General features: G+C 38.8%; 1 protein-coding gene across 1 annotated transcript; it reads left to right on the top strand.

The window, feature by feature from the left end:
• The first annotated feature begins 552 nt into the window (after positions 1-552).
• On the top strand, positions 553-101323 carry dntt (deoxynucleotidyltransferase, terminal). Its single transcript, XM_087802308.1, has 11 exons — positions 553-740; positions 7302-7476; positions 12684-12794; positions 28588-28758; positions 30388-30459; positions 33011-33134; positions 35779-35911; positions 48409-48511; positions 64366-64614; positions 65287-65370; positions 101070-101323. Exons 1-11 carry the CDS (start codon positions 553-555, stop codon positions 101154-101156), a joined length of 1497 nt encoding a protein of 498 aa, XP_087658434.1. The 3' UTR covers positions 101157-101323.
• Positions 101324-121896: the final 20573 nt, after the last annotated feature.

Raw genomic sequence — 121896 nt, 5'->3', positions numbered from 1 at the left:
CACACTGTGCTCGTCTCTGTCAATGTTTTTCACATTTATTTAAATAGCTACTTATGTTTAATGTTCATCTCAATCTTATGGTCAAAGTTTGTTCATTATGATATTTGTATACATTTTCTTGACATCTTGTTCACGAGTGAAGGAAGAAGGTTTAAGTCTTGTCAGAACCATGTTAGTATGTGGGAGGAAATACACTAAACTGTGTTTTAATGTAGGCATTAGTGCAGCTATGATAAAAGGTCTGAAACTGGAGCTTTTTTCAACATTTAATATTGTTTAAGTCCAAGTGGGTTTTCAAGAGTGGCACAGAAAGTGCTGTTAGATCACATGACTCAAGGAAGGAGGTTGTTTTTTTTTGGTAAACACCAAATCATCAACACCTGCTGCCAGACTTTTGCCCGTCTGCCAACTCTCACCGGCTCTGGTGCAGCTGACATCCCTGGAACACAACAAGTCTCAGATAAATAACACTTTCAGGACCAAAGTGGCCCCGTTTGAGAACAGGGAGTCCAGAGCAGCAGAGAAGAATCCTCGCCGCGCTTCACCATAATGATGTTCCACGCTCCCATTGTGCCTCGCGCCAGGAGGAGGCCGAGCGACGGCGGGACGCCGAGGCGTGAGGACGCCAGGTTTAAAGATGTGAGGCTGTACCTGGTGGAGAGGAAGATGGGACTCAGCAGGAGGCGCTTTCTGACCCAGCTGGCCCGGTCCAAGGGCTTCATCGTGGACGAGCATCTCAGGTGAGAGTGTAGTATGTGTGCCAGCAACACACACATCTCCCACCGCACAAGGTCACAACTGCAATTAAAAGCCTGGTTGAGTACTTTGGCTTCGTCTTTTAGAGGAGCCATGAAAGGATCATTACATGCTCCAACAAACTCATTTAGAGGGGTTTAAAGAATCAGTCAGTGCTTAAACTTCTTGATTTTTTACACTTGTTTTTTTCACTTATTTGAGGGAAGAAATGAACAAAAAAAGCAATTTAAAATGGAAATTATCACATCTTTTTTTGCTTTTTATCCCACGATTTTTTATTAAAATAAATATACGCATATTAAAATGTTACTTATTTACGATGATTTGTTTTTAAAAATAGTTTATATATGTAAAATATAATTACCAAATTTAAATTATTGCAATGTTTAATGTCCCCTCCACCAGATTGAGGGGAAAAATAATCCTGCTTTTTAAGGAATTTCGGTTTAAAAGTTTCAATAAAAGTATTTCTCGTCATTCGAGAAATGTTTTTGTTACTCTTTGTTTCTGAATAAATGTGATTAACAAAATAAAATTAGTGATGGGCTGACGAAGCTTCATGAAGCAGTGTCATTATTTTCAGAATCCACTAGATGGCGGTCTCTGCACTATTTTACTTTGTTTTGTCCATATTTTCTTAAGGTGAATTCACACTTTTCCCACTTTATTTATATTACATACTTTAACACACAAAAGCATTCAAATATTGGATTCATATAAGAATTTGTTGAACATGAATATTATTGAGAAAAAAAAATGTTAATTAACTTTAATATATTCAAACCTAAAAAACCCAACCTAATAATAATAATAATAATAATAATAGTCATAATTAAATAAAAATAATGAATGAATTACAAGTACAATTGATTCTCAACAAATATATACTTATAAATGAATAATATGAAAGATGTACTGACCTGTTTCACACACAGAAATACATTTTTCATTCTCATTTATGTTAGAATTCAAGAAGAAAACGTCAAGAAAAAAAAAAAAATCCAACGAAATTATAAAAACGACTTGTAACTTATATATTGTTTTATTGATTGATTGAATTATGTTTAACCATTGTGTCAACTCGGGGTCAAGGTGAACCGGGGACCCAAAAACACAAGGTATACCTCAAACACATTTGTTTTGTCAATTTTAGAGATAACACAAGGCTTAAAAATGTATCATTAAAAGCTCTTTCCCCCCAAAAAAACAATGATCAGTTTTCTCATAAATAATCATAAAACACAGAATAAGAAGGGGAAGTTATTATAATAATAATGAAAAATAGAATCAAAATCAAATTTTAATCAAACATTTTTATATTGTTAGAGGACTTTACGAGCTCCTCATGCAAAAACATGCTTTTTAATAAAAGAAAACTTGAGCCTCCCTTGAGGAAAGATCTGTTTTCTCCGAGCACTTTTGTTTCTTGCGCCTCCAGAGGTTTACCCAAAGTCACTTTGAATAACCTCACAATAATTGGCAGCGCCGGTTAAGTGGCTCAATATCGACCTCTGACCCCGGCGTGTTTATTTGACGGCAGATGTTGAAGGAGGTTTTGACGGTCAACGGGCTGATTAGCGAGACGAGAGTTCGTCGGGCCCCCCGATACGTCAACGCCCGTCAACTCTGTGTTTGATTCCACGACTCGGTTTGTTGCGTCAAACTTTTTTAATTGTCAAACTTGAGGAAACGTTTTTTTTTTTTTTTTTGTTGGCGCGAGCGTCCCTCGCCGCCGTGAATCATCCATTGTGTGCTAATTATGGGAGCAGCTTCGCCTTCATGTGCTGTACTTGAAAGTATCTTTAAATCCCGGAGCTGACTCCGTGAGAGCGGTGGACGTCCTCGGCTTGACATCCACTCGCGGTCCTTTAAGGCCGATCACGTTTTGAGGCTTCCATTAAAAAACCTCAATAGAAAACAGTGTCGCCCCCCAAGGACCAGGTCCCCGTCAGTGAGGTAAACGGGTTCACCCCGGGGGAGTGTGTGTCAGTGTGGCCGGCGTGGCAACATTCCCAGAAACACAGCTTGAGCGAGACTTCGGTTACACTCGGATAGATACAATAGTTTGAGAGAGCGGCAACAACAGGAAGTGGAGCGTGGCTTCCTGGAACTGACAGCGATACTGCGACCAAACTGATATCAGCTGCACTTTGATAACAACAGCAGCGGCAGCACATGTTTGGTCCCGCACACCTGACGGGCTCACGGCGCCTCCAGCATATGGCCACATGGAACCGTGCGCATCCCAGTGTGGATAATGAATGTTACACACACACACACACACACACACACACACACACACACACACACACACACACACACACACACACACACACACACACACAGGCTCCAGGTTTGGAGTGTGAGACGCACAATTCATCCAAACAATGACAGGTTTGTTTGGGCAGATTGATGAGCCACATTAACAATGGTAGGCAGACATGTTGGTTACCGAAGAGTCCAAGTGGTTCATCCAATATTCTTGATAATAATACATTTGCAGTTTGTTACTTAAAAAAACAAAAAATGTTGGTCAAATAATAGAAGCCTCATTATACCACATGACATGAAGGATGGAGTCAGTTATGTTAACCCTTGACCCAGAGATAACACAAGGGATACCTCAAACACATTTTTTTTCGGGGTCACCTTGACCCAGAGATACACAAAAGATACCTCAAACACATTTGTTGTCGGGGATCCGGGTCACCTTGACCCAAAAATAACAAGGGATACCACAATCACATTCGTTGTCAGGGATCCAGGTCACCTTGACCCAGAGATAACACAAGGGATACCTCAAACACATTTTTTTTCAAGCCTCCGATCACCTTGACCCAGAGATAACATAAGGGATACCTCAAACATATTTGTTGTCGGGGATCCGGGTCACCTTGACCGAGAGATAGCATAAGGGATACCACAATCACATTAGTTTTCAGGGTCTGGGTCACCTTGACCCAGAGATAACACAAGGGTTAAGTGAAAGAAAAAAGTTGTAAAAAAAGGGTAAAAGTTTTGCTTGTTGTTTTCTATTTGAGTAAAACAAAAGGATATTCCCTTTTTTTTTTTTTTACATAGTTTATAGGCCACACACAGTGGCGTCTGGTCCATAGAGGGCGCTGGGGCGCTTTTTTTCTTTCTTTATCTTCACTTTATACATTCTTCATGAACATTGATGATTTCCTAGGTTTGTAGAACTCTTCACACTGATGAATCTCACTAAGTGCACTGCTTTACAGTACGCTTTAAGACAGTGCACTTAACGGAAATGACAGCACTTTTTGCCAACCGAAACACGTTATAAAATTTAGTTTTATTGTGTTATTACTGTTGTTTTTTTCGTGGTGAAATAAGTTTTTTAGAAGTGATGTCAGTGACGTTTCTTGCCATTGTGGGTGAAAAGTGTCCATCGATCTACACTCAATTTAATGGCCGTTTGAGTGCTCCAGTTAAATGCACAAAGCGCACTACATTTTCGCACATGTGAACACACTCCTTCATTGGTATATAAAGATAAATGTACTGGCACAAAGAATATTTTTTACTATAGTGAGTAAGGTGGTATTAGTAACGTGGCAGTAAAACGCCCAGATAAAAAACTAGCCAACCAGAATAAGCACCGTCCATCTGTTGTCTAATACTTTGATCAATTATGGATTTAAACAGAGCGAGTCTTCTGTAGTTTGAAGCAAACATTCTTCCCCTCTTGGCTTGAAGTACAGTTTTGATAAGAATTGTAAGCTTAGATGTTTAATCCTCTTTCACTTTGGCAGTTGCAGGAAGCAAAAGACAAAAATAAAGTGCACTCGACTTGCTCCCCCGTCTGGCGAGGCAAAGTACTGTCTTGACCCCCTTTGCCTCTTCACTGAGGATTCATGTCCCAGCAGCAACACTAAATATATCACTTAATAACATAAACTGAACTTAAATGGTTAAAGTCCCAGAAAAAGCCTGCAAAAATAAGAATGACTTAAGATGTTGGATGAGGGAGAGGAAGATCGTTCCAAAGCTTAGGAGCAACAGTCTGGAAGGATTTCTCTCCTCTGGTCCTGAACTGTGTTCAGGAACCATCAGTAGATTCTGATCCACAGACCTCAGAGCCCGAGCTGGGGTGTAAGGCTGGATCAGATAACTGATGTAAGGAGGAGTCTGACCATGAATAGATCTGAAAGTAAGAACCAGAATTTTAAAGTTGATCCTGAAAGAAACTGGAAGCCAGTTAATTGTTTTTAAGGATCAGGGAAATGTGAGTTCTTCTACTAGAGCGGCTCAGAATTCTCGCTGCAGAGTTTTGTATTAACTGCAGGCGAGACAGATCCTTCTTGTTTAGACATGAAAACAAACTGTTACAATAGTCCAATGGATTACAAGCTTCAGATCGTGTTGTGACACAATTTTCCTAAATTTAGAGATTTTATCTCAGTTGAAGGAAACAGTTTTTGGTCGTTTTTTTTGCAGTGTTCTACTAGAGACTTGTCTTTGTCCTTAAACCTCTTTTTCTCTTCGCTTTCCAACAGTTTTTCCACAATAAGTGATGAAAACAAAAGGGTTTAATCTGTGATTCTGTCAGTTTCAACACCATCTTTAGAGGCTCTAGCTTTGGTGCCATGGATCGTAGCCTTGTGTTGAAGTAAGTGTGTGATGTCACAGGTTATCACACTCACAAGAATGGCGAGTCTATGTCATTAGCAGTTGTTCAATACTTCAACACGTGTCCCGGGGGATACGTCGGTTGTCGGAAGATTCTGTTGAACAAACCTGGAGTGAAAACTTCGCCCGAGGGCTTGTGAATTTTAATGATAAAAAACATTTTGTAAGTCTCTCAGGAAACCATATTCCTGCTGGTTTGTCTCATACATTTCTTATTGCCGCGAGAGATGGAGGGACAACGTCTCCTATTCCGAGTTTTCATTCCTGAAAGAGGGACGACCGGGAAGTCCGGCTTAGTACTCAGAAGCCACGACCCTTAAAGAACGTCCGGTAGTCTCCGCCGAAACCTGCGACATGAATTTATCATTACGTCAGACAGATTTATTCCGATCCTAAAAGCCTAAAAATGCCTCCTTGTTCATCAACATTTGACAGAGATGAATATTAATGTGCTCTAAATGGAAGATACTCTGACAGCCTTCACTAATTTATTTGGCGTCACTCAGGGAACTGTCACGTGACCTACTTCAGTGTCTATCCATAATGGAATAACACGACTGTGACAGTCGTCTACTGTTGATGTGAACATGGACATGGATTCATAAATCGATACAAAGGATTGAAACATGTTTCATGCTTAGATTTAATGAAAGAAAAAACGTATAACGTCGATACAACATTGTGATGCCATATAAGTACAATGTATGTGTACATTCTATTGTTTATATTAATATTAAAATAGGAAGAAATGTATGTATAATTAGTGACTCAGTTTTCTGCTGTTTCTTTTACTATTTTATTTAATTTTGTACCAATATGACATTTTTTTAGGATGAGCTTCACGTGTGGAATTTATGTCTGTTAGGTAAAAATAAGCCTAAAGGTTATTAAGAAAATATTCTGTTTAAATCTTTTTACTCTATTTTTTGTTAAGTATCTTCTGAATTGTATTCCCAACTGATTCATTATATTTTACAGAAATTTGAACACATATTTACATTTTACTTTTCTTTTTCCTTTATTTGTATTTTAAAACAAATTATTTCACTGCTTTTTTTCTGGTCAATTTTTTTTTTACTTATCATTATTATTATCTTTATTATTGCATTTAAAAATAATAATAATAGTAGTAAATATTATTTTTTAAATTCTTCAAATGTCTTTTATGATCATAATGCTTTTATTGTGTATATGTTTTATCTCGTCTGTACAAGTGCACTGCTTTTCAGTATGCTTTAAGACAGTGCACTTAACGGAAATGACTCGACATTCTTCTTCTTCTGCTACTTTTTAACGTGGATTGCAACCGGACTTTGGAACTCTATCGCAGACACTTGACAGAACTTTTTGCCAATCAAAACACGTTATTAAATTGTGTTTTATTTTGTTATTACTGTTGTTTTTTTTACTTTATTTACTTATCATCATTATTATTAGCTTTATTATTGCATATTTAAAAAAAAATAATAGTAGTAAATATATTTTTTCAATTCTTCAAATGTCTTTTTTGATCATTATGCTTTTATTGTGTATACGTTTTATCTTGTCTGTACAAGGTTTTTTTTCTTCTTTCAAGAAGTCACATTTAATCACTTAATTCAAAGTCAACTAAAATGTTGATTTAAGTGAGTCTTAAATAGATGTTGGACTCTATTGTACTCATCATCAAGTGTCTGTTTGTACAAAACTCTCTCTTCATTGAAAAATTTACATTAGAAAATGTGCTTAAGCCCCGCCCACTGTTTTTCTGGAGATTGAATCTTGTTTACCATAACCACGCCCACTCTGCTGTGATTGGTCGCCAGTTTATAAATCTGCTTCATCCTTAAGGTGAAAGTTCGAGGAGTAAAAAAAGAAATACTTGGCTTATTTTTTCCCATCATGCCTTGCAGCGACGATGTCACCCACGTGGTGTCCGAGGAGACGGAGGCGTCGTCCCTGCGGTCCTGGCTGAAGGGTCGCGACCTCAGGAGTCCGTCCGCGGCTCAAGTGCTGCACATCACCTGGTTCACCGACAGCATGAGAGCCGGGAGTCCGGTTGCCGTGGAGACCAGACACCTCATCCAGGTTGGTGCGCATCATAAATTAGACAGAACCATCAGGCCCCGCAATAAGCTAAACGCTTGAGGACACTCGCGGGTTTTACCGCGGTATCTCACGGCGAGCGTTTATTCACGAAAAAGGAAACCCAGCGACATCCGGAGCGAGACAAATTGCGGAGATATAAAGTTAATGGAATAATTTCTCATGCATACATATTATGAAGCCATTCCTGCAGGACAACATGATTGTGCTCGTTGCAAATGTACGGCGTTAGCCCACGGAGAGCGAGACCTTGTGAAGACATTCTGCCGTTATTACAACAGCAATATTGTACGATAATCCCCGACGCTGAAGCAGGGTCACAGGAAAACACATTAGCCATCAGGCTCTTAAGAAAGAGAACACTGCTGTCGCACCACCTTCTTCCTGGTGGCTTTTGTTCTTTTGGATTTTAAGAAATATTCCTTCTATATTTTTGGTAGAAACACATTTTTGTTGGAATCTTTACGTATCGGGGCAATAGATGTGATAATTAATGTGTTCTTCTCATTTGGACTATTTCATGTCTAAACAAGAAGGAGCTTTTTACGATAACCACGCCCACTCTGCTGTGAGAATTCTGACCCGCTCTAGTAGAAGAACTCACATTTCCCCGATCCTTAAAACTCTACATTGGCTGCCAGTTTCTTTCAGGATCAATTTCGAAAATTGTGGTTCTTACTTTCAGATCTATCCATGGTCAGACCTTCCATCAGTGATCTGATCCAGACTTGCACCCCAGCATATAGTAGCCAAGTGTTCCATGGATAGGAAGCAACCAATATGACGCTCGTAGAGGAAGTAACTGCGTGTCGCCCGAACACAATGTAGTTGAATGTAAATAATAATAATAAAATTTGTCTGATCGTGAGTAATCGAGAATGATTTTTGAGAAGCGTGTATCGAAGTGTGTGTTGTTGACGTCTGTGGTGACGTTTATGGCCTCACGATTCTGACTACCACGGGACCGGTTAAGGATGTGCTCGTGGTTTCCCTCGAAATTGGAAATATTGCTTCCATCGAAACGCTATGGATCTTCCCTCACATCTTTTGGATTTAGCGTATTTTTACTTTTTTAAAGGATTTTAGGATAAAATGTTGTCCTGTGTGGAAGCATTTTGAGCTAATCTTTCTTAATAAAGTATAATAATACTGTGATATATTTTGAAAGACAGGTGAAATAATCTGAAAAAAAAACCACCTGAGGCCAAGCATTATAGAAAAGTTGATATTTTCGAATATAACTGTTTCACCCAGATACAAGTAATCCAAGAACATTTTTGTGTTGTCAGTACATGATCGGGGAAATTTGTGCGATCCAGGAATGCATGAGCAGTGACATATTTTGATTCTCCATGTTTTTACAGCAACTAGACTTGGACAAAAATATAGCGTAGAACACGATCTGGGGAATCAGCGATCCATTTGTGCATGCGCGTTGCATTCAAAATACACAACTTTATTTATTAAGTTGGTGACATAGCGTCTCTTAGAACGCAAAGCATCGATTTTATGAACGATAAGTCCTCTACTGGTTAAAATCAAGTTAACTATTAAGACGTTCCAGGGAACGTTTTTGTTGGCCAGCATTTCCATTTATCCATTTATGTTTAGAGGAAAACATGACGTGATCTTCGCAGTTGTTTATTTGTGTCGATGATTGTAGAAAAAAAAAGTTTGTCCTGCAAAACGGTGGTTCATTTTGGAAGCTCCCAGAATATCACAGACTAAATAATTGTATCGTGTTTCGACTGACACTTGTAGAAAACATCCTGATGTTTAGAGTCAATGTAAAATAACACAATTTTATTTATACAGCTCAGAATGTATTCACTCATTGAGTTTAAAAACATTGACTTTAAAGAAAGATAAATAGGAAAACAAATAATGGAGTCTGTGAACATTTTATATACTCATTATTTTTCCTCTTATCTTTTATACAATTGATGCTTTGAGACTTGAAGAGACGCTATTTCACCGACTACATAAAGTTTTGCATTTTGAATGCAACGCACATGCACGCTCTACTTTTTTTCGAAGCTAGTTGCCGTAAAAACATGGAGGATCAAAATATGTCACTGCGCATGCGTTCCCGGATCGCGTTCTGACGAGTGTCACAGTGTCACCCAAATAGGGAGTAGATGATGGATGCCTGGAAAAGAAGTAGCCAAGTGACACCAGAACAGAAATAAATGATGCAATGTCTCTGTGTTCTTCCTAGAGCTGGAGCCACATTAAAAAACAACAACAAGAGTTAAAAGTTTTATCTCTATTAATGTTCTAAAAAATGAAATCCAAGAAAAAAAAAACTTTTTACAAGCTGGACACGTCCTGTACCGACCTCTTTTCAAACCTTTCTGGGTAAACGGACGGATAATCCGAAAACATTATCGGATTACAGACTTTCTCTTGTTAAGCAAACCATGGTGGCCTCAACCGGTTTATTGTTCTTTGAGAAGAGAACCCATTTCAGAAGCTCCAACGTGGAGATAAAATAAATTCCCTGGGCACATTTGCCTGCGGCTTCTCTTGATAGTCTGGAAAGGCGACGAGTAATACAGTCATAAATATTCCAGAGAAAGTCTGGGGTGAATTTTAAACATCAAACACCTTCAAATGTTATTTTTCTTCCAGCGTTCCGCTTTTAGAAAAGTTTGTAAAAAGGGAAGGAACGCGCAAACACTGGCGTTGTTCACAGCCTGTGCCTGCGTGGAGGAAGGTGTAGGCGCCTTAAGAGTATTAGACTCATTGATAACCTTTTGCCCTGTTTACGGTCCGTACGCGATTTCATCTGCTCACCTGAGCTCAGCTCGCATTCCCTGCAAGTGACAGAGATTAACATGGAGGCAGCGGCAGACCTTGAGCAGAGGCGGGTGACGACTGCAACTCATCATCCCAGCAGATGGTTGGCGGTGAAATGAAGTGCATTACTTCGGCGACATCTAATGCTTCTCGTACGACTTTGGAGGAAGAGAAAAGTCTTTAGGCACGGAGGTTGAACTCGGTATCATAAACGTTTTTCAGACTCAAACTCAGGCACAGCCATGTACCGTGGTTCGTGACTAGAGTGTGAATATTCCGTGCTGAAAACAAGCATTTATACTTTTACACAGTTTGTCTCTCTCACTCCTCGGGTTCCACTCGTTGCTGAAGTGCATGGTTATGGTTCACTATCACATATTTTTTACTTTATTTTGGTTTGTATCGCACAAAGGGGTACAACTTTCCATCTCCCAGATAAACGTCTTCTTAGCAACGGTATAAAGCCTCTCGTAATATGTTTTTGAAGGTTTTATGCTTGTACAGGCGGTACTTTGCTTTCCACCGACTCACCTGAACGATCCGCTTTACTCTATATTGAAAGGATTTCCAAAGGCTTTTATGATGCTTCACAGACTTTGAGAACAACAGAAGGTTCATATGTAGATCCAGAAATCTGTGTTGAGGTGAGTGGTTGACTTCCTATTCATGGATATATTGCATTTCCATAATAATTAAGTGTTTGAGTTATTTCTGGGATCATTTAAGGAAAAAGACAGATAGATAGATATATGGATAGATCCTCCCAAATACACCAAAATCTATACCACTTCACCAAAAGTAACCATCACCTACCTACCTACCTACCTACCTACCTACCTACCTACACACCTACCTACACACCTACCTACACACCTACCTACACACCTACCTACCTACCTACCTACCTACCTACACACCTACCTACACACCTACCTACACACCTACCTACACCTAACTACCTACCTACCTATACACCTAACTAACTACCTACCTATACACCTAACTAACTACCTACCTACCTATACACCTAACTAACTACCTACCTACCTATACACCTAACTACCTACACACCTAACTACCTACCTACCTATACACCTAACTACCTACACACCTACCTACACACCTACCTACACCTAACTACCTACCTACCTATACACCTAACTACCTACACACCTAACTACCTACCTACCTACACACCTAACTACCTACCTACCTATACACCTAACTACCTACACACCTACCTACCTATACACCTAACTACCTACCTACCTATACACCTAACTTCCTACCTAACTACCTACCTACCTACACACCTAACTACCTACCTACCTACACACCTACCTACACACCTAACTACACACCTATACACCTAACTACCTACCTACACACCTACACACCTATACACCTACCTACACACCTAACTACCTACCTACACACCTATACACCTACCTACCTTACATACCAAGTGCTTTGATGGAGAAAGTGAACAAAATAAAATAAAATAAAACAGACCTTTAACAAGCTGCACTTCAAACACAGGTGGTTCAAATGAAAACACCACTACAGGATGCTGATCGAAGTACATTCATCTTCACTGATGCACAGTTGAATGAGGTAAATTAAAAATGCAGAGTTGGCAGAAAAAGCGACAGAAAACCTCTCTTATGTTATGTATTTAAGAGCAGTACAGTGTGGAAAAGCGGGTTTTATTCAAGGACTGAGCCAAGCAACAAAGTTTTTTACACTCCAAGAACAGGATGAGCTTCTGGTCACAGAAAAATGATGAATTTATATTTCGGAAATCTCAGCCCAGAAGCGTCGCAGCCACTCCGTCTTTTCATTACCTTTTTCATGGAAAAAAAAAAAAGAAACGTGTGCAGCATCCGTCTCCATCAGCGCGGCGCAGTTTCCATCTCCTCATCCTGCCGCTCCTGTAACACATCCAATCCACAACTAATTTTATGGACACAATGTTCCCTTTTGTGATACCTAATTGTCAGCAAGAATGTTATTATAAATCTGGTAATCCTTTTGACACGTATGTCACAAATTGGAAGCCGTTTCTTTGCCGAATGAAAAGGCAATTTAGAGGAAGCAAATTGGATGATGGCGGGCAGATTTGTGATGCCATAGGTTTCAGCGCCGTAATGGATTTCATGCGGCAGACTGTGAGACGAGTGCCATTAGCCCGTTGCTCCGCAGACTCATGGTCACTTCTCCAAGGCAAATGGCAGCATTTGGATATAATTCAATTTGAACTCTTGACAATCTGCTGTTCAGGCACACGTTTGTACGTTTCACCCCCGCTAGTCAACAAGTTGCCAGAGTTCTGCATCATACCTTACCGCACGAGTGTGTTGACGATCGCTAATGGATGTTTGTGTTTACAGGAGCCTTCGGGGACGACCATGGAGGCAACCAAGTTCACTCAGGAGGTCACTGTTTCTGAATACGCCTGTCAGAGACGGACCAGCCTGGAAAATCTCAACGAAATCTTCACGGTGAGCTGAGACCTTGTTGCATAGAAATGTAATTAAAACAGATTTAAAAAAGAGTTTTATTTACTTTGCCATCATCTTGCAGGATTATTTAGTCTGTTTACTTGATTTAAACCAAAAGGGGATAAAATGTAAAAAGTTATCTTTTTTGCTCATAAGTTATGCTGTATTTGTTACTTATTTCTCCTCACAATTTGTGTATGATTGTACAAAACTCTCTTGACATTGTAATACTTATGTCACGAAATGATCTGAAATCCCTTTTATTTTTTGCTGGAGATAAAATCATGTTTACCATAACCACACCCACTCCGGTGTGATTGGTCAATAATAGTGGTTTGTCACCACGCGTCATCAATGCTGGAAGTCTCCACCTCCAAGGGACTTGTTGTATAAACAAAGCGGGCATGATTACAGCTGGCGTGAGGAGCAATTGAAGCCATTATTACATCAAAATGGACTCTCATTTCTAACCTCTCGTTCGACCAGATTTTAGACGGGGGAGAACTTTATTGACTTTATTTAGGATGAGGGACTTACTGCATCTTGGAGAGGAAGAACATGTGTTTCAGAAGAGTTGGGTTTTCACCATAATGCCCTTTTATATTCAATACTCTGGTACAATTTATGTTTGCTTACTTGTTGCTCTGTTAATTATTGTTTGGTTGACAGTGTGTTCCTTTATTTGTTGTATTATTGTTGTTATCAGTAGGTAGATCTAAACCAAAGCTAGGTTGAATAAATTGTGATAAAAGTTTGAGGAATTTTGTGACTTGCCATCCAACAAAACGTTGATTGATATGGTAAGCCAATCACTGAAGGCCCACAGCCACAAGCCGATCAGATCTTCCTTGATGGCGATGACCACTGGGTTGTTGCACCAGCTCAAATCAGCCCCCCTGTTTGGCAGTGGATTCCGGTCAAAATGGTGGCAACTTTCAAGCTACGCTAGAAAACTATGTTTTGCAACCATAAAGAAGGATTTATTTAAACCGTAGTCAGTTTACAACAACGTCTTACATCTTAGACTCCTCTCAAAGGGAGTGTTGGAAATCCCCAAAGACACATCTGTTAATCCCAATGCCGCCATTGACACTGGCATTGACCCCTGGCAGACACATTGGCAGTGTTGTACACATTTAATGGATGGCTACCCAACAAAGCAATGTCTCTAGTCTAAGCTATGTCCAACATTATGACTGCTTTACTACTACCTGGTGAGGTACCCTGGGTAAATCCGACCGATAGGAGTTCCATTGGCAGACCCGGGACATACTGGAGAAACCATACTTCTTGGTTGGCCTCAGAATAGCCCCAGAGGAGTTGGAAGAGGCTTCTAAGTCAAGGGCCATCTGGGCTTCTTTCCTCCAGCTGATGCCCCCAAGAACCATTAACTAGGGGGAGATGGATAAATTAATAAGAAAGAGTTGTTTTGAAGTCCAGCTCTTATTTTCAACCACGTTATGTTATCAAAGCACTTTGATCCCCTTGGACGTCTTGGTCTGTGTCTAATAGAAAGTTAAAGTGGCTCTTTTTTTTTCCCCTCACATGAAAGTATCTCAAATCAACAGATTTCAGTGTCCACCACGTCTAGAAAGCCTGACTTCTCGATGGCTGCCGTCCCCGGAGGCGCTCCTGTTTGTGATGTAAAAATCTGTTCCGCTCTAATTAGACGGCTGGTCAGCCGTCCAACACCGCTCGCCACAAACTACATTAACCTGCAAACGAGCGGCATCTGCAGCTGCGTCGCGTCGCAGCCTCAACAGCTGACGTGCCCACGAACCCTGGCACGCGAGCTGGCAACGGACACGCCCCGAGGCGCCCGCTCGCCACACCAAGATGGACGACGGACAGACGTGACACTCCCCTCGAGCTGCCACAAATCTGTCCCTCCGCCATCTGTTGGGGCGTTGAGGGAGAATAATAGATTCCCTCAAGTGCTGTTGCCGCTGATTGCTTTGGATGACGGCGGCGTTCGCGAGGAAAAAGGGGGAACTTGTGTTATTAGACGAGCGAGGAAGCAGGAACAATAGATCCCCGCAGGGCGACCATGTATCAGTCAAACAAATAATGAACCTCCTCGCTAATCCTGGGAAGCAGTGATTAAATTAGGATGCAATTCCAAACACAATCCCGACGAGCGGTTTAGTCATCGATGGCTGAATTATAATAAACACGATATTCAAATTTGTCCAAACGGGGAAAGCGAGCACAATGTGAGGAATGTTTGGAGGGCAGCCAACGACAAAAACAGATCTTCAGTTGTCAGTGTTTGGAATTCTTCATTTGCCGCAACTTTTTTTTGGCAATCGAATGGGACCACGTCCACTTTTGAGTAAACTTTTTAAAGAAACTAAATTAATAACTAAATCTGCCAGTCTTTAATTAACTCGATTTTTTTAGCTTCAAATAATAGTCAAGGTGTTTGTTCATTTTTGTGTTGCAATTAAAGTTAAAGGAATAAAGAAATCCTGCAAGATCCGGGAGATTACTTAGGACGAGAGGATACATTATACTCCAGCAGTTTTTTTAGGCTGATGTTTGCACATGAATCAGTTTTAAAACAAAGCGGTGAGAACTTTGTCAAGTGTCAGTTAATGTGTTTTTAATTGGATCTTGAATATTAATCACTAACAGTGAATTTTTACAGCATCAAAAATGACTCTGAAATTGAAAAAAACAACAAAAAAATTCCAACATTCTGTTCCATTACATGAATACATAATCTACATAATCTATGTCAAAATTTTCAGTGTAAACAATTAAATACATATACATTTAATGTTAAAAAATGTAGTGTTAACATTGGGGCAACCAAGAAGAATCAACTGATACCTGACGTTACGATACGCAGTCTGGCAAAGGTCACAGGAAGTAGGTGTGAGCCATTGAAACTAAAAACAACCAAATATTTGTTTGTGTTCGTAAAATTGAATAATAGATATCACTCAAAACATTGCTCGTCAAATTTCTCACAATTATTTCTTGACCATTTAATTTTAAAAAAGATATCATTTTAGTTATTAACACTGATTATTTTTTTTTTTTTTACATTCAAATATTATGCATTAAAATAAAAATAAATAGCTTTTAATGTAAAGGTTTAATTTCAAAATCTGATTTTAGTTGAGTAAAAATACAGTGTTCATATTCAAAGTGTGATGGAATAAATTTGCTTTCATACATGTGGTCTGTAAATTACTACAAATATATTCTTGTTCCCACAGTATCACAATACATCAGATTGTTGTCTCTATATTGTATCACCAGTTTCCTGCCAATACAGTCTTATCAATATGATCTAAGAAAAGTGTTTTTATGATAACCAAAAATGATCATAAAAAAAAATAAAAATATATATTTTTAAATGAATTAATTGTGAAGGCAAAGGGATGCAAGAAACAAACATTGGCATACAATCCATAAAAAGTCAGATAAATTCTGATGAATCGATAGTTTTTTTATTGTTGAAATCAGGGGACCCCAAGCGGCCCCCGATCCTCACCGAGCAAAGAAACCCACGTATGAAATAATCATGTTTAAATTGGGCGACAGTCAAATGGGCTTTCAGGGAGTGACCTGAAGGAAAATCTCATTAAAACAGGAGAATATTAGCAAAAAAACACAATTTGCCGCGATCTTCACATCCTATTAATTTGTATCGCTCCACTTGCGATCTGCTGGGAAGCATGCTGCGAGCGCCATATTGGGGCGCACGTGACAAATGATGATGCGTTCGCGTGGCAGCGCCGAGACCCGCTGATGACTTTCCCAAAGAGTTATTAAGCCGAGCCGAGGGCCCCGCCAGGCGTCGGGGGGGCCCCCGTAACGACTTTTTCCAATCCGCGAAGAGCGACCGCCGCAATAAACAGGGCGCCGGATAAACGTATCTTCGCGTCTCACCTGGGAGGGGCTGCTGTTTCGGCGTCTCATCCGGGGCGTCTTTCCGCGGCATTAACTCCCTAATTAGCACGTAGCTTCTCCATCCCCATGATTAAGTCATTACCCTCCCGAAGAACACATCGAGCTGATCAGAAAAAAAACATTTTCACGACAGAGAACATCACCGTGACCAAACAGCCAGAGGTCAGACATCCCTCCAGACTACAGCCGTCTGCGAGAACATGATATGGAACGTCGTCCTATGATATTTTCGAGCCGCGCTAATTAGACGTCGGCTATTGATCCGCGGTCGGAAAAAAAAAACATCCCTCATCTGTTCCGCGGGCTGTTGGCTCGGCATAGTAATGATTTAGCAACACTTCTAATGAGTAAACACGCTGCCGCGCACATTGTTGGTTATCTCCGGCGTCACTTTAAGGTCTCTCACTTAACATTTCATACATGATCATTAGGGGAGGACGTCGGGAAGCGACTCCATATCTCTGACAAACCTCGGAGGAGCTGCCGAAGAAGACGAAGCTGCAGGTTTACAAGGATCCACGTCTCAATTAAACTGACAGCATCTAAGATGTATTCCTGCTGGACCTGATCCTATCCTGTCACACCTTCCTGCAAATGGAAATGTTTATTACGTACATTTGTGGTAAAAAAAAAAAAAAGAAGAGAAAAACATGTGGTTACTGTTTGACAATAAGGAGTAGAAAGTTGTTGTTCAGCTTCAAATTTGTCGAGCAATTATTTTTACCGTTGCTTGTTTGTGGAGGATTCTTGTAGGTCAGGGTTTGGAGATTGGATTTAAACTTTACATTACATTTATTTTACATCCATTTACTGTATCCTTGCATCCATTTAGTGTATCTGTACATCCATTTAGTGTATCTTTACATCCATATATTGCATATTTACATCCATTAAGTGTATCTTTACATCCATTTACTGTATCTTTAAATCCATTTACTGAATCTTTACATCCATTTACTGTATCTTTAAATCCATTGACTGCATCTTTTCATCCATTGACTGCATCTTCACATCCATTTACTGTCTTTACATCCATTTACTGTATCTTTACATCCATTTACAACATCTTCACATCCATTTACTGTCTTTGCATCCATTTAGTGTATCTTTACATCCATTTACTGTATCTGTACATCCATTTACTGAATATTTACATCCATTTGCTGCATATTTACATCCATTTACTGCATCTTTACATCCAATTCCTGCATCTTTACATCCATTTACTGCATCTTTACATCCATTTACTGAATATTTACATCCATTTACTGCATCTTTACATCCAATTCCTGCATCTTTACATCCAATTCCTGCATCTTTACATCCATTTACTGCATCTTTACATCCATTTACTGCATATTTACATCCATTTAATGCATCTTTACATCCATTTACTGCATATTTACATCGATTTACTGCATCTTTACATCCATTTACTGTATATTTACATCCATTTACTGTCTTTACATCCATTTAACTGTATCTTTACATCCATTTACTGTATCTTTACATCCATTTAATGCATCTTTACATCCATTTAATGCATCTTTACATTCATTTACGGCATCTTTACATCCATTTACGGCATCTTTACATCCATTTACGGCATCTTTACATCCATTTACGGCATCTTTACATCCATTTACTGCATCTTTACATCCATTTCCTGCATCTTTACATCCATTTACTGCATCTTTACATCCATGTACTGCATCTTTACATCCATGTACTGCATCTTTACATCCATTTACAGCATCTTTACATCCATTTACTGCATCTTTACATCCATTTGCTGCATCTTTACATCCATTTGCTGCATCTTTACATCCATTTACTGAATCTTAACATCCATTTACTGAATCTTTACATCCATTTACTGCATCTTTACATCCATTTACTGCATCTTTACATCCATTTACTGTATCTTTACATCCATTGACTGCATCTTTACATCCATTGACTGCATCTTTACATCCATTGACTGCATCTTTACATCCATTGACTGCATCTTTACATCCATTGACTGCATCTTTACATCCATTGACTGCATCTTTACATCCATTTACTGTATCTTTACATCCATTTACTGCATATTTACATCCATTTACTGCATCTTTATATCCATTTACTGCATCTTTATATCCATTTACTGCATCTTTATATCCATTTACTGTATCTTTACATCCATTTACTGTATCTTTACATCCATTTACTGCATCTTTACATCCATTTACTGCATCTTTACATCCATTTACTGCATCTTTACATCCATTTACTGCATCTTTACATCCATTTACTGCATCTTTACATCCATTGACTGCATCTTTACATCCATTGATTGCATCTTTACATCCATTGACTGCATCTTTACATCCATTGACTGCATCTTTACATCCATTGACTGCATCTTTACATCCATTGACTGCATCTTTACATCCATTGACTGCAACTTTACATCCATTTACTGTCTTTACATCCATTTACTGTCTTTACATCCATTTACTGCATCTTTACATCCATTTACTGCATCTTTACATCCATTTACTGCATCTTTACATCCATTTACTGCATCTTTACATCCATTTACTGCATATTTATATCCAAGTTGCCAAAGGCAAAATATCTCACCCAGCATGCATCAAATTTAAACTAAAATAATCCATTACATCACATGAATATGTTTTTTTTTCTACAGCAACAATATATTTTTGAATGTCAACATTCTTCCTGACACAGTGGTAAATGGCTTCAGATCTATGCGACTCTGGCTATGCGGCGTCACGTTTCCGTCGCCTAGCAACTGGAATCTAAGCGTCTCGGGCAACATCTCAGACTCACAGCTCCTGAAGATTTGATGCGGTCATGTGACAGGACAGAAGTGCGATCAGGTGGCAGCAGGAGAAGACGGAGAGTTGCTTCATGAACGAGTGCAGATACGAAGCTGCTAAATAGAAGCTCAGAAGACGCACGTTTGAAGATAAGTCGCATGGAATCAGAGGAAACTTCCTGCTGAGGGCGTCGAAGAAATCCTTGTGAACAAGTCAGCTGTCGAACAGGAGGAAGTACGAGGTGATGGAGGAAGTAGCAGAGAAGTGTCATCAGCAACAGCAGCCAGGTGTCAATCAAAAGCTGTCAACATGCTGCTCTTCTTTCCCCTGCAGCAGCACACTATTGATCCCCCTCCCTCCGATCCCCCCTTCCCCTCATCCGTGCCTCACGCCACAACTTTTCCCGGATAAACCCGGAAAAAAACGGACATTTGTGTCTTGTTTGATTGACGTTGGGCATCGAGTTTCTTGTCTCCAGCAGCACACAGACACGCACAGTGAGCCGGACTAATGAAGGAAGCGAGACTTCCACGATTCGCTTCCCTCCGAGGGTCATATTGATAGATCTCACATCACAGACAAGCCGCTCTGAAGCTTACATGTAGGACATCGATTCCTGCCGTCACCCAGAGGAGATCACATCTACAACTTAAACAAGCAACAACGGAGGGAGTCGAGCGGAACAGCAGAGGGTCACGCTGCCTCCCATAGCTTCTTCTGTTGGACCAACAGACATTTATTGCAAGCATTTTTTTATTTAAATATGTTTTTGTTTTTTTAATCTTTAAAAGTGTATTTTACTCACTGGGGTTAAAGCTTGTTTCTTTTTTAAGGCATTTTTTAGTAAGTAATTTGCATCTAAGTATATTTTTTAAATAGTTTTAAATTAAATAACAGTTATTTTCTTATAAATAACTTTAAAAATGTTGAAGTTCATTTGCCTTTTTAAATACATATGATTACTTTCTACTTCGTTTTGTTATGTAACTATTACTGCTTCTATATCCTTTTAAGATAATAATATTATAATAAATATTTATATTCATATATATCTAAAAACACCCTCCCTCCTTTTTGTTTCTATTTTTGTGATTTTTCCCACTTTTTTCACACAATATATACATTCATTATAAAAAATAATTGGGGTTTAAGAATACATTTTACTTACATTTCACAAAAGTTTTTTTTCACAATACTGTAATGTTATTCAACAGCACTTGAAAAAAAAAGTTTAAAATCATGTTTTATTTTAATTAAACCTATTGAATACTTTATATTTCAAAAGAGCATTTTTGAAATAAAATCGATTCATAATAAACATTTTAACGGCGTATTATTTGTGTTGCAATAATACTTTCGGCCGCTAGGTTGCAGCAGTCATTGCGTCCATCGCAACTTAAGAAAACAACAAAATCCCCGATCGTCTCTGAGGACGAGAGGATACCAGCAGCTTTCAAAGCGGATGTTTGGATATATTTTGGTTTTAAAACAAATTAAAGTAGTTACGACTTCTTTAAGAGTCAAGTGGTCTGTAAATACTGCAACACCAGAGTGAAGTACTCGACAATACTAGCAATATATGCTTGTTCATATAGTATCTTGATATATCATACTGTTGCCCCTGTACCAGATCCCTGCTAATAAAAACCCCAAATAATAAGGTTTTTTCCCCTGTATTTATTATTATTTCATAACTTTCTTCTAAAATTTAGTTTTAAATATAATTTTAATTAGAGTTATAAAGTTATAATTCAATAATTAAAGTCAATTTTGATTGTGAAATGTATAGAATACATTGAATTACCCTCTTGTCTGTATTTACCAGTAAAATATGAATTTTTAATTCCTTATTTCATCTTTATCTTACTCTTAATTCGAGTTTACCTCCAGGATAAACATATCTCTTCTTCGCGCCTCGCGTTAAAAAAAAAAAAAAAGCTCCAGGATGATCCGAGAACTCATCAGCTAACTCCGGGCCGCTCGCGACGAGGGCCTCCGCTGTGCGAGCGCCGACTCCCGGGCCCACCCTTGATATCCGGTGGTGGGGGGTAAATGGTGGCTCTATATCAACGTCTCCCGGCACCAGCCGCCTTAACTCCTCATTAATTAGCCCGACATGCGGCGACGCGAGCCTGCAGCGACGACTCCACGCTCGCCCCGGCAATAACATGACAGGTGACAGACCAGCCGAGTGTGTGTGTTCGAGCCAAAATTATAATTTCCTACAACTGCTGAAATAATTACCTGTCACATGTTCGCTGTGTCAAATGTTCCCAACATGGCAGGGGGGTGGTGTGGGGGGGGGGCGGCAGTCGGAGAGAACACGCTCTTGGAAATTAAACGCTCGTAAGAGTGCGGTGACCCCAAAAAAAGACTCACTCGGCTGGATTGTCTTTTTGTTCGGATCCTTGTCTAAGATCATCACAATGATGCAAGACATGGTGGACGGCTCTGGCTCTTCTGCAGGGGATCACAGATGTGTTCCGAGGCAGCGCCCCCTCACCTCTCTGTTGCGTCCCCCCATCTTTCCATCTGATGCACGCTGGGCTTCGAGCTCGGCCGCGTGTCTGGGAGGTAAAGGTCGGACTCGCTCCCCCAGCTGCAGTAGGCGGGTCGCTGCTTCTTCTCGGACCGGAATCCGGGTTGTTCCGCTGACCTGAGAGCAGCGACGCCGCACGACACCACAGAGTTTGACCTCAGTTCGCTTCCCCTCAGTCCTGCTGCTGTTTGTAGTTGTTGGCGCAGTTGGAGTCCTGGGCTGTGGCTCAAATCGCCCACTTCTGTGATTCAGTGCACAAATTTCGACATGTAGTACTGTCTTGAATCAAACAACCTACGGTAAATGACTCGACAGCTTCTTCTTCTACTACTTTTTAACGCTGATCGCAACCAGCCGGTGGAACCTTATCGCCGACACTTCGTCGTTTTTCATTGTGTTATTACTGTTGTTGTGTTGTTTTGTAGTAAAATTTGTGTTTTCTCTAGACATTTACGCCGGTATATGCTACGAAGACGCGTCATCAGTGACGTAGCTTCTGTTTAGCGTTGTAGCTCTAGACGTAAGCTGTGTCTCAATTGGAAACTTCTGTGGTTCAATGGACACATTTAAACATGTAGTACTGTCTCAAATTGTAGTAAAATTTGAGTTTTCTCAAGACATTTACGCCCGGTATCTGCTACGAAGACGCGTCGTCAGTGACGTAGCTTCTGTTTAGCGCTGTAGCTCTAGACGTAAGCTGTGTCTAAAAATCGCATACTTGCTATTTTTAGTGCATAAGTGCGTCTAAATTCTTAGTATGCGAAATGTAGTGCGCCATGGACACTAAATTGTCACTAAAACGCCCATAAAATTGAGTGTGGATCGATGGACACTTTCTACCCTAAACGTCCGCCATCTTAGTGACGTTGATGTTGTAAACAGAAGTTACGTAAGCAGTAGTACATAGTAAGTAAGCAAGTAATTTTTATTTGTATAGCGCTTTTCCAGACCAGGGTCACAAAGCGCTTAAACAATCAATACAATATTCAATTAAGTATATACTTTAGAAGAAGAAGCTGTTACGTCATTTCCGGTTAGTGCGTAGCGGCAGTGTTTGATTTGAGACATACTATCTGTGGAGAATTTGCGTACTAGTTAGTAAGTACACTATCTTGATGTATACTAACCGCCAGTGCATTAAGAGAAGTTTGCGATTTAAGACACAGCACTTGCATCATCTACGTCACTAAGATGGCGGCCGTTAAGGCTGGATAATTTAATAATACATTTAAAAAAAGTACAATTATGTGGGAACTAGTAAGAACTTTTTTTAATACTATTTTTTATATATTAAATCATTTTGTGTATCCAGGATATTTTTTTAGTGTATGCATTTATTTACTTTAAATATTTTAAATAGTTTAAATGCTTGTCATGGCTGCTGCACCTGATGACTGCAGAGCCACAACAGGTGAGCACGATAAAAACAATCCGCAACAGTCGCAGCAACAAACCATTCATGTGGCTGCAGAGCAACAGTAGCAGAAAAGAGACAAAGGAAGAAACCACTGAATAAAACACTTGGTAAACGGACTGAAACCAAAGACGCCACCGGTAGGCTTGTGTGACTCAGTGGACTGTGTTTAAGTGTGTTTTCTGGCTGTGTTGCTGAGGACGTGTTTTGGTCATTTACAGTTTATTTGGTTGCCATGATTGGATGAAAGTAGTTTATTCTTTACTTTGTTTTATTCTTTATTTGTGGTTAAAAGAAAAAAGCAAAAACACAAATATAAAGACACTTTCTTTTGGATTATTTTCTGCCTATTCAAATGATATTAAATGTAATTATCATTGTAAGTTGTTTATTATTCCATTATATTCCTCATACTTTAACTGCGCTTTTGATCATTTGAAGTTTATTTCCACAATTATTCTTAATTTTTCTAAACTTTTTGTAATGGTGACCTAATTCATCTCTTGGATTTTGTTTTTCGTTTTTTATTACCATTTTTGTATAGTAAATAGCAACACACTTTTTCTTTAAACCTGATCTTGTCCTTTTGGTTTATTTGCACTTTCAAATATGAACAATCACCAAATCTGGAATCTAGAGATTCAACATGGATATTTTTAACTTTTGTTAGTTTTTTTGTATTTACATTTATCATTTGCTTTCCAACAAGTTAGATCCGTGCCAAAAACCTGAACATTATGTTGCTCCAGAAGGATTTATTTCACGAGTCTCGACGCTGAAACTACCTAAAAGCCAGAAGCGTTTTGGCTTCTCTCCATCTCAGACTTGGCTCAGTGAAGTTCAGGTGCATCATATGCTGCTGATCAATGCTCAGGAAGGATTTCTTCACGCTTTTCGTTCTTGCTGTTGGCTCGCCACTCCTCTTCTGTAGCTCACTTCTGACATTGTGAACAACTTTACAACGTCTTTCCGGGAAATCCTTGTGCTCAAGAAGACATGTTGGGGATTTGATGAATTCCTGTCTCACATCAGGGAAGGAACTTCTTTAGGAAAGATTATGAACTTAATCCAGAGGCTCCAAATCTTAGTGTGGTGGTAAAGGAACGTGGGGCACACCGGGGGTGCAGAACTGTGCCAGAACACAGCTTGAGATTCCCATGCATGACAAATATATTTAGAAAATATTCAATGTGGACAAGTAAAATGTATGTGTATCTCAATGGTGTGCAATCCTGAACCATCATTTCAACACTTTTCTACCGACTCTCTCGACACCAACTCTCAAACCTGTGAACCAAAACCTTCCTCGGGTACTTTACTCTTGTGCTACGAGTCCACAGAAGGACCCTCCAAGCAAAAGTGCTGGGTGATGCAGCCAAAAACCTGAGCTTTAGTGTTCTTTTGACAAGTTGTTTTTTTTACCAAAAAAAAAAAGAATTGGAAAAAAAGGTAAGCTCCATAAACAATATTTTTCTGCACATTGTTACGCAATTATTGCCACGGCACTGGTTATTTCATTTCTTGTGTCTTGCACCAGGTTGCCAGAGGCAAAATATCTCAACCACATTACCTGGAGTCCTTTTAAAAACACATGGCAATCTTACACCCGTAAAGCTAATGCTATCAGAGCGCTAACTTTGACTGTTTCACTTTAGTTTTTTGGGTCAAAAAATACCCACCTGTTTTGACCCCCACCATTGTAAAATCTTTATTACTTACCATTATGGAAGTAATAAAGCTTACGGTTGGCCATTTGAAACACTATTATATAAATTAATTATGTTTTTTAAGGGGAGGGGGGCTAGCAAAGGAATTCCATTTTTTTAACAAAAAAACAAAATTGTCAGCTGGTTAAAGGACAACTTGATAACTTTATATATTACTTTATAAAGTCTTCCCGGTCTGAAATCTCAGCAAAGGAGATGTTCCAAGAGCAGAGTCCATTATGAAGTAATAGTGGCTTCACTCCTCCAGTCAGCAGTAATCACCAAAAAAGTTAACAAATGACACATTTTGATCGACAACGTACTAAAAACAACAGCTGAAAAACAATTTGAACCAAATCCTTCACAATGTGTAATATACAAGACAAGAAAGTACTCTATATTTCCCATCAACTGAATTATCATTCAAAGAAATGGGTTCAATGGAAAAGCAAGTGGCGGTACCGACTTACACAGCACTCACAGAAGGCAAAAAGTTATGCATTCTTTGGACATATTCTGAAACTCACTTTACAGAAAAAGAAAAAAGGGAAACTGTGACTTCGGTTTAGCTCGCGGGGAAACAACCTACAGTGAAGCCTTCGATGTGGGAGGCTGGAAAACAGACTGGATACTGGAGAGCGTGTCCAAAAGAACTCCCACTAAAACACATCGGCAATATCATAATAACCCACACAAGCACCTCCAGGTTTTTTTTTGGCAAGAAGGACACGCTCTACGATGAGCCTTCTATAATGAGAGGGATATTGTGTAGCTAACAACGGCTTCATTTTTTAATTGAGAACATTTTAAGGATGTGGTGGGCAAGAGTAGTTTTTGCTCTTTACAGCAGCAGCTGGGGCCAAAAACCGGAGACGCTCGCTCAGCCGTCTCCCCTGGAATGTTTTCAAAAGCCAACATAAATATTACCTGTTTCATTAGCGCTGGCGGAGCTTATCCCCCACGGTAGCTTGTTTCCCCGCGACTGGATAACGGCTTATCAGTGTTCTTGGGCCCATTTCCGCAGAGCGTTCCAGCAGAACTTGCTGCCAAATGTTCGCTTCCCTGCCAGCATTGTGTTTGCAATAAGTGTGACACTGAATTTGTTTTATGAAGTGCGCGTCCTCACTCCTGTCTGGTGAAGTGCAATCGCCGGGCCATCTCGGTGGAGAGCAATCCGAGCATCTGTCACAGTTATTTTCTCATCGCCCAGAGAACTCCAAAATCGAAAATCTCTGGGAAAAGGTCAGAGTTATAAAGCACGGCAGAGGTTTGGCCTTGGTGTGCTGTCGTTCATTTATACAATGTATTCAGTCAATTATCAGAAGATAATACTTGGTGACAAATGTGATCGTGTTGATAAAAACTGAAGCTGCCTTGCAAAAACCTTTAAAAAAAAAAAAAAAAAACACGTTTCACTCTGCATATTTCAAATGAATATCACATCAATAATAAGTAAGAGTCGAAATAAAATGAAAAATATCAACTACAGTCTGTGAACAAGATCTTCGAATTCCAATTTTCCACATAACTGATCCCAAATCTGCAAACTACTTCTAAATTTGTGCATGTTTGATAGACCAGCTGCAGAAACGAGAAGCGACTTATTACTTGTAAATAACTATGATTTATTACCTCAGCAATGGAGTGCATTTCTCAGTCTGTTAGAAAAACAACTTGTTGATAATGTGTGGCGGCTCCGGAGGGCAAATTACAATATCCAGACCAAAATATTTGGGTTGTGTTGAAGTTTTGTAATTTTGTTTGTCCATCAACAACACCCTGGAGGAGTGAAAAGGCAGGTCTGCTTGAAACAATAGTGTACATTCAGGACTATTGCCACACCTGCAAATCTCTCATCTGTTTGAGCACTGGATGGTCAGTGAATGCATCATCCCTATTAGGATGTTGATGAGGGGTCTAATTAATAAATGGCGTCAAAATGATTACTTCTATTTCTGTCTGTTAATAGTTCCTTAATCACAGTTTTCTACGGTGGCCCAGAAGTAAAAAAAAAAAAAAAAAAATTGATATACTCTGAAACAAATCTTGGAACAAATTTAAATTAAAGACGAATTAAAGAAATTGTACATTTTTCAGGTTATTGTAATTTTGTTTTGCCCTTCTGGGCCACCGTAGTTGTTTTAGGCGAATACATTTTCTTATATATACACCTGTTGCTGGCAAATATTTGATTAAAAGTTGACAAACAACTAAAAAGGGATAGTTCAATCATTTTTTTTAGTACTTCCTTTTTAGAGTTATAGACACAAATGTTTGTTCATTTTAATATAGCAACTGTCTTTGTTATTATCTTCTTCCAAAAAGACAGTTAAAAACATCCAAATACCTCATTACTGCTCGTCCGTAAGGTCCCTCTTGTATTGAAGACAAAAAAGTATATAAGTCTATATTTTAAGCTTTTTCTGTAGCAGAAGTCTAAAGAGTAACAAGCGAAACAAGTAGTAGAAGTATCCTTGCGAATATCGCAGATATTGTAGATGGCAAAAGTACGTGTTCTGGAAGCGCCCGCGAGGCGCAAACATTTGTGTCTATAACTCTAAAGAGTTAAAGATTACTCCGAAAAATAGTCATAACCCTTAGTCAACATGAGGGTGAGTAGAAAATTGGTGAATTTTGGGTAAACTAACTCTTAAAGTAAAACTACATTATTAGAATCTTGCCTGCAGTTAATACAAAACAGAGAGAATTCTGACCCGCTCTAGTAGAAGAACTCACAATTCCCGATCCTTAAAACTCTTCACAATTTTAAAATTCTGGTTCTTACTTTCAGATCTATTCATGGTCAGACCTTCCATCAGTGATCTGATCCAGACTTACACCCCAGCTCGGGCTCTGAGGTCTGTGGATCAGAATCTACTGATGGTTCCTGAACACGGTTCAGAACCAGAGGAGAGAAATCCTTAAGCTTTGGAACGATCTGCCTCTGTGTTTGATGATCTACTGACTCCTTCAAGAAACATCTTAAGACATTCTTATTTGTGCTTTTTCCTGATTTTCTGGGACTCCTGTGTTTTTCTTATGTTGTCTTGGCCTTTTATGGTATATCGTTTTAACTTTGTATAGTTCTTGATTGTTAAAGTACTTAAGAAATAACCATTTACTTACTTAGTTTCCTACATTTTTACTATCTTTCATGTGACTGCAGTTCAAAACCATGTTTGTGCCGCTCAGGGTTTTTGTGATTCGGGTAATTTCAGGCGAACTTGCAAACACTTAACAAACAAATCACTTTATTTTCTTGTCCTTGGTCTGAAAACATCCAAAAAAATGTCTGCAGAACAGCTTCTATCATGATCGACTCGGTCTCCTCTTCCACCCACTTCCCTCTCAACCTTCACCCGTCCTTGCTCCTTCATCCCTGCAGGACGCTTTTGAAGTGCTGGCTGAGAGCTACGAATTCAATGAGATGGAAGGTGCTTGTTTGGCCTTCAGGAGAGCCGCGTCCGTCTTGAAGAGTCTGCCCCAGGCGCTGAGGTGCATGGGGGCCACCGAGGGGCTGCCCTGCCTGGGGGAGCAGACCCAGGCGGTCATGCAGGTAACTAGTCCGACACATTCGCTCCACAAACGCTAGTTAAAATAATTTCCTGATTAAGTTTCTAAATCGATATTTGTTTATATTTTAGTATTAATTAAACTGCTTGAATAAAACATAAACATGTGACCTTTGATAGTCTTGTGACCTGGATGAATTACAAAAGAGCCACAGCAGAAAAAGGGTCTGTAAAAGTGTAACGGTTGCCATGAGTTACAACCTAGAAAAGTGCGTCACAACAGGAAGCGCAACAACATTATTGTCGACTTGTATACAAAAACTTTGTCTAAGTGTAGCCTGTAGTTGTGACACCTGCTGTGTCTGTGGTAAAGCCTTTAAATGCACATTAAAGGCGCGAAAAAACTAAGAATAAAACTGAGGAAAGAATCGTCTCCGACATGCCTGTGAACATCAGAGTGACGCTTTGTCAACAGCAGCAGAGCTGCTCACTTCTGACTGAGCATCCAACGAGGTTTCAACCTTGTGACATGAAAGACTGGGATCAGTGAGCTGGAGATGACTCGTCGGATGTGTGTGTGTTTGTGTGTGTATGTGTGTGTCTTTCCTCGAGAGGCAAGTGTGTCTGTGCCTCGTACCAAACTAAGCTTCTGGGCATAAGAAGCTCTGGACTGCTTTTTCCCATTTACTGCATTTAAAATCTAGTTATAATCAAAATTTAGACACATTTGTTTTATTTATTTTATTCAGGCAGCATTTATGAAGTTAATGTCAAACATCCAGACCATTTTTTTTTCAAGTTGTTTGATCAAATTTCAGTTTAAATGTTTATATTTTCACCAGCAATGTAGAGTCAATTGAAATTAACTTACTGAAGGTAGGTTGAAAAATGGTCTGTGTTTGTCTGATCCCTTTTGAATCAGAAAAACAGTGTTTTTTTAACGGATTTATACTATTTTTTAAACTGCAATATTCTATTTAAATATTCCATATTGAATTGTTTAACTGTTTAAACATTTCAATATGTATGACTTGATTTTGCATACTAATGTAGAACACCAAATTACTTACGATATATTCAGTATTTGCAAGGAAAATCTGAATAAAACTTTGTATTTTCTTAAGTGAAATTGGTGATCTAATAACACTAACCTCCAAGTCAAGCAGAGCTTGTTTAAGTGAGATTAATGATAGTTTTTTAAATGAATTCACATTAGTAGCAACGTTACCAACCAACGAAAACTTGAGGCTGCAAAATGGCTCATTACAAATGTGAAGAAAACAAAAGAAAGTTGACCGATATATATATATATATATATATATATATATAAATTCTCTGTTGTTTGAAATCTTTTTTTTCTTCTGCTAGTCAAGTACATTTCTATAGAAAGCATTTTGCTGGTTCCAACAACACACATTTTAAAAAGTAGGCCACAATCGTACTTCAGAGACTTCTTCTGATCTTGCCATGCAAGCCGCCCGTCCAAGAAAAAAAAGAAGTGTCAAAAAATTCCCTATAGTCAAGAACCCTCTTGATAGATTCAATTAATTGATGAGCTAACAAAGGAAGTCTATGATCTCGAGGTGCAAATATTTTTAAATGAGTTTAAATGACTTGCATTCAATTCAAGTAACGCCTTGTCCAATAACTGACTGGTATCTTGTCTTTGCCAGGAGATCCTTCAATACGGTCGCTCATTGAAAGTGGAGAGCATCCTCACAAACGAGAGGTATCAAACATTAAAGGTTAGTACATGAATCTGTTCTTCTTAACTGTTGTGTTTGTCCCTATCACAAGTTGAGTAAGTAAAGGTTATTTGTAAAGCGCCTTTCTAGACCTGGGTCACAAAGCGCTTGAAGAATCAAAAAATACACAGTTAAAATATATACTATAAAAGGCCAAGATGCATAAGACAAAAACAGGAGTCCCAGAAAATCAGGGAAAAGCACAAATCAAAAGATCTTAAGATGTTTCTTGAAGTCAGTAGATCATCAAACACAGAGATAGATCGTTCCAAAGCTTAGGAGCAACAGACTGGAAGGATTTCTTTCCTCTGGTCCTGAAGCGTGTTCAGGAACCATCAGTAGATTCTGATCCACAGACCTCAGAGCCCGAGCTGGGGTGTAAGTCTGGATCAGATCACTGATGTAAGGAGGAGTCTGACCATGAATAGATCTGAAAGTAAGAACCAGAATTTTAAAATTGATCCTGAAAGAAACTGGCAGCCAGTGAAGAGTTATAAGGATCAGAGAAATGTGAGTTCTTCTACAACAGCGGGTCAGAATTCTCGCTGCAAAGTTTTGTATTTACTGCAGTCGAGACATATCATTCTTGTGTAGACACGAAAATAAACTTGTAACTTAAGTACTATTAAATCACCATTTCCGCTGAAATGTATCATAACCAGTAGCAGTGGATTCAAACTGTTTCCCAGAGAGAAGTAACTCGACCTACCTTGCCTGGTCTTCAAAGATTCCCTGATCTAAGAGTGTCATTCCCTTTTGTTGTTTGGCTCACAAACACCGTCACTCATACAAACCTCAATATTCCGTGTGTTGTCTCCAGAAAACAGGATACAGTGAAAAGTAGCTGCTCCTTACTGAAGACATTTTTTTTTTAGAATCACCATCACAAACTGAGGGTTTTTCCATTTCCCTGATCGCTTCCTTTTCTTCTGAAGTTAACGTTGTGCTTCGGGCAGAATTTGACGGTACCATCACTCGCTGGCGCTGCAGGAGTGTAACAGCAAAGTTCTATTGAGAGAGAAAGATGAATGCTGATGTAAACTTTTGTTCTCTACTGGTTTGTCGATTTCACAAAAAAAAAACATGGCGTTCATTTTCGCATCTATGCCCGATTTCTTTCAGTCTGTCACATTGTTAGTTGAACTTTGGCAAAGAGAAACATTTGCTTAAATTAAGTATCTGTCATGGAAGGAAAAATATCTCTTTCATCGGAGCAGAGGCAGAATTCCCTATCCTGACTTATCTTGGCATTCGGGGACCTCTGGAAATCCTCAAACCGCTTGAGACCAAAGTCCACTCTGTTATCGCTGCCAAGAATTGGAACAAGAAAAAACATGGAAGCAGGAACTTCAAGAGACAAGATCCCCTTGGAGGCCAACTGGCATTTGTCTTGGTTAATCTATGGCTGCTCCACCTTCAATCTCCTTTGAGTCCACATGATCTTTCAGATCATCTCTTAATCCCAGAGGGACCGATGGCAGAGAAGCCACATTCTCTAGTCTAGGAACATTTTACCATGCCCCAAAAACTGGAACTTGCTAAAGCCAAATTAAATCAAGTTTGTTTTTTTTGTAGACGAGGGGAAAGGGGCTTTCTGCCACTTGTCTGGGCGCTGGTCCTGGTCGAGGGGCCATCTGCCTAAAACAAAAACAAATAGTTTCACCGAAATGCACATTCATTCTCATTTTCCAAAAGATTGAAAAAAGTCATGTTGGGAAATAAATGATGTAAACTAAGCTAATTTTTTTAAGTGATGTTCTGATGACGCTTCATGAAGTAGTGTCAATATTTTCAGAGTCCACCAGATGGCGGTCTCTGCACTATTTTCCTTTGTTTTGAACAAATGTTCTAATGAAACATCACATCATTTTTAAACGGATGGCGCCACCTACTGACCTCTAAACAACATGACACTGATTCATGAAGCTTCATCAACCCATTGCTAAAAAGTTTTTCGGAGCAATGTCGAAGAAACATAAAGGTTATATCTTTTTTTTTCCTTTTACGTTCCAAGAGCCAGGTATATTTTTATATATTTAAAAAAGGCACAAAACCGCAAAGTATTTTAAATGAAAAATAAAAATGCCATGTCATTTAGTTTAAAATATTTAATGGTCCTATATTAGGACTAAAAAAAAGGGAGTAGTTGGCGCTCAACCGTTTTCGGTATTTTTGGCCTTATTTGTCCGCAAAATCCAAAATCCAGACACGGATCACTTCATGGTGGTCATGTACCCCTAAGTAACGAAATTTCGTTGCCAGTTCCTGTGTTTTCTGTGCAATGACAATAAAAAAGTCTAAAGTGGGTAATCAAGCAGACTTTAGTGTCCTTTATAGATGAAAGGGTCCGACATTAGGGTTTCTTATCTCTTTACATGTTCAATTTAGTTTACATTTCTCACCTTATCTGCATCTTAATGGTCGCCTGACCCGAGGACTCGGTAAGAAGAGACTAGAAGACGAGACTAAACCTCTCCAATTCTGCTGAATCAGAGCTGCTGTCATTCAATTGAAACTGTGCTTGTTTCATTATCACCTCATTTCCTTGCAGCTGTTCACAAGTGTGTTTGGAGTCGGACCAAAGACGGCGGACAAGTGGCACCGCAGAGGGCTTCGCTCCTTCGCCGACATTCACGCCGAGCCCACCGTTCAACTGAACCGGATGCAACAAAGTGGTACATCATCAAGCGCCGCACGTGTCTGTCTGCCGCCGAACCCTCAAAGGCCCTAATTGTTAAACCTCCCCTGGGGATCCGTCATTTGTGGCTTTGTCCCCCAGGAGGCCCTCGACACGGGGTTCTTGCTGTGATGTGTTTTCTCTCAAGTGAGATGAGGCCAGTGGGGAGCTCGACGAAAAGACAATAGAAAGAGCAGCAGGGTGTTTTTGATAAATAAAAAAGTCAATAAATGTGTTCAAACGCGACCGTGATGGAAAAAGGACCACCAGAGGTCTAAACAGACGAAGACAAACTTTGTTGTTTTTAGTCTTTAGGGGAAACGTGTTCATTAGAACTTTTACTCGCAGCTCCAGTGAATTAAATGCAGGATCATGAATATAATTCATGACCCAATTTCTTTTCAGGATAAAAACAACTAACAAACTTTAAATAAGAATCTGGCCACTATTATTATATAAGAGTGAAAGTGTCTTTTGAAAGCGTTTGAGTTGTAAGCAGACAAAGAAAATAATTCCTGGGGATCTATTCTGAGGATGTGTCTGTGGAGCAGGAACTAAAAGTAGGACATATTTTCAGTTAAAGTGATAGTTAATCCAAAATTCAAATTTGACTCATTTTCCACTGGCCTTCATGTCGACTAAGGGTTGGGAATATTTTCAGACTAATTGTCTATTTTTAGAGTTGTAGGCAAAAATGTAATGTTCATATGTTTACTGTCACTGGGAGCTCTTATATATTTACCTGTCTTGTCTGTGTAGCATGTTAGTCTTTTGGCTTCTGCTTCAAAGAAGCTTAAACTATAGACTTGTACATTCAATTTTTTTGCATATGATTAAAAATGGTTTAGTTACATAAAAGGTTCTACGAACGTAAAGTGATAATTCAGTGATGTTCACAAAAACATCCAAATACCTTCATACTGCTCGTATGTAACGTCCATCTTGTATTGAAGCCTCGGCAAGTGGAATTGTTCAGAAAAAACTTGAATAAATCTGTACATTTTTAACTTGTTTTTAGCTCTCAGCTGCTGCCTGACGTCCACATTCAAACACATTGCAAGTAAGTCATTTATGTTTATAGAGCGCTTTTCCAGACCAGTGTTGCAGATCGCTTAAATACTTAAAACAATACTCAATAAAATATATACTTAAACTGTGAGAGATTAAAAAAAAGTTTAAAATATAGACTTTAAAACATTTTTCTCTAAACAATTTCTCATGTCGAGGCTTCAAAATAAGATGGACATTACAGAAGAGCAGTATGGAGTTATTTGGATGTTTTGAAGTGTGTTTTTGGACAAGATGAAGACAACAAAAACTGAGCTCCAGTCGCTACATTAAAATGAACAAACATTTTTTTCTATAACTCGGAAAAAAGGAACAGATTACCCTGAAAACAATCCCAACGCTCGACCTGAGGGTGAGTAGAAACTGGGTGAAGTTTGAACTTTGCCTGAACTAACCCTTTAGTTAGTTGTGGCCCGCAGACCATCTGTGGCCCGTGACATGATATTCTGTGGTCCTCCATTTGATGTCTATGTCAGATTAACGATTAAATATAATCCTTTTTAATTTGATCTTTTATGTAGCCATGACGGTATACTTGAGATGAAAGACATAAAACACAAATAAAAAAAAGCTCCAAATCCACAGTGAAAATAATCCACATAACATTGAATAAGAAAATATGAATCAGATATGTATCACAGATGCTGCTCAGTCTTAACTAAATCCATTAATCTGTATATGTTTGTAGATGGTGGGAGGAAAACCAGACATACAGACCACACATAGACAACGCCCTGGTTTTTATCCTTGAGGCAGTTTCGATCTTCTTTTGGCTGCTGGTTAAATACTTTACACACTAAACCTCTGGGCATCTTCCACATGTGTGCGAGCCGTTCTCGCTCGTTCAATAGCGGTGTGTTTAGAGGCTTAATCTGACAGATTGGAAAATTTAACATCTGTCAAAAACATCGGCCTCTGGAGGAAAAAGCTGACGCCCGGCTTTGAAAACAGAAAATCAGATCGATGTCTATTGCAGAAGCTCGCTCGCGCTAAAGAGCGATATTTCGTGTGGAAATGAGTTCCGCAGCGAGATATCGTAGCCACGATCACCTCCACGAGCGGCAACGCGTTCAGACGTATCGATGTCATCCATTGACAGTGATAGAAAGCCCACAGCAGACCGTCGACAGGGGGGGGGAAAGACTTTTCATTCGGAGCTATCGCGTCTCTGCATCTGCTTTCGCTTCAGAATGTAACATATGTATTTAATAAAGCATTTCGCATTCATAAAAACTCCACCGGCTCCCGTTTGACGATAGATCACGGCTGACAGACGTTTTCATCAAGCGCCGTCGCCATCCATCATTCCCCGGGCGGAAACAATGCGAGATCTTGTATCGAGCAGTCGGCTGCGGCTTCTGTTCGTATTAATGATTTACCGTAGAAATGAAAAGTCAGAAATCAGCAGGACTCAAAATGACCCATCCGTCACTCGGCACCGGGGCGGACGTGCCTCCCATTCGGGGCGCGTTACCTTACTTTTAATTCAGGCTGACGCTCCGCTTCCCCGGAGCAAATGGCGATGATTGATGGCTGGATCCGGGACTAATACCCGAGCATTCTTCTCCCCGCAGGTTTTCTGTATTATGGAGACATCTCCAGGGCTGTCAGCAAGGCGGAGGCCCGGGCCCTGGGGAGAGTTATTGACGAAGCTGTCCGCATGATCACGTCCAGTGGCAGAGTCTCGCTGACAGGTGGCTTTCGCAGGTACAAGACTTTTTTTTTTTTTTATTCCCTCCCACTCCTTTCATCGCTGATGCGTTAAACCACATTGTCTTCTTCTAACAAAAGTGTCAGCCAACGGTCTCATGAGATCCGCCTCAACCTCTTGAGGAGTTCCCCTCAATTAAACCGCGTGAATATTAAAACAACATCCCTGTCGTTCTATTTAACAAACTGGTGCTTTGGTAAACACACACGATAATTAATTAAAGGTCCTTTTAAAGTGAGGGAATTATTGGCATTTGAACTTTAAAAGCGTAAATAAGAATAAGTTTTGATTGTTGTATCAGTGATGTTCATGGTAGATACTTAAACAAATGTGTTGATTCAAGTGTCTCCAAAATAGATCTTGGATTCTATTATACTCATTAGTATGTCTGTTTGCATTTTCATTGGAAAAAATTACATAAAAAAATGGCCTTAAGCCCCGCCCACTGAAAATGTTTACCGTCACCACGACCACTCGACTGTGATTAGTCAAGCATAGAGGTTCAAAATCCGACATCATCAATCCCAGAAAAAAGATCCATCTCCAAGGGACTCGTTGTATAAACAAAGTGGGCGTGATTACAGCTGGCTGGAGGAGGAGTGAAGCCATTATGACGTCATAATGTAGTCCGCTCTCGTAACCTTTCGTTCGCCGTGATATCCGAACGGTGGGGAGGACCTTATAAGGGTAATAACTTGAAAATGTCTTCATGATGAGGGTCCTGGTAATATTGACACAACACTCACTCGCAGCCATGAAATCAAAATCCAATAAGGGGTTAAACCCAACTCTGTCAATATGTTTGAAATTCACTTTCAGTTCTTTATGAGGAACCGAGACTATCCAGGTTTAACAGACCAACAGGGCCAGAGGGCACAGCAAGTATAAGATATCGATGTTGTATTTTCCGTGACTGAACAGTAAATTTCACGCCAATCCCGGGCCATAGCTTTGGTGGACTATGGGCAGGCTGAATTTTGATTGGGCGATTACCTCACAGCCGAATGAATGAATGCTAAGATCAGTATTTGAACCATGGCCCTTATTGTGCTCATGAACGGGAATATATTCAAAATGGAATTCTTAGAAAACGGTGCTTGTCAATTGCTGTACATATGTTTCTTTTATAGCAGTAAAAAACACTTTTACTGGGTATACATAACTTCCAATGTTTCTGCAGTCAACTTCATGTGGACGCTGTAGCTTTTTCCATATTAGCTTTTGAAACACTGGATGTTACCCGATTGGTCAAGAGCAAGGCGGTAGTTGGAAATTTTAGAAATGGATGAACCAAGGAAGGAAGAGGTGGTCAGTGACAGATCTTGTACATAGAAGGAATTCCAAAACAAGGGCAATTATGTGTCAACGATAGTTTAGAAGATCCGATAAACTGACTCACAGATCAGTGTCTGGAACAGACGATGATGTCGGTTTCAGGGGCAATGAGTGATAAAACAAACCTTGGTGTGAGAATGTGCATGAATCATGTTGAGGAACACAGGGTGTTTGTCCGGAATGGCTGCTCGAAGGACTTCAGCAGTGAAGATTTGTTTGAAGTAATGAGTTTAGTTTTTTTTTAGAACAGAACAAACAAAGTGATTTATCGTGATGTACTGATAGGAAAATACTCAGCTAGTGTGGTGAGTGATGTCAAATTTGCTGAACCACAGGCATTTACATTAATCATTGCTTGTGTTTCAAAGCACTGCTCAGTTTGTATCCGTCTTCAGAATGTCTGAAAAGTCACATAAAGATGACATGACAGCTTAAATCAGAGAAGAAGACAGAATAAAATGCTGACCTTCATTTGCTCTTTTTTAACACCATCTGTTCTGTTTTCCTGTGTTTAAAGTGTGTTCCCGTGTCTCGGATGATAAATAACTTGCACTGGGGTATAAAGCTATGTCTGAAACGGCTCCTAATTCAGATTGAAAATAGATCATACGATGAGAAGGTTCTGTATAACTCTCCTTGCAAGTAAAATGGTTGTGACTTTAAACCAATGCTACTCTTTGATGTCCCTTCTTTGTCTAAGTTCACTGAAGTCACCTTCAGTCAGATTCCTAACCCGACATGTACACAAACATGTGAACTCCTAATATAAACTAAAATTAAATCGGAACATTTTCTTGTTTCTCACAAATCCCAAAGAATCAAGGATCCATGCTAACATGCTAACATACCCACACACTTTCACCTTCAGAGTGCTGCTTTTTCACTTCCCGTCCTGCTTTTCCCTTCATCTAATGTGCAGCGCTTTGTGCCTGAGTAAGCCGGGAACACTCTGTGGTGTTGTAAAAATCCCGCCATAACCGCCGGTGTGTGCAGTGAATAATTCAAAAGCAGTCTGGCAGTGAGGACAGACGCTCGCTTCTCCACGGGGGCGACGAGAAGCCGATGCTCTTTAATAGCTCCTGGGCCACAAACACAACCTTTTTCGCCTGGATAAGTCTCTCTCCACCAAAAAGCTTTGTGAAGCATTTTTTTTTTGCGCTTACTCTGATTTGTTGATCATGTGAGCGTTTCTGCCAAGAGAAAGGAAAGTCGGACGCAGGATTTAAAATTGTATGAGGCGAAATTCATTAGTTTAATTCATAAAACTAGAGTATAAAAGTATAAATTCATGCATTTTGCTCCAAGTCCAAAGGGAAATAAGAGAATAATTCATAACTTAAAAATAAAATTACCAAAAAGAAAAAGGTGAAAAAGCAGTTTAATAAAAGTTGAGTGAAAAAATACAAAAACTTTTATCTTCCAGGCACAGAAGAAAACCTTTTAAATAAAGTTTTCCAAAAACATTCACAAAATATCACTTGTATTCAACAAATAAATATGAAAACATGTCCTAAATAAATGAATAAATAAAGTGAAATCATCAAGAAAAAAACTAAAAACCAAACAAATTAAATAAACAAATAGTTCATAACCATACTGTGTTGATACAGAAAAAAAGGTTGAAGATTAAATCAAATTTGAAAATAATATAAATGATAAATAATGAAGAAAACTAAATATAAATGTAAACTGCAAATTATTAGAAATAAAACAACAAAAATATGATTAAAAAAAAAAGAACAGAAGAATTAAACTGGTACTTTCACATACATTAAATTAGATGAATTAAACTTTATTGATCCCTCTGACCAGATGCTGCATCAAACTTGCCAGTTGAAGTCTTTCTGGTGTTTTCAACATCTTACATTTCAAGGTCAAAGACGGTCAAAAATGTTTCTTGGTGTCTCTTTTGCAAATGTCAGAATTAGCTTGTTTTGTTATCCGCGCATTAAAGCCTGATCTGAATTATTCAACACACCATTTGAACATAATGGCAGAAGTCAGGGTCTCCTGGGTGGAGCGACGACAATGGAGAAATCCTCCTCATAATCTGCATGGAGGACTTTATTTTTAACTCCAACTAAAGGTCAGCGTCGTAGGCATCGCTGGAGTGTTTTGCCGCTCAGACCTCTCGCACCATCTCGCCGGACCAAAGCTACGCAACATCTTATAAAGACAAACATGAGCATTTAAAAAATCAACAAACAAAGGTCTTGAATACGAAAAGTGATGCACGTTGTATTGACTCTACTTATTTTGAGAGGGAACCTGAAGAACAGATGATGTGTGATCATCGAAGCCATTATTTTTCATCCGCCTGGAATATACTTTAAAACTGCCTTTCAGTCGTGAGTTATTAATGAGTTGAAGTGTTGTTCCCTTCGTCTGCTGCTAAACTATTCTTAAAGGTTCTGTTTTGTCAGCACATTGCAGGTGTGTGAAGAAAGTACTGGCAGGAGGTGGAAACTTAAACTGTGAAAAATTGTCAAACAGAGAGTTAGAAAATACAGGTCATGGTAATGTGTGTGTGTGTTTGTATATACTGTATATATATACGCAATTAAAATCAGTTCATGTTTCTACTTCCAGAATATTTGTTAATAGTATTTAAATGTTCCAATAATATTTAAAATTGTATATTGGTAAATTTTAACCTCCTTAACCCTTATGTTAAGATGACCCGAAGGCCTGAAAACAAATGTGTTTGTGGTATCCCTTGTGTTGTCTTAGAGTCAAGGTAACCCGAAGGCCCGAAAACAAATGTGTTCGTGGTATCCCTTGCGTTGCCTCTGGGTCAAGGTGAATGACCCCCCTGGCTTAAATACATATGTGCATATGTGGTGGTACACCTCGACCCAGAGATAACACTAGGGTACACATCCGATGCAATGTTTGAATTTTACTCAAATAAGTAGTCATTTAGCAAAAATCTGATATAAATATAACTCCACAGTGCATATTAACCAGCACAATCATGTATTTTAAATGATTAGAAATACTGACATGAAAATATTATTAACTGAGAAAATAAAAGAATAAAAAATACAGTATATATTCACCCCTTCAATAAATAAATAGCTCGAAGGAATCCTTTTGCAGCCACATGTGAACCTATGTCTTAAATATGATTATAAACACAAGAATATAAGAAAATGTTTTGCAATTTTATCCTTGGTTATTAACCACTGTTGCTAACATGAGATGATAAAATCAAAATTAAATTGTGCAGAATTTCGATAAATATAAATGGTTTGATTGTTTAAGCGCTTTGTGACCCTGGTCTGGAAAAGCGCTATACAAATAAAAATGACTTACTTACTTACAATTTCCCGAAGGAGACCTCCTGAGGGATCAATGAAGTTCTACCTACCTACATATAATTAGGATGAATGACTCGACTGAATCATGTTTTTTAAATGATTGGAAATAGTGTGTGACATAACACGGAAAAATAAATAAAAAAGTACAGTTTTTGATAAAAATGTAACTGATATTTACTTAAAAACATGAATTATAGTAGAAATAATAATACATAAATAACATCTAAAAATGTTTATTATAATTATTACATTATATTATAAGTTGTATAATTAAAGTGTTTTGAAACTGAAATTAAACAATGTTTTTTTTCTCCAGGAAATGAAAACTTGTTGAGACAGGAACACAAAAGTATAATAAAAACATCACATTGATAAATAACGAGTGGGTAAAATGTCCTTCTGTGGTCACACAAGTGAACTTCTTTGAAATGAATCTGATTTTCCAAATGTAGACAAACTCCGGTCTGAAGTTGTTGTGGGGATAATTCCACGCTAGGAAAGTGCTTATTAACTTGTCGATTAGTTAAGTGGGTGCTGGAGAATACCTGGTCCACATGTCGGTCTGAACCCTCCCGAGTCCTCGCGAATCACTTTCCCCGGCTTCACTATCGAATAAAACCTCGGGCAGGTTATGTTTTTCAACCCACATCACCGATACCTGCTCTCTCTCGAGAGAGGTAAACGACGGCTGCCATGATATCCAATTATGCAAATACGTCGTCCTCAAACTCCAGACGGTAAAAGCTCCGCGAGAAGTGATTAGAGCATCATGGGTAGTTAACATCAAAATAAAAGTGGAGGTGATGGAGAAGATTTACGGGGGGCTGAGGCTAAAGAGGCCCGCAGAGGGTGTTAACAACTTGAAAAAAACGGGTCGAGGCCGGGGAGCGATAAACCGGCGCCTAATTGGAATCCAGCGTCGGACGTAATCGACAAACACCAAAGTCGTGAGCGAATAGTTTACCTTTTGTGTTTGTGGGTGGAAAAAAAGCAGAATCTCCAGACTCAGCGGGCGCTCTTCACTCGGCGAGAACGCGACTAATAACCCACTTGTTCTCTTTAGATTCCAAAGTGCTCCCTCGTGAGACGCCGTCAAAGTTCATGTAATTACCTATAATTTTCAAGCCGCTTATTAGCTTCATCTCGGGGCTCAGAAGACGTATCGCTCTTTTAAATAGACGCCAGTCAGCGGAAGGTCTTTCATCTCGAACATGAAGAAAAAAAAGACACCGAGGAGGAAGTCGCGGCGTCCCGAAAGTTTGCGCTTGGAATAAGTGGCGGCGCTAACTCGAGCCGTCGTGCACTTCAGAGGGAAGATGAATGGCGAGGATTTCTTGACGCCGCTGACATTAGCCTTATTGAGAGGACCGGCTGCGGGAGTGGGTGACGAGTCTGAAAGCGGTGGTGTTGTTGTTGTGGCGGGTGGGGGGGGTGGATTAAAAATAGATTAGCCTTGAGAATACAGCTCCTGGCAGCAATATACGGCGAACGCTTCCAAGCAGAGCCGCGCCGCCATCTTATTTAAAATCGCGCGAACATGACTCAAAGTGACGCTGATGAGGGAGCGAGGCTTGTCTCCCAGATCCCTCAGAAAAAAAACTATTGTTCCCACAGCTGGAGAAATAAGTCATCGGCATCACTTCCCCTGCTCCAGAATAAACTGGATTATAGGCTCGGAGACCAAAACATGACAAACAATATGTGTGTTCGAACGTCGAGCCATTCATCAGTTGCTACGTTCTGACACGAGCTGAAAAAGAACGGATTACTGAGGGAAGTTTTAAGAGTTATGGCAAAAATGCAGCGACTGGAGCTCAGTTGTCTTCGTCTTCGTCCAAGACACTTAAAAACATCCAATACCTCCATACTGCTCGACTGTAACGTCCATTTTGTTCAATAAGCATTCGGGAATTGTTCCGAAAAAACAAATTCATATTTTAAGCTTGTTTGTAGCAGAAGCTAAAATGCTAACATGCTATGCAGGAATATCGCGAGTGAGTAGAGAGTAGACGGGTGAGAGTGGAAGCATGAAGATATATGGATTTAAAGTATGTCTTTTTGGATGAAGATTAAGACGAAACTTGCGCTTTAGTCACTACATTAACATTAAATTACATTTAATAAAAAACTCTGTAGCGAGAATTCTGACCCGCTCTAGTAGGAGAACTCACATTTCCCCGATCCTTAAAAGTCTTCACTGGCTGCCAGTTTCTTTCAGAATCCATTTTAAAAATTCTAGTTCTTACTTTCAGATCTATTCATGGTCAGGCTCCTCCTTACATCAGTGAAAAACAAATGGTTTTGTGGTTTGAAATAACACGAGGGTTAAAACCATAAGAGAGACTTCCGAAAAATTACATTTTCAAAATTTTGGCGACATGTACTTGTGTCACATGGTCTAGTTTACAATGGATTTTGATTTAGCAGAATTTTTTTCCTTTAATCTTTCTGGACTTTTTGACATTTCTTTATACTTTTTCAAATGAAAAGGGATTTGTGAGTGTTCAGAACATTTCATTTGTGTTCACTGCCTGAATATGAACTTTGATACTGATGCATTTTTTTTGGAGATGTTGATTGTTTTTGGAATTTTTTTCAAGATTAGATAAAAAAAAAGGTTTTCTTCCTGGGCTTCCGAAAATCATATTTTCAAAACGTAGGTAACACATGTTTATTTGTGTTCACATGATCGTACCGAACATGATTCACGAAACCATTTGAACAAATGATCGTAACGGCTGAAAAACAGGATTAAAATCCATCTCAGAAAATGGCGAGAGGTTAAGCAAGGACGCGAAGGTCGGCTTTAGTCAACACGTGGGCAGAAGCAGCAGCTGATGCATTAACGACACGACGCCTCTTTGCTATACAAATCATTATATTTTCTCTGTGAAATTGTGTAGAAGGTCTCGGCGTGAACCGCCCACATGTGCTGATGGAACAGGCAGTGAAAACGCAGGCAGAGACATATGGAACAAACACATTGAACATGTTTCATTTCACTCTTTAACACACAAACTAGTCGTTCTAGTACAAGCTCTACCTCAGACTTTTGTCTCAGAATGTGATGAAATTCAAGTCAAGTTATTATTTTTCGCAGAAGTCTCTCGCTGTTTTGCAATTAAGTGTGTCAAACTAGGTGATGAACTGAATGAATCTTTCGCTGTCGCTGTCGACGGATTCTTTTTAAAAGCTGCTGAACTTCCCGGAAAAGTTCCCGACACTTTCCACTCTTGCATTATTCACCCGGTGGCCCTGTTGTCCACACAAATTTGTAAATAACTATGTATATTTCATAGGCCTTGTGCCAAAAGCACTTAATAATTTACACATTTTTCTCACGCGATTACAGAGTAGACCGCCGGAGTCACACCAGTCGTGTTCACGCCTGCTTTTATTTTTATTATTAAAGTCAAATTATTAAAGTTACTTAGTGAACCATAGTGGGTTTTTATCAATGAAATAAATGATTGATCTATAGTCTGATGATCATTCTTTTTTTACTTTAAAGCCTCACTTGGTAACTTTATTTTCAGCATGAATAAAATGTACATCATTTTTTTCATTTTGTTATACTGTATTTACATGTTACATTTTTTGAGATGTGGATTTCATGGCAGTTTTTACACCTTTTTTGAATAGAAAAACTACCTTTTTTTTAAACAGATATTTAAGACTTCAAAATATATATATTTTTTTTATGGTGGTAACATTTATTTGTGTTCACTTGGTCTGACTGGGAATGAACTTTGTTTTTGCGGAATTTGTTGATGATGATTTTTCGGTGTATTATCGACTTAAAGAAAAAAAAAATCTGGATTTTTGAGACTTCAGAAAATCCCATTTTCGAAATTTGGATAACATTTCTTTTTTTTTTCATATGGTCTGAACGAACATAAACTTCACAAGATTTGCGCGTTTTTTTTTCAATGTGTACATTTTGTAAAATGTACATTTCTTTGTTTTCCTTTTGCTATACAGTATCCACACAGTAAATTCACACAAAAATTTCAAGTCCTATTAGAAAATGTTTTTTTTGTGTCTAATTTTTTAAAACAACATATAGAACATCAGACAAAAAGGCACTTAAACCAGAACTGATGAACTACTGGGAAATCTGAGTCGGGATAAGTCGGCCATCTTGGTTCCCCTAGATGACTGATGTAATCGGAAAATAGTAAAATAACGAATAAATTAAACTATTAATAATTATATTATTCATTATCGTGCTATTTTGTTATCGTCTATAATTGTAAAGTTTCTCTCAACTAGGGTCGAAATTATCTTTCAGCACAAATGAGTGAAAATGATTTTGTCGCCAGAGCGTCAATCAAGCCAACACCTGTGCTTTCATCAACCAGAGCTTGTTTCCACTACAACCACTAGATGGAGCAAAAAATACTTGCTATTCAAATCTTGACGACAAAAACATCCAACATTTGTTGTGATGTCGGTCACGTTTAGACATACGTGGTGCTGCAGAAACCAGCATCTGCGAGTATTACTCATAGATTGAAATCCGACCTGTGGGCCAAATGTGGCCCTCCAACTACTTCATCATGGCCTGCTCCGAGGGATAGAGATAAGGAAAAAGCCAACTCAAACAATGTGTTCTTTTTTTTGACACCCTGCATCTTTGACTGACTGGTTTATGTCAACAAAGAAAACACACAACTGCAAACTCAGAAAGCCTTTATTCGGCCCTTCACCTTTATTTTATCACATGTTCACACACACACACAAGAACTGCCGTCGCAGCAGCACAATCCAACAACAGAAAGTGTTTTCGCTGCTTTCGCCCAATTACGAGTCTTGTAGGAGTCTTGGTGGAGGAAGTTGCGGAGTCAGCAGATGGGAATCTCTGATGCATCCTCAAATAGCTCTGTCCTACCTCTCAACCCGAGCAAAGGAGTGTCAGCTTTTCACAGACCTACATAAATACGAGCACGGACCGGAGGCGGCAAATAAATCTTCCCTCCGTTGTTGCCCGAATGAGTCGCGGTGTTATTTAAAACGACCGGTCCCGGAGTGAAATGGTAAAAAAAAAATACGCTCTCTCTGCCACTAACTCCAGCTGGTGCGGCGTCAACAGCCGTTTCTACTGTTTCTTTCAAGTTCCCTTGAATTAGCGACGCTGACCTTTCAAGTGTTCGCGCTCGGCCACCGTTCATTTGATGAAAGCAGGGAAGGAAATTGAATGCTGGGCAGATGTGTGGCCCCCCCAAACCCATCCCCCGGACCCTGTTAGCCGCAACCTCAGCGCTAACAAACAGTTGAAGTGAAGGATGGTAAAAAAAAAAGAAAAAGAAAGTCAGCATCTTCTTTTTCATCAAGAAGTGAAGAATGAAAACTTTTTCGAGTGGAGTTTTTCCATTTCCGTAGATGTTCCCCTCCAATTTTAGGTGTGTAGGTGTGAGTCAGTAGGATTGGTTGTGTGTCTCTGTGTGTGTGCTTGAACTCTATTGTATCATCAGTGTCTATTTGTACAAACTAATCTTTTCGTTGACATGTTGACATTATACAATGATCATAAGCCCCGCCCACTAAAATACTTTGTTTTTCTGGAGATTTAATTTTGTTTATCATAACCACACTCACTCTGCTGCGATTGGTCAAACATGGAGGTACAATACGTCACTGCACGTCATCAATCCCGGAAGTCTCCACCTCCATGGGACTCGTTGTATAGACAAAGCGGGGCGTGATTACAGCTGGCTGGAGCAGGAGTGAAGCCATTATTACGTCATAAGGGACTCCGCTCTCGTAACCTTTAGTTCGCCCAGATTTCAGACGGTGGAGAACTTCAAAGTTCAAAATATGGTCATGATGAGGGACTTGCATGTTTCAAATGTTGAAGTCTTCCAAGATGGAGTGAGTGAGTCAGGAGATTTTAGTTTTATTTCACATTTGCTGCATGTTTCCAGGCATTCATAGCATTAGTGTGAAATGTAATAAGTTTTTGTTTTAATGCGACTTAAAGTTCCTGCTTTCTAAGTAGACTTTAGACTTTAAACTTTAGACTTTCTCTTATTGTCATTGCACAAAAAACACAGCAGAGTGAATGTACGGTATATCTGAAAAGTATAAATATTAATATTAATAAGTTAAAAATAGTGCAATATAGTATAAACAGAATAAATAAAAAAATAACGTTTTTAATATTAAACATAATAATTAATGTATATAAAAGTATAAATATAAACAAGTTAAAAAAAAGTGGAATGTGTTATAAATAGAATAAATACATAACATATTAAATATTGCATAGCTCAAGTTATATTTCAGATTATATTTATAAGTAATACATTATATTTAAGTAGACCCTGCTACTGGATTTCAACATGTACAAAAAGTATTTTATGTAATTTAAGTGTATTTTTTTTCTACAAATCTTGTGTTCATATTACATACTAGTTAGTTAGCAAACCTACATATAATTTCTATTAATTTTACTATTATTCAAATATAAATTAGTTTAAAAAAAATGGAATATGTTATAAATAGAATAAATACATAACATATTAAATATTGCATATCTCAAGTTATATTTCAGATTATATTTATAAGTAATACATTATATTTAAGTAGACCCTGCTATTGGATTACAACATGTACAAAAAGTATTTTATGTAATTTAAGTGTATTTTTTTGTCTACAAATCTTGTGTTCATATTACATACTAGTTAGTTTGCAAACCTAAATATAATTTCTATTAATTTTACTATTATTCAAATATAAATTAGTTTAAAAAAAGTGGAAGATGTTATAAATAGAATAAATACATAACATATTAAATATTGCATAGCTCAAGTTATATTTCAGATTATATTTATAAGTAATACATTATATTTAAGTAGACCCTGCTACTGGATTTCAACATGTACAAAAAGTATTTTATGTAATTTAAGTGTATTTTTTTTCTACAAATCTTGTGTTCATATTACATACTAGTTAGTTAGCAAACCTAAATATAATTTCTATTAACTTTTTTAACTATTAACTATTATTCATTAAGCAGTGATTAAAAAAAAAAAAAGACTTTACCACAAACACCACAAATATTTTAGTAAAACACTTTGTTTTATCTCTGGGTCAAGGTGACCCTGTGGTCCAGGTATCATTTGTGTTTTCTGGTCTCTGGGTCACCTTGACCCAGTGATTACACAAGCGTTGAACTAATGTTTTGTTTTGGTTGTAGAAGTTTGTTTAAAAAACAAGCGGAAAATATAATTATATTAAAATATTATTGTTTAAATTGATGCATTAATGTGATAATAATTCCTAATAATAATCTATTACTAGTGAAGCGACGTCTTGTGACGACTCGTTCAGATCGTCTCGCCGTAGAAGCGATAAAAAAAAAAAACATCGCAATAATATCAACACCTTAATCTTCAACCGGCTCCGGCAGAACCTGATTTTTTTCCCACACTCTGGTGTTTAATCTGAGTCTCGCACAAGTGTCAATATCTCATTCAGAGTCTGCGAGCATTTCACACTCGGCGCAGGATAACAACCAGATAATGACGAGCACTTCTGCCGGCAGTTGTGCTGACAGGGAGGATGTTGTGTTCGTCGTCTCAAACGCTCTCATTCACAAGGAAAATGATGATTCCCTTGAAACTTACAGCTGAGGTAATGGGAAAAGATCTTTTCACTACTTGGGACAAATTAGTTGTTTGAGCCGGTGAGGAAAAAAGAAAAAAAAAAAGTACAGCTCGTGCTTTTAATAGCGCCGGCTGCCGTCTCAACTCTTCATCACTGAAGGGCTGTGACTGGAACATAATTCGGCTCATTATCTCCTGCACACTCGATGCTTATCATCTTTCCATCGCCAGGGGGAAGGAGTTCGGTCATGACGTGGACTTCATCCTGACCACGGCGGAGGAGGGGAAGGAGAGGACCCTGATCCCCGGGGTCATCCACGAGCTGGACAAGCAAGTATGTACTTTTTTTTACTACGAGTGAAGTCTGATCTAGTCCACAACTTTACGACCTTTGAAACAAGTTTCCAATATGTCCATCTGATCCAGCATCTTCCACCAATGAATCAGTCGGAATAACTGAAAAATGACTAGATCAGTGCAACTTCTTGATGCTTCAAAGTGAACTTGAAAAGATCTGAGTAGGTATAACTGCTCCCAGAGTATTCTCTCGATGTGTTTCTCTTGTCAGGTTATTTTCATGTCTTAACAAGAAGGAGCTGTTTCGCCTGCAGTTAATACTAAACTTTGCAGTGAGAATTCTGAGCCGCTCTAGTAGAAGAACTCACATTTCTCCGATCCTTAAAACTCTTCACTGGCTGCCAGTTTCTTTCAGGATCAACTTTAAAATTCAGGTTCTTACTTTCAAATCTATTCATGGTCAGACCTTCCATCAGTGATTTGATCCAGCATTACACCCCAGCTCGGGCTCTGAGGTCTGTGGATCAGAATCTACTGATGGTTCCTGAACACGCTTCAGGACCAGAGGAGAGAAATCCTTCCAGACTGTTGCTCCTAAGCTTTGGAACGATCTTCCTCTGTGTTTGATGATCTACTGACTCCTTGTCTTATGTTGTCTTGGCCATTTAGAGTTTTTAAATTTGTATGTATTTTTAACTGTGTATTGCTTTTGATTCTTCAAGCGCTTTGTGATCCTGGTCTAGAAAGGCGCTTTACAATTACTTACTTACTTACTTGACCAGTAAAAGAGACTCACAGCGGCAGTGATTGACACCTTGGATTCTCTGGCTTTGTTGTTTTATTAAGTAAGTAAGTAAGTAAGTAATTTATATTTATAGAGCGCGTTTCCAGACCAGGGTCATAAAGCGGTTAAACTATAAAAACAATATTCAATAAAGTATATACTTTAAAGGTCAAGATAACACCAAGAACAACACAGGTGTCCCAGAAAATCAAGGAAAAGCCTGAACAAATAAAAGTGTCTTAAGATGTTTCTTGAAGGAGTCAGTAGATCATCAAACTCAGAGGAAGATCGTTCCAAAGCTTAGGAGCAACAGTCTGGAAGGATTTCTCTCCTCTGGTCCAGAAGCGTGTTCAGGAACCATCAGTAGATTCTGATCCACAGACCTCAGAGCCCGAGCTGGGGTGAAAGGCTGGATCAGATCACTGATGTAAGGAGGAGCCTGACCATGAATAGATCTGAAAGTAAGAACCAGAATTTTAAAATGGATCCTTAAAGAAACTAACTAATTAACTGTATGGTGACATGTTTATAATGCTGGGAACCAATCATAAAAGTCTTTCACTTGATTTTCCACATCATGATCCAAGTCTCTATCTGTGATTCATGGTTTGAGCTCCTGAAAATGGTCTCCATCCGTCATTCCTGATGAAGCTTCGTGAAGCAGCGTCATTATTTTCAGACAGTGTTGACAAGGGGTTGATAGGTGTTTCATCGGAGCGATGGTTCTGAGACAAAGATTGTCAAGAGTGCCTTTGAAAATGAAGACACTGCATCGTCCTGTATCTAGAAACCTCATCAACCCTTCACACACTATTTACGTTGCAGAATTAAAGGGTTAATTCACCAAGAATTCAAACTGCACTCATTTTCTACTCACCCTCATGTCGGCTAAGGGTTAGGATTATTTTCAGAGTAACCAGTTCCTTTTTAGAGTTATCGAAAAAAATGTTCATTTTAATTTAGCGAATGATTTGTGTTCATCTTTGTCCAAAATAATGAACATAAAAACATCCAAATACCTCTGTGAAGCTCATCTGTAACGTCCAAAGTCTGAGAAAATGTGATATTTTAAAATTCGTTTGTAGTGGAAGCTCCCAGTGTCCCAGGGTTACTCTTGCTATAATAATCCTAATTGAAAACAATTTGTCATGTCCGTTTGTGTCCAGAAAAGTGAGTCCTGTAACTCATCATCTTCTTCATCAAGTGGCTGAAGGAAAGCAATTCTCTTTTGGAGAATTAAACTAGTGATACATCTAGAAGTATTTGTGAGTTCTTCACTGGTTACTTAACCACGGTTTGAATCTGATGTTAGGCCATCTTGGAAATGTAGTCTCCAGGCTATATTAGGACTGGGCAAGTTGTTAAGGCGATGGCAGCTAATGCACGAACACTGGGGAATTCAGTTTAACTGAAAAACACTAATATAATCAAAAAAGGAAATGTTCGTTTGTTAGTGTGTGAAATGTGTGTTTAAAAATCAAGATATTTTGAACCAAAATGTTTTGAATATAGTAAATATCACCCAGACATAAGTATCAAATCTAAATGGTAGATTCAAAATCAAAGTAGATGAATGTCCTGCTGATGATCTATGAAGTGTTTAAGCAAAGCTATGGAACAGAGAGAGAGTTTAGTACATTGTGTTCAAACCAGACATACTTCTTCTAATTTAACCATACTTATAATATCTATATTTTCTTTCTTGTTTTCTTTTCTCATCAAGAAATCCATTTATCATTTCAGACCTAAGGATGAAACCTTCTCTGTCCTGATTTGATTAAACATTCTCATTCGTCTCTATTTAAACACGCAAAGGAAAAAGCATTTGCATTCGTCCTTTACTGCGCTTTTCTTGACCTAAATATGAAAAGAGAAGCAGAATTATTTCAAACCTAAAAATATCTTTTCATCCAAAAAAACTTTGTCCTCGGAAAAAAAGGGGTTTCAGCGTCCAACGATGGGAGTCTGACGGATTTAAGAAGGTCACAGAAATAAAAATGATCTAATTGGACTGTTAAAGAATATTTTTCTTGCTAATGGGCGGCGCCGGGAACACGGTAATGGATGATTTTCCGGAGAGAATAGAGTGTTTGAGGGGAGAAAGAAAGAGGCGTGTGGATGGATGTGACAAAAGGGGTTGATTAAAACTGTGAAAACGAGCAGTTAGCGAGAAGGAATCTCAAATGTGCACGAGGTATAAAATGCGTCGACAGTGGAAGCAACAATGTGTACTTGCTCATGACGGTGTAATAACTGGATAATTATCACTCACTATTTGAAGAAGTGATCAAACTTATGAAAACGTTCAGTTCAGTGAATGTTTGCCGATGCCGGACTTGAATTTTACCTTAAAAAATTAAGCTTCCGAAATATATTCTGAGGCGCTTGTGAAGGACCATCTTTTGAGTGACAGTCACCATTTTTTCGTGCTTTTGGATTCTCACATTAAGCTATTTAATGGATTAAAAAAACACATTAACAAGATCCTTCTAGTTACACCCACCTATGACCTCATTAACCGCATCCATGTTAGTCGTCTTCCTCTCCTTGTATCTCTTATATTCTTGGTCCAAAACATCTAAACATGAGCTACTATTATCTATTTTAAATTTATGAATACAAAAAAAAAGTCAACGTAAATTTTAAGTAAGGATATTTGTTGACTTTCAATAAAGACAATTTGAAAAAAACTATTTAATGTGTTAAAAAACTAATATCTGTTATATTTATTAAGATTATAGTACAAGGAAATATGTGTAATAAATGAAGCCCAGTGCACTTAAATCTCATGTTAAACTAGATAAAATATAATTATAAGAGAAATTTAAAAAATAAACCCAACAAAAACATGGGCTTTAAAAAATACATGAATATTTTGCTAAAAACATTACATTTTTCTTTTAAGAAAAGTGGAAGTGGCGTTAAAAAACAGTATATTTAAAAAAATTAGAGTTCATTTATTAATTTAGGAAAAGCACTAAATTAAACTCAAGCCCCAAAATATAAGTCATCCTAACTGAAGTAAAGTAAACACTTAAAAATATCTATAAAGTATAAAATGAAATAAATAAATAAACCGAACACGGAAGAATTTGTGGGGAAACTATTAACACTTTTTAAACATAAAATAAACTTTCTTTTGAATAAGTTTAAAATGTATTTTTATTCATTAAAAATAAACGATTCATGAATATTTCATATAATCTATCAAACACCAGAAGTATAAAATATTAAAATATATATTTTGGAAAGTTCTTCTGCGCTGCTGAAAACTTTTAAAATAAGTGTGTTTCTTACATAAGGTGACGCCGCATGATCCCAGCAGACTCTGACGAAAAGTCGAACCAACTTTTGACACATCTCTGCTTGTTTTAAGGTTCTTTCAAAGACGTTAATTTTTTTTTCTCCTGTCGCGTCGAAGACATTATCCTCCGTCGGCAGCTCCGCCTGTGGCACCCAAGAGAGATATCTCCTCGTGGCTCCGTAATATTTACCGGCCTTTTTTCCTTCTTCCTCTCATCGGCTGCTCAATGTCAAACCTTTATTCAATCAAGAGTCCATTAGTGTCTCGTTCGATTCCGCTTCATCGTTGAGGTGGAGTTTTTGGTCACGGAGTTCCTTTTGCAGGGGATTCAAGGGTCGTTAGATAATGTCTCAAAGGTTGTGCATGAACTTGTTTTTACGGTTTTAAAGTGGCGGTCGAAACACAAACTTGCTCTGATCTCACCTGTGGTTGATTTCTTTACACATGTATTCATCATTCATTACATTGGTTTTTATCACTTCAAGGGATAAAAAATAACATGAAATGCAATTATGAGGGAAAAAAAATATTGAAATAAAGATAATAGAACAAATATGAATATAAATAAATATGTTTCATTATTACTTAAAAGAGAAGATGCAATCAAAAAACTATTTAGAATGGCTTACAATTCATTTTCGAGTATTTATTTATATGAATAAAATGAGACATTTTTTCTGAGTGACTAAGGGCATCATTCAGGACAGACCCGGGACCCTCATGATGTAGGATTAGAACTGATCTTCCAAAAATTGACAGTGATGGCTAACAAATTTTACTTGTTATTGTTTTACCTCTAAATTAAGCTCGACTTTGTTTTTCTTTGGGTGGATACTTCTTGGCCCTCAAAAATAATTTAAGTGAATAATCGAGACCATATTTAGTTATTTAATAATTTAATAATAATTTTTTTTATAACCAAGGTTTATAAATATAATATTGGCATAATTAGGTTTATTGAATGTTTAGTTTTTCCACCTGATTTTTGCTATTTGCTCCTCTTTTTTTTGGCTTGAAGGCCCCTGACAACAGTTGCAGTATACACCTCTGCTCCAGGCCAACACTTGTCTTTTAATCAACCTGATCAACTCCCTATTCATCCACTAGATGGTGCCACGAACACTCAATGTAGCTCAGAATGCTAATTAAGATCGAGCTTTTACCAGTATTACTACGAGACATAAAAAGACCATATTTTTCTGTATTTTTTCCAACAACAAACCCTATTTTCATCATCAAACCTCTTGTTGTCATCACCGATTTTTATTAAAAGAAACTCTTATTGTTATTTCCTCTACAGAAGTCTGCGTTGTGTCGGAGCGGGAACGTTATAAAGCGACTTGTCTTTGATATCGTGTTAAATTATCGCCTTAAGAGAAGAGGTAGTGACATTCCCTGAAGCAACAGAGGGCATCGTGAAGGGGCTGTTTGTCTCGCTGCGAGATGAATGTATAGTTTGGAGAGGGTCACCACTGCGGCGACGGGCGCGTGATGAAGAGCGTTCGCCGCCGCTCTGCTCTTTGCTGTCGGCATCCTTTTTTGTCATCGCCTGGTTTTAAAAATACATCGCTCTCTCTCTCTCTCTCTCTCTCTCGCGCTCTCACACTCCCGGCTTTGCTGCTTCACAGCAATTATTCCGTCGACTGTACGGCGGGAACCGGCGCGCCGACTCTTTTGTTCGCCACAGGTAGAGGGAGTGGAGTGCGAAAGCGGGTGTGAAGGTGCTGTGGAGAGCTGATAGACTTGATGCGAGGTGGAGGGAAATGAGCCAGACGGGGGGCCACCGGCGCCAAAAAAGGGGGGACTCTCGGCAGCCGAAGACAAGCGAGCGATGCTTTCTTCTCGGCGGGTGGGATGCGGGGACGTTGGATGTGGAAAAGGGGGGCGAGGGACGCGAGAGACGGTGATTAAGTGGAGGTAGCAGAGGTTGACTTTAAGTCGCGTAACCTTGTCATCTGCAATAGAGCCCCGGGGGGGTGGGGGGGGGGGGTGTCCCACCACCACCACGTGTCTTCACTCAGGCCTAAAATCACCCGCACCAGCGCATCCTTCTGGGAGTTAAAAATACATCCATCCTGGAACGTCCTTGTAATGAGGGGGTGTATCATTCCCGCCCTCCGCTGATACTCTAAAAGCATAACTCGGGGGGGTTAGAGGCAAGGTCAGCGGCGGCTTCAGACAGATGAGATGCAGCTCACCCCCGTGGTAATGGCACCGGAGAAGAGGAGATGGTCGTCTGTTCAATCTATCATCGGCGGCGCTAAATACTCCCTCTACTCTCTGAAGGCAGAGCGCCGGTATGCAGAGCCATTGTTTTAATCCGATTGGACTCGGCTTCATTGTTCAGACAATGCGGTTAGAGAGCTCCCTCCGGTCGAATAAGTGATTCAGGCCGAAAACAGCTTTCGCATTCACGCGGCGAGGGTTGATGTGACGGATGCCGCCGGAATGCTGATCCTCTCGCAACACTTGCGATGACCCGCTCGAACGTGGTCGCGACTCGACGTCCTCCCGACTGTGCAGGTCAACAGCTTTATACGCTGTACTTTTAAATGAGTCCAACGGTTCCGAGCGAGTCCCTGTTGCGTTGAATTTTCAGGACAGGAAGTCGTTTTTGCACCATTAATTAGATGAATCTTGGGGAACTGGCGATGTTATAATAATGTGATGTTGGTGACTCTTGCATATGTAGCACCAACAGCATGTTTTTCAAGGTTTACTTTCACATTAAAGAATCAAAATTCCTTTAAAAAAATTGTGGCTCAGACAAAGTGTATTGAATAGTTGAAACAAGAAAATAACAATTTGAAGAATTTGATGAATTTTCGTTTAAAGGGGAAGCTAATGTGAGAACCCTCTTGACTCACATTCGTGTTTCAAATGTTGAAGTCTTTCTCTCCAAGATGAAGTAAGTCTCTCATCATGACCATGTTTTGAACTCTGAGCCCTTCTCCTCCTCTTGGTCTTCCTTCACTGCTGTATCTTTGGGTGATATTTTGGCACTAGTGAACAAGATGAAACCCTCCTCTTGCTCAGATGACGTCCTTCCTTCTAGAAAACCCCTATACAAATAAAAATTACTTACCTACTTACTTACTTATTACTTCATAAAGTTCTTCCCCGTCTGTTAATCTCGGCGAATGAGAGGTTACGAGAGTGGAGTCCTTTATGACGTAATGATGACTTGACTCCTCCCCCAGCCAGCTGTAATCGCGCCCCCCTTTGTTTATAGAACGAGTCCTTTAGAGGTAGGGGCTTTTAGGATTGATGATGCACGGTGACAAACCTTGATGTTTGACCAATCACAGCAGATTTGGTGGTGTTATGGTAGATTTAATCTCCTGAAAAACAAAGTGTTTTCAGTGGGCGGGGCTTAAGATCATTTTCTAATGTCAATAATTCAATGAAAAGAGAGTTTTTTACAAACACTGATGATACAATAGAGTCCAACATCTATTTAAGACACACTTAAATCAACACATTAGTTGAACTTTAACAGATGCTAAATTTAGCAAAAAAAAAATCCAGGTTAGCTTCATGTTCTCCCTGTCGCTAAAAAAAGAGAAAGAAAACAAGACTTGTTTCTAGTAAATAACAATGATTCTTTTTGTGTATTTGCCTGGAAAAACACACAAAAAGTATTTTATATTAGAAAAAAACATTTTCCTTTTTTCAAAACATCTCCTTTTAAACAACTAGTAACAGTAACTGCCATCTAATCTAGTGATGTGCTGATAAAGCTTCATGAAACAGTGTCATGTTGTTCAGAGGTCAGTAGGTGGCGCCATCAGTTTAAAAATGATGTGGTGTTTCATTAGAACAGTTGTTCAAAACAAAGGAAAATAGTGCAGAGACCGCCATCTAGTGGACTCTGAAAATAATGACACTGCTTCATGAAGCTTCATCAGACCATCACTAATATAATCCCACCATAAAAAAAATCTGTCAAAATATCTTCTCAATGAATATTAAATAAATTGTAAAATCTAAGTTTTTATCAAATCAAGGAAATTCTATAAAATATCAGCATTTTTGGTTTATTTCTAGTTGTTTTTTTGAACTTATCATCCAGTAACATCAGTTTTGTTCTTCACGGGTTTGGCCGCCATCGTTGCTCTTATCTCTGATACATCCAGAGATGTCTTCTTCCTCCTGCAATGTCGGATCAGAACGTCATCTCAGAACCACATCAGCCTCGACCCGCGACGGACCCACCATGGCTCCATCACGGTTCATCTCCGGGCGGCTCGTCCCCATCACTCGTCCTCACCAGACTTCCCCCCCCGTGAGCTCCGAGGATGCGTTCGCTGGGATAAGATTATCTCGGCGCTGTCCTCGTCTGTAATTCTGCCTGTAAACAGCTCCAGTCGCAGCAGCTCGCTGACATTACCTGCTGCGTGGGAGATGATTACAGAGCGCTATTGGGCTAAACAGCCCAGAGCCACACTTAGACGGGAACCTCATGACATCGTGTTTCCATGGTGGTTGTGTTCGGGGAGGAAGACGGAGATGACGGAGACGGAGACGGTTCTGAACGGCAACAAAACATGACAGAAATACAAGATATAAACACGTATATTTGCAGAATTATGCTTAATATGAGTGAAATTATCTGTCCATGCAGAACATACATTTATCCCTTGTGTTGTCTCTGTGTCACAGTGACCTGAAGGCCCGATTACAAATATGTTAGTGGTATCCCTTGTGTCGTATCCGAGTCACGGTGACCCGAAGGCCTGTAAACAAATGTGTTTGTGGTATCCCTTGTGTTGTCTCTGGGTCAAGGTGACCCGAAGGCCCGAAAACAAATGTGTTCGAGGTATCACTTGTGTTGCCTATGGGTCACGGTGACCCAAAGGCCTGAAAGCAAAAGTGTTTGTGGTATCCCTTGTGTCGTCTCTGGGTCACAGTGACCTGAAGGCCCGATTACAAATATGTTAGTGGTATCCCTTGTGTCGTATCCGAGTCACGGTGACCCGAAGGCCTGAAAACAAATGTGTTTGTGGTATTCCTTGTGTTGTCTCTCGGTTAAGATGACCCGAAGGCCCGAAAACAAATGTGTTAGTGGTATCCCTTGTGTCATCTCTGGGTCAAGGTGACACGAAGGCCCAATAACAAATGTGTTCGAGGTATCACTTGTCTTATCTATGGGTCAAGGTGACCCGAAGGCCCAATAACAAATGTTTTCGAGGTATCACTTGTCTTATCTCTGGGTCAAGGTGACCCGAAAGCCCGAAAACAAATGTGTTCGAGGTATCACTTGTGTTACCTATGGGTCACGGTGACCCAAAGGCCTGAAAGCAAAAGTGTTTGTGGTATCCCTTGTGTCGTCTCTGGGTCACAGTGACCTGAAGGCCCGATTACTAATATGTTAGTGGTATCCCTTGTGTCGTATCCGAGTCACGGTGACCCGAAGGCCTGAAAACAAATGTGTTTGTCGTATTCCTTGTGTTGTCTCTCGGTCAAGATGACCCGAAGGCCTGAAAACAAATGTGTTAGTGGTATCCCTTGTGTCGTCTCTGGGTCAAGGTGACACGAAGGCCCAATAACAAATGTGTTCGAGGTATCACTTGTCTTATCTATGGGTCAAGGTGACCCGAAGGCCCAATAACAAATGTTTTCGAGGTATCACTTGTCTTATCTATGGGTCAAGGTGACCCGAAGGCCCAATAACAAATGTTTTCGAGGTATCACTTGTCTTATCTATGGGTCAAGGTGACCCGAAGGCCTGAAAACAAATGTGTTCGTGGTATCCCTTGTGTTGTCTCTGGGTGAAGGTGACCCTAAGGCCCCAAAACAAACAAGGTGATCCAAAAACAAATATGTATGTGGCATCCCTTGTCCCTTAGTTAGGCCTCCGGGTCACCTTGACCCTCAGAAAACACAATGGTTAAAACCAATAGCTTCTTTCATACATTTTTCATATATTATATTAGATACATATAATTGATGGAATAGATATAAACCAGACACAAGGTGGCAGCAGAGTTACCTAAGTTGCTCACAGTATACACACCCTTTTTGAGCTTGTTCAATGCAGCCCAGCACCGAAGAGTGATGAAAGTTTTTTAATCTTTTTGGATCCAGATGATTATTCATAGTGAGCTGATGAAGCTTCGTGAAGCAGTGTCATGTTGTTTAGAGGTCAGTAGGTGGCGCCATTAGTTTAAAAATGATGTGACGTTTCATTAGAACAGTTGTTCAAAACAAAGTAAAATAGTGCAGAGACGCCATCTAGTGGACTCTGAAATCAATGACACTGCTTCATGAAGCTTCATCAGACCATCACTAGTTTTTCAGAATAACACTAGATATAATGAATTGTTTCTTTTTCTTAAACAATCAACATGGATGCCGATGGCCTTGTTATTTTAGGGAGGATAAAATGTCAAATAACTATTGAGGGCCAAAACAATATTCACCAAAAGGACACACAAATTAATCCTTGTGTTGCTTCTGGGTCAAGGTGAATACCACCTACACATTTGTTTTTTGGTCTTCGGGTCACATTGAACCTGAGATAACACAAGGGTCTAGCAAGAATAACTTTTAGTTAATACACTATTAAGCACGAATTTCAATAAATGTATATATTACATCATTGAATCAGAAAAAACACTTATTTTTTTCCAAAGAATTGACTCTACATGACACAGAATATAATGTGTTTTACTTTGTTTTTTTATTTTTCATAAATTCGATTTTATAAGTAATTTCTGCAACACCACAAAATTACAATACTGTTTTGATTTTGGTGATGACTGGCAATGAACATTATAAATGAAAAGATTACAGAAAGAAAACACAAAATATATTAAAAAAACAACAAAAAAACAAACAAAATCAAGAGCGAAAGGTTGATTTGAAAACTTTCTTATCACCAACTCAAAAATAAAACGACAGCCACACACTGCAGTGATGAAAACATATTGAAAAGCAACAACAACATTTTATTTTCTGATAGTGTTTGATAATCTTTCCACCGGCAAACACGTGGGATGTGTGTGGATTTAGAATCTCTGCTGACACTTTATCATGTTGTGTTGAACCAGAACGCTGCGAAGCTGTGAAGTTAAAAAAAAAAAAAAGTAATATTTGTTTTCGTGCGGCAGGAACGGTGAGAACTAAAGCAGCGAATGATCGTAATGAAAAATCAGAGTAGAGTTTCTGGCTATGTGGTCGTTTTGATGGAAGTGTGTAATCCTGCCGCTCTCTGGAGTCGCATTAGACTGGAGGGTTTGTGTTTTTCCCGAACACAATCCTTTGATGCGGCGAATCGACTGAGCCGCTTCTGTATTCTGGACCTTCAGTAAAACATTTGATTCCAGCAGCTGCGGGCGAAGTTAAAGTGCGTGTTTTCGTCGTGTCCAACTCAGATGTCACTTTGAGTGAAATCGAGAGGTTGAGCACAGGAGTTAAACACGGTCACCTTTACGAGTGACTCGTATGCAACTCTAGTGTTTACTTCAATGACAGCCTCGTTCAATTTTCAACGGGTCTGACTCGGTTCTTTAGATTCAAAGACTGAAACCCTTTTAATTTACACATTTGAGTTTGTTTAACTGTAAAATTAGATATTTTTTTAACTCTTAACTTTTAATTTTGTGTATTTAAGAGATTAAGTGATTCACTGAAATACCAAATGGTATAATGACAGTATTAATAACATATCAAAATATATTTTTAAATATTTAAATATATATTTTTGGCAATATTTTTTAAATGAATTACATTATCTTACTATCATAACTTTAAAGCAGTGTGTCATCTTCTATACAATTTGAATTAATAGTGAATTAAATCTAATATGATATATTGATGAATTGGATTCAATGATGGTTTTATTGATTGGGAAAACAATATTTATTTCAATATTTTTCACACATTTTATTTGTGATTGAAACATTTTGGGTATCAATCTAAGTTGATGATCAATAACATCTGAAGAAGAAACTTTAAAATGGTAATAATTGTTGCCATGAAATTAAATAAGAAAAACTAAAACCAAAACTAACATAAGAAACAGGAAGAAAAAACTAAATAAAAAGGAAATAAATATTTTAATTCTGAAAAAAGTGCTACAAAATGTATAAATATTAAATAATAATAATATAAGATGATGTTTTGGAATAAGTATTAAATTATACATTTGGATACAAAATAATACAAATAATAATAACATTATTTAGTAATAAAGCTTTAAATACAGGCTAATACAAACATGTATAGTAAAACAATTAAAAACAATGAAGACTAAAATTAAAAAGGTACGAACATGTTTAACTTTAATTCTCAAAGGAAAAGAACAATTTTGTTCCCAACATTTAGAAAACAAGTGTTTTGGGTCGTAAAGTAATGTCTTAAAATCCAAACATGGTGACATATACGTGACATAATACACATTGTCATTCTGACAGAATCCGTGAGAGAAACGTTGGATTAAATCCATGTCTGGAAAAACTCGACTCAAACGACCTCAGGAGAAACTCCTGACTGGGATGGAATTGAACTCCAGCACCTTTGGACGCTCAACCCATTACCGCGGGGCCAACGGTCATCTTTAATTGTGGCGGCGGCCATCGCTGGGCATCTTTCTCGCCCGCTTGAACCCGGGAGATAATTAGTGAGTCGGTACCAGACGGGTCATTCCTCACGGCCGGGAACCGTCTCGTCGCCTCCTGACGGCGTCGTCCGGGTCAGTCACGAACACTCCAACTTTTTTTCTTTTCATTTCCTGCTGACAAAACGGTTTCGTGCTTAACCCTCGAACCGTGAGCGGCTCTCGTTCTGCATCCTCTTCCCCACTTATTGCTCTTTAAGGAGAGGGCAGCGGATTTGCGGCCACCGAGGGGAGCGCGGCATCCCAACAATTACACAGTGCACTTGAATTAAATAGACAATTTGTAATCGTAATCGCCTTAAAACTCCCGCTTCAGGGAGAAGCACAATCAGCCGGAGTCGGGGCCCGGAGGAAATCAATTTCTCGCTCTTCCCCCCCCCTTTACCGGATCTCCCAGTGTTTCCACGCCTCCCTTAAAACTTCTCTTCTACACTTATGGCTTTGTTTCATCATCGCCGGAGCCTCTTTTCCGTTCACACTTCACGACCCTGACAACTTACTCGGCAGAGAGTTTTCCATTATCTAAAGAGAGAGGGCCATTACTGGAGCTTCATGCATCCAGCATGGCTGACTGGAGGCACATCTCCATCCTGCCTCCGTCACACACCCTCTCTCTCTCTCTCTCTCTCTCTCTCTCTCTCTCTCTCTCTCTTTTTTTTTTTTTTTTGTTCTGATGACAAGACTGAGCAGATGTTCCAGCAGGAGAACTTTGTCCTTTATCCAGACCAGGTTCAGCACCGACGTGTGTGTCTGTGCAGGCCTCATTACACACATCATGTTTACTCTGCGTCTGGATTCATCAACAGAAACCTCTTCCATGTTTAATATGATACGACCAGTGACGTGCGCTGAGGTTCATGGTCGGTGAGGCACTGACTCCTTTAGTGTCAGATTTACAAGTTTATACACTCAAAAGGGAAGCTTCTTCAATTGGCTACTGGTTATTTCACATCTCATTATTATTTACACACATATGAAGTTTAAAAAATATATGATTTATTTAATCATTTCTTGGGGAATTTATCGTAAAGTTTAGCGAGAACTATCCAGATCTAAGTGTGAAGAATCACCGAGTGACGTCGTTGTAATGACAAGTGGTGCTGTAATGACAGATAGACCCGCCTTTTGTTGCTTCTGATTGGTTAATATTGCGTCAGGCCTTATATGATTGGCTAGATTTACGCAAAACCGGAACAATGTTTATTATGGTGAAAAGATAAATATTGAGTGTTAAATTGGTCAATATAAGCGGGAGAATAACAAATCATATTTTATTTAAGTACAAAATGAAGTTTTTAAATACTCTACTACTAATTGTATTTTTCTCAGTCATATCTCTTGATATTAATTTTATCCATAGATAAAGTCTATACGCCTTTCCTTCGCCACAATAACCTCAGTTACTTTGTCCACCTTATTTACTTTGGTTTTAAAAGTCTCTCCACCTCAATGGAGAGTTTGTAGAGGCTCATTAGCATGTGCCTCAAACTTTGCCCTGTCACTGCAGTTGTATTTTTCGATCAGCGAAACTAAATAAAACCCTTACAAACATTTAAACGCTTTATCCAGACTGTGGAAAACAAAGGCAAAAATAAACTGTGAGCATTATATTGTTGACATTCAAAGATAAGGAAACCATTGCACGTCAATTGCATTTGTCAACACAGTTTGTGATGGATTGTGCATTAAGAGGTGAGGCTCTGCCTCACCTGCCTCCCCTGACCGCACGTACCTGGATATGACACGGTATAAATACAGTGACCAGTATTTAAGTACCATCACGCACGGCGTCTCACACACAATGTAGCCACAAAATCAAGTAATGAAATGTAAAACAAAGATTGTATATTGTTTAAATATTTAAATGACACTTTATCTGGTCAGAACAAACACAATTTGTGTTGCCATTCTGTGTGGAGTTTTTATGCTTTGTGTGCTAGTGTTGGTTTCCTCTGGGTACTCCGGTTTTCTCCCACTGTCCAAAAAACATACAGAAGTTTGAGAAATTTTCTGTAGGTGTGAGTCTGTGTGTGGATAGTTGTGTATATCTGTGAACACCTGCAATAGGCCAGTACATACCAAAATAACTTCGATAAAAATTCAGTGTTGGGGAATGAATAAAAAGCAAAAAAAGTACTTTTTTAGGCAATTTTTCAGAAGTAAACATATTTAGAAAGGCAATACGATGATCATACCTCTGCCAAGGAGGCCATTAAAAAGTTTTAAAAAAAAGTCAAAACTTTTCATGTAATCAAACAAATAATAGCTACAATTTATTTTCTTATTCAAGATTTTTGTTCACCCACAACAAAATAAGTTAACTTTCCTAATCAATTCCTGGGAATCAAACCAGGACCACCATCTGTCGCAGAGACTTTAAAATTCTGCCAGGCTTATCTAGAAAACCGAAAACACTGTTGAGCGACCAATAACAAAACCTTTTTGGAAAAAAAAAGTCACATAATAGTCGATTCATCAAAGTGTTTTTTCCGTCCTTCAGTTTCTTTGGCTCACTTCTCTCTCCACATTATTGCGGCACAGGACCGACCATGAAAGGGCAGAGGTTATGGCTGACTTATATTTGAGAGTTTTATCTCAACAGACTGAAATGGAGTGATGAACAATCCAACATCCAAAGTGTCGTCAAGGTCAGGCAGTACGAGACTGCTAAGTGAAGCCATTAGTTGAGCAAACAAATTTAGAAAAAAAAGAGGAAACGTTGACTTATGAAAGGCTTTTGTTTACACCTGAGTAATGTTGTTTTTTTTCTTTCTTTCAATCCACTTACACCATCCACTCACGATAAAACAAACTTCTTTATAAAAACCTTTTATAGCAACAATGAATAGCGTCGTGAAGAGTCTGGAAAAATAAAATCACAATTCTGGTGGATGTTTACTTTTGTAGTGACCGAAAAAACAAGATTTTTTATAGAAAAGACTTTTGGATGAACAGGTCTGGACAATAATAGATATAAAAGCTCAGTCATCCATGAGAGAACCAAAGTAAAAATTACACACCATTGATCGAAGGAGGTTGTTTCTGGTTCGTATAGTTGATCAGAACAAAACTAATTTGATTGGTCTTGAGTTTAACCTCAGTTTCAGGGGAACATAATCATTTAAGATGGTTATTGAATCCTAAACTTTGAAAATTTAACTCAGGTTTCACTTTCTTTTGCAGGGGATCCTACTTTTCTGCGACTACCACGACTCCACCCTGGACGCTTCACAGCTGCCCTGTCACAGGTTTGAGGCCATGGATCTCTTCGCCAAGTGTTTTGTGATCCTGCGATTGGACGGAAGCCTCGTGGAAGGTGGTCTCGACGGGTCCAAGGGGGACGACCGAGGGTGGAGGGCCGTGCGAGTGGACCTGGTGTGTCCGCCGATTGACCGGTACGCCTTCGCCCTCCTGGGCTGGACTGGCTCAAGGGTAAGTTTTATGTGGATGCGATAGCACAGAATCTGAATTTGGGAAAATGGAATGTCATTATCTGCAGGAAAGTGGCACCAGTTAGAAAATAGAATAGTAAAAGTAAATACAATAAATTACATAGCTGTCAATCCAAGCGTACAACAGTAAAGAAAACAAGAAAACATGGATCAAAATGGCACCCGCGAAAGTAAAAACTAAAAAACATCAATGCACAATAGAGAAAACACCAGAACAATCAAGGAAGAATAAAGTGAATAACTTTACCAGAAAAAATAAGAAAACAACCTGACACCACGGACTGGAACCAGAGAGCTTGAGTAGCAGCTTCAAGGGTGATTGGTTCATTATATCGCCAGAGAAGAAAAAGAGGGGAGGGGTGAGAAATGTGTATAAAACAAAACAGTAAATACACACTTTGTATCAATGGATTAACAACACAAACAAAAGATTAACATTAAATAAAAATGAAAGTTTTTTTAATTTGATTCTATTTACCCCTCATAATTATTTTATTAATAACTCTTAACAACTTAAATTTCCAACATCAAAATTTAATTTTAAAATGTTTAACATGTTTAAAAAATGTATTTAATAGATTATTTAGAGGTTTTATCTACAATGAAAAGCAACAGATATTTTTTTGAAAGTTTCTTAATTTTTTTCCAACAGCAGTTTGCCAGAGACCTGAGGAGGTTTGCACGGAAGGAAAGGAAGATGCTTCTGGACAACCACGGGCTCTACGACAAAACAAAGGTACGAATCAACTGACCTTGAATTAAAATACATCATCCCGGTCGACGTGATCGACTCTGTGTATTAGAATTATATAAAATATATTCAATCCTGTATTTTAATCCTGTTTACTTTAAAGATCAACTGAGGTGTTGATAGAATGTCTCTTAAATTGATGTTGAACCTCTATAGTAATCAGTATGTGTGTGTTTGTACAAAACTTTATTTAAATATTAATATCTACATTAGAAAATGAGCTCTGCCCACTGAAAGGATTCGTGTTTTATGGAGATTAAATCTTGTTTACAATAGCCACACCCAATCACTGATGTGAACATCAAGTTTTGTCATCAATCCTGGAAGTCTCCACTGCTAAGGGACTCGTTGTATAAACAAAGCAGGGTGTGATGACAGCTAGCTGGAGGAGGAGTAAAGCCACCTTAGGTCATAATGGACTCCGCTCTCCAACCTCGTAACCTTTTGTTTGCTCAGATTAACAGACGGGGGAGAACTTTATAAAGTAACCTCTTCAAAACATGGTCATAATGAGGGACTCTTTAATTAACGTAGAGACTCTACAAATCGTCTCCTCTCACCCGTTGTCATTGCGTTGCGGCACATAAAGCAAGTTCTCCTCACACGGTTTAAAACAGCTGATGTGTGATTCTTCAATTTACTTTACAGCCTCGCACTCTTGAGCTCGATCTCAGCTCCAGGTGTAAATGAGGATGCCGCCGGTGAGCTAATGACGATGATCATGGCTGTCAATCTGGCTTTAACGCAATCGTTCATAACAGCCTTGATCCAGATGTTCGATAATAGAGAAGAAAATAAAATAAAATAAATATCTTTGTTATCCAAAAAATATATATTTTTTAAATATACAGAGCTGTTTAAAGACTTCAACAAATACACAAAACAATCTGTTAAGTATAACTACCTTCAGTGTTTTGGCTGTGGTCCATAGTTTAATAGTTTAAGCCTTTATTGGGTAAGTTCTGGCAAAAATAACTGGTCAAAAAGATGCATTTTGGTTTGCCACAGTGATGAAGGTTGTAATAAGGATGGATGATTGGCTGAAAATCTGTCCTGTGGGAAACTCACTTTTTCTTGTCTGTTCTAAAAACTACAACTTGTGTTGTAAATCTGGAAAAATGGTAACAATTCACAAAAGAAGTGAGTTGTGACTTGTTGAAACTGCTGTTCTCTTTTTCATCCTTTGGTACCGTGTGTTGTGCTCGACTGCGACCAACTGTCCCATTGAGCTAACTGCTACTAGCAATATTTCAAGTGCTAAAAAAAGCCATTGATTTACAGAGGCATCAAGCAATGATCGATAGCAAAGTGAAGTTAATGAAGGGGTCATAATATTCTTTGGTTTAAACAGCACCAACTCTTCCTCATCACATCAATAAAAACCTGATGGTCTCTGAGGGCCCGTCACTTTTGTTTCCAAGCATTCCTGTGATTTATCGCCCACCGCGAAAGTGAACGACACCCCTGGAAGCATCTGAGCGTAAACTCTCGAAAAAGATTGACACGACTGCTCAGCTGGAGGATTCAATTATTCCGGGAGGGAAGGTTTTTCGTTACTGACAGGACGAGAACAATAATACCGGGGAGCCATCCGTCTTTGAGACAGCCATCTCGGTGTTTACCCAAAACCCTGCGACTGCACTTTGCATGCACTTTTGATGCCTCCCGAGTCGGCGGCGGCGGCGGCGGCGGGGGGGATCGGGGCAAAGGAGCGAGCGGTTGATTGACAGGAGGGATGCGCTTGTCAGTGCAACATCCTGTCAGGTCCTCTCGGGGGGGACGCGGGTCAGAGTGGCGGGGTCACTGGTTAGCGCCTCTCGGAGTCAGATTTGATACAGAGCCGAGCGGGTTTTCGGATGGTGTTTATTAAGATGCAGAGCGAGCTGTGCTGACAGCGCAGCCATCCGTGCGCCGGGGTGGACGGGAGGAAGAAAACGCACACTTGAACACACACTTTGACACACACACACACACACTCGTGCATCCGTCGGTTTGAGGCGCTCGAGCTGGAAAGGTGACATCACTTGACCCCTTGATAGGGTTGAGTTAATGTCAAACTCTTCACACTTTCGCTATCACTTCCCCCCCCCCCCCTCTCAAGGTCAACGGAACCGGCGAGGATTCCCGCTCCGTCGTGACCCCCCGGGTTTCATTCCCCCCCCGGCCCATATATATTGAATACTCGTATACTTGACTATTTGAATACTTGTATACTTGACTACTTTACTCGTAAACTTGAGTATTTGAATACTCGAACACTTGACTACTTGAATACTTGTATACTTGACTACTTTACTCGTAAACTTCAGTATTTGAATACTCGAACACTTGACTACTTGAATACTCGTATACTTGACTACTTTACTCGTAAACTTGACTACTTTACTCGTAAACTTGAATATTTGAATACTCAAACACTTGACTACTTGAATGCTCGTATACTTGACTACTTTACACGTAAACTTGAGTATTTGAATACTCAAACACTTGACTACTTGAATAATCGTATACTTGACTACTTTACTCGTAAACTTGAGTATTTGAATACCCGAACACTTGACTACTTGAATAATCGTATACTTGACTACTTTACTCGTAAACTTGAGTATTTGAATACTCGAACACTTGACTACTTGACTACCCGTATACTTGACTACAACTGGAAAGGTGACATCACTTGACCCCTTGATAGGGTTGAGTTAATGTCAAACTCCTCACACTTTCGGTATCACTTCCCCCCCCCCTCTCAAGGTCAACGGAACCGGCGAGGATTCCCGCTCCGTCGTGACCCCCCGGGTTTCATTTCCCCCCCAGCCCATATATATTGAATACCCGAACACTTGACTACTTGACTACTCGTATACTTGACTACTACTGGAAAGGTGACATCACTTGACCCCTTGATAGGGTTGAGTTAATGTCAAACTCCTCACACTTTCGGTATCACTCCCCCCCCCCTCAAGGTCAACGGAACCGGCGAGGATTCCCGCTCCGTCGTGACCCCCCGGGTTTCATTTCCCCCCGGCCCCATATCGCCGCCATAATCACCATAATGAAGATCAATTAAGTGTCCCGGCGCTGTCACGACGCCGTCGCGCTGCCCTCACTTTTCTATGGGCAGTAACCCGAGAGAACGCCTCGCCCTCCCTTCCCTCGGCTCGTATTTTTTCCCCCCCGCCGCCGTGGTCATTAATTGGGCTGACGTATGGCGCGGGACAAAGTGATAATGGCAGTTTTCATCGTTTTAGTGTCTCTTGTAATTGGCCGGCGGTTCTGTGCGACCGGTGTCGGGGCGATGAGGATCGATGTCGGATTAGAGGAGGGGATTTTTCTTTTTTTTTTTTTGGGAGTGAGGAGACGGTGACGGTCACTTAGAGAACTCTAATCTTGTGGGCGACAGCGAGTCTCTCACTCGGCGACTCATAATCTAATACTCAAAAAAGGATTAGAGAGCGACACTAAAACTAATGATCTCCTTCTAATTAGAGACGGGCCTGAGGGACATCCTTGAGTCATTACACCCGGCAACCGGCGTCTGGAGAGCTTAAATCTCAAGGCTAATCACCGATTTCTGATTCTGAAGGTTTAGCCTTACAGGAGAGAACGGAAAGTTGATTTATCCCTGAAAGTTTTTCAAAATCACCGTGGCAGGTTTTTGGTTCTTACAAGACCAAAAATACCATCATGGCTTTGTCTTCTTTCTTCTACAACACGTTTAAGATGTTACCTGTAACCTTAGTAAGTAAGTAAGTGTGTTTTACTCTTTAACTTGACTACTTGAATGCTCGTATACTTGACTACTTTACTCGTAAACTTGAGTATTTGAATACTGGAACACTTGACTACTTGAATACTCTTATACTTGACTATTTGAATACTTGTATACTTGACTACTTTACTCGTAAACTTGACTAGTTGAACACTCGTAAACTTGACTACTTGAATACTCGTATACTTGACTACTTTACTCGTAAACTTGACTACTTGAATACTCGTATACTTGACTACTTGAATACTTGAATACTTGTATACTTGACTACTACTTGAACTTACCTGTGTTGCCTGTAACAAGGAGGCGTCCTAAGAAATCTACATTTACATTTATGCAATTTTTTTCCAAAGTAACTTACGACAATTTTTACCACTTTGTGCCACTTTTGAAATAGAAATAGAAAAAGCTTTATTCATCCCCAGAGGGGAAACACACTTTCACAACAGCGCAGTTTAAAAAAATAAAGTGCAAGGAAAAATAAATAATAAAAGAGATAATACAAAATGCTCGGGATTAGTCTCTTTCATTTCCCGCCCATCTCTCAAATGGCATCTATACGATTAGGTAAATCTGCACGCGGTCTAAAGTTAGCGGAAAGTCAAATTGGTAGATAAAAAATGCATCAGATTGTGAAGTTTACCTTACAAATCTTTGTCTTGATGGGTTAACACTAGTGATGGTCTGACGAAGCTTCATTAAACAGTGTCATGTTGTTTAGAGGTCAGTAGGTGGCACCATCCGTTTAAAAATGATGTTTCATCGGAAAGGTTTTTCAAAACAGAGACCGCCATCTAGTGGACTCTGACAAAAATCACAATGCTCCACAAAGCTTTGTCAGAGCATCACTAGTATACAAGTTACAGTGTCTTCATCTTGAAAGAACACTAGATGGCACTCTCTGCTTCATAATATTTGATCTAAACATGGCATTATTTTTTAACTGAGAGTTTCATCTAGTGGCCTTTTCAAGATGAAGACACTGCATCATCAACCCGTCAATAGTTAAGACGTACTGTCTTGTCAAAGCAAGTACTTGATACTGAAACATGTCGCTAGAAACCTCACTACTCAACGAAAAACAAAGATGTTTGTGGGCGCATGCGTGTGTCATTGTGTGTGTCTCTGTAACTATGTGTTTGTATTCGTGTGTCCTTGTAATTTTGTGTATTTTGATGATGTGTGCAAATGTGTCACTATGTGTTGTGTTTAACATCATTTCTCAGAATTACAAAATATTTACTTAAAAGAACATTTGTTTTTACATTTTTTTTTTCTGTTTCTGTTTGTCTTTAAATATATATTTTCCTCATTATTATGAAAATATTATTATTATTTTTATTATAACCTGGTCAGATGAACTGTTGATTAAAAATAATTTTCTTTATTTCTAAATTAATCTGAATAACAAGATTTTTTTTCCGATTTAAGATTTTCCTCATCATTTCTTTTTCGCAATTATAATTATTTTGTGACAAATTAATAGATTTATTTTGGTCTGTAGAATCACGACCAGAGAAGATTCCCCTGAAACGACACCATGAAGTCAGAAGAGAAACATATATTCAAAGGAGCGTCTGGAATCTCATGGTCCATGTATAAGCTCGGTTTAATGTGCATCTCTTGTGAAGTGGCGCCAGTGAGAAGCTGAATCAGCCACATCTGGCTCTTTTCAACATTCCCATCCCATAATTAGTTCGGAGGTTCTTCGCTGTTTAATCACGAGTACCACGGGCTCCGTGCTCAACAAACCAAAGTTAATACAGTCTTTTATTCATGCTCCGTCCTCCACCAGTGTGTTGCATACAAATGTCTGCCTCATCACCTCCATTCAGGGACCAGAGCTTGTTTGTAATTAAGTCGACTCGCAGGAGGCGGCGTCTGATGATGTCATCCAACGGCAACGGAAAGGCTTCCATACAAAATTGACTTTTGGTGATTGAATGTGAACATTGTGGATTATTTTGTTGAGTCCGAGACACACACTGTTGACAAGTTGGACGTATTCTGTTAGTGTGTGTGCTTGTGTCTGTTTGTTTTTAATCTGTGTGTGTGTGCATGTGTTTTTAACTTTGGGTCTGTGTTTGTGTGTTTTGGTGTTTGTTTTAATATGTATTTGTGTGTTAGTTTTAATATTTATATGTGTGTTTCAGTGTGTGTCTGTTTGAATCTGTGTGTGCTCGTGTGTGTTTTAAACATTGTGTGTTAGTGTATAGGTGTTTGTTTTAATCTCTGTTTGTGTGTTAGTTTTAACATGTGTATGTGCGTTTGTGTGTTTGTTTTAATCTGTGTCTGTGTTTGTGTGTTAGTTTTAATGTGTGTATGTGCGTTTGTGTGTTTGTTTTAATCTGTGTCTGTGTTTGTGTGTTAGTTTTAATGTGTGTATGTGCGTTTGTGTGATGTTTTGTTTTAATCCATGTCTGTGTTTGTGTGTTAGTTTTAATATTTATATGTGTGTTTTTGAGTGTGTCTGTTTGTTTGAATCTGTGTTTGTGTGTTGTCAACTTTGGGTGTGTGTGGGTGTATGGGTGTTTGTTTAAATCTGCGTCTGTGTTTGTGTGTTAGTTTTAATGTGTGCATGTGCGTTTGTGTGCTTTGGTGTGTGTGTTTTTGTTTTAATCTGGGTCTGTGTCTGTGTATTAGTTTTAATGTGTGTCGGTGCGTGCGTTTGTTTTGTTGTTTGTTTTGTTAGTTTTAATATTTATACCTGTGTTTCAGTGTGTGTCTGTTTGTTTGAATCTGTGTGTGCTTGTGTTTGAACTTTGAGAGTGTGTGTGTACATGTATGGGTGTTTGTTTTATTCTGCGTTTGTGTATTAGTTTTAATATGTGTTTGTGTACATTAGTGTGTGTGTTTTTGTTTTAATCTGCGTCTGTGTTTGTGTATTAGTTGTAATGTGTGTTTGTGTGCACTGGTGTGTTTGTTTTAATCTGCATCTGTGTGTGTCTGTGTTAGTTTTGACGTGTGTGTGAGTGTTTGTTTTAATCGCTGTGTGCGTGTGTGTGGGAGGATTTGAATGTGTGTGTGTGTCAGTTTTAACATGTGTACGTGTGTTTTAATCTGTGTGTGTGTGAGTGTGCGTGCTTTGAATGTGTGTTGGTGAACGTGTTTGTTTAAATCTATGTGTGTGTTTGAATGAGTGTCTATGTGTTTGTTTGAATGTGTGTGTTTACATTTGTATGTAAATCAGTCCTTGTTCTTGTTCCAGTGCGTGTTTGCACATATTTGTCTGTCATGTGGATGATTCTTTGAATCTGTTTACGTTTGTTTCTTTGTGTGTTTGCATGCAAAACTGTACCTTGTGTGTGTTCCTGTGAGTGGGGCTTTGAGCATGTGTGTGTCTGTGTGAGCATGTGTGTGCAGCTTTTAATTTGCAAGCATCCCTGTCTCTATAAGTGTGTGTGTGTCTCTGTGTGAGTTCAACATGCATTTGTCTTCAGATCTGTGTGTGTGTTTCACTGGGAGTTTGTGTACCTCATTGATTGTGATCTGTGTGCGACTGCCTGTGTGAGTCTATGAGTCAGTGTTTGCTCCTACCTTTGTGTGTTCAACACATACCACTTTGATATCTTCTCACGTAATTACACTCATTTTCTCACAATTATTTCCCACATCTTCCCTCATTTAAACCACATTTTCCTGACAGTAATCATCCCCTTTTGTACGTTCCCTTAACAACTTGATCATTTGAGGATTACGTCTCTCACAAAAGTACGATTATTGCTTATATTCACACACACTGAGACGTTATGTCTTCATAATATCCTGATCTTTGGCCAGATTATACTGCGTCAATTGAGATTATTTCTGTGACTATAGATTTAGGGTTTTTAGGGTTTTGATGATTCTTCTTGTGACTAAAGCTGTGTCTCAATTCACATACTTACGTACTTAAACTTTTTAGTGCATAAGTGCGTCTCAATTCTTAGTATGCGAAATGTAGTGAGCCATGCACACTAAATTGTCGTACTAAAATTACCACAAAACTGAGTGTTATCGATGGATTACCCTAAAACGGCCCCCATTTTAGTGACGTTGTAAACGAAAATTATGTCATATATAATATATATATATGACATAATTTTCGTATATACTGTATATATATATATATGTATATATATATATATATATATATATATATATATATGACATCTAATGATTTGACTTTTTTATTTGTTCAGGCTTTTCCTTGATTTTCTGGAACTCCTGTTGTGTTATCAGTTTTACTTTCCCTTTAAAGTATATACTTTATTGAATATTGTTTTGATTGTTTAAGCGCTTTGTGACCCTGGTCTGGAAAAGCACTATACAAATAAAAATTACTTACTTACTTACCTGCGTAATATCTTGCGAATATTTCGTTTCTCATATTTCTTGATCCAAACAAAACGTGCTGCCAGCAGGTGTCAATAGTGTTCCTATATCTGGTTGAAATCATCTTTAAATAGAAGTAGAAGAAGAAGCTTTCACTTCATTTCCTGTTAGTGTGTAGCGTCAGTGTTTGATTTGAGACATACTATCTGTCGAGAATTTGTGTACTAGTTAGTACGTACACTATCTTGATGCATACTAAGAGTGCACTAAGAGAAGTATGTGATTTGAGACACATATGAGTGTTTATTTCTCATGATCATGAGGTTTTCTACAGGATATGGATGAAGAATAAAAAGACGTGATTGAGAAATCAATTGATAGTTAATCTTTGGGTTGTTTTTTTTTGGCTAAGCAGCCAGATTAAGGCAGTTTGCCACTTTAATCCAGTGCTGTGTCTCAAATCGCATACTTCTCTTAGTATACTAGAAGTTAGTATGCATCAGTTAAGTGTACTTACTAACTAGTACGCAAATTCTCCACAGATAGTATGTCTCAAATCAAACACTGCTGCTATACACTAACCAGAAATCACATGACAGCTTCTTCTTCTACTACTATTTAACGATGTTTCAACCAGCTGTTTGAACGCTATCGACACCTGCTGGCAGCACGTATTGCAAGTTTGGAAAAAGAAATAAAGAAAAATATGAGAATCAAAATATTCACGAGATATTTAAGCTGGTATCAGCACCGAAGAGGTGTCATCCTACTACTGCTGCACCTGTAAGTATATGAATATATATGCATTTATATATGAAGTAACTTCCGTTTAAAACGTCATTAAGATGGCGGCCGTTAAGTGTGGTTAGTGTCCATCGAACCATGCTCAGTTTTGTGGGCGTGTTAGTACGCCAATTTAGTGTGCATGGTGCACTAAATTTCGCATACTTAGAATTGAGACGCACTAACGCACTAAAAATACTAACTTTTAGTACGCTAGTATGGGATTTGAGACACAGCACAGGTTCTTAGTAAAAAAAAAAAAACGAAATTTTGTTGCCAGTTTCACTGCTGTGTTTTCTGTGCAATGACAATAAAAGAAAGTCAAGTCCTGCCTCAGCGTCTGCAACACCTCGCTAACGATAAGTGACGTCTCGTCGTCCTCCTGAAAACACTGCGTTTGTATCGCTCCGGGGGCAGTAACATCCGGCTGAAAATTCTAACTGAAGTTTAGGGGTTCGGGCCCCGGCAGAGCGACTCCACTCTCTCCTCTGCGGGCGCGAGCGTGTCCTCTGCTGTTCGTCTGAAGGTGTGTGATAATTAATACGTGGAGCTGCTTTGATGAATGAGGACAGGCGGAGGATTTCATCATCCCCGAGACGGACAGACTCCCCCGGCCGGGCAGAAGGGAGGTCGGTGACCCCTCGAGGAGCGCTGTATACACACCGACTTCTCCCCTTGAAACTCCTCAAGCGTGTGTGTGTGTGTGTGTTCACAGGGGTCAAGAGCGTGTGATCGAATATGTTCATGCAAATCTAACTCGTCCTGCTTATCAACGCGAACCTTCACACGTGTGCGAGCGAGAACGGACGCGAGGGTTCCTGGCGGGTAATTACTCTTTGTCACGTGTGGGAGGGTGATTAATGAGGTCCCGGTCAGGAGGCTGCGAGCGGTGGACGTCCCGGGCTCCGCCGCCGAAGCCCAGTTACCGGTGTGAAAGGTCCGTTCGTATTCTTTCTACTTGACACCGTTTTGGCTGAGCTACGCTCGGCAAGAGCGGACGAGAGTTCGGGTGATGAGTTATGGCCGTGGATCGGGAGGCTTTGAAAGAGTTTCCATGTCTGGAGAGCAACATAAAAACTGGCCTCCGCGACATGAGTGTGTCTCGGAATTCAAGGCTGCAGGACGACGCTTTTTTGGTACGACACAAGGCTGATGTCGAAGGACAGATTTAGTTTGTCATTGGCTAATATTCTCTATAAAAATAGAGGTGATGTTCATCTAATGACAGTATAGCATTTATGTCTTTTTTTCTTTTGACTTTGGTGTTACTCTTACGTTTTAATTTTTTTAAATTTGGATCTTTATTGATGAAATATAACAATGTTTGTGAATGTTTAGCTTATTGGACATTTATAGAAGTATATCAGTGCCATCAGAATTTTTATGGTAGAATTTAACATTTCATATTTTTTAAATTTTGCACGTTTTTTAACCATTGGATTATTATTTGTTTTATATTTTATTTAAATAAGTCAAATATTGAAAGGTTTTCTTTCGTTTTTGTTGAATAATTGAATTAGATAATTCGAATATTTTTAAAATGAATTGGGATTAGAATATCAAACTATATGTGCGAAGAAAATAAATCGATTTTATTTATTATATGGGTTATATGAATATAATTATTAAAAAGCAAAAAAAAACAATTCAATAATTAAATAAAAATACATTCAACCTTGTAATATTCTAATGATTGAATCGACTAATTCAACATGAACCAATGACCAGCTGTCGATTAAAAGATCTTATTTAGCATTTTTAAAGTTCAACTAATTTGAAAACCCAACTCTCCTGACTCACTCACATGTTTCAGATGTTGAAGTCTTCCTCTCAAAGATGCAGTAAGTCTCTCATCATGACCATGTTTTGAAATTATTAGTTTGTAAAGTTCTCCCCCATCTGAAATCAGGGCGAACGAGAGGTTACCAGAGCGGTGTTCATTATGACTTAATAATGGCTTCACTCCTCCTCCAGCCAGCTGTAATCACGCCCCGCCTTGTTTGTACAACGAGTCCTTTGGAGGTGGAGACTTCCGGGATTTATGACGTGCGGTGACAAACCTCGTTGCTTGGCTAATCACAGCAGAGTGGGCGTGGTTTAAGATAACTTTCTAATGTAAATATTTCAATGGAAAGAGAGTTTTGTACAAACAGACACTGATGATACAATAGAGTCCAACATCTATTTAAAACACACTTAAATCAACATAAGTTGCCCTTTAAGATCGGCACATTGAACTAATGAAGGTCAAAAGGAAGGGAAACGTGAATAGGTTAGAACTGTCTGTAGCAGGTTGACTCAGCAGATCCTCAGTCGTCTCTAAACAAGGAGCAATATGACTAACAGGTTACCCTACATAACTCTTGTTTTAGGATCATACTATTTTTTTCAACCTATAAAGATTTTGGGGTTATATTGGCCTTATCTGCGAAGAATTTTCTCTTATTCTGCGGGTTTCACACTATTTTCTTCTACATGAATCTCAGTCAATATTTTCAGTCACATATTTTCTATTCCATTGCTCTAAAATCAAATCTTTAAATATATTTTTTTCCCTTCATGCCAGTTCTTCCTCCACAATCCCCTCCGTCATCTCGCTCCATATGTCGGGCGATAGCTGTCAATATGATTTATCGCCCGATGCCGATAGATGCAGTCGTTCCCGCTGTGAAGGCTGATTAGACGACCGGCCCGTTGAAGCGTTCGCAGGAACCATCCGGTCGCTTCCATTCCTCTCATGTCTCTCGCCCCGTGTCCGGACCTTCGGGCCACATTCTTTATTTTCTTTATTTTTTTCAATGCCGCGCTGAAATGAAACAGTCCGTCCAATTTAAACCTCTCCCTTTGACTCTAAATATTTGTTGGACGTGGCCCTGACAAAGTGTAGCTACAGATATGGACAATGTTTTCTCGCCTCCAGGGAGTCATGAATAAAATATCCCACATGGGAGAGGTCAGAGCCGTCGCCGCGTCCTGTGTGAAAAATAAAATGTATTTTGTACTACGTACATATTTTAGAATCACAAGTGGGTTTCGGTTGAATTTATTTTGGGTTTAGTATTTTAATTTCTACACAACGGAAGGATTTTCTAGTGTAACTTTTTTCTACTTTCACCTGCAAAACTTTTTTAAAGACTCAATATTGACATTTTGACTAAACGTGAAGTTTGTCCTTCGTTTTTTATTAGTTTTGCGTGTGCAACCGTGTCGATGTCAAACATCTATAGACTGCTGTAAATTTACTAAAGCGCCCATAAATTCAAAGACACATCTCTGCAGATTAAAAGGCTCTTGTAAATTTCCCCGTCAAGCCAGCGTCCGTCCCTCTCACACTCCCCCTTTATTAAAGTGACTTAATTGCTTGTGTGACCTCGGAGTGCGACGAAAAAACGGCGCCTCTTTCCTCGCGCTAATGTATGAATGAATACTTTCTTCGTTAATGTCACCCAACATCTCACCATCGACTGAAATACTTTAATTTTTATTTTTAGGTTTGATAATCCTCAGATTTATCCTGTTTTTTAGAGGCTTTTAATGGCAAGCCATTGTCTTCTCCTGCGCTGCAATCACTCGCTGTTGCCCCCTGCTGCAGCGGAGAACATACTGCAAAAACAAAAGCTTCAATAACATGTCCAGTGATCATTAACTTTGCGGAGGTGGAAATTAAATTATTGGACATTATTGCGTGAAATTTGCTTGACATCACTGCCGGACTGGGCTGGTATTCAAAATTCAATTCACAGAACACAACATGTATGTTTCAAGATCATTTTTTAAAATTATATACCTAATATCTTGGCCTGGAAATAAGTTAATAAATTGGATACATGGATGGTTGATGGATGGATGAATGGATGAATGGATGTATGGATATATCGATATATGGATTCATGGATGGATGGATGGATGGATGGATCGATGAATGATGTATGGATATATGAATGGTTGGATGGATGGATGGCTGGATGGATATATGAATGGTTGGATGGTTGGATGGATGGATGGATATATGGATGGATGGATATATGGATGGATAGATATATGAATGGTTGGATGGATGGATGGACGGATGGATATATGGATGGTTGGATGGATGGATGGATAAATACTTTATAAATAAATTGGGTTTCTAGTTCACAGCAGATGATCGTTTTATAAAAACAAGAGAAAAGTGCAAATAAACAGAAGAAAGTGCAAGTGATGACAAAGTGCAAATACAACTGGAGACAACACAAGGGATACCGCAAACATTTTTCTGGCCACAGTGTCACCTTGACCCAGCAATACCACTAGGGTTCAAGTGTTAGTTCACCCAAAATTCAAACATCAAAAAGAAAGAAGACGACAACGGAGCATCAGTCCCTACATTAAAATAAACAAACTCAAAACTCAAAAGCAGCTGATTTTATTGACAGCTGAAGGATCCAATGAAATCAATGGGTGAACCTTATTATAAAAATAAAAAAAAACAGCCCATTGGTTTATTTTATTAGAGGACTGGTCCAATCAATCAATCTTCTGGGACTGTGAATAAAGTTGAAAAATGCACTAATATTAACACAGTAAAATTCCAGCGAAACGGACTAAAAAAATGCAACAACTTTAAAAGATTAATGAGATTTTATGATGTGCAAATCCTCAAATCACTGCCAGTGAATTTGGTTTGAGTCTTTGGTAAGATTTCAGCTAATGCTTGTCAGGAAATCTCAAAATATCTTTAAAGCCGACTGTCTCTCGAACCACCGTGACACTTTTGAGTTAATTTCCCCATATTTAGATATTATGAATTCATAATTCAAGATCCTCCTTAAATATTCTTCGACGCTCAGAGTGACTATAAGCCATTGTTTTGAGTGAAACACTATTATCCACCATTACTCGTGCTTTCGTCTCCCAGTCTGAGCTTGTCTAACACGCCGACACACGGAAAGTGTCAAACCCGATCAAAGCCGATCCCTGAAATGAAGAAACTTCCGAAGCCTCTTCGACTGAATCAGGAAAGGCTTTCGTGGGAACCCTGCAAACTCCCGTCCCGGTAATGCTGAGTGGCAGCTCCAGCAGAAGGATTTTTAATCAGAGTCAATTGAGAAGAGACAGCTGGACCTTTGGCTTCCACGCAGACAGTGGTTCAGAGCAGACACGATTACCTGCTTGTAGATTGGACTGAGAAAAACATGAGAAATAACAGGTTAATTGGTTGATGAAGGTCTGGAGAGAATTCAACTCTTCGATTCGTTCTACTTTTATCCTGGAATTCAAAGGTTTACACTTGCATTTTTTTTCCAAGAATCAGCCTTTTAAAGACTTTCACAATTGTAAGACAATTTTAATCCACTTTGAACATACGTTTTTAATAATAAATGTTTATTATGGTAACCAAGGTGTCATAGATAGATAAAACTCTATTTGATCTATCTATCCATCCACCCAAGATTAATTTATCTTTATGATGCTGTAACAGCAGAGATTTAACTGAGACATAATAAACACATTTATATTAATTTCTTGTTCTAAAATGTATTTCACATTTGATATTAGAAATGGTTGATTTAGTCATTTACAGAATTCTGATCCTAACTTCTTAATATATGAAGATGAAAAGTGCGATAGATTTTACCTACAAATGATTGGAAGTATGGCTGATAGCAACTAGCTAGCAAGTAGTGATGGTCTGATGAAGCTTCATGAAACAGTGTCATTATTTTCAGAGTCCACCAGATGGCAGTCTCTGCACTATTTTCCTTTGTTTTGAACAACTGTTTTAATGAAACATAACATCCTTTTTAAACTGATATGCATAAGCCCCGCCCATTGAAAATGCTTTGTTTTTCTGGAGATTAAATCTTGTTTACCATTACCACACCCACTCCGCTGGGATTGATCAAATATATAGGTTCATCAATGTCCCGGAAGTCTGTACCTCCAAGCAACTTGTTGTTTAAACAAAGCGGGTATGATTACAGCTGACTGGAGGAGGAGTGAAGTTATTATTACGTCATAATAGACTCCGCTCCTGTAACCTCTTGTTTGCCCAGATTTCAGACGGGGGAGAACTTTATAAAGTAACAAGTTCGAAACCTGGTCATGATGAGGGACTTACTGCATCTTGGAGAGGAAGATTCAACATTTGAAACATGTGAGTGAGTCAAGGGAGTTGGGATTTTACATTAGTTGACCTTTAAATATAATCTCTATTGCAATTACGATTGTTGTTAATTCCAAACCTTAAAATGGACACAGGTGGTAATTCTATGCAGGACTTTTTTAGACACAAAAAAAATTATTGGGAAAAGTTCATAAAAATATATATATATATATATATATATTTATTTCCATTATAAATAAAAACTTTATTATTATCCTCCTTTTACATATCAACAAAGTTAAGTTTATAGTTGTTAATCTGTGAAAGTCTGAACACAAAAAGCATTTTTGGAAAAAGAGTGGATTTAAAACAGGTTGTTTGTGCCTCTACTCACCTCTGCCAACATGTTTTAATGCATTACTGCAGCTCCACAAAAGCAAACCCATATCTCTCTCTTAACAACATTATGACCATTGGACACAGCGAGACTATGTGTGATCGTTGTCTGCGACGAAGAGATGCGGCTTCACCCGCCGCGATGACATCGATACACACAGTGGCAGCGATTATATCAGCAGTCACAGTGTTTGCACCCACAGTGATACCGCTCTTTTTCTATCGCCCATGATGGGCTCTTTATGTTGGGGCAGCTCCAAACTGTTCTGCCCTGCTCACAAAATACAAGGGGAGATAAAGAGAAAGTCGACACTGCAGAGTCGAAGTGTGTTGAGATGATGTGTCGTCGGGGCTGAGGCGGCACCTGGACACAGATCGCAGTGGGTCCCACAGATGCTGCTCTGTTGATCTTGAAATTGCTTTTGTGACCTCTTACTGCAGAGGAGGGGATTATCAAGTCATCAAAGCACCATCACCGCTCGCTCTCATATCGTCAGAAACTATAAAACTGTGAAGAATACGGTTCATTTATTAAGATAATTAACCTTTTCAGACTATTTAACTAAACAATAACTCCGATGATAGAAGATAAACATGTCTAATGATGAATATAATTACCCTTTCACCCCCAAAATACATAGATTCTATCAATAATTAAGATAAAATCAGTGTTTTTCAAATGAGTCAACTAAAGTGAAAGTAACTTGTTCTGCTATGTAAAGGCACATTTTGGTGTCTTTTTTGTGTTTTCTCCTCTTTTGATTTAATATTTTTTTTAAGTACCAGCATCAAATCTATAAAGCATAGAGAAGCTTAAGTCATAGAAAAAATCTAATATCTTGAGGGGAGGAGTGGTGTTACTGCATTGTAAGCGTAAAATTTGTTTTGGTTTTATGGAAATAGAGCTGAGCTAGGGGGCAAAGCAATATGCCACCTTCAACTAAATGTATTTACCATGAGGAGGCGATCCTGGTGGTGCGTTGTGTTAAGTTAGCGCCTGCTTGAGTTTCCTCCACATGGGATGTACAAAATTTCTAAATTTGTCACCAGCCATTCAATTCAGCTCAGCGCTGCCCAAGTAGAGCCAAGTGGAAAAAACCCAAATTGACTGCATTTCGTCTCCAGACAAATAAACTCCTCTATGATAAAATGTAAAATATTTAAAAATGAAAAGAAAAGAAATGAAAGAAAATGTCCACTCATTAATTTGAAAATATGTTTTGTATTTTCAAAGGAGAACCTACAACTTTCCCAGCCGCACTGTGGAGAAAACTCATTTGGAAATAAAGCAGCCAACTGGTTGAAAAGTAATGACTATTCAACCAGTAATTCAATAAATCTGTCTCGCACAATGTCGCAGGTTGTTTGTTTTTGTGTAAAACAAAAAGTGGGGAAATGAAATCCTCCCTTTAGTTCGTCTCCCTTCATTCATCCGGTGGTTGTTTCGGATTCAAACCTGACACAGAAAAACCACTGGGTGCGTGTCTTACATTAGCACTTTGGATTAGGCTCCCCGCCTGGATTTGCTGCGTGGAAAATGTGGGCAACAAACTGGAATAATTTAGCATTTATTAATGCGTATGCTAATGAGAGTGGATTGAGAGCGCGGTGAAAGGTATGTCGTGGAATATGTGCTGATTCTCCGTTCAAAAGAAAATTGCAGCAGTTTCAGTTTTATTGTGGTGTAAATACAGCGGTCTGAGTTCGCTATTTTTAATTCTCTCTCCATTTCTTTCTCTTTCCATCAATGGAAATAAAAGGATCAGAAATATTTATATATATATTAAACAGGAAAGCTAGCAGCGTGTTTATTTTCGATAAAGTGCTAGATATGGCTTTAAAATACAATTTACCTGCAGCAAAAGCTTAAAATAGTAATTATAACTATGAAATAAATGTATATAGATGTTAATATTAAAAGTATTTGATCATTATTGAACATGAGGCGAACCTTTTTCCTGGTTATTGCCTCCTCCAAGGAGGTTATGATGTGAGAGTGTTGGCAAAATAACTCAAAATAACATCTTTCATTGACTTTGTCAGGAAATGTTGATCATGAGGCAAAAAAAACCAAGATTTGATTATGCAGGCAAGACCTGCCCGTGGGCTATTTGCGGCCCTTGGCAAGCTATCATGAGGCCCGCGGTCTCCATTATAAACTGTATTATTCAACCAGAGAATTTAAAATCCACAAAATTAATTTCCGACCGTTTATTCTTTGGTGTACTTTTGGTTTCCTCCCCCATGAATTAAATAATAAAAAATGGTTAAACATTTGGACACCAATGGATTAAAGTGATGTTTTGATTACCATCTGGGTTTTTTTTAAATTTTGAAGGTTTCAGCTTTAAAACTAACCTAGATGCTCACTAATTAAAATAATTTAAAAACGATTACCTACCAAAAATACTTTATTAACGCAGAAAAAAATTGAATAAACCTCCCAAAAAGAAACTTGTGTGTGACTATGGTGACAAAATGTGAATAAATATATATATTACTTGTGGTCTAGTGGTTAATGCGTTCCTCTTAAGCACAGTTTTAATCTGCATTTTGGCTCATTTTATTTTGTTTTAGTTTTTAATATTCGACAGATTCCTTCACTCAAGATGGGTAATTGATGAGATCCTTATTGATGAGATCCTTTGTCGAAGATTTTCAGTATTTAATTCTGAAACATTTAGAGTTCATGACTGACTCTATACTTGAGCCAGTTTTTTTTTAAGTTTGTGTGAATAAATAAATTGGTCTTTAGAGACGTGACGACTGTCGAGGTGGTCTGATGAGGAACTAGTGTTGCTGAGCAGTCAATTCTCTAAAAGACCTTCTGGTTTGGACCGAATAAAAAGCCCCTTTGTTGAAGCGTATCATGGCTACACTAACTTGACGAAATCCCTTCACGCAACAAAGAGTCTCCACTTGGTCTTCATTATCGTCGTCGTGAACCGTGAAGTGTGTTGAATGTAAAGGTTTGCAGGCGTGAAGTATCTAAGCCACCTCCCCCTACGACCACGTCTTTTTATAGATTTGATTTCCCAGGCCCGACCGGGATGTTTGGAGGACAGACGCCGCACCTTTTCCACAGCTCACTTGTCTGTCACATCGTGTGAAGTACGAGCCTTCGCGACTGTGTTTTACAATACGTGTCGCCCTGAGGGGCCATGTGCCACCATCCGCTAAATTAAACCTCTCCTTCTCCCCGTCGGCCTGTCGACAAGGGTCCCGCCTTGTGGGTGGCTCCCATCCTCGAGGAGAAAAAAAAAAAAAAATCGCCTTCAGAACGTTGCATGTAACGGCGGCTCCCCAAAGCCCAGTGCAATTGCCCTGTTATTGTCCACTCATCCACTGCCTGGATGGTGGGGGGTCGACAGAGCTGTGAGCACTCGGATGTATTTGACAGCTTCCTCTCGACTTCTCTCTCATGGAAACGGTCCTGGAACCGACGTGGACGTGTTAGCACCTTGATGCTTTCCATTCACAACTTTGGCCTCCGTGTGTGTCAGAGTCTTTGGCCCCAATTATAAGACAAAGGAAGTTCATAAATTGCTTTTTCCAGTTTGTTCAATTTGGCCTCAAGACATAATTGAAACTATTGCAAATAATGAATGAGGAACGGACTTGTTCTTTTTGACGAAACAATGACATTTTTAAAGCTGCCTGCAGATTTTTGCTAAACCCGGAACACTAATGTAGTTTAAAGGGCAGGTAAAGTTTTCTGTCTTGTTTGATCTTAGGACACACAGTGGTCTAGTTAGCGCTACCTTTTCACACAAGAAGGTTTTAGTTTAGCTTCCAAGTTTGGAGAGAGTATGTTCTACCCTTTCTTGCATGGGTTTGCTGGGCACTATGGATTCCTACCACAGTCCAGTTGATTGTCTCTAGGGCTGTGTCTCAAATCGCATACTTCTCTAAGTGCACTGGCGATAAGTATGCATCAGGATAGTGTACGTACTAACTAGTACGCAAGTTCTCGACAGATAGTATGTCTCAAATAAAAGACTGCGACAGCTCCGTCTTCTACTACTATTTAAAGATGATTTCAACCAGCCGTAGGAACACTATTGACACCTGCTGGCAGCATGTTTGCAAGATTGGATCAAGAAATATGAGAAACGAAAAATATCGGTATAAAGATGAAGTATTAACCGAGGGGGTGTCGCTCTCAATGTTTTCTCTTGCCGCCTCCATTTGATTGGTAGTGACGATACTTTTGTTTATAACGCCAACGTCACTAAGATGGCGGTTGTTTAGGGTTGAAAGTGTCCATCGATCCATACTCAGTTTTGTGGCCGTTTTATTACGGTAATTTAGTGTGCATGGTGCACTATATTTTGCAAACTAAGAATTGAGACGCACTAAAAATACGTAGTATAAGTATGCAAGTATGCAATTTGAGAAATGCTTAGGTGTTTTGAGTGCACAAGTGGGTCCTGATGAGCAGTGTGCGAAAAAGTAGTGCGCAATGAGCACTCAATTGGCGCACTCAAATGGCCAGAAAATTGAGTGTGGATCGATGGACACTTTCCACCCTTAACTGGCGCCATCTTAGTGACGTAGATGAAGCTAAACTGAAGCTACGTCACTGACGAACGCGTCTTTGGAGCAGATACTGACGTAAATGTCTAGAGAAAATACTAATTTTACTACCAAACAACGGAACAACAACAGTAATAACACAATGAAACACGACTTAATAATTGACGAAAAGCACTGAAAAAGTGTCGTCGATAGTGTTCCAATGGCTGGTTGCAATCAGTGTTAAATAGTAGTAGAAGAAGAAGCTTTCGAGTCATTTCCTGTAAGTGTGTAGCAGCAGAGTTTGATTTGAGACAGAACTATCCTGTTGGAATTTGAGCACTGCGCAAATAAGTCTTACAGTGAACTTTTAGGCAGTGCACTTGAGAGAGGGAGTGAGGGAGTGTCTGAATGGACAAACAACAATTTAGCAGATACCACTTGTTTTGTTATGGTTCTGATATGTTTGCAACTTATAAAACATATTTAAAAAGATGTGAATTTCCATTTTGTAAGTTTAATTTTTGTTATTACTTTCCACCTTATCTTAGAGTAAACACTATTCCAGCTCAAACTGTCTAAACAAACAAATAAATGAAAGGGAATATTCATCCAAATACCATTTTTCTTCAGAGTCTTATCTAACTATGACTTGTGCTTGTCTGACTGTCCTGAAAAATTGTCCGAGTGAGTTTTCCTCTCTTGATCTACCAGATGATCTGGACTTTAAGAACACAATCGAGGAGAGGATGGTAGTAATACAGTAAATAATCAGATGTTAAAAGTCACAAATTATGATTTCATCCTGAGATCATCTCACGGCTTCATCCCTCCTGACTTCAGTCTCATTCGTGCAGCGACCATGAACCCCAGATGTATAATTCAGTCTAAGTACAGGGTTATTATCGGCCCATTGTTTGAATCCCGACACTTAATCCCATGCAACCTTAATTCAAGCACACATCCGTCCATCCGCACACGTCCATCACCGAAGGTTAATGGCTGGAATTGAAGCCCAAGATGTATTCCTTGATTCCATTTAGCATTGGTTCAGTGAACGGATTAAACACAAGCTATTATCTCGGCATCCGACTCGAGCTGCAAAACACACAGATTAAAAGAGTTGACTGAAGTTTGGGAGTCAAACCCAAGATTCCTGCTTTATTATTGATGAACGGTAAGAGTCTGCATACACTTGTCGGGAAATGTTTAAGCTGATACATGGAGGAGAATTATTCCCAACATTGGAACTCCGAGGGAGGTTTTTTCATACGGCACGGGGGCCATTTGAGGTCCTACCGCAGATTAAATGCGGCCTGCCTTCCCTGTTAAATGTATGAATGTAAAATGCACATTTTAAATTGTAAAAAAATATTTGTAATGTCAGCTATTTTTGATAAACGAAAACAAGGGAAGTGGTTGATAATGTCTGTCCGTGAAGACGTTCTCAACTTTGTGTCGAACTGGTTGAAATATTTTGTTACTTTTCACTTTTTGCCACAATCTTGTGTTCATGTCATCAAATGTGCGATTCTAAAAAATACTATTCAACACTGAAGACATGGTGGACATAATTTTGTCGAGCAAAATAGTAAATAATGATGAAGTAAAGGAGGTTAATGATTACTAGTGATGGACTGGTGAAGCTTCATGGAGCAGTGTCATGTTGTTTAGAGGTCAGTAGGGGGCGCCATCTGTTTAAAAATGATGTTTCATTAGACCAGTTGTTTAAAACAAAGGAAAATAGTGCAGAGACGCCATCTAGTGGACTCTGAAAATAATGACACTGCTTCATGAAGCTTCATCAGACCATCACTAATTATTTATTACATTCAGAACAGTTGGAGTTGGATATATCAAACAGTCTATAATTGGTTATTTAGAACAACATTTCACTTCCAATTTCCATGGTTCGCCAGTGAACAACATCACCTCATTTTGTAAGAGACATCGTGGTACACTGTAATATTCAGGGGGCAAAATATCAACATGCATTGGAGGTCATCTCATTGTCACTCATTTTTGAAGTATATTTTTTCAAAAGCTTTGTTTGGTGCATGACATTACTAGTGATGGTCTGATGAAGCTTCATGAAGCAGTGTCATTATTTTCAGAGTCCACTAGATGGCGGTCTCTGCACTATTTTCCTTTGTTTTGAACAACTTTTCTAATGAAACATCACATCCTTTTTAAACTGATATGCATAAGCCCCGCCCATTGAAAATGCTTTGTTTTTCTGGAGATTAAATCTTGTTTACCATAACCACACCCACTCCGCTGAGATTGATCAAATAAATAGGTTCATCAATGTTTGTCATCTATCCCGGAAGTCTCCACCTCCAAGCGACTTTAACTATAAACAAAGCGGGAGTGATTACAGCTGGCTGGAGGAGGAGTGAAGCTATTTTTACATCATAATAGACTCCGCTCCTGTAACCTCTTGTTTGCCCAGATTTCAGACGGGGGAGAACTTTATAAAGTAACAAGTTCAAAACCTGTTCATGATGATGGACTAGAGTTGGGATTTGACATTAGTTGACCTTTAAATATAATCTCAAATCTCAAATGAAACATCAAATAATTGTTTAACTGATGGCGCCACCTACTGACCTCTAAACAACATGACACTGTTTCATGAAGCTTCGTCAATCCATCAATAGTGAAATTTGGCTCCAAAGCCTTGAGTTTGAAACATATGATCAAAGGCAGAGAAAATATTTATTTGATTACAGTCGTTGTACAGCCTGTGCCTCTTGACATGTCAGGACACTTAAAAAATAAGCCTGTAAACCAGCGGAAATGAGCAAAAGACAAATTATATTGAACAATATTGTTGCAAAAAAAACACAGTCCCGAGCTCCTGCTGATTCAACATTATGGCAAGTGATGTATATTCCTTTGATCTAATGTTGCTTTCTCAAGGCTAGTGATGCTATTTTATTCTTGCTATTTATCTGCAGGTCAGACCCATAAAATGATGTGGACATAAAAAAATGAAAAAGACGAAGGGACCCTTTGACTCATGAGTTGAATGTGAAGGCAGGAAAGTGTTGAGACATGTGAGACACTCACGCACAGACTGTCATCGTCACATCAGACTAGAAGCTAAGAAAAGAAGTGTTAACAGGAAAAGTTCAGTGATGAGAACGAGACGGAAATGACGTTACAAACATGAACTTTTCTGTCCGTCCAATGAAACATGTTGGAAACTGTAAAATAATTATTGTTTTTTCATCAGGAGTTTATTAATAAAGTGATTATTCATGGGTTTAAACAAACAAACAGCCGGAGGTTAAAGCGATGCATATGAACGGCAAGCGTTCGGCAGATAAGCTGCGCACGTTATCGATGAAACCCGGAGAAAACGCCGCAAATAATTTGCTAATCCTGCGGCTAGATGTCGCGATAAAACAAGCGATTTTCCTTGCCGCGGCAATATTATCTCTCAAATCCTTAATCTGCTGTGTCCGTTACAATGACAGTGGTTCGGGAAATCCTTATTCTGGAATTTTTAATGAGCTTCCGGTTGTTTTCTTCGCCTCAAAAACCCGGTTTGTTTGGACAAACACGAGGCGCCACCGAGGAGATAAGACGCAGGAGTTCATCTGCGGCTCTATTTTTGTCACATTGTGGGCGCGAGAGATGGGTCGTCGGAGATGTTGTCGCTTTGGCGGACATTCTCCGAGCCGTTGTGTGAGGCAGAGATGCAGTGATCGGCTGCGTGAGGTTTGACATGTGTGAGCAACGGAGGGAACTCTTTTTTTTTTTCTTCTTCTTTTTCTTAAACCCCTGAAGTCCAACAACACCTTTGACAAATTCTTTCCCAAAGGGCTCTTAGAAAAATGCACCTGGAAGGAAATCCACATGGGATTAGTAGATGGAAGATAAGATGATTATCATTTAAATTTTTCCACACTTTATTTTCCATTTTATAACCAAGATTTCTTTTTGACTTCCACCACAAGCAAGTCAAGAGGGCATGAGCTTTATCTTGGTGATTTAAAACAACCGTGAACACGATGATGGCAGCTTTTTTAAAATCCAGTTTAAGGTAACTTTGGTTAGGAGTGAAGTTTGGTTCTTCCTTTGTTTGCACGGAACTCTGGTTTCCTCCCACAGTCCACGAACATACGGAATTCAGGTTTGACTCGCAAATAGACGGTTCATTGTGGTCGCAAATCTTGTTTATGGAAAGTCCACATTAACTTCTCAGACACTGAAACAAATGTGTTTATGGTATCCCTTGTGTTGTCTTTTGTTCAAGATGAAGGACCTCCACCACTGCATATGTATTTAAGGAAGCCAGGGAGGTTTTTGACCCAGGTTTTTGTCACAAGTGATACCACAAAAAACATTTGTTTCTGGACTTTTGGGTCACCTTGACCCAGAAACAACACAAGGGATACCACAACCACATTTGTTTTGGGGGCTTCGGTTCATCTTGACCCAGAGACAACACAAGGGATACCACAAACACATTTGTTTTCCGGCCTTCGGGTCACCTTGACCCAGAGATTACACAAGAGTTCATTATTTTCTTCAAATCATGTTTTATTGTAATTATAAATATGTAACACTTCAAAGTTCAAAAAATCTGCAAAATAAAAGAGTTAAATTTGATCATTCATAATTAACATGCATATATTAACAATGTCAATTTTCGTGTTGCAATTAAACTACCGACCGCTAGATGGCAGCAGTCTTTACGACCTCAGCATCTAAAGAAGAAGATGAAATGCCTCGAGATTTGTTTTTGGGCCGCAGGGTCACATTGACCCTAAGATAACACAAGGGTTAAAACCTGGATCCAGACGCCGCCTCTCAAGTCATGAAGACAAAAGCAATTTTACTTATTTTAAAAAAGTTGCAAACGACCAGCGAAGAATTGAACGATGCAAAAAAAATGACTTTAATCAAGTGCGACGTAATATCATCCAAACATCAAAATCAAAATGTACTTTTTATTGTTGAGATCATTTTTTTTTTCCCTTTTCATTTCAAGTTGCTACGTTCATGTTGTTCTTGTGTTTCAACAGTGAACAATTACCTTCTTCATTCGTTCGGGAGAGCACTACAGTGCCACCTACAGGCCTGGCATTAGTACTACATCGTCTTCAGGGATTTTGTGTTGATGTCTGGAGGGATTCTTATTCTTTGCTGATATATTTTTTGATGTTTTTAGTGCGTGTAAGGGCATAAAATATCTAAATGTTCCTGTGATGGACCAGAAAAGGAAGGTGTTCTCGCTGGCTCTTACCCTTTGTAGCTGGGATAGACGCAAGATGGGACGTGACCTCTTGAATACAACATGTTACAGATGTTTAAACTACTCAAAAGTCATATCTATAAAGGGGGGAAAATTTAAAAAATCTTCACTCCTCCAGTTAATTTACTCTATTTCTCTATTAAAAAAAAGAGCTGAGTCGACACTGTCGTGAACGATCAAATAACACGAACAAAGCTCATTCCGGGACACACTTCCCCCCCAAATATTCCACTTTAATTGAACGTGATGGAAGTGCTGAGGCGGGAGCATCCGATCACACACCGGCTGGAGCAGGACGCACTCCGGTCACGCCAGCCGCTGTTTATCAAGCCCTTTAATTATTTACGGTCGTCAGCGAGGCGGAGGAAGTTAATTTATTGTTATCATGAGGGGAGTCTTCTGTTTGGGTTCATGAGCGGAATAGTCGAGCTGTAATTACAGACGCCGGAAAACTTTATTAAGCAGGGAGAGTAACAGAGAGTGAAGTTTTACTGAGAGAGAAAAAGGCAGCAGTCGCAGAAATACTCACTTTATGAAGGTCATCGGTTTGAAATGAAACTTTTTTTTGTTTAAATATGTGAGTCAAGTAGGAAAAAAGTGTAGCAGTTATAAAGGAGGGAAATAAATCACAAGATTTTTGACTTTCTGAGAATAAATGATTCAATTCAATTCTTGAATTATTGTTTAAAGTGTCTTATCATAACAAAGTTATCTCACGGCACTTTACAGTTGAAGTAAGACTATAATGGAGAAAGGAAAAACAGATCCCAGCAATTCAACATTGCATTAACCTAGAAATAAGAATTTAATATTCACATAATTGTTGTTTAAATATGAGCTAAAATTGTGGTTAAAAACTAAGGGGGTAAGAAAATATTGATATTCCGATATATCCTGATATTTTTATAACCAATACTGTATCAATATTCAATGGCACTCAATGGATTCTTTTTTTTAACTATATTTGCACTCCAGTGAAGCACCTGCTGCTAACAACATAGCTAACAACAATCGCAATATATCGTTACCACAGTTTCACAATATATTGCAATATATCGTATCTACAGCTTCACAATATATCGCAAAAATCGTAACTACAGTTTCACAATATATCGCAATATATCGTAACAACAGTTTCACAAGAAATCACAATATACAGTTACTACAGTTTCACAATATATCGCAATACATCGTTACAACAGTTTCACAATAAATCGCATATAACGTTTCTACAGTTTCACAATATATCGCAATATACCGTTACTACAGTTTCACAATATATCGCAATACATTGTTACAACAGTTTCACAATATATCGCAAAAATCATAACTACAGTTTCACAATATATCGCAATATATCGTATCTACAGCTTCACAATATATCGCAATATATCGTATCTACAGCTTCACAATATATCGCAAAAATCATAACTACAGTTTCACAATATATCGCAATATATCGTAACAACAGTTTCACAATAAATCGCAATATACCGTTACTACAGTTTCACAATATATCGCATTGCATCGTTACAACAGTTTCACAATAAATCGCATATAACGTTACTACAGTTTCACAATATATCGCAATACATTGTTACAACAGTTTCACAATAAATCGCATATAACGTTACCACAGTTTCACAATATATCGCAATACGCCGTTACTACAGTTTCACAATATATCGCAATACATTGTTACAACAGTTTCACAATATATCACAAAAATCGTAACTACAGTTTCACAATATATCGCAATATATCGTATCTACAGCTTCACAATATATCGCAATATATCGTATCTACAGCTTCACAATATATCGCAATACATCGTTACAACAGTTTCACAATAAATCGCATATAACGTTACTACAGTTTCACAATATATCGCAATACATTGTTACAACAGTTTCACAATAAATCGCATATAACGTTACCACAGTTTCACAATATATCGCAATACACCGTTACTACAGTTTCACAACAAATTGCAATACACCGTTACTACAGTTTCACAATATATCACAATATACTGTTACTACAGTTTCAAAATATATCGCAATATAACGTTACTACAGTTTCACAATATATCACAATATACTGTTACAACAGTTTCACAATATATCGCAATATACCGTTACAATAGTTTCACAATATATCGCAATATATCGTTACAACAGTTTCACAATATATCGCAATATATCGCATCGTCACACATGTATCGTGTCGCCAGATTCTTGCCAATACACAGCCCTATTTAAAGCCTTTGGAAAACCTTTTTGATGATCACCATTTTTTATATTTTATTTTATTGTTTTTAATCTGCTTCAAATGTATTCATCCACGCAAGTCATTTTCGATGCTTCATAAGAGCTTTAAACGTGACTAGAATGAAAATGTCTCGCCAACATACAGTGGACGTTGATATCATGTTAATAACCATGTGGTCCAACGGGTTTAAGTGTAATAAAGATAGAGATTATGTGAACATTTAATCTAGAAGATAAAGATGAGATGGAATTACTTTGTAATAAAAATAAACGTTTGTGCTTTAAGGAGGAAATTTTAGTGTTTATATTGGTAAATATTTTACGACATATTTGATCATTTTTAACAGTACAATGTTTAACTCAAGGCAAAACTCATGTCCTGGTGGTAAAAATATTCGATGTTTCCTCTCGGATTATTGGCTGAAAATCAAAGAAGATAAATGTTTACATTTACGCAGATACTTAACAATAACAGTGAACTGATGCTCCTTGAGGGATTGGTTTCGACACCACAGTATTAGAAATAAAATAAGACGTTAAGACGACTAAGTATATTTTTACTTCCTCTCTGGTCGGAACGTGTCCATCATCACTGGGCCGCCTCATCAAGAAAAGAAGTCACTTTGATCAGCGTTTGTTTATTCCCCGCCTGGCCAAAGAACCGTAACGGCACGACGAGAGAATCTCAAAAGTTTCCCGATTATAAATTCATTATTTTCCTCGGCCGAGCGCGGCAGGCTGATTAGCCGACCGCGGAGAGAGAGAGAGAGAAAGATAATGACGATAAGTCTAAAACCCAATCGGTCGTTTTTTTTTTATCGTCGCCGCTGCTTTACGACGCCGCCGCTAATTGCTGGCGTGATTAGTGAGGTGTCTGCGCCCCCGACTCTGGTCGGTTTATGTCGGATCGGTGCTTCCGGGGAAGTCGCGGGGGAATCATCCCTCGTTTCTTCTCGCTCGTCAGCGCTTCACCGTGAGCCGCAATAAAGAAATATTAACTCGGAAGCGATCCAAAAGGATTTCTCTCCGTCAGATGCGAAAGCAGAATCCAAATCATAAGAGGAGATTTAAATGAGTTGATGCTCTCCTGAATCATACATGTAACACATCACCTCTTAATGCCAAAAGATTATGACCACCCCCTGGTAACTGTTCCTTAGAGGCCGACCACTAAATATGAGTGGATTTTCCCAAACATTTTCAGGATATTGGATAGAGAAATTGTTTTATCTCGGGACCGTTCTGTAGTTTTCCTCATCTAGTTATGGCTTCTAACTGCTGCTGCCGCTGATCACCCGTCTACCTCGAAACATCATTAAAAACTGAACTTACAAGTGTGCTACTAAAAAATGAACCAATTCTCATGTGATTGTAGCAACAAATATATTGTTTTTTCGATCTTGTTTTAAGAGAATCAATAGATAGTGATGGTCTGATGAAGCTTCATGAAGCAGTGTCATGTTGTTTAGAGGTCAGTAGGTGGCGTCATCAGTTTAAAAATTATGTTTCATTAGAACAGCTGTTCAAAAAAAAAAAGGAAAATAGTGCAGAGACGCCATCTAGTGGACTCTGAATATAATGACACTGCTTCATGAAGCTTCATCAGACCATCAGTATAAATAGAGATTTGAGGACTATAAAACATGCAGACATTACATAGAGAGGAAACATTGTTAAAAAACTTGTAATAAACTTCAAAAGTGCATTTGGAGATCTAGTGAAAGGACATATTTTTTTAAACTAAACTAAAATCAACTAACCTCAACACTGAAATTGTCCTATTGATTTGCCAAGTGTGTCTGATACAGTGTTGACACAAGTAGTGTCTTGATGAAGCTTCATGAAGCAGTGTCATGTTGTTTAGAGGTCAGTAGGTGGCGCCATCAGTCTAAAAATGATGTTTCATTAGAGCAGTTGTTCAAAACAAAGGGAAATAGAGCAGAGACCGCCATCTAGTGGACTCTGAAAATAATGACACTGCTTCATGAAGCTTCATAAAGACCATTACTGCTGTCAAGTAACTTTTTTTTAATGGCTTTACTTCTTACATAGTTTAGTTTAAGACCCAATAAAAAAGATAAAAAGGCAAATGGGGAAAAAATATTCTTTCTGTACTTTGCATTAGAAAAGCTATTCATCCATACAATTACTTACTAGTGACCACTGATGGTCCGATGAAGCTTCATGAAGCAGTGTCATTATTTTCAGGGGCCACTAGATGGCGGTCTCTTTTCCTTTATTTTGAACAACTGTTCTAATGAAACATCATTTTTAAACTGATGGCACCACCTACTGACTTCTAAACAACATGACACTGTTTCATGAAGCTTCATCAAACCATCACTTACTAGTTGACATTAAAATACACATTTTGAAAGAGAGTTGAATATAGGCCGTTTCTAAACATATTAAATATAGTAAAACATGTGACTTATATTATCTGGACAACAAATTAGAATCTTGGCAGAGGTATGTACTGTTCTGGTGCTATTCTAGTTGATATTTAAGCAAGTTAAACGCAGTACCTGCGTGTCCCTCAAGAGTCTAATGTTCTTTGTAGAGATAAACTTGTCTCCCACAGTGTTTGAATAGTTGTATTTGCATAGATTCCAGGCTGGATTTGCATTATTTCTCTGTGTGACCTTTTGCTCAGCTCTGCTCTGTAACTTCTCTTATTTTGTACGACTGTGTACCGAGAGCAACTGTGTCATCAAAGCAACACAAACAGTTATTGGTTTAAAGTTCCGAGCGTCGTGCTGAGTGTGTTTTTCTTTTTGCTTCTGTCTGATATTGTTGATTTGTTTTCCCCATTAAATGTGTCCCTATATGGGGCTTACAAGGAGCTTTTATCAGCACCTTTTTCTTCATCTTCACCTTGAGAAAGGCAGGACAGGGAAACACTTCAACAATATGTCCAACTCTTGGGGGTAAGATTTGTTTCGAATGTTGAACTCAGCTGCATCGATCGCTCTCACACAAGTTTCAAGGAGACTCTAATCTGTCGGCGTTACGATGTTTCCTTCCGATGGTCAGCTGGAATCAGCTCTACTGACTGGAATTTAGTGACAAATAATTTAATCTAATTGGAGCCTTGAACATCTTCCTCTGCAGGCATCGGCCTTCTCAGGACCCATCCATCTTTCCTACTTACTTTTCTAACGTTATCGAGATGTCTTCAAAATTATCTCAGTCACAAACAACTCCTGAAACATCCTGGGTTTAAAAAATATACAGTTAACTGATGGAAAAAAATGGGAAAGGACAAGTAGCCTTCCAGTAATACACTTTTAATTGACATAATCTGTTCCCTTATGAGGTGTGTTCAAACAGTTTGTTCAGATTATAATTTGTCAAAATCCAGTGACTGCATTTAAAAAGAAATTGCTGAAATGCCCAACGTTTTCCTGGGTATAAAAATACAAGTGATAGTCTGATGAAGCTTCATGAATCAGTGTCATTATTTTCAGAGTCCACTAGATGGCGGTCTCTGCAATATTTTTCTCTGTTTTGAACAACCGTTCTAATGAAACATCACATCATTTTTAAACTGATGGCGCCACCTACTGACCTCTAAACAACATGACACTGTTTCATGAAGCTTCATCAGCCCATCGCTACTAGAACATGCAATTTTTTTTATTGCACACACAAATGTGAGTCTGTACTACACATTTTTTTTAACAAAATGTTTTTTTCGTAACATGTGAAGCCCAAAAGCATTTTTTTTTTACATGTCAAAGGTGGTTAAGAAAACTTGGTTCAAAGAGACTGCTTGATGTTGATATACATTTCAAATTAAGTAAACTAAAACAAAAGTTGTTTATGTTTTGCTTTAAATTCAAAGGTTTGCCATAAACATAGGCGTTACTATAAAATCAGTATATTAGTTTTTACCATATAAAGCAGGGGTTCCAAACTTTATTTATACCACGGACAAGTCAGGATCATATTCACGGACCAACGTTCAGATGTTAAATAGCAAAAAATACAATAGCATGAGCCGCAAAATAACTACAATTAAGTGCATGAAAAAACATTTCCCCATAACCCTGACTCAGCAGGAGAACAAGATGTGTTTGATTCTATGTAAGGTAAGGTAAGTTAAGGTAAAACTTTATTGATCGAAATTGTTTAAATGTATGTTTGATTGTATGCCGACGATGGTGTTCTGTATGTGTTTGTCTCCAACGTTTGTGCAAATGTGTGAGCATGTTTGTGTTTAAGCAGTATTTATATGAAATGAGGGAGTTTGTGTTTTACTCATTTTCACTAGTCAAGAGGCACACGGTAATGTTTATTTTTTATTTTGATGTCAGATGAACATAAAAGTCGTCCAATGGCTATGTTTATGTCACAGTACCGATTGGAATCCAGTAGGATCTGGAATCCTACTAGTACAGATTCAAATTCCAATCGATTCCAATCGATTTCAATCTCTAATAATAATAAATAAATAATAATAATAGAAGTAATAGAATAATAGTAGAGATTGGAATTCCAATATTCAGATCCCAGTTCAGTAGTAAGTAAGTAAGTAAGTAATATGTATTTATATAGCGCTTTTCCAGACCAGGGTCACAAAGCGCTTACACAATCATAACAATATTCAATAAAGTATATACTTTAAAGATCAAGATAAAACTGATAACACAACAGGAGTTCCAGAAAATCAAGGAAAAGCCTGAACAAATAAAAACGTAGGATTCCAATCTTTACTGTGACATACTTAAAAAAAAATAAATAGACAAAACACACCATAAGCCTCGTCTTTAGTGGAGAATAATTTTACCAAACAATGGAGTTGTACAGTGAAAATTTGATGTTTGATTGGGTAGAAGTGAAATAATGGCGTACCAGTCAGTTCCCACGTGTCAGTCAGTTCCCGAGCTTCAGTCAGACACTTCATCCGTCAGCCCGGGTGGTGTCAGGGGTGATGACGTGCGGCAGCGGCCTGGCAGATGTTCAGTAGGAAGTGATATCTCTTCACAACCACCAGCGATGTCAACGCCTGGCAGGCGGCGAAACATTCTCGCTTATTAGCCGTTTATTAAGTCAAGGACGTGGACTATGAGTTACCGCTGTCCTCTTCTGGATGTCGCAGCAGGCGCCGAGAAGCAAACGGATCACCTGTTTCCAATTACGTACTGCCCTCGTTGCTAACGTTGAGCCACGACTGATCTCCACAAAATCTGTGGAATAAAACTAGGATTTGGACATTTGAAGAGAAGCCTTTCTTTGTTAATACCTGGGGATGAAAACGGAGAGGAACAATGTTCTTTTTCTTCTTCTTCACTCCCTCACAGGGTTAGGAAGAAAGAGGCCAAAATGTCTGGATAAAGTTACGCTGATAAATAAAAAAAACTTTTCTTTTCCTTTTCGCTAACAGAGTAAATCTGGAAAAGTGTGAACTTGAGTAATGACTCAAAGAGATCAGTTATATCGCTGTACCTTTACATACATTAATGGGTAGTTTTAAAAGTACTACGACTGTCATTAGATAAAACAAAGAGCAGATTCCTACTAGTGATGGTGTGATGAAGCTTCATGAAGTACTGTCATTATTTTCCACTAGATGGCAGTCTCTGCACTATTTTAAACTGATAGCGCCACCTACTGACCTCTAAACAACATGACACTGCTTCATGAAGCTTCAACAGACCATCACTACTTCCTGGTGTTACCATATCATATTTTAACCTGCTGTAACCATAGACTGTATCATATCTGTCACATCCCCCCCATCTGTGACTAAACCATGGTTTTGAAGCCGATCCAATGTCAATGCCATCTTAGGAATTCATCTGGATTAGTCAAAAGAGGCTGAGTTTGGTTGCACTGAATTATGGATTTGATGACGAAACTGCAACAATTTAGCCTCAGGCTGTATCAGTTAACACACTCGTTGAACAACCCTGCCTCTTATTGTGCAAATCCAGGGGAATAAAATCAAAAGGGAAACTTTATTTAAAAACAATGCCCCCTATACAATGTGTCAACAGTAAAACTGGTGTCTAAGACTCATGCTGAGATTTGAATCAGGCTATAAATATGTTTTTAATGTCGTATAAGTCTATTTTTTTGGCATGTCTGCGGCAAGCCTCAAGTGGACACTTGATGAACTGCAGGTTTTAGCACTTTGGCGTTGGCTACACTTTTTAAAGCCAGTGTTTCTCCTCAGCTTTAATGTGTTATCTGATCGCAACAGAAGAATATTCGTAGAATTACTGACACGTCATGGAACTGGAACATCACGGTACAGAAGCGCGTCAGTACCGAAATCTTTTCTTTTTGGTCTCGATTGCTTCATTTCTAGGGAAACGTGAGAATTCCCACCAGATGCGATGTCTCTGACGAGTCCCAAAGGATGCACATTTTTAAATCACATCATCATTAAATGACAAAGTTTCTTGTACAAAAGAAGAAACATTTAATCAAATAAAAAGAAAAAACACTTGAGTCATGGGTTCAAATCCTCTTTTGTTCGTCAATTATTTTAGTGTCAAAAAACACCACAGCTGTTGCACTTCTAATCCTGAACTTGAGGCTCCAGGAGTGACAGTGTTTCAATTCCCTGAATCCCACAGTATTATAAATATATATTTTAAAGTTCTCAGTGTTATATATTTGGTAGATACAAGTAAGTAAGTCCTTTTTACTCATAAAGCAGCTGAAAACCTTGTCATTAGCATGAATCCAACAGACTGCTATCGTTGTGCCTGGTGGTTCTCGGTTACCTCTCTCTCCGACACGATCTCACCCCACCTCCAACGCCATCTCTTCTCCGTGGCGTGTCAGGTCCAGTTTAGCACTTGAGGGTAGAATGTGTCAGAACCGCGCAGCCGTATCTCTCCGGGCCGTCTCGCTTCCAAGGTGAGTCAGCCCTCGTCACCTCTCGTTCAGAGACATCGCCCGTCATGCGGTGTTGGTGGAGCGCCGGTGTTTAATCGTCCTGTCGTCATTTGTCAGGGAAAATACTCGTCTGCTGGAGGGCGCCAGTGTTTACGGGTGCAAGGGGGGCTCCAATATAAATCTGCTCCGTCGCCGTTGCGTTTTTGGCCGCTTGGTTTGTCGGAGGAGCTTGGAGCTGGTTCCACGTGTCGAGGTCAAGGAACAACATGGCTCTCTGAGCTACATAAACGTCGTAACTATTTGATCCCTGATTTTTTTTAGAATCTCAAAGTTAGGGTTCAGTTCATGAGTGATTAAAGATAATAAAACAATACAGATCAGTAGTAATTGATGAATACTTTGCATCGCTCTTTCATGGTGAAGAAATAATCAGATTTAAAAGACAATCCTGTCCATTCACCAGTGGTTTTAATCTCTTGTTGGGCCGAAAATTTGTTTAGCAATGAAGAAAAAAGACAAAAATAGTTAATTTATTGGGTTCACTTTAGAGGATAAAGCAGAGTGGATAACAACAAAACAAATCCAAGTGGCCTTCTGATATTTTGATGGTCTGATGAAGCTTCATGAAACAGTGTCATTATTTTCAGAGTCTACTAGATGGCAGTCCCTGCAGTATTTTCCTTTGTTTTGAACAACTGTTCTAATGAAACATCCTTTTTTAAACTGATGGCGCCACCTACTGACCTCTAACCAACATGACACTGTTTCACGAAGCTTCATCAGCCCATCGCTAGTTTTAATTCTTCATTTTGCCGGCAAGAAAAAAAACAGCCTAATACTAGAATTTGAATTAAATTACATTTATTGTTTTCCATTTTAATTTGTGGCCAAAGTTACACTTGAACTGGACCAATATGCTGTTTTAATAATAATAATCATATTTTTTATTATTTTTAGATGATTTAGAATCAACTGATTCTTCAAGAAAAGCAACTTAAAGTGGCTTGGGAACTGATCTAGGACTTTTCCAGATGAGACACTCCAAGCCTGTCCCACCGTGACTTGCATCAGAGGAAGGACACATTAGAGAGGTTTTCTTGATTTAACTCTGGTTGTCTTTATTATCGCCCTGGAAGAGAAGAGGAAAGGTATCTATGAGGAGGGAAACATGGACCTCTTTGCTCCGGTTGCTGCCCGTGTGACTCAACCTTTAATAAACAGTGGAAAATCAATTCAATAAATGAAGAAAATCCAAGTTAATATACTTAAATCTGTGAATTGAAAAGTCCCACTTCAGCTGAGTAAATATTCAACCTCCAAACATAATTATCTTTTTAAAGATAAAAGTATTTTTTTAATCCTTTGAAGTTTGGCAAAAAAACGCGCCGACAGATTTTTCAGTACATCTGACTTCCTGTTTGTTTGTCTCCTCTCTAGATCCGGTTCTTGGCAGCCGGCGATGAAAGCGACATATTCGCCCATCTGGGCCTCGAGTACATTGAGCCTTGGCAGCGAAACGCTTAGATATCGACTCCTCCTCGACTTGACGACACCTCGCAAGTACAACTCCAGCGACCTGCGACTCCGTGCGTCTCTAACTCCTGTAAACAAAAATCATGTTTTCTTCTTTCTTCTTTTTTATGCTGTGTGTGGTTCAAGTTCCTGGTGCATAACTTTGCTGATTCACTCTCCAGTAAACACATTTTCGGCTCCATTCAAGGCTTGTTTCTGTCGTAATCACATGCAAGAGTGGAAGATGAATGGAGCGCTGACAGTCGAGAGGAAAAGATGGTGTAAGACGGCTGGAAAACGACCTATGGAAGCGAACAGGAATGAGGAGGAGACGGAGCTTTGTTGAGCAAAATGTTGTAATCACCCCCCCAACCCCACCCACCGGCAGGGGAAGTGGCTGGTGTGAAGCTGAGCCAGGTCTCTCGGGAGTCGAGAGGTGTGTAATGAGCTTCAGAAAGAAGGAGCTCTTCTCTTTTTCTATTTAGCCTCCGTCTTCATCCGCTAGAGATCGTTTCTCGCTGCTATTTCTTTCTCTTTTCTCTCACAATACCGACCAAATTCCCAGATGCTGGGATCCAAATTAGGCAATCAGCCTGCATTGGGAAATCACCCGGAATTAAACCCAAAGGTAAAGCAAGTGGTTTCGGTCGTGCTCCGCGGAGATGAACGTGCGACAGCAATTACGCCGCCGTCGGACCTCTGGAAGCGTCCACAGCGGGGTCGCCTGAAAACTGTTTGTGGGGAAGGAGGAAGGAGGCGACTCTGCGTGTGTTCAGTCTAATCAAGCACAGGAAGCATTAGTGCGACGTTACTGAACAGACGGAACCAGGGGAAGTCCGGTATTTTGAAGGCGGGGCGAGATGGTGGAGCCCAAGTTTTCCAGCAGAGAGTACGTAGTGACTTAAATAAATGTGTAATTCTACTGTCCACGGTGGACACACAGAGATTTTAGACTTTATAAGTAAGTTAGTAATATTTGTAGAGCGCTTTTCTAGACCAGGGTCACAAAGCGCTTCAATTATCAAAACAATACCCAATAAAATATATACTTAAAAGCTCAAGATAACACCGAAAAACAACACAGGAGTCCCAGAAAATCAGGGAAAAGACTGCACGAATAAAAGTGTCTTGAGAATTTTCTTGAAGGAGTCCGTAGATCATACAACACAGAGGGAGATCGTTCCAAAGCTTAGGAGCAACAGTCTGGAAGGATTTCTCTCCTCTGGTCCAGAAGCGTGTTCAGGAACCATCAGTAGATTCTGACCTCAGAGCCCGAGCTGGGGTGTAAGGCTGGATCAGATCACTGATGGAAGGTCTGACCATGAATAGATCTGAAAGTAAGAAGAAGTATTTTAAAATTGATCCTGAAAGAAATTCGCAGCCAATGAAGACATTTAAGGATCGGAGAAATGTGAGTTCTTCTACTAGAGCGGGTCAGAATTTTCGCGTGTTGAGTGTCAAACTCATTGTACAAGGAAGCAGAGTTTTGCTTTTACGAGGAGGTCACCAGCAAAACAAAATGATTGAAGGAAAGAATTAATTTTCATTACAAACTGCTATAATCTATAATAATATCTTATTATTTGTACACACAAAATAACATTTCAAATACAGCTTAAGCCAAAATTAAAACAATAGTTCGAAAAAGAAGTACATTTATTTTTTCCTCTTCCTAATCTTCATTTTGTATTGTACGTTTTGATGATGAAGTGATTATATTTTAATCTTTCAATCATTTTAAGATCTTTGAGTTTTTCTCCTTTGATCTATGCTCTTTATATTTGGACCTTGTTATTTTTATTTGAACTTTGTTCTTGCATTTATGAAACTTCTGTACCTTCGATCGTCTGCTGTGAACTGGAAACCTTATTTCCCGAAGGAGATCTCCAGAAGGATTAATGGAGTCTACCTAATCTAATCTAATCTAAATTGCCACAAACACAGACATCCATAAAAAATACATCAAATATAGGCACTCATGGCAATCTGGAATATATATCATGCATTATCTTTATAACGCAATATACCACCATAAATATACCAAACTCTCTATACCTGGGAGGCTCAATCTATCTCAGTTACCTCTTTGTTTGATTTCTTTCAAACATTCCTGTAAAATTAATTTCTATCGACATCAGTTTTGTTCTCATTAGAAGTCTCCGATAATTGTGGACGTCCATAATCTCTTGTCCGTTTTTTATCTTTAACACGGACATCTTTATAGGTCACCGTATCAACATGAACATTCCTTTAGTGAAAAATGGGGGGGGGTATCTGATTATCCTACAAAATAAAATACAGAAAATCACATTTCACCGAAATATCCTGGAAACTATCCAACCAAAATGAAACACCCATTAAAACACAGATCAAAGGAAATAGATAATGAATCAAAGAATAAATTACCATATTTTATTGGTGATCCGGATTACCATCTGGATACTTAAATCTTTTGAAGGATTTGAAGAGCTTTAGCAAAAAGCTCCAACAACTTTCTTCCAGAATGAACTATTTTTTCAGATGCAAAAAAGGAACCCAACTAGTGAGAATAAAAATTGAGTGAAAATGAGCAGCTGAGAGGAAGTCTGAGCTCCCAGAGTGTTTCCCTCTCACTCGGATCTAATGTGATGAGTCCATGTTATTGGCCTCGGCCGAAAAGTACTCACAACAAACTCCTCACTGCTCCTCCAACGCCGCCTTAGCCTCTTACTCACTGTTTGTGGTTGTTTTTTTTAGGGAGCGAAGCCTTCAAGAGAATTTTTCAAATTTAAAATCCACAAAGTCGCAATTTGAGGCGCGAACCTTCCCCTTTTCCCTCGATTTCCTTGATCCCACTAAATGCTCTGCGACACAATCCTTAGCAGAAGGAAGCAACAGTCTCAGGAGTCATTTATGTTTCACTTTCAAAGAAAAAAAAAAAAAAAAAAAAAGATTGCTAAAGTGAAGAGAAAAAAACCCAGAATAAATTTGTCCTGTTCTCATTTCTGCAATTCAATATTCCAGAGGGTTTCTTTTCACTCTCACATGAAATATTTACCAGTGTTGGGGGAGTAAGAGTCTGTGGCACTCGATTCAAGCAGAAAATACTTGTTCTGCTTTTCCCGACAGTTGCAAACTCTCCTCTCCTGCTCTCATGTGTTCTTTGTAATCAAATCTTTTATCATTCCAAAGCAGTCTTGACAAGCATACACCCAGGAACTGATTACAATTAAGATTCCTGCGAAAGTCTTTGTGTGGAATATGCTCTTCTTGTTATCCCAAATTACATTTTGAAAAAAAAACGTCTGCTGCTTCAGGGAACCTTATAAACAGCTTCTAATTGATACTGAGTGAATGTGGCTCATTGCTTTCCGGAATTCATCTTTATTCTTCGTTTCCCTTTCTTTATTTCATTATTCATTACCGCTTAACGCTATGAGAATTATCATTATCTGGACTCCTTTTTTTTTTTTTAAATACCTTTAGATCCATAATATTGGATTAATTTTTTGTCTTGCTGTAAAATCAAAAACATGCAACTGCAAAAACATCTATACATCGATATTTCTATAGAACAAACAGGTGCCTGTAACACGACAGTAACACGGCTGGATAATAAAAAGGAGAAAAAACACTACCCTACCAGGACACACAACTGTCAAATTCCGGCCATCTGCTTTTATTATGCTGCCGTCTCCAAAGTCTAACCATAGATTAATTGATGCAAAGTTTACCTACAGCATCTGTATTTCAGAATCAGAATCAGATACTTGTATTGCCAATGTGGTAAACACAACATAGAACACACAAAAATAATCAAATATAACACAAAAAATAAGCAATAGAAAAACAGCACCAAAGCACCTGCAGCATCTCAATTTCCTTCCTTATCAACCAGATCAATAACTTTTAACCTAAAAATTGCATCTTATGCATTTTATATGAATACGTTTTAATACTGTTGTTGTTGTTGTAATTATTATCACTATGTTTTTGCTTATTTTTACTTAATACTTAGAACATATCTATGTAAGAAGACAGAAAGAGAAGAACTAAAAAACTATTTAAAAATGACCCTAATGAAACATGAACAGAAATTATCAAAAAAATAAAATGTTGAAAAAGTTAATTCTGTTTAAAGATACAAAATTTTTAAGAATAAATTATAATTAAAAAAAGATCTTAAATCTTTGATCTCTCGGTTTAAGAAACTAAAAAGGCCAGAAAAAAACCCCCAAAGACAATTCGGAAAACCAAAACTGACATTTCTCTGTAACTGTCGAAGCTTCCTCGAAGAAACATCATGTGACGCTCATTCTGAACTCATTTGGCTATTCATTACCGCCGACCAATCCTAGGAGGCCATTCAATGCAAATCCTCAGTTTAGCTGGCGGCAGTCCGGGCACACGTACCTAGTTTATTAGTTTGCATACCTGATGTATCTGAGCTCCGACTGCGGTGACAGACGTGTGAATATGAAAAATTGCTTTTGGGGAATTTACATATAAAGTTCCGATTTCTTGATTTGAATTCCATCCGACCGTCCAATCAGCTTCCTTCTTACCTATGCAACACTTTTGGCTTCGTCTATCCGTCTTTTTGTCATTCACCTCCTGACAGCCGTCAATCAATCTCGCTCCGGCACCACGTCTTTACACGGCACTTTGTATTGACACGGAGTTGTGTACGCAGACGACGTCTCACTCATGGTGTCTCACAACATCACACTCTCAACGGTGACCTTTCGGCGAGCGTGATATCTCAAATGACGTAGGGCGTTGTGTCGCTCTGTCACGTTGTCACGCCAGATATTAGGAGGATGATGGAGCGCGTGCGATAAGGCGACACTTTGGCATTGACAGGGAATGTTGAAAGACAAATGTGTTGCTCTTTGAGGTGGACGTGTGTACCCGCGGGACAGGCATCAACTGTCCAACTCTCCACGAAGTGGACAGAAACTATTTTTGCAAACAAAATGACTGAATGTCACATGAACTGTAAGTGTGAAAACGAATGTGACTCACTTTAGAAGTGTCCCACGAGCTCCGTCTGAGAGGCCAAAGGCAGAATTGGAGAACCACGGTGATGGTTGAGAGACGGAAGAAGCTTCCAAACATGAAAAATGATTTGATTTCTTCCGTAAAATTAATTGTCATTTCAATAGAATCAGGTAAAGATTCACAGAATATCCTGATCCATTGCTTCCTGGCCTTCAGGAGACCAAAAACATGAAGATTCACAAAGCAGAATCAGAACCCTCTAGATGACACCGCCTGATCTAAAACCTTTAACTTTGGTCAAGGATTACGTAAAACCCTCAGGTACATTTTGAACTAAAAGTGCCATCAACAGTTCACAAAGTAACACTTCATGTATATCATAAACTTTCCATGAATATGTAGTTGTCAGTCATCAGTAAAATGCACCACAAAAATATGTATTTAACTATAAGTGTATTAAAAAAATATTTTTAAGATATGGTTAATATGTTAAAAGCAAATGTTGAGAAAAAATAAGTTTCAAGATGGAAGTGGAAGATGTGAATTTAAAGTCTGAGAGTGAAAATATGTGTTTTCATCAGCAAATAGAGAAACTTCACTGGAACTCAAAACTAAATAAAATAAGCTTAAGATCAAAGGTTGGAATTAGAAAGTCATTTTGACTGTCACATGGAATAAACACAAGAATATTGGGTCAAAAAATGTCTCTTAAATACTTTAAAGTGACATTTGAAAAGGAGGTCAAATAGATATAAACGTCAGAAATAAATATTATGGAGTCAGTTTGTAATCACTTTGACCGAGGAATGAAGTTTATACAGCTTCTCGAAGTTGTCGTTTATGGAGAGCACGATTACAAACATTCCATCAGCCGTCGTGTGATGTTGTGAAGTATCGAGGAGTCACTCGCCTGTTCCACAATAACAACAGCACGGCTAGTGGCGATCTTGAGACCTTTTCCGACTCCTCGTCCAGCGTGGACTGCGTCTGTGAGGAGGTCGACTCTGACTCGAGACCTGAGGAACCATACCTGTCGGACGAGAGGGCGGATGAGCCCAATTCCGATAGCGACTATGGAGGTGAAGTTCTAGGCGGAATGGTAAGTGAGGCTCAGCTGATGCTGCGGGTGATTAGCATATAACCCCGACCTTCAATGTCGCTACAGTTTCCAATGTATATTAATGATGTTTTTTTTTTACAAATTTCCAAACTATTCTCAATTTGTTATTGGGGTTTGGCCTTTTAGGGGGTCTTGTGGGAGATGCACCAACATGCCGACGGTGCAGGAAAGCGCATGCTGCCACGAGCAGATGCGGGTGTGCGAGCGGAGGGAGAGGCAGCCTGACATTGTGTGTATCACACAACAACGTGGCTTTCCCTGAAGTCTGCTTGAGCGACGATGTCCTCGAAACAGCCTACGCTGCTTTGAAAACCAAAACTTATACAAGGTATTATTATTATTGCAGATTAGAAACACAATCAATTACTTAAAATGGGTATTTTTTTTTAAAGAATACACAACAAGAGACTGGTTTACAATCAAGCCCAAAAAATAGTTCTGTTGTCAGAGACTTCAGTCCCATTAAAGTGGTCAGTGTGATCAAAGTAGCTTAAGATGTGAAAACACTATAAAGCTTAAACAAAAACTTCTTACTAAAAAAGAAAAAAAAAACAAAATACATACAATTCAAAGTCGACTGTCTCTATTTTTTAGCTTAAAAGTGAATTAATCAAAAATGGAACGTCTTAAAGTTTACATGTTTCAATTTTAAACTAGAGCTCATATTTGGCCTCGTACCATATATCTGAGGATTTTATACAAAAGTCAATAACTCCAAAGATTCTAAAATCACTGCTACTCTCGTGGAAGCGCTAATATGGATTAATTGGTGCAAACGCCGAGGGAATACGTTGATAAATACACTGGGCTGTGGAATAAAGGCTGGAAGCAGAAGCTGCCAGAGCAACGTTTCTGCAGGATGGACAGTGATTTATTGGCTGTGCTGTGGGGGCTTCAGTGCACACGCTGGGTCCAGTCAAAACTATCGGTGGGAAGGTGACAGAATAAGGACACAATGTATCCTTGCTTCTCGCGGCCTGTCACAAAGTCAAGTGAGCCAGAGGAGAGAGGGAAAAGTGGCGGACAGAGAGTGGAAAGCTTGTTTTAAGCTAGAAATGATAATGTGTTGGACAGTTTACACATTATGAGGTTAAAATGTCTGCAATGGTGAGGCGTTGTGTGATTACAACGTTTAACTTCCACCTTATTCTTGACCTTTTTTAGATTATAGAGTCAAGGAAAGGTCAGTGCGGCGCGTTCCGTTAGCTAGCATCTGCTAACTTTTTTAATATGGACTCTATCATCCGTCTGCAAAGTCAAACCCAGCCGGTGTGACTTTCAGGCTCATTTGGTGTGACAGGTTGCGACGGGACGTGAGGAAGAGGGGACGACAAACTCTCAGCCGAGGTGAGCGTCTCCTCTTGTGATGGATGGTCCTTTCTTTTCTGGGAGGGCGGACGCTACCGGAACACACCGCCTCCACAGGTGGCGAGAATACACAAGGAGACGAGAACCATCTACTGTTAGCGCTCAGTGGTTTGTTCATTTTATTCAATGTGATCACATTTGTAAGAATCCCAGAAAGTAAGTCTACCGCGTTGACCTTCTGACTTCTTCCTTTCCTTCAATTTTTCAAAACAACTCAATCTTTTTTTCTTCCAGAAAGTAGTCATATAGAATCCTAGATGATGTGCAGCACATCTTAGTTAAACTTTGAGTTTAGAGCTGGAGGTATTTCATGAATAATACGCTTGTATAGATCCAAGTTTTTTATTTTCATTTTCAGTGCATTGTATTTTGTCAAGAACCTTCCTTTTATGGGTTCTGTGCTCTTGGGAGGATGTCAAGTTGTCCCAGAGCCCCGAAAACAAGGTAAACGTCCTCCAGGGCATCCTTAGATACATATGCAGGGGTGGAGGTCGTTCACCTTGACCCAGAGACAACGCAAGATTTAAGAAACATCCTTACAGAATACGCAGTAGGCGATGAAGAGTTGCTTGCTTCAGAACATTGGAAAAGACAAACAAAGCCTAAACCTTAAATCCAAGTGGTACTCGTAACCCCGGGTGGTTTCTTAACCTCCTTGGTCAAGTTAAGGGGTAAAGGTCAAGTCAGAGACATCACCTCTCTAGTGTGTCCTGGGTAAGACATTTGGTCTCCTTATTTCTGTCTAAACGAGTAGGGGTTCTACTCAAAGTCTCTACTGGATGACTAAGCCCACATGTCTAAGAGTGTCCAGAAACGTGCAGAGAATAGTTGAAACATTGATCTTTTTCAGTTGAAACTAAAACTCAGCTGGCTTATAGTGAGATCTGTCTGTGTTTTGGCTCAGCTCTTTCTCCCCCTGACAAACCAATACAGAATCCTCATGCACCATGTTTGTATAAACCATTAAGTTAGTAGCTTAAAATGAATCTATACGTCAACCTTATTTCAGTGACATAATAAGTACTTAAACCTAAAGGCACGGTCTCAGTCCAAGCATTGCCGAAAACGGGAGTCTAGTCACCGTTGACGCTACCCCTCTATTACATGATTGAGTCCCGACAGTTCCTTCTGGAGGCGTCCCCTGAGGACCTTCGCCTATATCGAGCGGCTGATGAGGCAGAGCTGTTCTATTTTGTTGCTCTGAATGGGGGTCCAACCATTTAACCCTTCTCTTTTGGTCCTTGTGTATTTCCAGGCTGCTTCCCATTTCATGCTAAATAAACCCCCTTCACCTTCTCTGCAACTCGTCCCAGCGGTTCAAGCATGGAATTATAACATTGATGCACGATGCAACCGAGAGTATTTGCTTCTGCACACACTCAGCCTCTGTGTAACCCCAGGTGCAAAGTAGTAAGAGCCGCCATTTGCAACCTCAGGAAGAGTTACATATGTCAAAAACATACCGCAAACTACACAACAAAATGTGAAAAAAGTATACAGTAAATATTGCTAGAGTTTTCCACCTCAAAATGAGCATTTTTGACAATTGACAAATTTGACAATATGAAGTTACCAGGAAGTTATAACAAGACAAAAAAAAAATTGACATGCTGTATTTTGCAATGGCGCATCTGAGGTTTTCAAAAAGCCGAATGCAATTTTTCCAATATGTATTAGTTAGTATGTTTATATCTAGTCACAGATTATATTGATTACTATTATTAGACTATAAACAGCAAATAGTAAATTTAACAAAGCTACTTCTTTGTTAATATGCATTTATGTAAGTAAGTAAGTAAGTCATTTTTATTTGTATAGCGCTTCAGACCAGTGTCACAAAGCGCTTAAACAATCAAAACAATATTCAATAAAGTATATACTTTAAAGGGCTAGATAAAACTGATAAAACAACAGGAGTTCCAGAAAATCAAGGAAAAGCCTGAACAAATAAAAAAGTCTCAAGATGTTTCTTAAAGGAGTCAGTAGACTCCATCAAGCGCAAAGAGAGAGGAAGATCGTTCATGTGTTCCGACATGTTTTTGGATTAGAGGTGTTTTAAGTTTTTTGGAATATTAAAGTTAGAAAAGAGAAAGTTCCTGGATGTGTTAATGAGGGAAACACTGATTTGAGTTTCTACATGCTGCATTCTTCCTCATCAACCATTTTCCGCCAACCATTCAAAATCTAAAAAAGGCTAAAGTGCCGCTGCTATTATTTAAGTGACAAGCACTCATTGTGTCAATCAAGCCGATTGCTTTCATGTCATGGGCTTTAAGGAGGAGATGGACTTGACCACTTAGGGAAATCTTTTTAATACGTCCGTCCGGCACCAAATTAGATCCTGTCCTCAATTAGTAATTTCAATACCATGCTTCTTTCCCCCTCTACCACACAGGAGGACATTCAGGACTTCACTGAAAGCACTTCCTGGATGTGTGTTCCGGCCACTCAAGGACAAGAAGCATTTCACAGCATGAAGATTGTATATTCACTGAAGAAGAGTCATCATGTCGACTGCTGAATCACTTATACTCATGTATAGATTATTCTCCTGCAGGATCAGGACTAGACCAAACCCACCAAAGGTGCCAAACCTGGCAAATATTGGTGTAAAGTAAAAAAAAAGTGGGAGTGATGGTGCACAGAGTCATGGTTCCAATTAATGGGTGGAAAGTCCTTTCAGGTATAATGGGGGTATTAGGGCATGAGTTCCACAGACATTCCCAGTGGTATGCTTTCAAAACAGAAAGACCAGGGTCTTGAATGATAAGGGTTTCATCCCCTCCCAGAAAAGTAGACCTCAGGAGAATCTTCAATGGACGTTTGGCAACGGTTCTGTTGACTTGAAGAAGCCATTTAACTTTTAATATTTAGGATGTGCTCCAGGATCTGATACTGCCATCAGTGGTCTGCTTTTTGGAAGGAACATGAAGAATAGGATTGTGGAAGGAGCAGGTTTTGTCCCCACATTATGGCGTCTTTTCACCTATCTTGGAAAGCTCATTAGACTTCATGCAAGGTTGACTTTTAGGGGAACTTTTAGGAGGTGATCCAGAATTAAGTGGTTCCAGACGTGGCCAAGATGAGGATAAAGCCATCCAACTCCAAAGATCTGTTGTAGTGGGAAAGTCCTGCCCATTTTGGAGATTCACTCTATGAAAGTATCAATGTAACAGCTAGATAAAAAAAAAGTTCACAACTGTGTGAGTCTGTCCGTAAACAATGCGCCTATGTCTCTCATTTGTTGGACTCCACAACGCTTCGTTCAGTCGGCTTCACACTCTACAGTGGAATTGTCCGGGACACAACAAAGCGCAGACGGGGTGTGAAGTTATTTTGGATGATCACTTCGGTTTGAAGCTGTTTTTCTTGCAGCTTCTACAACACGTCCACAATGCTTCTTTTCACTGCAGACCCTTTGGAGAGTTTGTTGTGCAGATAGAAGAAGAAGAATTTTTCCGCGGCTCGTCGACTGCAGATGTCATATGTGAAGTTTTATCGGATGACAGAGCGCCTTTGTTGAAATCTGTGAAGTCTCTCCGCAGGAGGCGTTTTGACTAATGGATGTCTTGCGTAGATCTTAGAGTGTGAAGAAGTTTGATGTCTATTGAGGCAGATTTTGGCCAACATTTCCACAACAGCATTAAGTTTAATTTTGTATTATTAAGTAAGTCATTTGTAGAGCGCTTTTCTAGACCAGGGTCACAAAGCGCTTCAACAATCAAAACAATACCCAATAAAATATATACTTAAAAGGTCAACACACCACTGAGACCAATGCAGGAGAATCAGAGAATCAAGAAAAAGCCTGAACGAATAAAAGTGTTTTAAGATGTTTCTTGAAGGAGTCAGTCGATCCATTAAACACAGAGAGAAGAAGATCGTCTAACTCTTCAACAGTATAAGCACAATTAAACTTCTCTTTAATCGGACATAATTACCTCCACTAAAAAGTGGTGAACAATTTAAATGTCATTGAATTTTTTTATTTTATTTTCTAAATTCAGATTGGCTACAAATGTACAGGGTTTGAAGAGATTTGAAGATTCTGCTAGTTCTGCACTCTCAGAAAAAAACAACAAACAAATAAGGTAACCCAAAAAATGCCAGGTAAGCTTAAGCTAACCTTATGCATAGTCATTTAACAATAATAAAACAAGGATTCATATCTTAATAATTAGGGTACACGTTAATAAGTGGTTAGTTTTACCACTTTGTTGCAGGTTCACTTTGGGTTTAAAGTGATAATTTTCTACTCACCCTCATGTTGACTAAGGGTTCAGATTATTTTCAGAGTAATCTTTTCTTTTTTAGAGTTATAGACAAATAAATAAATACCTGGGGCCTCATGTACAAAGACATTTGTGGATTTTCCACTATAAACTGTCGTACACTCAAATCCAGAAAATGGTGCTCGCACAAAAATATGCATGAATCTGTGCGTGCACACAAATACAAGCACTTTTCCTTTGTACATCCCAATAAATGTGGAATTAATCGCAGACTTGTTCGACCCTTTCCATGCCCTATTTTACATATTTAAATCCAATTTAAATTAACCAAATGAGGCCGCTAGTATTGGCTCTAGTCCCCTGTTAACCCGATAAGATAATACCCGGAAGAAATTGAGCCAATGCTATTATTGAGACATTGATGGTTTTTTTTTAACTGATTTAATAGGGTTTTTATAAATGTGTGTGAAATGAGCTGCTTGGCAGAGGTCTGCATTGTCTGTGTAATTTCCTGTTCATAAATCACATGTACTACCCCACATTTGACACTTATACGGACTCCAAAACACCTTGTTGACAAAAGAAATCAAGATTAAACAGATGACTCTAACAGAACCTTTCGCTTCAATCACGCTCACCACACACTTTACTACGTATACTTTACAACCTATTTACTGAGTCTATTTCCCATATAAAAGCGACCATATCTAGCATCAAGAGTCCTCAGTAACAGTGTCTGAGACACAAACAGAAAAAGTGACTTTAATTTTTGATTCAGCGAGATTTTGTGCTGGTACAGAAAAAACAATCTCTTTCTCTGCGCTGTTATTCGTCACTGAAAACAATAAGATTTCATCACCACGAGGCTGATGTGCTCCCCCGGAATGTGATCGGTCATTATCACCGTCAACAATAGACCACACGTCGTGGGCGCTTGACTGGGGGTCTTTCGGGCTACACGGGGACAGCTGGAGGTAATTCACTTTGCCTCACTTTGCCTCACTTTGCGGGCTGTTAACGGCTCACGGGATGATAACGGCGGCGCAAACGCTTTAATCTTATTCCGCCGCTTTCATGAAAGATATTGCTTTTTTTTTTTACTCACCGTTTACTGGCGGAGCCGGCGAGGGAAGAGCGTGCGAAGCCGCGTAAAACTGCTCGTGTGTGTTTGTGTGTGTTTGAGTCAGTGGCAACTCCAGGCTCTGGTTTGTGTCTCGGGGTGGACGGTGGGACATGTATCATCGAGTGACTCGGGGCGTTTTCTACATGTGGAGGCATTCATATGATCCATTGACACTGTGACGGCGGTGTTAGGAAGTGAAACTATTATTTTCAGGTCAGTGCAGACGAAACAGACAAATGTGACAATAAATGGTTTTTTTCAGCAGCGGTTGCAACAATTACATCAATATATCAGTATAATGCCTCAAGAGATCTGAAGGTAATCTGCTTTGTACTGTTCTAAAAGCTCTAAAAATGTCCTCTATGTCAGAAGATTATGACCAATCTCAAGCCTGCTCTGCGCGTGGTTAAACGCCATAGACATCTGAAATATCACAGGATTTTTGACTACTACAACGTTGATGTTTTTATGATTTCAATGAAATGTGGACGAGGAAAGCTAAGTGCGTAGAACACTTCAAACTTTCGTTCGCATTTTACGCTGAAACATACAGTACATAATATCCAACGAGATGATCTCCAGGAGTGAAAGACGACATGACTTCAGTTTATACGCAACATCATGGAAGGGGAACCATTATTCTTGGAGGCAGAACAAAAAAACAGATCCAACTTCAGTTAAGTCCAACTGCTCAGAAACAACAAAGCGTACGACATACGTGAACACGTGATTGTTGCCCAGAAAATGAGGAAAAGTAAATAACAAGCCAAGAAAAGGGGGTCAGATTTATATACTGTCCATGTGCCATTGCAAATCTACCACGATCAAGTGAAACTAGGGAAACCACGGTCCCTTGGTGTCTGGTAGGTACAGCTATTGTCGCCACATTTGGTGGAAACCGGGATCTTTTGCAACCTAAAGTACCAAAAGGTGAGATTAGACATATTGTTTCTGGCTCCCCCTAGAGTCGAATGGTTATTACGCCTTTGCCAAATTCTGTGTTGCATGTTCTTTTGTCTAAAAAGAGGCTATTGTTGTGTCTTATCTTCCTGGTAACTTCAAAAGGATTTCAGTTCTTCCTTTGAAAACACTGTCTCACCATCTTGGGTGTTTACCAAACAGAATTCATACAGTACAGAACAATAGGAACTCAATCCATTTTAGTAATCAAGGGGCTAAAAAAGGCAATAAAGGCGGGGCCACTTCCACCACAGAGTCATGATGAATAGAAAATCCTCCCAGATGCAACACTAACAGACTCAGGGACTCATTCATTCCATGTTAATCTGTGTATACTTTTTCTCAGTTATTTTTCTTTGATCTATGTTCTTTATTTTTAAGATTTAGATTGTGTTAATTTCTTTTTATTGAACTTTGTTCCTATTCTTGTTTCATGAATCTATCGTCTGTGTTGCTGTGAGCTGGAAAAACAATTTCCCGAAGGAGACCTCCAGAGGGATCAATAAAGTTTATCTATCCGTCTAACAGGAACGTATGACCGGACAAAATAAAGATTCCAAACAAGTATCTGTCCTAGAGCGCCGCCCTCATCATCAGCTAAATGAATAATAACAACTTCTCAGGAATTAAGGCAAAAAAACATTTCTGGCATCTCCTCCGAAAGTCCTCAGCGAACCTCAGACGTTTTAAATGTTGATGCACCATGTTGCCCCAGATCATGTCACATGACGTGACGGCTCTCTGCCTCTGCACATGTCTTAAGATGACACAAAAATACCACAGACTCTGGATGTTTCGCTGCAGGGTCTATGAGACGAGCGCTCCCTGGCATACGTCCGGATCACTCCCGGCTCCACGTGGAATGACTCATAAATCTGTCAGCGGCAGGACGTGGGTTTGCAAAACAAGCATCCCTCGTTGTGATGAAGAGAAACATGGAGGAGCATTTATTTACTTTGTCCCTCCTGTCAGTGTTTCTTCCTCGCCTGGTCCCGGATTAATTATCCTGATATGTTTTCATCCCCGAGATGAACCCTTTATCGATTTTCAGGGGGCGGGGGGGGGAAGAAGCATGTTCCATTACCAAGAATTACTCATCCATCGGTGAGACGGAGCAGATATGAATCAATGGAACCTTTGTAAGTAACAACCTTGTTATCCTATCAAAGCCGTGCCGGAGCCGAGAACCCGGTTCACCAGAGGCTTGTTACGAAGAGGGATGCAGACGTTGCATGATGAGATCGATGACGACCGGCCGAGCTTGCGCGGTCAATAATCCCACCAGAATGCAAAATCATCTTTCCTCCTGATTATGGGCTGTAGAGGAAAAAGTCAGTATTCTTTATACTTATGTGTGTTTTGTTTATGTGATGAAAGTATCTTTCTTCGTTCAAACCAAACAAAACGGATTCTTTTTCAGGATTTCATTGACGTATCGTGAGCTTCATCGCAAACGAGTCCCGTCTGCCGGCGCCGGTGGAAAGAAGGAGTGAATGACGTATGTTTAAAAGTGCTCAGGGATTAATTATAAGTAACGTTGAGCAGCTGTATTACACCTTCTGCCGCCGTTCGATTCAGAAGGGATTGTAGGTGTCTAATTAATAATGACTTTATGGAGGCTTTAAAGATATGATCGCTCATTGTGTTTAACACGTTCTTTATCTTTTTGAATAAAGCTTTTATGGTGAGTTAATATTTAAAGAAATAACATTTTTTAATTTATTAAGCACATTTCAGATAAAGAGTGTCATTTAAATTGACCAAGTTCACTAAAAACAACACAATAGTAAAACTAAATAAAACATGATATATCCCAATAACATAATACAATAACATATTAAAACATTGTTGAACACATTAATATCATGTTAAAAAACAAAAAATCCCATTGATTAAATCAACAATTAATTAAAAAGCCCACCTGTGAAAATGGGGAAAATGGAAGTAGGAAGAAGTTTGTATTTATATTTAAAATTCAACTAATGTGTTGATTTGAGTGTCTCTTAAATAGATGTTGGACTCTCTCAGTATGTGTCTGTTTGTACAAAAGTATATGAAATATTTTTTTATAGAAAATATGCTCAAGCAAACTCTATTTTTCTGGAAATTAAATCGTGTTAACCATAACCACACTCACTCAGCTGTGATTGGTTAAGCATCGAGGTTTTACACCGCACGTCATAAATCCCGGAAGTCTCCACCTCCAAGGGGCTTGTTGTATAAACAAAGGGGGGTGTGATTACAGCTTGCTGGATGAGGAGTCAAGCCATTACGTCATAATTGACTCTGCCCTCATTTCAGGGGGAGAACTTTATAAAATTAAAAACATGGTCATGATGAGAGATTTACTGAATTTTGGAGAGGAAGACTTCAACATTTGAAACATTTGAGTAAAAGTTGGGTTTTCAGATTAGTTGACATATAAAAAAATGTGTAGTACAGACTCACATGGGAATGTGTGTGAGATAAAAAATGTTCATGTCCACTGACCTCTCAGTTTTAGTAGTAATGGTCTGATGAAGCTTCATGAAGCAGTGTCATGTTGTTTAGAGGTCAGTAGGTGGTGCCATCAGTTTAAAAATGATGTTTCATTAGAACAGTTGTTCGAAACAAAGGAAAATAGTGCAGAGACGCCATCTAATGGACTCTGAATATAATAACACTGCTTCATGAAGCTTCATCAGACCATCATTGTGTGAATGCTGGGAAGCATTCACACAATTTATTTCCTGTTTTTCTCTTTATTATTCCTCTTACTTCTGCCGTAAACTTTGTGCCACTTCTTCTTCCACAAATTTAATCCGATTTGAACCATTCAAACTTTTATCAATTCAGCTCGTACCCGTCTTTCAGGCTATGTTCTACCTCTCTTTTATCTCTTCCCCTCTTTCTTTTATTCCACTTTTTCTACCCTTTTTTCCCCATTCATTTCAATGGGGAAACTCTTCAACTCATGTTTCAACTCCTTCCACTTCAATCTGTGATACTTTCCACTACTAATTCCACTAGTACTGCCTTATACTTATACTTATACTTATATTTATACTTATAGTTTTATTTATACTTATACTTCTCTTGTACTTATACTCCTCCACTTTTTGACTCTTCACTCCTCCACTCCTTCACTCTTTCACTCTTTCACTCTTTCACTCTTCCAGTCTTCCACTACACAATAGTTAATCTTATAGTTATACTTATAATTATAGTAAAACTTATACTTATAGTTATAGTTATAATTATAGTCAAACTTATACTTATAGTTATAGTTGTAGTTAAACTTATAGTTATACTTATAATTATAGTCATACTTATACTAATAGTTATAATTATAGTTAAACTTATACTTTTTGTTCAACTTATACTTATAGTTATACTAATAATTATACTCTCCTTCACTCCTCCACTCCTTCACTCCTCCAATACTTTACTCATTAAATCCTCTACTCCTTCACTCCTCCAATACTCTACTCATTAAATCCTCTACTCCTTCATTCCTCCAAAACTCTACTCATTAAATCCTCTACTCCTTCACTCCTCCAATACTCTACTCATTAAATCCTCTACTCCTTCACTCCTCCAATACTCTACTCATTAAATCCTCTACTCCTTCATTCCTCCAAAACTCTACTCATTAAATCCTCTTCTCCTTCACTCCTCCAATACTTTACTCATTAAATCCTCTACTCCTTTACTCCTCTACTACTCTACTCATTAATTACTCTACTCCTTCACTCCTCTACTACTCTACTCCTTCACTCCTCCACTACTCTACTCTTTCACTACTCTACTCATTAAATCCTCTACTCCTTTACTCCTCTACTACTCTACTCATTAATTACTCTACTCCTTCACTCCTCTACTACTCTACTCATTAAATCCTCTTCTCCTTCACTCCTCCAATACTTTACTCATTAAATCCTCTACTCCTTTACTCCTCTACTACTCTACTCATTAATTACTCTACTCCTTCACTCCTCTACTACTCTACTCATTAAATCCTCTACTCCTTTACTCCTCTACTACTCTACTCATTAATTACTCTACTCCTTCACTCCTCTACTACTCTACTCATTAAATCCTCTTCTCCTTCACTCCTCCAATACTTTACTCATTAAATCCTCTACTCCTTTACTCCTCTACTACTCTACTCATTAATTACTCTACTCCTTCACTCCTCTACTACTCTACTCATTAAATCCTCTACTCCTTCACTCCTCCAATACTCTACTCATTAAATCCTCTACTCTTTCACTCCTCCAATACTCTACTCATTAAATCCTCTACTCCTTCATTCCTCCAAAACTCTACTCATTAAATCCTCTTCTCCTTCACTCCTCCAATACTTTACTCATTAAATCCTCTACTCCTTTACTCCTCTACTACTCTACTCATTAATTACTCTACTCCTTCACTCCTCTACTACTCTACTCCTTCACTCCTCCACTACTCTACTCTTTCACTACTCTACTCATTAAATCCTCTACTCCTTTACTCCTCTACTACTCTACTCATTAATTACTCTACTCCTTCACTCCTCTACTACTCTACTCATTAAATCCTCTTCTCCTTCACTCCTCCAATACTTTACTCATTAAATCCTCTACTCCTTTACTCCTCTACTACTCTACTCATTAATTACTCTACTCCTTCACTCCTCTACTACTCTTCTGCTTCACTCCTCCACTACTCTACTCTTTCACTACTCTACTTATTAAATACTCTACTCCTTCACTCCTCCACTTCTTCAATCCTCTACTCCTTCACTCATATTAGAACTACACGTACAAGTACTACTACAAATACTAGAACTACTACGAGTACTACAAATACTAATACTACTACGAGTACCACCAATACAATTACTACTACGATTAATACTAGTACTACTATGAGTACTAGTACTACGAGTACTACTATGAGTACTTATACACATACTAGTACTACTACGAGTACTACACGTACTAGTACTACTATGAGTACTACACGTACTAGTACTACTATGAGAAGTACAAATACTAGTACTACTACGAGTACTACACGTACTAGTACTACTACGACGGGTACTAGTACTACTATGAGTACTAGTACTATGAGTACTAGTACTACGAGTACTCATAGTACTACGAGTACTAGTACTACGAGTACTACTACAAGTACTATTACGAGTACTAGTACTGCGAGTACTCATACTACTACGAGTACTTATAGTACTACAAGTACTAGTACTAAGAGTAATTCATAATAATAATAATCATTTAATTGTGTAAATTGTAAAAGTGTGTTATCATAACAAAGTTATCTGAAGACACTTTACAGTTGAAGTAATACTATAGTGGAGTAGAAACGGATCAATAATAAAGTACAGTGTGGCTGGAGCAGGAAAAAGTTCCTAAGTTCCTTTTAGAAGAACCTGGAGCAGAAGTAAACAGTTGATGAATCAAAACAAGAGCGTCCAGGTTTACTTGTTGAACAAAGACCAAGATGACACCATTGATCAGGTGAAAGCAATCGTGGATAAATGAACACATGACTTCCTCAACCAGACCCTGCGATGGATCACAGATTCACTGATGCACTGAGACAACAATGTTTTAGACCCTATGAAGAACTCAAAGACAAAATCAAAAATACAGGAACCATTGCTCAATACTGTTAAGTTGAATCTCAGTGTGTGAAAGAACCACATTTCCCAGAGTGCACCAGCAGCAGCAAAGCAGCTGCTTCAGTCATTGTCACTAATGAGCAGCACCTGTGAACTGTGAGGTAATGGAGGTTCAGTCAGTCAGTCAGAGAGAGAAGACGCTCCAAGTTCACAACAATGGCTTCAGTCCAAAGACGCCAATGGTCGGTGAAATGTTTTCTTTACTTTGATTTAGTGCTTGTTAATTCATTTAAAATATTTGATGAAGTTGTTTAAATGAATTTAAAATATTTGAATGTTTAATTATTTGAATAAATTCAAAATGTTTCAATGTTTAAGTTAATTTAAAATGAATTTAGAATGTTTAAATTAAATGGATAATTAAAATGTTGTGTTTATCTGTCTTTAAAGGTTTAAAACCTAATTACTAACAATCCGAAAGAAAATAAAAGTGATTGAGTGAAACGTTTGAGTTGTCATTTGGAACCTGAACAAGAGTTGGACTTGACAAGCTATAGGAAAAAATAAAACTCTGTTCATTTCGTGGTATGAACCCTCGCTCTTGGTGACTGAGGTCTTGGGTTCAAAATCCAGAGGTGATATGAAACTTTAGTTTCTCTCTGTGTAGATATCGTTTGTTTATAGTCTGTGGAAAAGTTCTCTTTTATTTCTTCCATTCTTTATTTTATTTCTCTTTTTCTACCCTTTTTACCTAGTTCATTTCAATGGGGAAACTCTTCAACTCAACTTTCAACTCCTTCCACTGTAACCTACTACTTCAACCACTAATTCCACTACTACTACTTCCACTACTACTACTTCCAATATCACTACTTCCACTACTACTACTTCCACTACTACTACTTCAACTACTACTACTTCCACTACTACTACTTCCACTACTACTACTTCCACTACTACTAATTCCACTACTACTACTTCAACTACTACTACTTCAACTACTACTACTTCCACTACCAGTTCCACTTCTACTGATTCCACTACCACCACTTCCGGTACTACCAACTGTGCGAACGCGGCTCAGCATTCACACTGCATTTTCGTCCGGAAATGCACTGTTTTCTAGTTACCTTTAACTCGAACCTGGCGTTTCCAGGGTAATTTAGGTCATAGGTTTGCTTGAGCAAGAGTCAAAAGAAAATCGGAAAAAAACAGAAATGTCTTAATAAAATAAAACATTAAATAAAATATTAACCCTAGAAAAAGATGGGGAGGTGGGAAGATTTTGGGGTGTCAATCCTTCTTATTGTATGGATTTCATTAAACTGTTAAATATTGGAATATTTTTTCCCTTGATCAAGTTGTCT

This window comes from Callionymus lyra, chromosome 11 (assembly GCF_982586985.1).
Source record: "Callionymus lyra chromosome 11, fCalLyr1.hap1.1, whole genome shotgun sequence".
NCBI lineage: Eukaryota > Metazoa > Chordata > Actinopteri > Syngnathiformes > Callionymidae > Callionymus > Callionymus lyra.
Note: the sequence above shows the minus strand (reverse complement) of the source record. Positions and strands in the feature narration are given on the sequence as shown.

Coding starts and splice junctions, on each gene's coding strand:
- dntt (XM_087802308.1), top strand. CDS start 553: ATGTTCCACGCTCCCATTGTGCCTCGCGCCAGGAGGAGGCCGAGCGAC. Junction 741..7,301: donor ATCGTGGACGAGCATCTCAG/GTGAGAGTGTAG, acceptor CATGCCTTGCAG/CGACGATGTCACCCACGTGG. Junction 65,371..101,069: donor GGCTCTACGACAAAACAAAG/GTACGAATCAAC, acceptor TCTCCTCTCTAG/ATCCGGTTCTTGGCAGCCGG.